General features: G+C 60.9%; 2 protein-coding genes, 1 long non-coding RNA gene and 1 pseudogene across 9 annotated transcripts in view; 1 reads left to right on the top strand and 3 right to left on the bottom strand.

Moving 5' to 3' along the window:
- The window catches only part of ADAR (adenosine deaminase RNA specific), a 28,676-nt gene extending 3,736 nt beyond the window's left edge, over positions 1-24,940 (bottom strand). Inside the window, exons 1-13 of one of the 6 annotated variants that reach the window (XR_004955212.1) lie at positions 11,168-11,319; positions 7,194-8,611; positions 5,529-5,712; positions 4,948-5,093; positions 4,286-4,430; positions 3,988-4,178; positions 2,557-2,704; positions 2,221-2,392; positions 1,897-1,990; positions 1,689-1,811; positions 1,337-1,470; positions 755-873; positions 1-18 (exon numbers count right to left, since the gene is read on the bottom strand). The exon at positions 1-18 is cut by the window's left edge and continues 165 nt beyond it. Coding sequence is in view for 5 of the 6 variants with exons in the window: in XM_016134136.2 (XP_015989622.2) it covers positions 1-18; positions 1,337-1,470; positions 1,689-1,811; positions 1,897-1,990; positions 2,221-2,392; positions 2,557-2,704; positions 3,988-4,178; positions 4,286-4,430; positions 4,948-5,093; positions 5,529-5,712; positions 7,194-8,611; positions 10,293-10,346 (2,827 nt within the window). In the remaining variant the exon portion in view is untranslated. Of the gene's footprint in view, positions 19-754; positions 874-1,336; positions 1,471-1,688; positions 1,812-1,896; positions 1,991-2,220; positions 2,393-2,556; positions 2,705-3,987; positions 4,179-4,285; positions 4,431-4,947; positions 5,094-5,528; positions 5,713-7,193; positions 8,612-10,292; positions 10,362-11,167; positions 11,320-24,820 lie in introns of those variants that run through there. The other 5 variants (XM_036234854.1, XM_016134134.2, XM_016134135.2 and 2 more) reach the window with 5 other exon arrangements.
- A 19,311-nt stretch (positions 24,941-44,251) lies between these two features.
- KCNN3 (potassium calcium-activated channel subfamily N member 3) lies at positions 44,252-124,348 on the bottom strand. 2 transcript variants are annotated; one of them, XM_016134139.2, is made up of 8 exons: positions 121,815-122,672; positions 94,141-94,236; positions 81,853-82,271; positions 59,887-60,028; positions 53,634-53,744; positions 50,100-50,227; positions 49,008-49,077; positions 44,252-44,948 (listed from the first exon to the last, which is right to left on the bottom strand). In XM_016134139.2, the coding sequence occupies exons 1-8, from the start codon at positions 122,670-122,672 to the stop codon at positions 44,640-44,642; spliced, it is 2,133 nt and encodes a 710-aa protein (XP_015989625.2). In that variant the 3' UTR covers positions 44,252-44,639. The 2 variants fall into 2 exon arrangements, with proteins under 2 accessions (XP_015989625.2, XP_036090745.1); XM_036234852.1 differs by lacking the exon at positions 121,815-122,672 and adding an exon at positions 123,992-124,348 and having other exon boundaries at positions 44,640-44,948.
- Positions 50,773-50,891, bottom strand: LOC118613182 (annotated as a pseudogene).
- On the top strand, positions 51,230-56,017 carry LOC118612878. The gene is made up of 3 exons (XR_004955211.1): positions 51,230-51,554; positions 52,358-53,688; positions 53,944-56,017. It is a non-coding gene; the product is annotated as an uncharacterized LOC118612878 (long non-coding RNA).
- Positions 124,349-138,673: the final 14,325 nt, after the last annotated feature.

Genomic DNA, 138,673 nt, shown 5'->3' with positions numbered 1-138,673 from the left:
CCGGGATGGTGCCCTCCCCTGTGAGAGACTCAGTCAGGCCCGGGGGCCACGGCCTGGGGCGCCCCCTGGCGCGGCTCACACCTGGCCGGGCCACGGCCGCTCGCCCCGCGCTCGCCGCCCGTTTCACAGCACCCACCGAGGGCTGGGCGACCGTGGCGAGCGAGACCGAGCGAGACCCTCGTCCTAGAACATGGGGGGCGCGGGGCAGAGACGGAGCGGCAGGGACGGGAAGCGGCGTGTCCTCCCCCGCGTGCGGGCTCTGGGCGGCGAGGGGGGTGACCGGGGCACGGGGGCGCTTCTGGGACAGCGGTGCCAGGGCAGCCGGGGCCCGAGGGAGGAGCAGCAGCTGGGGGAGGGTTTCGGACCCGGGACGCCCCGCCTGCTCCTGCGGGGAGCGTGGCGGACCATCACAGGCGGTGGCTCGTTTCTCCCGAATGACAGTTTTACTGGGCAAATTCGCCCGTTTATAGCACGCGTTTCAATGACTTTCAGTCTATTCGCAGAGGACATTTCGACTCCCCCCGAGGGAAGCTCCTGCCCCTCGCAGCCCCTCGTCCGCTGCCACTCGCCATGGATCTGCCTCTTCTGGACACGTCGCGTGCATGCAGTCACAGAGCACGTGGCCTCGTGCGCCTGGCTCCCACGTCCGCGCACACCCCACTCCTCTCTACGGCTACGTCCGCCCCATCGCGTGGGTCACTCTACTTCTCGCCACCGTGAGCGGTACTGCCATGGACATTTGCTGGACACACACCTCACTTCTCTTGGAGACCCAGGAGTGGGTGGCTCTGTGTTCACACTGGAGGGCTATGGGCAGGGAAGTGACATGACCTGATTCATGTCTGAGGACCCCTCTGGTGACTGTAGGATGGCCTGGGGGGGACAGGTGGGGTCACGAGGCAACAGCGAGGTATCAGGACGGTGGAGGAGCAGCCGGCCGAGGCGGCGGGGAACAGCAGCCAACCTGCTGGGCGGGAGCCGGGCGCACGGCCCTTCCTGAGGACTCCTCGGGCTTGGCTGGGGGCCACTTCCTGTTGCTCTCTCCCCGTCCCCCCAAGATGACCTTTGACTCCCACGGCTGTGGAGGTCCACCCGGGCTCCCTCCTGAGCTCTGGTGATACCCCCAATCCCACTGGATGTGGGGAGCCCCCCAACTACCGAATGCAACACGGAATGCTGACCTTCCTACAGACCTCGCCCCCACCCGGCCCACTCTCCCTGTGAACAAGACTCTGCTATCCCAGCAACTGACGGCCACACCCCAGCGGCCACTGTGTCCCTGGGACGGGCCTAGGCCTGGCCGAGCCTCCGTGGGGACGCGGCCCATGTCACTCACCATTCTCTACCTTGGTGCGGAGCTTGCCTTGCTTGGGGTTCTCGAAGACAGGGTAGTGGCGGGGGTCCGTGCTCTCCACGGCGCGGTCACTGCAGGACTTGTCGAAGAGGGCGCCGTCCCCACACGGGGCCGTGCTGCAAGACGGGGCCCCGGTCAGGACGTGCCCAGCGGGCACCTCTCGCCGGTCCCCTGGCTCGGAGCCGTCCTGCCGAGGTAACCCGGGGGGGGGGGAGCACTCCACAGTGGCTGCAGGGGGCCCCGCGGGCCGGCTCAGGCTCGCGGACCAGGGGGGCGTCCGGACGCCGGCCGGCGGCTGGCAGGGCGGCCGTGGCGACAGCGGAGCCGTACGGACCTGATGTAGAGGTGGAAGGACACAGTCTCCTTTATCCGCAGCTTCTCCCCACCCCTGGCAGGCTCGAAGATGCTGTCCTTCGCGGTCTGGGGGCTGTACTTCATCAGCTCGCTGTAGAGAAACCTGCGGGCGGAGGGCTCGGGTGACGCTGGGTCCCGGGGTGGCGGTCGCTTGTCATGGCCTCGTGCAGAAGGCCCTCCCGGCTCACCTGATGAAGCCTCTGCGGGAGATGATCTCCGCGTGGCAGTCGTTGACGGTCTCGCCTTTGAGGCTCAGCGAGTCCCCCTTCACGCAGCGGTTCCCTGCGGGGGCGTCCACAGCGAGCGTGAAGGGTCGAAGGGCAGCGGCGGCGAGGGCTGCTCTCCGGGTCGAGGCGGACACGGCCTCGGCTCCCCAGACCCACCGCGCTCTCCCCTCGGGGGCGAGACCTGCCTCCTGCCCAGGTCACCGCAGGGAGGTGAGACCCCTGCCCCCCGGCCTGGACCTCGCGCCCAGCGGAGGACAAGGAGGACGAGCCGCGCCCCGCACGGACCTGTCCCCAGGCTGACCACGACGCCCAGGTCTTCGGAGTCTTTCTTCATGACGATGGCGGCCAGGATCTTGCGGCCCAGCAGGGAGGGCTGGAAGCTGTTGGTGAGGGCGTTGAAGCAGCGGTGGCTGAGCATGGCGATCTGGTCGTGGAAGGTGCTGCCGGTGAGCGGGAGCTGCGGGGACAGGGCCGCGTCAGGGCCACGTCAGGGCCGCGTCTTGGCGCGGGCGGCGACGGTTCGCGGGTGGCAGCTGGGCAGCCAGCTCCACCCAGACGGGTGAGCGGACCCCAGGGGAGCCTCCGGCTGCGCTCCCGGGGGCGGCGCGGCCCCGGGGTTACCTCCGTGAAGCCCATGCGCTCCGCCTTCTCGCTCTCCCCGATCAGGACGCGCAGCGCGGCGTCCGCGGCGTCCTGCTTGCCTTGCTTCTTGCTGTGCGCGCAGACGGCTGGGAACCAGCGACCCCCGACTTTGGCTTGGTAAACGAACCTTCGGGACGAGAGGCAGGTGGTAAAGCCCAGCCCCTACCTGACGGCTGTCCAGAGGAGGGCTAGTTCTGCCTGAGGGGCGGCCCGTGCGGCCGGCACACGGCCCCGTCCCCCTCACGGCCGTCTCCGCGGCGCGTCGCCCGCCTGGGACGCTCACGGATCGTGACGGCGTTGCGGCTACATCATGCGCCCCTTGGGCTGCTTGCCACTCAGGAAACGTTTTCCTCTAAACTGATTTAAAATGCACCGTATTTAAAAAGGAACCTGCAGGTCGCCACTGCAGCGTGAAAGCCAGTGTGTCACTTGCCGTAGCGTGAAGGTGGCTGTACGGCTGAAGACGGGAACCCGCGTTACTGAGTCATGGCTAGACGCATGGCTGCAGAGGCTCTGGGCGGCCCCCATGCGCGGCCAGAGTCCTCGGCTCCCCAGGAGACACTGGCACCGTGTGCGCTGTCCCCACGGCTCATTGCCATGGTGCCCGGTCACGTGTGCACAGCTCACTGAGGGCCAGCAGCTCGTCGCATCTGCGAGCTAGTCCTGGAGGTCTTAGGTTCGGAGCCAATGACCGGAAGCCCCGGCAGGTTTTACAGAAGACTTCACAGACGAGAAAGAGGAAACGGACCGAACCTGGCACATTCGGGAGGTGACAGGCAGGGGACTCATGGCGAATGAGGGGTGCCAACGGGGGACATGCAGCTGGCAGGAGCCTGCGCCTGTCCTCCTGGGGCGTCTAACCCAGGGTGGGCCGCTGTCCACGCCCCGGGCGCGGCAGGAGGCCGCTGGGCTGCGGGGTGCGCGGCTCGGAGCGCTGGCTCCTTTACTGTGCTAAATGCTCTCGCGCCCGATGCGGGAGAGCAAGCCAAGGACAAGCGGTCACGGACAAGGAGACACGCACAGCAGATAAGCGAGCACAGGCGGACAACCGTACTAGTAAGACAAATTTAGAGGACGAGATACCATTTTTATGAGCTTTCCTCCTTAGCAACTTCTAATATGTGCATGGAAATTTCTAGAAGGACTCAAGAAACTGGTAATAACATACGGGTCTGGGGAGAGAAACTAGAAGTCTGAGATAGAACTGAGACAATTCACTGCATGCTTTTTAGATCAGCCTGGACGGTTTTCTATGTAGAGCAGTACTTTACAAATTAAAATGAGTAAAAAAAATGAGAAGGACCGCGCTCGCTGGGTTAGGGACCGTGTTCTCAGGGGGCCCGGGAGACACGGCCACCACAGCTAGCGCCCCGCCTGTGACACAGGCTGTCGTCAGGGCCCGGCACTCACTTGGGCTCGTGCGGCGGTCCGGACTGGTCGACCAGCTTGAACTCGGCGGCGAAGCCGTGGGAGCGGGCGTACTCCAGCAGGCCGCCCACGGGGTTGGCGTTCAGGTACCTGACGAGCTCGCCCACCCGCCGGACCTTGCTGGGCACCGCGGACTCCAGGCTGTCAAATGGCTCCGAGCTGGCACTTCCAGGCTGCGGAGAGTCAGCCAAACACAGAGGGACCGTGACACTTCGGGAAGCCGAGGGACGCATGGGCCGCCCCGAGCCGCCCTGCTGCGCAACGGGCAGGAAGGGCCCACCTGGTTCTCGGACGGCGGCACGTCGGTCGCCTCCCCGTGCAGGGCCTTCATGGCTTCCTCTGCCGCCATCTGCTTCGCCGCCTTCTTGCTGGGGGCACTCGCGGTGGGGAAGGTATGGGTCCCCATGGCAACGCAGTACTGGAACCTGACGGGGGACGAGAGGAGGGTCAAAACGGCTTCGGCGGCCCTGGTTCACCTAGTCACGTCGCCACCCTTCACGGCTTGGGACTTCAGCGCCTCTGTGGCTTGCAGAGCTGGGGCCTCTCCCCTCCTCCTGCCCCGTCTCTCCGGCCGGGCTGACCCCTACTCAGCACTTAAGCATCAGCCTAGCTCCACCTCCTCCAGGAGCCCTCCTCTGACAGCTAAGTGCAGGGCCGCAGGCCAGCTTCTCGGGCACGACCCGGTCCTGCACGGGCACTTCCCGCCACCAGTGCCCTCCGAGCCGCGCCTCTGCCTCGCGCTCGGTCCCTGCTTCGCCCTCGGAGTCCTAGACCCAGATTCTCTGCCACATGAGCAGCAGCCGGGCCCGCAGGGGCCCCGCTGTCCATGCTGAAGACGGGAGCAGCTGCTCCGTGAGAGCGTCTGCCGTCCCTAGGGCGGCCAGAGGGACGTGTCTCTCTCTGGAGGCAACCTCGGCAGAGATACGGGACGCGAGGATGTACTTGGGGTCATGGGCGGGGCCTTCTCTGGATATGAGGCGGAATTCGCAGGAGCTGCCCAGCTTGTGCACACACTCGAGCAATGTAGTGACGGGGTTCTTCCCAGAGAAGGCTGCTGCTGGAGGGGCGGCGGGCTGGGGCTCTGCGGTCTGGAGAGAACGAGACGAGGGGGGGGAAGCACAAACAAACAGCTAAGAAAGCACCGGCCGCCGCAGCGGGAGGAAGGGGCTGGGAGGGGTCTCCGGCCAACCGCGTGCCAGGCTGGCTTTTCAAAGGGAGAGGGCGGTGGGAAGCAGCTATTTAAAAGTTCTGGGTGTCTTTAAGCATCTGCCAAGAGAGGAAAGTAGACTTGACGCTCTTTAAGGGCTGTTTTAACTCTGAAATTCTGCAATTCTTGGAGGTGGGGGGGGGACGGGGCAAGAAGGGGAGCTGGTCCGAGCAGGAAAGGCGGGGGCTGGGGGAAGGGCGCAGCCCACTCCGGGACAAGGACCGGCGGCCAGGCCCAGCCTGCTTGCCCAGTGCCGGGTGGCGTTCGGGCCCTTGGCTGCCATGGGGAAGGGCTGCCCCGTGGGCCGCACACCCACCTGCCCTGACTCCCTCTCCGTGGGACAGTAGTACGGCTCTTCCGGTCTCCCACTGTCCGTGGCTTTAGCTTCCTCCAGCAGAATCGCCATGGCCTTCATAGCCGCGTCCTGCTTGGCCACTTTCTTGCTGCCAGCTTCAGCTGGGGGAAACTCTCGGCCACTGATGACAACTTGGAATTTAAATCTCGACGGAAAGTGATTAGATGCGTGAGCACCAGCCTAGGGCCCCCTTCTGCCCCCTCCACAGCGCCTCGCCCGGGGGCCTTGCGACTTGTGGAGGACGTGGAGGGCGGCCGAGGGACGCCTGTCCCTTTGGAGGCTCGGCCTGTCCCTACGTTTGGAAACAAGGCAGCCAGGGGCTCTCCCCCCACAGCTCATTAGAGCACCCCGGCCACAGGTGGGGGAAGCCCGCCCCCTCCCTGTCGTGGACTGGGCAGCCTGCACACGCACGAGCTGAACGCCATCGCAGCCTCGTGAGCAAGCGGAAAGCCTCCGTCCTACAGCAGCGGAGGGGGCGGGCGAGGGCTGGGGCGCACCCACTGCCCCATGGCTTGTTTTCGGTGGTTCTAAAGCTGGGTCTGTCTGAAGCCTGACAGGAATTTCCCCTTGTTATGCAGAAAACCAAAAAGCGTTTGTTCGGGGCCTCTGGACTGAGAGCTTAGACCTCCTTTGTGCGAGCTTTCAAATTTGCCCAGCTCTCCGCTCAATCTGGGATTTCCCTTAGAAAAGTAGGTCAAATTTCTTATTTCCTGGGTCTTCGGAAGCATGCGAACATGGCATCAATGTTTCCCAGCTGGAGTCCAAGGAGAGGTTAACCACAAACCCCGTGTGGGGCGGGGCGGAGGGAAGAGGGGGCCGTGGCAGCCCTCCAGCGTGTCCCCACTCCGGGCCCTGCTCGGGGCCCTGCCGGCCTGCAGGAGGACACGCCCCTCACCTAACGGCTCTCCTGCAGCGGGTCTCTGCGTCCCGAAGGCGGGCACAGTGAGGAGCGAGGGGCAGGCGGGGAGCCCTCGCCCTTAGAACCAGCCTGGGCTAGAAGCACGGTCAGCGGCCCTCTCCCCCGCCCCGCGGGCGTGTGCTCTCACTGGGGTGCACAGCCGGGCAGCTTCTGGGGGTTCAGCTCTCTGCCAGGCCCTCTGGCAGCTCGTTCTGGGCACCCCTGTCCTCCTCGGTCTGTCTGCTGGCCCGCGGGAGCCTGGCCAGCTGAGTGAGGTGACTTCTGACTCCACAGCTTAGGGGTGGGGGCGAGGGGCCGCCCCCCACCTGTGCAGAGGGGTGTGGAAGCACCACCCCGGACAGGCTGGCAGCGTGTGTGCCCCACGCTGTCCCTTCTCTGCAGGAGTGGGGGCCGGGGGGTCCACCAGCCGCCTGCCTGCCTCGGCCCACGCCTGTGCCCCTGGGGGCTCAGTGCTGGGAAAGGGGGACGGCACACTGAAAGGGGTGGGAGGGGAGCCCCGTCCTTGTTACCTCTGGCCTTAGGAGGCCAGCGCGACAGTGGCACACGAAACCGTCACTCCCAGGAAGTTTCGCTTTAGCCAACCCCCTCCAGCTCAGCCAAGATCCTGGCTGGTCCGAGGGCTGCTCTCCTGGCTCACGACCTGGACGGGGCCGACAGGGAGCCCCGGCCACACGGTGGGGAGGGGGGCGCGCCGGGGGCTGCCTTACCGGGGCTCGTGGGGCGGCCCGCTCTGCTCCAGCAGGTGGAACTCGCAGCTCTGGCTGGCGAACTGCGCGTACTCCAGCAGCCCGCTCACCGGGTTCTTCAGCTGGCACTCCGTCAGCTTCTTGTAGGGCGAGCACCGCGGCCAGCCGTGGCTGTAGAAGGACGGCATCTCCATGATGGCGCGGAACTCGCCTGGGGCCGCGCGGATGCTGTTCAGGTCGTCCGGGATGTCGTCGGTGGCCCACTGGCCGTTTTCAAAGTCCACGTAGCCTGCTCTGGAGGGGCCGTTGTCGTGAACGGGGGGCTTCAGCGTTACTGGCTCCGGCGTCACGGCCTCCGGCCTGCTTTCCAGCTTGAGGACCAGTCCCTGTCCATTCTTCACGTCCGGGGCTGGCGCGCTGTCCGAGGCCTCCGGCATGGCTGAGTTACAGGCGGGGGGCTCCACGCTCCTTTTGGTCTCGGGGACAGCAGCTTGAGTGGTTTCGGGGACACTGTTCATGTTCCTCTTGATCTGTATCCTTTCTCGCTTCTTGTCTGTCAAATGCCATATGGGAGGGGTTGTCCCTTGCCTGTAGACGTCCCCCTGCCTTTCCAAGTCAATCAGCACGGCACTGACATCCCGGGCCTTCGTGAGGCCAATGTTTTTAGCCAAATTCAGGGCGGAGGAGCCGAACGCCTGAAACAGGTACTCACAGATCCTCTCCTTGATCTCGGCCATGTCCAAAGGCTCGGGAGGGTCTTCCACACCAGACGTGGGGTTTCCGTCTTCGGTTTTGAAACTGGGGTCTGAGACTGGAGCTTCCCGGCTCCACCGGTCTGCTGTGGCCGCCCAGCTGTGCTGGTCCTGAGCCGGAGCCGACACGGCAGCTCTCCACAAGGGGGGTGTCCCCGCCTCCTGGAGCAGCCTGCCCTTCTTTGCCAGAGAGTATAAGACGCTATTGACTTCCTTCTTTGAGGCCTGCAGCCTCCTGGCCAGATCATGTGCTGTGGTGGCCTTCCCTGCGCCGAGCTCCTGCAAGAGCTCTAAGACCCTTTGTTCAGGCCCCTGGCTGATGTTCAGCTCCTGGAGGTGCGAGGAGAGCGTATCAACACCTCTCCATGGCCGGGTCCTGCCACGTGGGCACGGAGGCCGGAACCCCCTGTGGAGCGCCTGACTTCTGAGAGGCGCGGGCCTGGGGACGCCCCAGGTCTCCTGCTGCCTGCCTCTGGCAGGTGGTCCTGGAAACCTTGGCCAGAGTCCAGGGAGGTTTGGTGGCAGTGGTGGTGTCTGTCTGCCAATTAGGGGCGCTTCTGGGAGCTGGCCCTTGAGAAATTCTATTTGCCGGAGCCGGAAACTATTAGGATACACACCCGGCCCTTGCTGCTGGTGTCCGAGCTCGTAGCCTTGGAACGGACCAGGGTATCCGCTGAGGAAATACCCCTGCGGAACAGAAGACGGAGAGAGAGCGATCAGGCTGCGGTGACAGGCTGGGCCCTGTGGCGGGGGGGGCCTGCCCACCTCGTCAGCATCGCCTGGGGACCCGCTGAAGTGTGGAGAGGGGAGCAGGGGGCAGAACGCTGAGCCCCCGGGAACCCGCAGGGCCCCGACACCCCGGCGCGGCCTCGCCGGCCACCTAACTCGTTCTTTTCCCTTCGGCACATTTTTGGGGAGCTGAGCATGAATCTTTGCACTCATGGAAACAACTCGGAAAAACAAGTAAATGTTGTTTTGTTTTAAAAAGAAACAAAAACAGAACCATAACCTAAGATGTCAGAGGCGACAGGGACCAGAGCACAGCGCGGCACAGCCGCCCACCCCATCTCGAGCGTCTGTCCTCGGGACGGTGAGGACAAAAAGGTCGTAAGCGGAAGCCCAGGCCTCCGAGGCTGTGCCACGGGGCACCCCCGCCCCGGAGGGCACTCTCCCTGGGCGGCGGCGGGGGCTGTGGGAGAACGCCGTGCTGCCTTCCCGGGCCCAAGGACCTGCGCGGTGAGGGTGTCAGCCCGGGACGGGGCTGCCTCGTGCCTGACCCGTCTGCGGGACTCCAGCCCTCTCTCCCCCGCGGCGCCTGTCGCGACCAGGCGCCGAGCGCTCCTGCTCCCCACTCACGGCGCCCTGGCTGCCGAGTCCCCGATGACCGGCGGTTCCTCCAGGCGGGGCCACCACCAAACCTCATGCCCTGGAACCCCTTCCGGCGGGCAGTCAACTTGTCATGGAAAGGGCCGGGTGGGTCTTCCATCGTAGCGCAGGGGCCACCACCACCCGCCACCCTCTGCTTACAGGCAGGTGGAGGGCACAGATTTGCTGACTCCGGCTCTCTGCTGAGGCGACTTCCCCGGGTTGTGTCGTCTGCAGCTCCCTGACCCACGGGACCCTGCCGCGGCTGTGGCCAGCCCGCCCCGCCTGTCCCCGTTCTGGGCCCACGACCTCCTCATCCAGCCTGGGCCTCACGGCTGGTCACCTGCACCCAGACCCACTGTCCCCTTGCCTAGTCCAGGGCTCCCACATGGCGTCGGAGAAGGACGCTGCCCCTGGCTGAGGGGCCTTACGAGCTCTTCCTCTGGGTCGCGGGCGGTTCAGCTCACACACTGTTTCTCTGCGGGGCGAACTCTACCCTTTTAAAACCCCCTCTCACAGTCGGGGACCAAGCTCCAAAGCCCCCTCTCACCTTGCCCCCCCTCGTTGGCCCCCCAGGTCGGTGTGAGGGCCTCCTCTCCCTCCCCCGGGTGGCCTTCATGTACCCCCAGAACCTAAACGCACCCTCTTAGGAGGCTGCGCTCGAATCTACTGTCTCCAGCCGCCACCTTGTGCGGAAGCATCAGACTTCACCTTCCGACGGCCGAGACGGTCTGTCCACTCAGACACCAGCCACCAGCTCAGAGGCCGCACGGTCCAGCTGCGCTGACCGCTGCCCTCACCCGGCCACACTCACCCTCACCGCCAGGAGAGATTCGAGGGAGAATAGTGATTACTTCTTTACACGCCCCCTTGGCTGCCCAGAAGCCGAGTGGAACCATCACTTGAGAACAGCCCCCAAGCACCGGGGGACGCGGTGAGCACGGGAAAGTGGGGCCCAGCCCTGGCCGCCACCCCCCAACGCTCCACATCCCCTCCCGCATACCAAGCCAGCAGACGCCCACTGCCCTGCGAAGTTTCGCATCCACGTGTAGCTCATGCATTTAGGGCAAGACCAGAGCCCACCTGGCCGCGACAGGCAATACGCCTGGAGGCGTGAAAATGCTTTTCCTTCCAGTCGCGTGTCCCTTGTCCTTTTAAAAGAGATACACACACACCCCCTACAAAAATGTACATGTGCACGCGTGTGGATACACGTCTCTTAAAACATGGACGCAAGCGCACATACGGTGAGGCTGCTGCTTCTACAACCGTGAGCTCCGCGTGGAGCCAGGGCCGGCCGTCTGTCTCCCACCCCCGCGACGGAGGTGCAGAGCCCTCCGGCCCCAGGACGGTCCTCCGCGCTCTGCGGCCCCGGCCCCCGCCCGGGCCGGCGCGGCCACAGGTGCGCTCCCCGCCGCGGACGGCGCGGGGACAGGGCCAGGGACACGTCTGCTGCGCGCGAGCCGCTCCTTCCGCTTTCGGCCGAGCAACGGCTCAGCGTCCGGACGTGACCCCTTTTGTTTATCTCGCCACCTGCCGCCACCTGCCGAGGAACATTCGGGTTTTTCCAGTTTGGGGCAACCACGAGGAGCTGCCAGAAAGCGTCCCCTCTGGTTGAGACGGGGTCTGCTCTCCCCGAAGCCTCCAGGAAGTGGAGAGGCGCCGACGGAAGAGGGTAAGAGTACAGCGCCGGCCACGCGCGGCGGGGGCGGGGCGCCGCGGGGCCCCCGCAAAGCGGGGCGCAGGCTCTCCCCGCATCGCCCATCGCCCCGCGCTGCGCGCTCGCGCCGCCCACTTGTCGCGCCTCTGCCGCTGTCACGCCGAACACGGGCACGAGCGGCGCGGCCGGGGCGGAGCTCGGGCCCGGCTGCCGCTCACCTGTCTCGGGTCCATGGCGCCCGCGAGGCATGTCCGGGCAGCGCGGCGACGGTCCCCGGACGCCGCCCGCCCCGCGCCGGCCGTGGCTCCTCCGGCGCTCCGCTCGGCCGCGGCCTCCGTGGGGATGGGGACAGCAGGAAGCCGCCGCAGGGAACGGCGGGCCGGGGGCGGGGCCGCGGCGCCCGTTTTCACTTTCGTTTCTCGGGAAGGGCCGCCCCGAGGCCGGGAGGCGGGGCTTGGCCGACCCCAGGTGCGACCGGATCGGCCCGTCCTGTCCCGGGCGCCGAACGCGCGCATTCCTCGGAGGGCCCATGGGGACCGAGCGCCCCGTCGCCCTCCCCGGGCCCCTCAGGGGAACAGGGGGTGAAGCGACGCTAGATGAGGACGCCCGGGAAGCCCAGCCCTGGAGCAGGGCCAGGGCGCCGTCCTCTGTCGCCCAGGTGCGGCAGCAACGTGACTGTGTGTCTCTAACGTGCAAAGCGGGCAGGGTGGGGGAGGGGCCAGATCGCTTCAAATGACTAACGCCCCCTCTGTGCACCACTGACTCATGCTCCTGGGGTACTGAACACTGACTCCAACAGCAATCGCCAGCAAAACGCCAGACAGTAACGGCGGTGAAGAATTTAGGGGCTACGCCCCGCAACCACCCCAGCCTGGCACCCACCCACCCCAGCAAGGGCGAAGCCCTTTGCCAGCACACCCCAATCTTCACCACTCCGCCAGGCAGGCGTGAGCCCCAACACGAGGTGCGGACCCGCTCTGCAGGTCCGGCTGCGGGAAACTCACTGGCTCCATTGGGTCGCCCCGCAGCTCTCCACAAGGGCACTTCCGTGGCCCCAGGGACAGCTTCAGCTGCTCTCCTGACCAGGCTTGCTACACACTACCTCCCTCGAGGGGTCTAGGGAAGGCCCCCAGAGCGTTGTGCTAGTGCGCGCAGGCTCCCTCCCCGGCACCTGTGAGGCTTTCTCTCTGTGGCTAATTCCAGTGTTTAGCTCCACTGCTTCTGAGCCTCACGAGGCAGGCCACAGCTCCAGCTGACGTCCTCCCTCCACCGTCCTCTTACCCCACCACCCGCCAGTCACCCCAGACTTCGCGCTGGGTGCAGGCTGTGTTTCCCCTCTGTGCCTGTGCACAGTGCCATCCCTCGGCCTAGAATGTCCTTCTGCCACTGCTTCTGGGGAAACGGGCTTGTGAGCTCTGCCTGTCGTGTGAGCTCCCAGGGAGACTTGCCCGCTCGGGGTCGGGCAGTGGGCGTAGTTTGTGATTCCTCATTCGGGCTTCTCCATCACCCTGCATTTGGCCTACTAGAGCTCTTTCAACCTCTTCTGAAAATGCCACACCCAATCATTTAGCACAACTTCACTAAGCACCAATATGTGCCAGATGTGTGCTGGGTACCAGGACACAAGCATCTTCAGTGAGCAGCCTGGCGGGGAAGACGACGCTTCAGCATTTGTCACAGGCTTCTGAGTTTATGTTTCTGCCTCTAGGGCTGTAAAGTCTTCCCCTGGGGGTGGGAACGTGGGCCGTACGTCCCCACAGCCCCTGCAATGGTGACCTTCAAGGGCTGGTCGGTTGACTGAATAACAGATTGGGAGGAAAAACAGCGGCCCAGGAACGTTACACAAGGAAATTAAAACATCGATAAACGGTCTCACCCCGTGGGGCACACGCGGGCGAGGCCACTGGGCATCCCTGCCCACCGCCAGGCAGGCCACGTTCAATGGCTGGTTGGGCCAGCGGGGGGCAAGGGCTCCCCGCCACCTCAGGAAACTGGTTCAACGTTATCTAGGAAAGGCGTGAGTGCTCACTCCCTACGATCCAGCAAGGACACTCCGAGAGCAAGAGCAACAGTGTACAAGGTCCTTGCTGTGCTATTCGCAACAGCCCCCAAACCGGAAACGACCCAAACGGCCGTCAAAAGTAAAACAGGTAAATGGTGGCACATGCCTACGACGGAATATTATATAGTGACAACAATGAAAGCGCTAAGACCACAGGCAACAAGGTGGGTAACTGTCGAGACACGACATTGAACGAGAGAAGCCGCATACATACTGCAGGGTTCCATTTCCACTAAGTCCCAAACAGAGCAAAACTGACGCGTGCCTGCACTGCGCAAAGGACAGGATGCCGGGTACCTCCGGGGGTGACGCGGGGGTCGGCTGGGAAGCAGTGTTCTGAGTACTGGTGATGTTCCAGTTCTTGGGTGGTGGCCACATGTATGTCACTCTCCAACAGTTCATCAAGTGACGCGCTCACGCTTTATGCTTCTCCGCGCACGTGCACGTGCCACAGTTTTAAAACTCCCTGCAACAATTCCAGCCTATCTTCCCACGTTCTATTTTCCACGTAAGTCAAATGAATTATGTCTTACCTCTGCATCCCACAGTATTTAATCCTTCTACGAGAATGTTCCAGAAAAGCCTTATCACAACTATTGTGGAGGGGAAGGTGCTCAGCTGCTGCCTCTGTCCCTTTTACTCTAAGGGAGGTGGCACCGGCGAGGCAGAAAGGGGAACCATGTCTCCGAGGCAGAGGGTCAGTGTGTGCCTTGGAGGGAGAACTACCCTTGTCATTCGATCTGAGCAGCTCAGGGGACCGCAGACAGCCTCATTCATAAACCTTTCGCCTCCTCCCCCCAGCAACTGCTCAGCTCCCAGGGTGACATAAATCTTTGTGCTGTTCTATCATAGGGACTTGAGGAGTTGGATGAAGCACTTTAAAATACTGACCAAAAGTACGAGGTCGATTCCAGAAAACTGCAGAAAATGCCGACGAGCACAGTCACAACGACCCCTAACCCTCCTGCGTTCTCCCGGGGCACAAATGTGTCGTGAGCACCTGGCACCCCTCCCCTGAGGTGCCCGCTGCCCCCTGGGAGAGTAAAGCCATGCGTGAGCCCTGCCACTGGGGGCTAACCACCGCCTGAACGGTGCAGCGTGACCCTGTAAAGCGAGGAGAGCACGAAGCAGCCCCTGCGCGGTGCCCTGGAAGTCTGGCTGTCACCGCACCGCCACGCCCCATGTGCGCCTTCAGGGACCTGGCTTCCCAGCTATGGGGAAGGCCGCCTTACCATCTGGCCGCCGAGCTGGTTGTAGCTCCCGATCCCTGCTATTCTTGCTTCTTCACTATAAATAACGGTTAGTCTGGCTTGTTGGGGATCTCCCGTCTCACCTCGCTGCGCGCACAAGCCTTTCCAGTCGACAGTCGCCCATAACCAGCCTGCTGCACACATGGGCGACAGCCGATTGGCTCACCCGTCTCCCTACGGCAAAGCAGATGTCTGCAAACGCCAATATTTGCACACAGTGACACTGCGACGGAAATGTGCTGCCTGCGAATGCAAGCCACTCCACTCGCACCGTGCCACCAGAAACACAGTACATTACTGACTCCCTTTTAAGTACTGGGGCATCGTTTCCGAATAGGACATGCACAGAAATAAATTCACGTGCTTAACTCCTAGGAAATACATAATAAGCAATTCACAGAATTGCTAGAATTCCTTTTTATTTTTTCTTTTGGTTTCTTTATTGTTGGGTTTTTTATTCCACTGTAAGTTACTGCCACACCAGCATAATTTTCAAAATTCTGAGTGTTTTCCCACAATGCCCCCGCTGGCTTTGAAAACCTGTATGGCCTTCTGCAGACAGCAGTGAGCTGCCCGCGGGCCGAGCACTGCTCCACGCGGCGTCGGCGCTGACGGATGAGCTCCACGTGGGAATGAGCAGACTGGCTTTTGAAGTTATAAGAAACGAGGGATGCCTCAGAAGAAACGGAAGTCTCCAAAAGCAGGTGAGCGTCTGTGCCCAGCCGTTACCCAGTAAATGAGACAGCGGCGTCTGTCAGTTCCCGGAGGCGCCGGGCACTGTGGCCGCAGGCGTTAGCGCCATCACTGACCAGGGCTGGGGTCCACACGCTGCCGCTCCCGACGCCCGGGCCCGCGCTGAACGCTCCACCGTACGTCTGAGCTTGAACAGCGAACGTACGTTTAATCTCGTAACAAATCCACGAGGTGACCCTCCACGACGTGTGGTTTTATGCGTTAAGTCCTGACACCCTTTAACTGCCCTCCGATGCCAGGCGGTCTGGCATATCGCACCTGACTGCCCCCTGGTTTGCCTCTGACCAGCACAGAGAGGTTCAGCTTCCGGCCCACATTTGGGTTCCGAAGGGGGAGCCTCCCACTCGCTCCTGCCTCCTCTCCTCTTCTTCTCTGGCCCAGCCTGCGAGTGGCTGCGCTCGGTCCCACCTTCCTGCAAGGGCAATGTCCCCATGCCGCAGGTCGCAGGAAGCAGAGGGGACAAGCGCAATCCGGTTTCAGGCAGACCTGCAGGCAGCGTCTGCCCCGAGTCCTGCGGCTTCCCGGGGAAGCAGGCCCACTTGGCCAGCAGCCACGCGGCCAGCCCCCTGAACGGCCAGTTCACCACACCACCAGGATGCTGGCTCAATGTCTGCCTTTACGCGCCCTGCTCTCAACCGACCGGTTTTCATCTGTCTTCCTAACAATATTAAAGGAAACGTAGGGGCTCGGGGAGGGGCTGGGGGCAGCGGGAGAGTGGGGGAGAGAGGCCCCGGGACTGATTTTCTGTGGAGTGACCTGGAGCCACTCCCAGGGGCTGAAAGGCTCTGCGATCCTAACACCTGACCCGTGCCTTTAAGAGCATAACCTTCAGCGCTGCCGGGTCACAAACATTCGCGTCAACACATAGAGGGGAGCAGCGTGGGAGGCGGCGGGAGGAGATCCGGGACGCTGGCCTTGAAGACGGAACGAAGCGCACGGCACCGGGAGCTGGAAGAGGGAGGGGCACGGCCCTGCGACACCCCAGTTTCGGCCCAGTGATAGCGACAGTGATAGTCTGCTCTGACCTCCAGAACGGCGAGAGAATTGCCATTGTTTGAAGCCCCCGAATTTGTCACTGCCGCTCTAGGAAACTAATACACCATCCTCGGTGCAGCCGGCGAGCTCTGTGGGGCCCAAGGGAGGAGCTGAGAGACCAGCTGTGCTGGGCGACACATGCACAGCCACAGTTTCCACTTTTTTGGTTAAGACAAGCAGCCTTCTCATCACTCTCCAGAAGAACTGAAGCTTTTTGTTTTATTTGAAAGAAAAAATGGATATTTCTTTAATATAACGAAGACTGTTTATCATAAATCAATGGTCAACACCACATTTAAAATGAAAGTTAGGCAGCCCTACTAAAATAGGACAATAAGGAGGGCCACCATTATCTTATTTCCTTCATTCTGAGATGTACTCCACACATCCCTGATATCAGAAAGTGAATTATGTGTATTTATATAGTAGCTCCCAAAAGATAATAAATCGATAGCATGTTTTTATGCTCAACGGTCTTAGAATTAAAGAAATATGATATTTAATATTGTTTTGAAAATGTTAGCATATCCTATAAATGCCAGCGGTCCCCAGCCTTTGTGGCCCCAGGGACCGGTGCTCTCATGAGCATCTAATGCGTGGCGGTCTGAGGCGGCGATGCCGGCGCTGGGGGCGGCTGCAGACACAGACGAAGCTTCGTCCGCTCGCCCGCCGCGCACCTCCTGCTTGCGGCCCGGGTCCTGACAGGCCATGGGTGGCACTAGTCCACAGCCGGGGGGGGGGGTTGGGGACCCCTACTCTAACAAAACAGATAAAAGATGAGCTTTTAAAAAAGGAAAAAAAAATTATGGCACAGAGAGTGCCATAACCCTAGTTGATTCCAAAAGATCACATGAAAAACTCTTAGAACCAACAGTAGTTAAGGAATACGGCTGGATATAAGAAAAATATACAAATGCAACTACTTCCTTAAGCAAAAAAAAAAAAAAAAAAAAAAGAGTATATTCTTAACAGCAAATAAAACATTTTAAAAAGGGAGAAAAATCTAGGAATAATCTTAAAAAATGCGGAGAGCCTGCATGTGGAAAGTAGGAAACTCTGCTCAGGAATACACGTCTCAAACAGGATACATCAGCCCTGAATGTGATGGCCAGATAGTTGATTAATGCCGGTTAGCGCCAAATTAAACAGCAGTTTACTGCAAAGTCCAACGAGGCCAGGGCGGCAAGGAGCGGGTGCCTGACCACAGGGCTGCTCTAAAGCGCCAGCGTGCGGACGGACAGGCGGGAGCGGCCAAAGTGTTCTAAAAAGGGGACAGTACAGGACTAAGTCAAGGCAGTGCCGGCACAGTGCAAGAACGGAGCTGCAGGTCGACAGAGCAGGGCCACGGCCCCAGCGGACCCTGGCAAGTGCACGGACCCTGCGCTGACGGAGGGGACTCCAACAGCAGCAGCGAGGGGAAGGGGGTCAGCCAACCGACGGGGCCGATCGGTCGGCTTTTGGGGGAAAAAAATATCTATCGAACGCCTTGCCTTACATTAATAAGCCAACATGAATTACAAATGAACTGAGGGATTAGCTGTAAAGTATTTTAAATAAAAACACTGATAACAAAGTCAGTGTGTGCAACGCAAGACATTGCAGTGAAGACCGACGTCTGTTCCCTGCAGATACGTTTCTGTGCTTCAAAAAAGTGATGTAACATTTGAATATGTTCAGAGAAAAAAGTTTAAAAACATATCAATAAAAAAATGGGGACAGACAGGGAATCGCAGGTAGAATGCCCGCGCAGGGCGGTCACTGGGCACGGAGGGGGGCATAAGGCCCGCACTGTGGTTTATCTTTTGATCCTCGTGACCACGTATGAGGGGGATGCACTGTTACTGGCCCCATGTTACAGAGGACACTGAGGCAGGACACCCTTCGGCGTTGTTCAAGGTGACACAGCCGGTCACCAGCAGACCCGGGATTCGGACTCAGGCGCTTCACAGAGCGGGTGCTCCTGGCCGCTACGCTGAGCTGCCCCAACTAAAACTACAATCAAGAGAGGAAACTCACGAAAGAGGAAGTACAAATGCCTCGCAAGCACTTGGGGAAGCATTCGATCATGCTTATAATTAAAGACTCAAAACCATAATACGATTTATGTTTCCATTCATCAAATTAGCAATTTAAAAGCCTCAAAAAAAGCCAATTCGCACAGTTTTCCCCTCCAGTCATGTCGCTGCGCTAGAACAGAGGGTGTGCAAAGCTTCCAGGACCCACGACCTGAGGAAGCTTCCTCTGTGACCCTCACCACTAGCTGCAGTCACACATTTGCAGGATCATGTGATTAATCGTCACATGTTTCTGGGCTGGATGCGTCTGGGCAGGACAAGCCCCAGGACCCAGCTCAGTGCTCAAGAAGGTAGTCGACGAATTTGTCAAATGAATGTATGTTAATGACTAAAAGAAAGAGAAGAAGAGGAGAAAAGGAGGCGAGGAGGAGAAAGAGGCATGTACCACACCGGCACCGAGACCAGACTGTGGGTTCGACTCTTCTACAAGGCGGTCGGACAGTGTGTCGGAGTCTTAAATACGTCCATAACCTCAGCCACCATTGTTACTGATGTGATCTTATTACTACACAGATGTTATGAGTAGGTGTAATTAATAGAATCATAAAACTCTACCTTGGGGTTGATAATTTGAAATCTAGCACAAAAAACTTATGTTCACCATAGAATTGTTTACAACAGCAAAAGCCTGAAGACAGCTGTAATGTCCCGAACCGGAGACGGCGTCGGGCCGACCGTGGCAGTCACAAACCGCACGACACACAGAAGGGGGGTCGGAGGGCCTGCCTCGGAAGGCGTTTAGTTCTGGTGAGTGGGAAGAACGCTGTACGCAGAGCAACTTTAGCTATGAGGAACGACACGCTGACGGCCCGCCTTTCGGAGCGGGCCCCGAGCCTGCCCACTTTCCTGGGGAGGCCGGGCCCCCGCCCCAGGCCCAGGGCGAGGCCGCCGTTAGCGAAGAAGCTGGTGCTGGCGACCCCGCGTCTCCTGGCAGAGGTACCGGTGCTACAGCTCAGGCCAACAGAGCACGCGAGGAGGCCTGCGGGAACTCTGTGACAGGTTCCTTGCTGTGACTGATTGACGCCCCGGGGAGGGACACCGTGGAGCTGCCCAGTCAACCAGCCCTGGACCACCCACCCGCGGGGGTGACCGACACAGCACCGCGTGAGGCCCCAAACCCTTAACGATGGTGCCTGAGAGGTAGGGTCACCCGCGATTTTACCCATTTTAATAGTTTTCTACCATTTTCTAGTTTTCTATAATAAAGCATCTATCACCCCCCAAATCAGAAAAAAGTTAACAAGAACAAAGAGACGAATATGCACTGCATGCAACGTGCCCTGCGAAGCTCAGTCTAGGAACAGAAACAGCCGTGTACACGAATGATTAAAACAAAACGTGACAAAGCCACAACGAGATGCCAGTTCTCGGCTATCGGGATGGCTAAAATAAGCAGAAACGAACGCACGGTGTCTGACGAGAACCCTCCCACCGCCGGTGGGACCGTGAAGTGGTGCCGCCATTCTGGGAAACGGCTGGCTACCCTCCAGCCCTGCGACCATACTGGGCACTAACCGAGGAAAACGGAAAGACGTGGCCACAGAGGCCTGGGCAGGAATGTCACGGAGCCAGGCGGGGAGGACAGGGAGCCAGCTGCTGTGTGACGGTGCAGTTTCAGATCTGCAGGATGAAGAAGTTCCGGAGATGTTTCACAATGCAGACATCCGTGCACGTGACATGGTTAAGATGGTAAAGTTCACGTTACCTTTTTTACCACTGAGCTTTCTTCTTGATAGTCCCAAACCAGAAACAAACCGGATGTCCATCAGCTGATGAACGAGCGATGGAGACGCGTTCCCGCGGAGGACGCTGCCGCGCCGAAGGACCCGCGCACGGAGCACACGCTGCGTGACGGATCCACCTCTGAAATCTGAGAACAGGCAAAACAGATCCGCGAGGCTGGGCATGGGCGCGCCGGTGGCCTTGGGGCAGTGGCGACCACGAGGGCCGCAGGGGACTCCTGGGCCGATGGCGATGCCGCGTTTCCTCCATCTGGACGGCGAGGAAGCGGGCGTGCTCTGCGTGTGCAAACGCACGGCGCGGCGCACGCAGAGGCGCCGTTTGCTGTGTTTGACCACGTCGCACGGATAACGCGTCGGGGAAACGGGCTGAGGGGCGGACGAGGCCGCGCGCTCGGGAGCCGTGGGCGAAGCGAGCGCGTCCAGACCAGGCCCAGACGCACACAGCTCCACGCGGCGGTTTGTGGAGACGCTAGGACAGTAAAATCGTGAGGACTGAACACGTGTTTGAGTCTCAGTTTTGTGAAGCGAAGCTGTGACAGTCTGATAAATGACCTTTAAAGGAAAAAATACGATACACTAAAGATCTTTAAAACAAAACGCAGACCTTTATCGAATTCAAACTGATTTTATTTAAAATATTATACAATATTTTCATCAAGTACCTTGTTAAAATCTGAACTCAAACTGAATATTAGTTTTTTAAAGTAATATACCAAAAAGGGAACTATAAAATAGAATACAAAAGGAGGAAAAAACATTCTAAAGCTTACAAGCAAAGGAATTTTAAAAATTTGTCTACAAAAAAACAAAAAATAGAGTTTTTAAAGTTTAATGATAAAACCAAAATTAGGTGGCAAACAACAAACTGGAAAAATATTTGTAGTAAATAAAGATTTTCGGTTGTTTTTCAAGGAGCGGAAAAAGTTCTAACTTAACCATAACAAAAAAATGCAAATCAAAATGAGACACCGTTTTTCAAGTGGCTAAGACTTTTCACTTTTAGTGAGAACACCCAGCCCTGGAGAGGGCACAGCGGGGCGCACCTGTGTCCTCCCTCCAGAAGCGAAGCGGGGCGAGGCGCTGGGTGCTTGGGGGGGGCGTGCACCAGCAGCCGCCCCGCCGCAGGCCCTACAGTGTTTGCGTGAGAACCACCCTTTTTGTTAAAAGAAATGAGTGGACGTGCCTCACCTCTCTTACTTTTGTTGGGAGGTAAGTGTGACAATGGATAGCTCTCAGGAGGACAAAGCGCCACGACAACCAGGAAGATGGCTGGGGGCAGGGACTCGGATGCGGCTCGGAGGGGACCCGGGTGCAGCTCGGAGGGGACCCGAATGCGGCTCGGAGGGGACCTGTGCAGGCTCGCCCTCCCTGGGAGGGGGCTGGAGGAGAGCGTGCTCTGGGCCACTAGTCCCCACTCCAGCTCTGCCACGCACCCCGATGGGGAAGGCGAGGTGCAGACGACATGCAGAACGTGGCTGCATCGGCGTGAAACCCAAACGCCACCGAGACACAGGGACGTGTGCACAGGCTGTTCTCTTACTTAACAGCCAGAACCGCGAGACCCCGAGAAGGGCCGGGAGGGGGGCGCGCACCCAGGCACCGCTGGCGGCCCTGCCTTTGGAGGGCGGGGCGCGCCGGATGGAGAGGGCTCTCGTTTTTTTCATAATTTCCGAACCTGGATTTTTCTTTTTTAGCTTTTGAGTGTTTTGGTCTTCAAAAAGAAAAAAAAGTTTGAAGTTTACAAGCCTCGATCCCAAAACTCCAGTTGAAGGCTAAGTTGTTTCTATAAAGGGCTTAGAACGGCGTCTGGCACATTGTAAGTGCTCCGCTGCATGTTTTAAAAACAAATAAGAAAAAAGACTCAAACTATGGAAAAAACCTTAACATAGTCCTATCGTAGTTCGGAAAGGTGTCTCACGGGGTGGAGCTTCCAGGTGGCTTCTTCTTGGGGCCTGCCCGCTGGCCCCTGCTGGTTCACACAGGCACGGGGAGGACTCAGCCTTTCCGGGGGGCACTGACATTTCCGGGGGACACTGACGTTTCCAGGAAGACTGTACCTGCCGGCAGGTTGGGGTCCTCAGCAACGCGACGCCGGCGTTTTCTCCCCGTGGGCAGATTTTCATTCATTCGTTCGATACACATTAAGCACACACTATGTGCCAGGCACTGTCCCAGGCCCCAGAGATGCAGCAGTAAACACAACAAGAATTCCTTCCCTCGTCATCTTCACGAAGCTGGTGCTCCAGTGGGAAGACAGGCAATGAGCAAAGCGCCGCGTAACGCCTACTGGCTGTAAGCGCTACAAAGATAAGGATGCCAGCTGAGGCTGCGAGGGGAGGGGCACACAGCAGAGAGATCCCTGTCCCCAGGCTCTGAGTCTGAGTGCCGAGCAGCAGCTAGCTGTGGTGGCGGGCGGGTGCCTAATTCACTGACGAGGCCAAGGCAGGCTTCTGGGAGGACGAGCCAGGCCTGAATCCCGCGGAAGCCAGCCGGTGACGCGATAGGGGAGGGCAGCCCGAACGGCAGACGCCAAGGCGTGGAAGGGCACGAGAACACAGGCGATGCCACAACAGAATAACAGTGTGCGACAGACAAACCAGGTCGTTGGAAGGCTCCAGGAGGGCCTCGACGAAATGGGATGGGAGCGCGCACGCAAGCGCACGTGCAGGTTTGCCTGCCTGGTACCTCCGCACCGCCTCATCCCGTGTGCTTAACAGGAGGCACGGTGCTCCTTCCTCCCGGGAGTGGGCCTGTGACAGAGCTGTCCCATCGTGACGCCCCTCGCTCCTTGCCCCGGATTAGTTTATTCTGCACGAAGACAGCTGTACGATCACGGGCTGTGGCTGCCAGTGGTCAGCCTCGCGGCGAGTGCGGAGAAGACAGCGGAAGAGACTGGGGCCGACAGACAGAGGGACGCGGAGAAAGGCCAGGCCGGAAGCTCACCTTGGACTTCCCAGTTAAATGATCAGAGGGGAAAACCTCTTTTTTGTCTTAAGTGAGTTTACACTGGGTTTCTGCCACTTGCGACTAGATTAATACACTCCCTCTTCAAGAAAGAGCTTCGCTGTGTGCGGCTGTGGTGGGGGACCAGGAGACGGGAGGCTGGGTGCTGTCAGAGAGTTCCTCCTATTAAGTTCGCTAAAGACCCTGACATATAAGTCACAGTCTAAATGGATGGCGTAAATAAACCTTGAGTCCCTAGTAATTCACTCTATGGCCCTAAACCATCTTCAGAGAGGGAGCCCACAGAGAATGGTCCACCCAAAACACTGAGTGCATCATGTTTAGAGCCGCTCTGCTATTCCCATGTCAACGCACATTGGTCACAGATCTTTCCCAAATATTTAATTTGGCGACAACTTTCTTTATCCCTGGTACCAAACAATCGTCCAGTGTTGTCCAGAAAAGCACCCAAGCAGCTGTGCCTATCGTGGTCCAAGCCTAACAGACATCAGAGCGAAATGAACCGCTGTATCTCTAGAGACCACTACAGAAGCCCACAAGCTCGAAGCCCGTGTTCACGTGTCTGAAACCTCTAATCAGTTGGTCACAGATAATAATACCAACCTCGGTCCGAAACAGAGCTTCAAATCTTTAAATCCATGAATTGGAAAGATGCTTGTATAGCACGGTAATAGTGTAAAACAGCTGGGCTTGAGGGGGCCTTTGTGCATTAAGCGATGGGTCTCCTGGCAGAAATGACAATACCTTAAGAATTTCCTTCCTTCCACGGGCATTTACCAAATACCTACTGTGTGCCCGCGATGCCAGCTGTGTGCCTGTGAGCCTCTCCTTTTTCTCTGGGTGAAAAGGCCAGTCTCGTTTCACATCTGGACCACGCTGGGTAAAATAAAAGATAATGGATCACTGGACAATTTGAGATGTTACTCTTACAGCAAATGTCGGCCCTCTCAACTCTGCTCATGCCTCCCTCCTCCCACTGTGCGGGTTCACAATGCCATGACTCCAGCCACTGCAAAATCACAAGACTCAAACTATGCGGGCTGAGGATCCTGGCCAAGACTCACCATCTGCACCTGTAAAAAGGGTGTAATGCGTATTGCTCTGGGTTGCCGGAGGGATTAAATGAATGAGTGTATATAAAGTGCCTGATACCCTGTCAGGCACGTAGCAAGTGCTCAATAAAGAGAAGCTATAATTGATAAAGTGAGGCAGGCCTTAACTTCTTCCCAGTTCTAAAATGTTATGGAGTCTGTAGTTGAGAGATGATGAGTTTTGAGATTCCCCCTCCCCTCCCCCAAGTCTGCTTTATCATATCTGACGGAATAGCACACATCCAAAATAGCAGAAAGTTCCCCTGCTTCTCAAGCAGCTGTACCAATGGGAAACCTTCCGCAAGGGAGCAAGTTCAAGTGCAAGCGAAGCGGGCTGTGCCCTTGCCAATAATAGCTAGACACTTCAACTTCTGACAACAGCCCTGTAAGGTAGATATAATTATCCTCATTTTGTAGATATGACTAAGTAGGAGTAGAGAGGTTAAATAACTCGATGTCACGCAGCTGGCCAGCGGCGGACCCCACTCTGAATTCATGCCTCTTCTCAGTTTCCCTGCCCCCACACAGCGAGCACTCAACTGTTTGTCACATAATGAAATAACAAAACGATATTCCAGGAGCTCTGAAACCACCGGCACAAGGCTTCTTTGGCAAAGGCAGAAGTTGGCATCATCACTCACGTTTGCCTGACACTTTGATGCTCCTGCGTTCTCTGCTCCCGAAGACCTGTTCGGGCAAATCCGGCCTCCGTCGCCGGCCACCGCCACTGAGCAGGCCTGTGAGCACGTCCCCTCCCCGAGCGGCTCGGGCTCCGCTCCTGCTAACCGCACGCTGCGACTCCCCCACTCTGCACTTTCAATCCCACGACAGGTGTCCCTTTTTGAAAGGCAAGTTTCCCAAACTGTGACACCAACACGGAACACCTGAGGCAGGCTTACCCTCCGGAGGGGCGCACGAGTCGAGCCCAACAGATGAGGGAAGGGGAGGTGACGCAAGCAGGCCCTCCGCACCGGGGCCAGAGCGAGGCAGAGCGCGGCGGCCGTGACCCCGCCGTGGGCTCTGCCCCGCGGCCGCCTACGCCATCCCCGTGCTCGGCGCGCCGAGGGCGGCGGGTGTTATCCCGGGGATGCGGCGCGCGCCTCTGCAGCAGGACCACAGGGCGCAGGAAGGCGCGCGCCAGCCCCGGTCCCGCGCGCCTCGCAATCCTGTCACTCCGCGAGGCGAGGGCGCTGGCCAGGGGGGCGGACAGGGGCCTCCGGTGCCCAGCGGCCGGGCTCGGCCGGCACGAGCGCCGGACACGCAGCCGCGCGCCCGCCCCCCGCCCTGCGCGGCCAGCCCCGGAGCCCGGCGCGGCGACCCCTCCGGCGGCGCGCGCCGGGCGCTGCGCCCGGGACGGGGACGGGGACGGGGACGGCGGGGACCGGGAGGCCGCCCTCTTACCCGGCGCCGTGCTTCTCAGGGACGCTGCCGCCGCGGAGGCCGCCGCCGCCGGGCCCGCCCCCGCCCGCCCCACCACGTCGCCCGCTCTGCCTCCGGCCGGGAATCAATGGCCCGGGCGCGGGCTGGTGACGTCACCGGCGCGCCGCGCGTGGGCGCCACGTGACCGCTCGCCCTTTTGTTTGCGTCCCCGCCCAGCCCGGGTTCTGTCGCTCTGTCCGCCTGGGGCTGCTGCCGATCTGTGGACGGCGCTGTCGGGGGCACCGTGGGCAGCCGGTCCTCGGGGGCGGGGCGCTGCATTGTCGCTCGTGGCCGTGGTTAAACGCCTCGGTCTTGTATAACGTAGTTGGGCTGCAAGGCCTGAGACGGTAAGTGGGTACCATCTTTTTTTTTTTTTAATTTAAAAGATGGACCTCAAGTACATAGAATTAGTTATGAATGCATTCTATTCTGTAGTCCTTGGAGGCCCGTTTAATTTATTTTAAAAATGATGTGATGACCCCCGCCTTAACTTGCCACCTCACCACCCCAACCCAGGAACTAAGATATTACCAGTAACTTTCATGTACTTCTAAGCGGCCGTTTCCTTTACGCCGCCCCCACCCTCAGACGTCACCTCCATCATGATCTGTGTTTACACAGCTCTCACATTGCTTTAAGTTCTTTTCACGGTTATTTGTATTGCTAAGCAATACATCTGTACTCATTTTTGAGTGTTTTTGAACTTTCAACTAGTGTTCTGGACTTTTATTGTCACAAACAAGTTACCGAGTGTCTTAGTCCACTCAGCTTGCTACAGCAAAATACCAGATTTAGAGACAACAGAAATTTGCTGCTCACCGTTCAGGAGGCTGGAAGTCAGGATGCCACTGCGGCTGGCGATGGCCCTCTTCCTGGTGACAGACTTCCCCGTGTACAGTAGCAGGAACTCTCCGGGGGGGGGGGGGGTCCCTTTTATAAGAACGCTAATCCTGCTCAAGAGGGCTCCACCCTCGGGACCCAAGCACCTACCAAAGGCCCCACCTCCCAGCATGGTCGCCTCCAGCGTGAGGGTGTCAATGTCTGAGCTCTAAGGGGACAGACACATTCACACCCGAGTGCCAGAAGCCATCCTTCTTGTTGAGTGAAGTTGCATTTCTTTCATTTTCACTGCTATATAACCATCTGTTATGTAAGCGTATCATAATTGCTCTATCCATCCTCCAGCTGCTGAACATTTATGTAATTTCTGTTTGTTTGTTTGGTGTTTTGTTTGTTTGTTTGTTTGTTCGTTTTTGCTCCTTCCAACAGCGCTGCTATCAGCATTGCCTTTTGGTGCTTCTGTACAAAAATTTCTCTTGGGTATGTTGACCTTGGGGTGGAGTTGATGGGTCTTGGGAGTGTCGGTGTTCAACTTTATACGACATTCGAAGTAGTTATACTTGTTTACACTCCCACCAGCGTTCTCTAACATTTCAGACTTCTTGATTTTTGGCAATGAAATGCAAGTTAAATGGCCTTACTGGCATATCCCTGAGGTTAAGCATCTCATAGATTGATTTACTGGGCATCTGTAGTTCCTTTTCTGTGTAATGTCAGTGTTCTGGGTTCAATGAATTTTATGGCAGATCAAGGAAAACAATACGACCGCAAGGCAGCAGTTAGCAACTCAAGCTTTATTTGGGGAGCTTTGACAGGTTTGAATGCAGAAGTCCCTCGCAGAATGAGAAAATCTTGAGATTTTGGGGGAAGGGGAGTTTGGGAACACATCCAGAAGCAGAGAAGGGCAGGGGAATTCTCAGACGTGTAACTGACGCTGCCCAGCTGCCTGGCCGGAGGTCTCCGGGTTGGAAAGCTCTAAGGGCAGCTTGGGGTCTTTGCAACCACAGGGTTTGGCATCTGTGCCTAGCAGGTGTTGGGTACAGTTCCGTGAAGTATGCAGAGGGGACGAGCAGTTCTAAATGGAAGAAATTCTGCTTATCGGGCCTATACTGGGTGTGTAAGAATTTGAGTTTGGTGCTGGCAGGCTTTTGAGCTTGTAGATCCCAGCCTACTGTAAAGTAACAAACCACATAGGGGCCAATACATACACACTGTCCCTGTCTCATTTTTATAATAGTTCATGTCTTTTGCCCATTGTTTTAGTTGCTTGTTTGTCAAATTCTTTATATACTATGAACATTAATTTTTTTTGTCAGTTATATGTGTTACAGATTTCTTCTCTCATATGAGCTTGACTTTTCACTTTCTATTTTGATAAATAGATGTTCTTAACTTTGAATTTATCAGTATTTATTCCAGTATTTGAAAGGTGTCTTCCATCACTCAGTAAATAAGGAAGGGAGGGACTTGTCTCCTGACTCGTTTCCCCTGTCACGATGGTTAATACTCCTGCCCTCTGCATTGTGCATGTGTCCCCTGGTGTCCGATGACTACCTGGGTGACCCCCGTAGGGAGGAAGGGGTATGTGGTGCTGTTGTGGAGTGAGGTCCACCAGTGTGTGCCTGCGTGAAAGCAGGAGTCCGTGCAGAGTTGTCCCAGCAGTGGTGGCCATCGCTGGAATTAAAGGTCCCAACACCCAGGTGTGTTCATGGCTGGACATGCAACTCAACACACAGGGGACCAACCAGGGTCCTTCCTAGTGTTTGCAGGGGGAGCTGATGACGGAGGTAGCTTCTTCCTTTAGGTGGTTAAGGTCAGGTGGCATCAGAGGAGGCCTTCGTGAGGCCATCTCCCCACCACTTGGGGAGTGGGTGTCTCGAGAATGAAGCTGAGGAGGGATAAATAACGAAGCAGCACCCCTTGGACACCTCTGGCCCACGCCTGGCCCCACTCACATCTGGAGGCACCCTGACCTCCTCCATCTTGGGCGTCAGCGGATTCCCTTTTATCGTTTAAGTTTCTGTCACCTATATCCAGAAGAACCTTACCTAACACAAGTATTATATCGACTTTTATTTGAATTTAATAGAAATGAAGCAAAATTGAAATGAAAGTGGAAGAAATGCTGAACTTGAGATAAAGCTTTTTTAGAAACAGCAGATAATTTCTAAAAGGTCCTTGAAAGTTAAACAAAATGTATGAAAACGCTTCAAGGTCAAGCGTTTTGCAGCTGAACTTGAGGTTTCTTAATAAACATAAGTTTAAGTTTGCAGAACAACTTAGTTGTCTCAAAAACTAAAAGCCATCTCTGATGTCTAACCATTCAACCAACCAACCAAAGGTATTTCCCTTAACTTTAAAAAAAAAAAAAAGAACTAAACATCTTTTAAGCCCTAAGCCTACATGTAGAGTCAGTCAGTCTTTAACTTAGTAGGGGAAGAAATTAATAAGGAAGCACTGATCTATAAGAAAAATATTCTTATGTGAAAAAAAAACACTTTCCAGGAAAAATAAAAACAACAACAAAAAAATCCAAAACAGGAGGAAAAATGATAGCTATAGCCTATTACAGATTTGGGGTGAACTCACCTAAGTCAAATGATTCCCTCACCGCTCCTGCATTTAGCCATTGCGGATTAAAGCCCATTGCTGTTGGGTTTATGGTGTTCCAATTTCTTTTAATGTCACAAAGGTTAAAAAAACAATTCTTTCAGAATTTTGGGGGAAAAATTTAAGCTAATTTGGCTCCTGGCGCCAAATATTCTCTAGTGCATTTGATTCCAGAAAGAACCCTTTAGCCCATACCCTGCTGAAAGCAATGTGGTTATCTGGTCTAACGGCGTAGTCGGTAAAAGCAGAACCTACTTGACATCACTGTCATCCCATCTCGGGAGCGAAGGGTGCTCTCCGGTGGAAGTGCGGCCTGCTCACGGTTCCATCAACTTAGAAAAAACCAGCCCCCACCTGGACTGTCGTGTGTGGCTTTAGGGAGGCCAGCCGAGGGTCCACGAATGACCAGCAGTGCCAGACAAGGACAAGTTCTCTTGTCCCCCATGCCTCTGTGGGGGGCCAGCTCCCCTGACACTCCCCCGCACCGGATGCTCGCCCACATCTTCCTCCTGAGCGGAGTGAAACACTGCATCAGGTTAGCACAAAAATTGTAGTTGTATGTGTCTTTTAGTTTATTTCTTGTCCCCCATCCCAGCAAATATTTTTGTCCCATTTGCAAGCTGGTGAGGGACCTTGAGGAGCAGATTTTTATATGACAGGCAAAGGCTTTCAAGGGTCTGGTGGCCCGAGAGCAGGCCTTTGAGTCCTGGCTCTCCTGGCTGCCAGCCCTGTGACCCTCCCCAAAGTGCCCCGAGCCTCAGTTTCTACATCAGTGAAACTGGGGTAACAGTATCTTTACTCCCTTCACAGGGTCGCAATGAGGAGCAAATGAAGTCGCCAGAGAGGGAAGGGCAAAGAGAAAGCCTCGGTTACGATGTTGCCTGCTACTTGGAAAGGCTCAGTTACAATGTTGCCTGCCGCCTATGTGGCATTTTGAAAAGTTTCCCACACCTTCCGTCATTTGTTAGAACTTAGAGACCTAGTTACCAAACCACCATTTGGACGAGGCCCAGTCACGTCTATGCAAATTCGAGCAGTGACCTTCCTTAGTTCCTAAGTAGACCAGCACTGCAGGGGCCGGGAAGAGCCTGTGGTGTTAGACTCCCCACCCCTCCCACCCCGGGGTAACGCATTCTCTTACCCCTGGGTGAGCCAAAGGCCTTCCTCACCGCCTGCTGTGAATCGGCTACATTTTAACAAACAGCAGCCTCTTCCGGGAGAGGAAGGTCACTTTCAGGGGCCTGCTCCTACCAGTGTCGCTGTTTTTCTCACCCACCTCGGAGGCTGTGGTCTCTGCTCCCCCTACCGTTGGTCACAGTGCTGTGATCGCTCTCACTCTCTCTGAGCACAGAGGCTCCTTTGCTCTTTGGGCCACTTGACTGCCACCACTGGATGGTGCGGTTCTGTCTTGAAATGCTGGCCTCCCAAAGAGGCTGAGCACTTGGCCCAGTGATAAAACAGGTCATTTTGTTAATAGCTGCCTTTCAGCCCATCAGCTCAGGAAGGAGAATTGAGGCGTTAAGATACTATTTAAAACAGCAAAACAATGTTAGTTATGTATAGGAATAAACAAAAGAAACGTAAGCCCTCTGTGAAGAAAATTGTGAAACATTCTCGAATGACAATTATAAAGAAAAAATGAAATGTTCATGGACAGGATGACTCACTACCATGACGGTCACAGCTCCAACAGAATTCTCGCCTCCCTCTCCTCGGCCCCTGCAGCCGCCCCAAGCGTGAAGTCCTTGGGGTCCGCGTCCTTCTCCGTCAGCTCGCTTCTCCCGCTCTCACTGATTCGAATTTATTCCAAGCCCGCCCTATTTCTGTCCCGAATCGCCGAAACAGCATCTTAACGGTCGCCCCGTTCCAATCCCCCTGTCCACGAACACAGCTAAGTCTGGCTTCCCAAAATGCGCATCTAAGCATGTCACTCCCGCTTATCACCCTCCCCCCCTTTCTTCCTCCCTTCCTTTTCCTTGGTCACCTGATGAGCTCCTACTAATTATTCCAAACTGAACTTGACTCTAACCTCTTCTGAGATGCTTTTCTGGGTCCGCCAAGGCTCCCGGAGCTGTCCTGGACCAGGGTCACTATGTAGCCTAGTTAACGCGGTTGTCCCTAAGTCGTGTGCGGTTAGTGTCCTCTGAGAATGGAAACCGACTACAGCCACACAATTTAATAGAATTAAGAACTAAGGCTGTGCAAAGAGACTTCATGCCCTTTGATCGGCATCTCATTTCCCCCGCACGCATACTATTTTCATAATGTCTGCGCCAATTTATATTCCATGGTGTGATATTTTAAAACTATGCACGAAAACAGTATGGTGTTTCCTCAAAAACTTAAAAATAGAACTGTATTATGATCCAGCAATTCCACTTCTGGGTATTTATCCAAAGAAAATGAAAACACTAACTCGAAAAGATATGTTCATCAGAGCATTATTTACAATAGCCAAGATATGGAAACGAGCTAAGTGTCCATCAATAGGTAAATAAAGGAAATGTGGTATATATTTACAGTGGACTATTATTTAGCCGTAAAATTAAGGAAATCCTGCCATTTGTGTGACAACATGGATGCGGGCTTTGTGCTAAAGGAAATAAAACAGAGAAAGACAAACACCATATGATATCACTTATGTGGTATCTTAAGAAAACCCCTAAAAAACCCACAAAAACAAAACCAGGCTCATAGAGAACAGCTTGGTGGCTGTCAGAGGCGGGAGAAATGGGTGAAGGGAGTTGAAAGATACAAACTTCCAGTTATAAAATAAATAGGTCATAGGAATGTCACGTAGGGCAGGACAACTATATTGAATAATACTCTGTTGTGTATTTGAAAGTAGCTAAGAGAGTAAACCTTAGAAGTTCTCATCACGAGAGAAAAATAAATTCTGTGACCACTTATGGTGACAGATGTTAGCTAGATTTACTGTGGTGATCATTTTGCAACAGATGCAAACATCAAATCATTGTGTTGTACACCTGAAATTAGTATAATGCTACATGTCAATTATACCTCGAGAAAAAAGAAAAAAGTATTTTAACTATGTAAATATCCTATTCTTCATCAAATATTCTATCTACTTATTTATTTACATCAGTGTATTTGCTCACATTTCCTATTTTATTCAATGGGTTATAATCTATCAGTTCATTATTTTGATGTCCTAATTTTTTTTTTTTTTTTTTTTGGATTTGGCCATTGGGGGCCCCTTCAGGCCACCTTCTGAATCTTTTTGCCATGCTCTATCGTTCCTTTGAGCGATTTCTTGTTTTGGTAAGTATTTTTTACTTATCTGAAAGGTCGAATTAGCTATATAGAGAGAATTTAATTGCATTTGCTCAAACGATGGCATTTTGTGTTAAGACGAAATGTCCTCCCAGGATTTTAAATCATGTGGCATGAACAGATATAAACAGGAGTCCCAATCTATCAATGGGCGCTCAGAGTCGTTTCCGGAGAGACGAATCCGTGCCACGTTTTCTCCGTTAGAGACTATAATTAGAAACGGAGCCTTTGCAGAGCGTTTTTTCCGTCACTCTTAATTTTCAGGTTCTCATTAAAAAAAAATCCGTGTGTTTGTTGTACTGTGAGAAGCTATTAATAGCTGTGCAGATTCTCTGCTGCTCTCAGGGAGCAGACAGTGCTTAGATGTCTTTCCAGCCGCCTGAGAGGAAGCACCTCGGTCGGGTGCACACCTGTCTGCGTGCCGCTGCTCCGGCCAGAGCCGCAACGTCTAGAGCTCTGTGGCCGCCCGGGCCCCGCGGGCGGCCTGGGGCGGCCTGGGGCAGGAGGGACGCCCTGCAGCGCGCTCGGCCGGCACGCGGCCGTCTCGCGTCTGACCACGGGGTGGCAGCATCGAGTCAGGGCTCGCGCCGCGGCGGCGCCCCGCGGGCTGTCCGGGTCTTTGGAAGTTGCCTGGTTTCCTCCCGGAGTGAACGCAGGACTTGCGGTCTGCCCCTCGCAGCGGCCGTCCGCCCGCCCCTCTTCAGAGGCTGCGGAGGCGGCGGGCCAGCGCGGGCCGGGACGACAGGTCCCGCTAGGGCACGGGGACTGCACGCGGGCGGGGAGCGCGCCTGCGTCCTCGCGCCCGGCAGCCCGGAATTCGATCTGGGTACTCGGAAAGAGTGTATACTATGGATTTTATGATTATTGAGAATGCAATTCAAGTTTTCTATGTCTTTTCCTATTTTTTTGTCTGCCTGATCTTAATCAGAGAGGTGTGTTAAAATTTTCTATACGATCGGGGGCCCGTCTACGTTTCGTTGTAGTTCCATAAATGTTTGTGTTTATGTTTATATTTATGGATTTTGAGGCCAAATGATTCAATGCATTATGTAAATTTAGAATTGTTATATTTTCTTGGCGAACTCTGCTTTTTACATTAAAGTCCTTTCCCCCCGATATTTATGTAGGCTACACCTGCGTTCTTTTGGCCAGAATATACTTGGTGTATCTTTCTAAACTTTGCACTTTCCATTTTTCTTAATTTCTTGAGTTTTAGATGTGTCTCTTGTAATTAGCATTTATTTGGCTGATTTGAAACATTTGGCCCCACGATCCTTTTCTCTTCCTAGAGCACTTGTCCTCACCGTGATGACGACACTATTTTGATATATTTATTCCATTTCGTTTTGCGCTTTCGATTTGTTCCACATTTTCCGTGTTTTCTTTCTCTTTTTGAATCGATTTTTTTTTCCCCTCAGTTTTTCACTTTCTACTAGTTTGGAAGTGATAGATTTGAAATATTTAAATTATGTAATCTATCACTTTATCATTGTAATGATTAAACTCTGAAGTTATCAAAACTTACCTTCCCTCCGCTCATCACCCCACCTGGCTGATGGATCGTCACCTCCTGCCTGTCTCTTCCTGTGAGGACCGGTGTCTCCCTTAGCAGAACCTCGTCCTGTGGCTCTTTCTTCCTCCATCTCCCTTCTACCTTGGTGGCCAAGGTGCACTCGACCGTCAGTTCAGACACTTCCAATTCACTTGTCATCTTATTTAATTTTTGTGTTTTGAACTCTTAAGTGTCAGAGCTGCTGAAAGGGTGCCCCCTTACTTTTCACGCTGGACCCCCTGTCCACCAGCACTCCTCGCGTTACGTGTGGCCGGAAATCCACCTATGAAGCGAAGTCACTGGCTCGGGCGATTAGAAGATTCAGTGGCCCCGAGGATGTCACCAAGGCCCCCATCTCTCCCGTCTCCCTCTGTTTTCTGCGTCTCGGCTGCATCCCCACGTTCCGCATAGCAGCCCCCTGTCAACTCCAGCCATGAAGCAAAATGTTCCCATCGGTTCCTGACAACCTCGCACGGTCCCTTCCTGGGGAAGGAAGACTGTCCTTCCTGGCGGCTGCTGCCCCAGCCCCGGCTCTGCCCCAGCCCTGTTTGCTCCTGCTGGCCTGATTTGGGACAGGTGCCTATCATTTGGCGGGGCGGAGGAGGTGCTCTAAGTGGCTTAAGTCCGCCACACCCACCGTGGGCCTGCACGCAGAATCGTTCCCACCCAGGTGCACAGTGGAGACGTGGGAAGGGTGGGCTCGCCACGTTAACATCGTGTGCTGTTGGGGCCTGGACACCGTGGCAGTAACGAGTTCACGCCCTCTGCAGCTTTCTGTCCCCAGTTCGCAAAGCGTATCAGCCCTTCTTTGTCAGACGATGCCCATGCCAGGGGATCGTTTTCTCATCTGAACCCAAACCAAACAGGGTCCTAGGTTCCCACATGTGTGAGTCAAGTCAACAGTGCGTTGTCCTGCTTAGAAAAGATTCTCCAGGGAATCCTCAGGGTACGTCTGTCTGGATTCTCGAATTCTGAAGTCCGGGCTGAGCTAGTGCCTACTTTCTCATTCCAAGGGGAGGGAGGCGAGGAGGGTGTTCGAATCACGGGGTGCGGGAGCTCACGGAAGCCCTGGCAACCCCCCCACCCCCGCCGAGTGCCTGAGTGCGGGAGCCCCCCTCCGTCCGGACTCTTTCTCAAGAAACACCTGGGTCACCTTCAGCGCTTCCCCACTGGGGGAAGAACGTGGCAGAAGAGACCGGGAACGGAGCTCAGCCCGAGAGAGGCGGGGACTGCCCGCCGGCAGCACTGTGTGCGCCGCACCCCCGGCTTTCCAGGGGGACGGGATCGCGTCCTCAGAGATGCTATTCAGTGTGACTCGTACCCAGAAAAAATAAAGTGAAAATTTCAAATTCATGCTACAAAAAAAAAAAAAAAAAAATTAAGCTAATTTTGGCTAATCTTCATGTACTGTTTGCAATAGTGACTAAAATAAAGGTTAAGAACCTGGACGGCCATCAGCATAATCCACAGTAATGCCGGGTATGAGTTCGCATCACTTTAATCATCTAATTTTATGTTTCCTAACCAGTGGGGTTTTGGCAGATTTGCAAGTATTAGCTCTAAATTCTTTCAACTCGAGGCAGATAAATTTGAAAATGACCAATGCCTCTGGAATCTAAAATAAATGCATGATGAATTAGTGTAACTGCTCACAGCATGCATATCTTTGTTTCTGGTGAGAGACTGAGACTGGTTTGTGTGTGTGTGTGTCTGTGTGTGTGTGTCTGTGTGTGTGTGGTGTGTGTGTGTGTGGTGTGTGTGAAGCAGGGCCCTTTTCTTTTTCTCTAACATTTGCAAAATTGATAACTAATTAGGGAGCTAGATCCAGGGAGAGCATGGCCCTGCTCTGGGCACACCTTGGCTTTCCACGCCAGCAAGTAAGGGTCCCCAGAGAAGGTGTGCTATCCCATCCCGACCCCCAAACCTGCAGGCCAGCCCCCACCCACATTCCAGACACCCCAAGCCTGGATCTCAACTACTCACCCAAAGGTGGCCAGGGATGGAATCTGAGTCACCAAGTTCCCATTCTCTGCCCAAACCTGCTGAGAACTTTCCGTTTAAGTCCCGACATGCAGAAGTCTCTCCCTGCTTGGTTTTCTCCGGTTCAGTGTTCCCACTTGAATAACGGGAATAACACTGTGTTCCCCCTCACGGGGTGACAACTAACTTATTGATAGTGGAGGTCCTTGGATAAAAAATCTTATTCATCAGCACAAAGCCTTATTATTTAGTAATCACTGCGTTGGTAGACATATCTACTCATGAGGAATTCTGGGAAGAGGGATGTAATGACCAGCAGCAAAAACGTAGCTAGATATATTTTTGAAAACACCTTTTAGGTTGAACTTACTGAGGAAAAGCCCCCAATATGAGATACTTTTCCTGGGAGCACCTGAGTCACATCAGTCTTTTTTGTCTAGAGCTACAGACAGATCTGTGGGGTACCGGCTCGGGGCACTGGATCTCCCTTTGCTGGCTGCTGGGTCCTCCTTGGGGGATGTGGCCATGGCTGTGGCGACAGCGGGAGGGGGCTGCTGTGTTTCTGGCCCCCTCTGCCATTTTGCGGCGTCTCCTGCCTCCCGTCTCTGGCCCAGCCCCGGCTGGCTCTCACTGGAGAGGCTGGTCCCTTTCGAGCCATCACCCCGAGGAAGAGCAGACCTTCTGCTAAGGTGGAGAGGGGCTGACACAGGTGACTGTCCTACTGTAGGAAGTTCCCCGGGCCCCAGAGTGCGACAGACTCCGGGCTGGTTGGGGGAGGGGACTTCCCACGTGCCCTCCTGTGTGCGCTACTGAAAGGAAGCGATATTTAGAGCGACCTAACCCATCATCCCCTTGGAGTTAGTTCCTTGGGCCACCGAAACCACACACAGCGGGCAAGGGGCAGGCTGTACCGAGGCTGACGCGTGAAGAGAATTGGTTGTTACCGGGAGCAAGAACTCTGCTTTGCTTTACGGGGGCCACAGACACGCATTACGGTGACATCACCAAGTCACCGTAACCACTCCCACACACGCATGCCCGCTGAGGGCAAAGTTGGTGGCACGGAAAAGTGTCCCCTCAGAAAGTACCATTTTCCTCTCTGGCAACCTGAGAACGCTCTCCATCACCCCATTCAAACCTCAGGCACCAGACGGTTGTTTTTTTTTTTTTTTTTAATATCCTTTACCTTTTTAATAAAAAGTAAAAAACGAACAAAAAAATACATCGATGTCCTGAATAGAACCTCTCTATGTAAAGGACTCACTAAACAAATAAACATAGGACCAGACAAAAGAAACAAAGCTGCGAATAGCAACATAATATACTATTAAGCGTTTATACGTGTGTGTATATATTATATATGAATGTGCAGGTATATGTGTGTGCACCTGTGTATGTATAAATATGCAAATATTTGCCTACATACGTCACACACACATATATTTATACCGACCTCTTTAGATTGAAGTCCAAGGCACTTTTACAATGAACAGGTTAAAGCCATTAATTCAGGACACAACTGTTTCTGGGTACATATCGATTTATGGCGCCGTATAACGGTTTGCGTCTCTCCTGGCTCACCTCGGAGTGGCTCTGGTTGGTGTAATGGGTAAGAGGGTTGGTGTGAGGGGAGATCAGGAATGTTTCTGGAGGGTTGGACTAGCTCCCCTGCCAGTCTCCTCTGGGGGAAGGGGACCCCCGCTGGGCCGCTGAGTGTCCCAGGGAAGGGTGCTGACTCTGCGCTTTGCTGGGCCCAGGTGGCCCTCTGTGGGACCCGCCCTGAGGGGCCACCTCGCAGTTGGTTGGCCCTGAGGGCACTGGCTGAAATAACACACCCAAAGAGAGTCGTCGGGGTGGCCCGAGGCTATGAAGTCAGGGCTTCAAAGGTCAGACTGGAGAAAGACTCAGGCAGAGTTTACGGTGCCTTTGTTTTTAGCCTTAGGATCACTCGGGACTGTCACGTCACAAATCACGTCACCAAATAATCCTGCAGGTGAGGGGCAAGGAGGAAATGGGTTGCTTTTCTGATCATTGGCGATGCTGGTCATCACTGCTGTGCGCTGAGGCCAGTGTTCCTCACGTTTGTGGCCACTGGGGGGTCTTGTTACAGCCCCGAATCTGCTCATGCAGGTCTGGCGTGGGGGCCTGAGACTTTGCATTCTTAACAGGTTCCCGGGTCCATGGGCCGTGCTTTGGGCAGACAGCCACACACCTGACTCACCACCACGGGGCCTGCTCCCCAAGTCAAGGAATTTCCTTGATCTAGATCGAATCATCACTTTGAGGAGAAAAATCAGAATATATTCACTTTCTACAAAGGCGAAGAGCTAGAAGGAGAAGCAGAAAAGACCATTCAGTTCTACTTAGTAGCAGAAAAATATAGAGACGCATCTCAGTCAACTATAAGATGCGGAATAAACTAACTTCCATTACCGGGGGAGCGAGCGACCTGCTGAGGCCAGGTGCCTTGGCGTTCCCGCGGCTTCCACGGGGCCCAGCCTAACGTGCAACCGAGGGGCAGCGCAGACACCGCGAGCATTAAGCTCAATGAGAACCAAACGCGTGTGCAAGCTGGGTCTCAGAGGCATGTGTGTGTCCACGCTGGCGCTTAGACGTCCGTCCTGCGGACAGGACGAGTAGCTAATCCCACCGAGGCCCAAGCCTTACCTACGCTTATGCCCAGATACATGGAGTTTGAAGGGAATCCGGCCTTATTCCCAGGAGGAAACCTGCCATCTTGCACTATCAGCAAACCTGCGTGGATTTTCCTAGTGTGTGAAGGGGGGGAGGTGTGTACGCTCAGCTCGATCTACACTGAGGCTCCTCGGTCGGCACTCCCAAATATGAGTGAGGGTGCTCATTGGGGGCCCCTTGCTTCTAGGAAACCTCACTTCTGTAACCAACACATCCTGCCTCCTTCTGGTTCTTCGGTCACTCAAAGAAGGGACTAAGAAACTCTCCACGTGTGTCTTGGCTGCTGTGTCGGCGGGGCAGGGCGGTGGACTTCACAGCTGCCCACACATGTAGGGAACTGTCCCGATTTTGCCAATAAAGGAAAACATCTGGGTTGAACACTTTCTTCCCTCACCGCCAGCTATAAAGAAAGCCTGGCTCCGAGCTGGGTCTTGCTCCCTGGTTCCCTTAGGGGCTGCGCTCCACGTGGTGGGTAAGCAGGTGATGGCCTCGCTCCCGCCAAGGTACGGCAGCTCAGCGAAGCCCATCTGCATGTGCTGGGCGCCCGCCGGACCCGGCCCAGGGTTTACTCTGACTCTGAGAAACTTAGGCCCAGGATTCTGAGTCTTGTGGGCCACAGGAGAACAAAGCTCTTCCTCACACTCAATTCTGACGTCACCAGAGGAAAAACCGCTTGGCTAAGTTTGAGACATGTCATTTATGTGATGGGGCCTTTGAATTCATATAGAGAGAGCCTGCACTTTTATTAAACTGGCTTTGCACAGCTGCCAAAGGAGAGATGGCTTTTAAAAACCTCTTCTGGAATGGCTTAATAGAATTTAGGGTGGAATTAGTCTCCTAAGCGTTCGTCTCTAATAGTCAGGTCTTGGAGAATTAGCATATGGCAATTCTGTGGGCCGGGCCTGTTGGACTGGGGTCAGGCAGTTGCGAGCAGTGATGTGTACTCAGAAACAGTCATGGGGGCAGGCTGACACTCAACCTGCTGAAGACTAGTTTGATACAAAATGTTAATCGAAAGTTACAATATAGTTTGTAATATAGCAATATATTTCATATTTAAAATAAACTGTTATGCTTTCTCCTATCGTTAAAAAGTAGCAAGCAGTACAGAGGCAAGATGCAAATTCATATCGAAGCTCATCTGATCTGAATATAAAACACTTCCGTTTCTGGGTCTGCCGTGAAAAGGACCCCTCCATCGACACCCCGTCGCCCTCTCCAGCTTCGGGTCAGCGCAGACGCGAACGAGAGTCGGGGACCAAATCTAAGTCGCCGTGTCGTTCGGAAGCCCGACGAGGGCGGGCGGGTCCCGGGTGAGATCTGGGAACTGGAGCAACGCGACGCAGCTAGAGAACGTCCTCGGTCCTCTGTCCCGTTGGATCTGGACGTCGGCGGTTCGCATCGGATTCGCGTTTGATCGGTCACTGATTTTTTTTTTTTTTTTTTTTTTTTGGCTGTAAATTCAGCGTCTCTTTGGGATCCTGACTTCGGGGCGCTGTGGAACTTTGTGCTTTTCCTCGCTCGCTCACACCGCCTCTTTCGTTTGCTTCAACACGCGGTCCCGGCCTAAGGTCACGGCTTCCAGGATGCATCTCTCGGGTGTGTAAACAAGTGTGGCAGGGCACGCGGCACCTGGGTTGGAGGTCATACGTTGAGGATTTGACAGCGGTGTTGTTCGGAGCGCACTCCGGTTCACGCGGGGGCGGGGGGCGGGGCTTCCAGTAGCGGTGCAAGGAAGAAAGATCACAGTTAGGTTGTTCGCTGTCTGAACACATTGACGAGCCATCTGTTTCCGTGAAAACCTACGTTCGCTTGTCCACGGGAGTTGAATGTTAAGCGCTATGCACACAGCCTGGCACGAGAGTCAGGATGAAGACCGTTCGCCTACACTCCCTACCAGAGGCAGGCGGCTCCCACGCACCGATCTGACTGCTTGCGGGGGCGGGGCCAGCCCCAGCCCACCGGGAGACCGCCAGGCAGCTGTCCTAGGTGCTGAAACCAAACGCCACGGAGTCGATAGGGACAGCCAAGCGACGACTAACGCATCTTTACCCTCCTTCTACGCAATTTCCAGAGGAGAAGAATGGCAGTAAAGAACTGGGGACATCTTTTAGGATTTAAAAGCAGGAACTTAAAGAGAGAGGCAGCCTACTGGTAGTGCAATGACTTCATTCACAGTGTCTCAGCCGGGGTACTGAGATGGCAGCAAGAGCATTTGCTCTGCGATGAAACACGGATTCCTAATTTGGGGTGCACTGTGTCAGGGTACACTCTGAGGAGGAGGGAAGTCCTGGAATGGTGCACTCATCCCACGTCTCTCCCTGCTAACCTCCCGACCTCACTGAGACATAACCATTACTTTTTGGTAACTACCGTCTGCATTCAGATGCAAGGCCAAGGTGTGTAGGGGGCGGCGGCGGGGGGGGGGGGGGGAGAGTGGGTTGGCATTGCCGTTGATGGCAACAGCAATTCCATTTTTAAAAACCTATTGAATACTTTGTACTTAAGAATACAACTATTATCTTCATTGTAAGTACAGATAGGCTGAGGTATGAGGTGGTTCTATTAATTGGCCAAAGGTGTGGATCCAGTGGTAGGAGTTTTATTTATTCTGATTCTGAGTCTCTAGTTCTCTCCTTTCCCATGATTACTTATCCGCAAGGAAAGTACTGAGAATCGAAGGGGGGGAACCCTCAAACGGATTAAATGTGTGTTTCTTCCAGGCTGTTCCTTCTTGTTCTTAAATAAGTCACGGCAGCTGTGCTTGCCCCGCACTTGAGAGTTTACGTGCACGTGCGTTTTCTGCACCTCCTAAGTTACAAGGTGGTTGTCACGCCACTGGGCCCTGCGGAAGCCAGAAGGCAGTGGCGACTCAGGGCCTTTCTGCTCTCCTTCTTTTGGGTTAAGAATTTCTAGAGAGATGATTTCATGGAGTTACATATTATGAGGATGGCAGGAGCAGTTTCGGATACTTTGTGACAATTTATTCGTGGTGATCACACACAGGTGGCCTTTGGAGCTAAGGTGATTTTTATTTGGACTTCAATCTAAGGAGGGGGGGGGGCCTCGTCTGGTAGAATTTACCAGCTGATGCTATGTCCTGGAATCCCACTGAGATTCGTGGCCTTAAAGTATCACAGGACACCCCTGACTTTACAGTACATGGAGCTATATTATGGCTTAAGCGATGTGGGGTGGCCCTGTATTTTTATTCAAGTGTCTAAACATTATAGGGAGCATGAGGGTACTTTGACCTGTCTGTCACTAAGTTAAAAGAAAAGGGAAAGCAGGGGCTCTGTCGCTGCTCCGGCCTTCCAGAAGCAGGCAGAATGTAATCAGTTCGGCACTGGAGTGAGGTTATCATGATTCGCAGTTTTTACATATAGCCAATTCTTGGGTAGATAATTAAACCTCCTCCACCATCGAACCTGAAAATAAGGAACAAGAAGGCATGGCGTGAGAATCCACCTGCACCTTCCCATCTGCCTGTGCTGCTGAGGGGCAGTGGGGTTAGCCAAAAGATGGGCTGTAGGAAGACTACCTGGGCGAGCTATTCCCCAGACAGTCGATACCTACGTCATCAGGGTTGATTGTACTTGCAGGAAAGCTGGGAACCCCCTACCTAAAGCTGAATTGCGAGTACAGAGAAGCAGCTTCCATTTGCCACTGCAGGATCGACATGCAGCTTCGATCACTTTTTGGGGGGTGGGGGTGGGGGAGACTAAGTATTCTTTGCCAAGGATAAACCCATACGTTGCTATTGCACTACCAATAGGTCAAGTCATGCTCCGAATGCCCACCGAAAAAGCTGCGACCGCTCCCTTTGCTGGCGTCACTAGCTTGGCCAGGGCTTCCCCGAGCCGACGGCATTAACGATGGGCCAAAGAACTGTCCACAGACCAGGACGGATCAGCTAGCGTCCGTGCACACTTTGTGGCCGTGCAATGTTGCCTGTCGTTGGTTTGAAAGGAAAACTGAATCACTATGCGTGTGCACGCGCACACACGCCACAGGGTCGCAGCGGGACGGAAAGGGGACGGTTGAGGGCTGTCGGCGGGAAGGTCAGGACAGGCACACTTGGCTCGGCCACTGTGGTCCTCACTCTGTGAAGTGGGACCGAAGCCACAGGGACACTGCACGGCTGCCTCACCTGCGGGCACGTCTGCTTAAGTGTTCAGCTGAACTGTCACTAACAATGGGAGCACCATTCCTGGGGCGGAGAAAAGGAGAGGGGGCTTTCGGAGCAGCAACAGTTAACAGGTTTAGAAAAGGCCGACAGCAAGTGTGGCATCTGTGGTGGGCCAATGAAAACCTTCGAATGAGAAAATCTTCGAAAATAAACGGGAGCCCATGACAGGAACAGCAACAGCAATAGAGAGATAAAGAAGGTGAGCAAGAGACCAGATCTCCTTGAGAGCGGCCTTAGTTCTAGGGTGGTCTACCTTCGCCCTTACAACAGGGGTCCCCAACCCCCGGCCGTAGACCGGTACCGGGCCGCACAGCAGGAGGTGAGCGGCGGGCGAGCCGCTGCCTCGGCTCCGCCTCAGATCATCATGCATCAGGTGCTCATGGGAGCGCTGCTCTCCAGTGCCACAGAGGTCGGGGACCGCTGCCTTAGAGGAGCAGGCTAGTGCTGCAGAGGGAAATCACAACTAGACGCTGCCTTGGGGGCGGCGATGACGGCCCGTGCGGAGCGGATCCCAGCGGGGCGCCTGCACACGCACAACACCCTGCTGCTGCGCCCCGAGCAGAGGAAATACTGCGCGCGGGGTCAGAGACGAGCAGGAGGCAAAGACCTCGGCGTGAGACACTGGCCAGCGGCTCGGCGGTGTCCACATCACAAACGTTCTGCGTGGCTCGGTTACGGAGCAGCGAGAAGAGTGTGCGTCCCCAGGCCCTGTCCTCACAATGCCTGTCATCACACTGACCCTGGACCGGGATGTTTCTGAAGGCTCCTGGGCTCCGGGATGCATTAGGACCGTTTTGGCACCGAGGTTATCATGGCACAGTAGGACAGGCGACTGACAGACGCATGTCATCTCACCTGGCCCGCACGGCTCCCGAAGGGCCCCCTCGATTCTCATCATCTTTCATGTTGAGGTGATTTCGGGTCAGGTGGAAGGGACCACTCACTGTCACCTCTCCCTCCAGCTGAGCAGCTCTCGGGTCAGGCACTTGACCTCTCTGCACTCCTAACACCTGGGGCTGGAAACCTGTCGCTGGGCACGTCCAGCCGAGCACGTCCCCAGACGGCACTCCCATTCACGCGGCCGTCGCGTGTCCTGAGCGGGTCACGCGCTCCATGGGAACACGGCTTGTTTGGGTATGGGGAGAAAACCCTGCAAAGCTGTCAGTTTTAGAAGGCTGCCACCCCTCCGGAGTGCCAACACTCTCGGCCTGGCACTCGTCTAAGGCTGGGCAGGCTCAGCGTGCGTCCGGGGAGAAGCTGAAGGGCCCTGCGTCCCCCCCTGCAGCTCGGGGTGCGGCCGACGCCCGCAAACCCCCTGAACAGAAAGCACCCACTCCATCCAAATGGCCTCGACACACATGTACAGAGCGCCTACTGTGCGCAGGATAAGGAACCAGGTTCTTTTCCATTTGGGTCAGGTTCAAACAAAAAAAGACCTGGGTCGAATGTGGTGTGTGTGTGTGTGTGTGTGTGTGTGTGTGCGCGCGCGCGCAAACGCGTGCACATGCGCGCGTGCACACACGCTTGCAAACACACAGGTTTATATGGGTATTAATATTGGACGGAGAATCTAGCTTCTCTTCTTTCTGTCTAAATTGGGTTTTAAGATTCTGTAAGGTATGGGATGAAAGAACGTTTTGGCAAATTGTGGGCAGCTCTCTGTTTCTTTTGTCATCCAGAGCCTCCCTCAGACAAAAGGAAAGGAGAGAGGCCGCTTCGGCCTGACCCCCCCCTCCCCCGAAGGAGCCCCGCCCCGCGCCCGGCGCGCCCCGCCCCCAGCGCGCCCCTGCCCCGGGGGTGCGCGGCGGCCACCTCCGAGCGTCGGTCCCGCCCCACGTGAACACCTGAGATTGAGCGTGGATTTCTGTTCTCCACCACCTCTGCAGCAAGGGCCCTGCCACAGGCGTCGCTTCCTGTCACCTCCGCTTCCTGCTCCCGAGTAGAGGCACCGAAAACAGATTCGATTTCTGGTTTCAAGGCATATCGAACCGAGCACGCGCGCGAGGGCGAGCCGGTCAGCCAGCTCGGTCTCTCGTCTTTCCGTTCCCTGGCCTCAGTGCCCCTCGATGGCAAAGTGACCAGGACAGTCGATTTGCATCTTAAGACCTATGGGCGATGCTTCCGGAGTGGGGAGGCTCGTTTAGCAACTGCTAGAACTCGTGTAGGGGGTCGGGAAGGAGGTGGAGCTGACCCCGAGGGGGCTGTCGGCGGGCGGGGCGTGGGTGGCGCCCCCCGCCCCGCCGCCGCCGCCGCCGCCGCCGCGGGCCTCGCTGACCGCGGACAGGAGCTGCTGCTGCTGCTGGCGCAGGGCGTCGGCGATGAGCAGCGGCAGGGACTGGAAGCTGGCGGCCAGGTGCTCCAGCTTGGCCTCCAGGCTGCCGATCCGCTTCTCCAGGTCTTCGCTGCGGTCGCCCAGCTCCGTGATTAAGTCGCACATGACATTCTGCATCTGCGCGGGGAAGCAGAGACGGGAGAGGCGGCTGTCATGGGCGCCCGCGGTGGGGGGCGGGGAGAGTCCCCCCGCCCCCCCGCGTCGCCGCGGGGGCCTTGGCCGAGGCGGCAGGGTCGAGGGTGGGGAAGCGGCTCGCTTCCCCGGGTGCGCGGAGGCTCGCGCGCATGGCCGTTTATCCCTTCCCTTGTTATAAAAGTAGCGCATATTAATTATAAAAAGAGGTTCAAAAGACTGCGATGGAAAAGCAGCCACAGTCTTTCCTGAACCGCCCTCGTGCTCTGCCTACACCGCGGCTCTCAGCCGGGGGGCGCTGGGCCCTCAGATTAAAGAAAGAGAAGGCCCCTGGCGGGTGTGGACCGCGCGCGCAGCCACCTGGGTTCAATGTCACAGCCCACGGATAGGGCGCCCTCCCTCCCTCAGCCCCTCAGCCCGAGCCCGGGGTTCCCTACGCGGCAGGCGTTAGCAGCGATCGCACATGCTTACGGAGCTGTCGTCCACTCGGCGGGTTTCAACGCAGCGGCCTGACTCACTCCCCGGGCCTGGGCCTCAGCGGCAGGGGCTGCCTGCCCGAGGTCACAGCGCTGCCCTGGCCTGGCCCATGAGGGGTCACACGGCCTCAAGCCAAGGGATGGCAACCCCCAAGGACGTCAGCCTGCACAGCTCCCTGGAGTCCCGAGCACCTTGCCACAGTTTCAACTCTCCCTCCGCCCATCCCGCTGGCCCCCCCATCCCGCAGGCATCCCCAGAAACCCCCGCCCCCCCTGCTCAGTACTGCCACTCGGGGGTCCAGGGCCTTCTCGGTCTGCAGCGCTCCTGTGACTGACAGCCCTGACGCCCCCAAGCACCCCCTGAAATCACCTTCTCCATCGACCCGCTGTAGCAGCCCACTCAACACCGGCCTGGTCCGCAGCCGCAGCCCCGCCCCCGCCCCCGCCAACCCCACTCACCGCTCCCCGACTTCCCTACCGCCTCCCTCTGCACCACTGCTTGGCCGAGTCGCCCTATTGTTGCTGTCGGCCATCGCCCAGCAGAAGGAAAGGTCCTTCGGGGCGCGGATGCTGCCCAGCGTAGCCACCAATGTGCCCCAGGGGCCCGGAACAGCATCTGACACACAGGAGACGCTCGACTAACAAGTTCTGATGGGCGAACGACACAGAGCGGGCCGGCTCGGTGCACGCGATCCATGCGGAAGGATGCTGGGGAAGGGTAAAGGGCCTGTGCGGGCGCGCGTCCTCACCCGGGTCCCGGCCCCGCCCCCATCGGCCTTCGCGAGGCAGGAGTCTCATGGGTGCGGACAAAGCTTCTGCCCCGCCGACCACTTTCACGCACCCAGGGGGCTCTCCGCGTCCGCCACCATGACCCAGCCGGTGAAGGGAGGTGGACAGACACCCAGGGGGCCCGCCGGGGCCTGAGGGCTCCAGGGCAGGTGCTCAGTGGGGTTCGCGACCGAACAGAAGAGAGGCGGCGAGAGCAGGACTGCAAACACGGGGTGCCCCAGGGGGGTGCGAATAAAATAAAATCTAAAAGTAATAAAATAAACCTGCCTTCGAGAGCTCCACTGTAAAACCAGGGAGCCCATGCCAAGGGCGCCGCTTTCTCCCCAGAGCCGCCCGCTGCCCTCTGCCCTCTGCGGGCCGGCCTGGTCTCCGCGAGAGGCAGCGCCGCCCACCCCAGGTGTCCCAGCTGGACCGGGTGTCATTGCACCAGCCCCACGCCTGCCCACGCCGCCCACACACATCCCTGCAGCTTATCTGACCTCGGCGAAAGCGCTTTGGCTGTCGCCAGAACCGGCCACTGCAGCGCCGCCCACGGTCACGGCCACGGCCTGACCCTGTGCAGCAGCCCAGACCCTCGTCTATGTGACGGCCACGTCGCTCCTGCAAACTGGCAAAGGACGCCAGGCCTGGGGGTGAAGTTCACGGGTGCCTTGGCACTCCCGGGGCTCCTGTGGCTGCAACGGCTGAGGGCCGGGCTGCTTCCGGTCCCGCCCCGCCCCCCGGTTCTGTGGCTCTTGGGGCTTCCGGTCAGCCACCAGTGACACGGATCATATTCCACCTGGAACTACAACTTACTCCAGGAAGACGCAGGAACACTGGTGCCCCAGAGGCCAAGGGAGCAGGAAATAAGGCGAGAGAGAAAATGAACAGTACGGAAAGTGCCAGAACAGGAGAAGCCAGAGAGGAGGGGGAAGGGGTGGACAGCATGGCCCCCAAGGGGCTGACGGGCCCAGGAGGAGCCGCCACGGAGGTGGCAGCTGGCGTGAAGCAGGGCTGCTCCCGCGAGGCCGGGACGCTGTACCGAGGACACCCTCGGAGGAGGAGGTGACCTTGGAAGCCAAAGTGCCTCTTTCGTTAACTAACACTTGAGAACCTCCTCGGCGTGCCCATTCTTCCCGGGATGTGTCTCTGGCCACGGGGACACCCTGACGGGTTCTGGCCTGCGTCAGGCCCCTGGGTCTCGGCCCCAAGCACCGCCGCTGGCCAGCTGCCGACCTTGGGCCGGTCACTTTGCTCCTTCAGATCTTGGTCTCCTCATCTGTATTCATAAGCAGGACGACCATTTGCAAACCTTTATAGTTTACAAAGCATTTTCACAGAAATCAGTCTTTTTTGATCACTTGAGCCTCAGTCATTAGGGATTATTTTTACATTTCAATGGAGCAGATTAAAATTAGCAAATACGGAGCCCTGCCACCCTGTGCCCAAGGCGGCAACCGATAGCTGGAGGCCACAGTGCCAATCTGCTTATCTAGAGAGGACCAAACGCAGAGGGGCAGCTGGGAGCTGGGAGCTGGGAGCTGGGAGGGCCAGACGGGGCACAGTGAGGAAAGCGGGGGCCGGGGGAGCGGCACTACCGTCTGCCCCGGCCCTTTGCTTGGCGACAGGAGGCTGGTGGGAGGCGGACCGATGGGAAATGCGCTAAGCTGCTGCCAGGACCTTGGGCGAGTCTCCTGGGAGGAGAGACGAGCCGGGTGGACGTCAGCAGCCCCCCGGCCAGGCCCCAGGGACAGCCCCTCTCCGCCCTCTCCTCCGCACCCTGGGTGGCTTCGTTCCCCACCCTTCGCTGAGCTGGAAGCCTGGCGTGCCCGGCCGTGGAGAACTGCAGCCACCGTGCGGCCACCGGGCCAGGCCACGAGCACTGTCGCCCGCGGGAGAACCGTCTCAGGGCACCGCCTCGGGCCGCTCGGCCTCTCACAGGGCCCCGGCCACCCTTCACGGCCTCTCCCTGGCCGCGGCCGATTGGTCCAAGGGTGACTCGTGGCCCCGAGGGGCCAGCCCGCCCTCTCGTCAACTCCAGAGTTTAGAATGAGGACGAGCAGGAGGGGGCGGACAGTCTGTCTGCCTGCGGCCGGCGCCCAGCGCTCGCTCTCTGCGGAGACTCGGGGTGATGGCGGAGGAAGCTGCGTGTGTGTCGGGGGGCAGGGCGAGACGAAGGGGGAGCCCGAAGCGGGCACCTGAGCGGAAGGAGGCAGGGCGCCGGGGCGCTTCCTGGGCTCAGCGCTCCCGGGTCCGGGTCTCCCTGGCTCCTCCCTGGGTCGGACCGCAGGCCTGCCGCGAGCTCCCCCGGAATCCGGGGCCAGGGAAGCGGGGTACCGGGATGGACGGACACGGGAGAAGGAATGGCCAGTTACGAAAGCACCCTGGACGCTCTCCCCGGCGCGACTGCGACAGCGCCACCGCCACCGCCACCGCCCAGTCGGTCCCCGTCGCCATGCCGCACGCGGCGCGAGCCCGAGCTCATCTCGGGAGCCCTCGTCACTCGGCTGAGAAAGCCGCACGCGGGAAGGATGCGGCGGGTCGGCTAATCAATCCCCGGCGGAGACGACCCCGCGCGACCGGGTCACGGACACGGATGCCGGGCTCGAAGGGACAACGAGACAGGCCAGGCGACAGCAACGGCCGAGGACCCGAAGCCAGACGATGTTTCGACCCAGGACGAAGTTCCCCGCCACCCCGACCCGGCACCGCAGACGCGGCCTGTTCGCGGTCACACCCGAGAAGCCTAAACGCCATTGTCTGAGACCCCTTCGGAGGGTCTCCAGATTCTGTCACCCACCTTGGAAAGGTCCACCAGGGTGTTGGCTTGGTCGCTCAGCTTCCTCTGCTCCATCTTGACGCTCCTCAGTCTGAGGGGAGAAGTGGGCGGCCACACCCCTCAGGCGCGGCCGAGGATTAGCCCCACGCGCCACGCCAGGCCCCCGGCGTTGAGACCCGGCGCGGGACCTCGACCGCGGGCGGCGGCTGACCAGGCGCCGAGGGAGCACACGCATGTCCCCACGCGTGCGCGCCTCAGTCGCGAGCCTCCCCGCCCCAGCTCGGCCCTGGCCTGTGCTTGGCCGCGCCCCGGCCCGAACCGCCACCTGCAGCCGCTCGGGATTTTCCCAGACCTCCCGGTCCCAATAAACGTCCCCGCCCTCGCTGCTCTCCTCACACTTCACAGATCCCTCTCCTACAGAGAGCGCCCAGCGGTGGGTTCTGCTTCGAGTTGTAACGTGGTCTGTGAGGTGTGTGTGGTGTGTGTGTGGGGTGTGTGTGGTGTGTGTGCTGTGTGTGTGAGGTGTGTGTGGTGTGTGTGTGGTGTGTGTGTGGGGTGTGTGTGTGAGGTGTGTGTGAGGTGTGTGTGAGGTGTGTGTGTGTGGTGTGTGTGAGGTGTGTGTGTGGGGTGTGTGTGTGAGGTGTGAGAGCCCTCAGAGGCTCCTGCTCTGATTTTTAGCCTCCACAACAGCCAACCCAGCCCCTGGCAGGTGCAATCAATGGACAAACAGATGGGTCTGTGTCCCGTTTGTCATCCCCAACGCGTGTCAAGTGGAAGAGAACAGATATGTCCCAGGCTCTAAGTGAGCGAGGGGGTGTTCCCTGAGGGGGCCAAGGGCCCGCCCAGCTGTGCCGCCGCCTGTGCCACCACCTGTGCCGCCCGCCTGTGCCACCGCCTGTGCCGCCCGCCTGTGCCACCCACCTGTGCCCCCGCCTGTGCCACCGCCTGTGCCACCGCCTGTGCCACCGCCTGTGCCACCACCTGTGCCACGCCTGTGGCACCACCTGTGTCGCCCGCCTGTGCCGCCCGCCTGTGCCCCCGCCTGTGCCACCACCTGTGCCACCCGCCTGTGCCACCGCCTGTGCCACCCGCCTGGCCGCCCCGCGGACTCACTGGTGGATGGCTTGGAGGAACTTCCTCTGGTGCTTCCGGACTTTGGCGTGGTCAGTCTTCCTGAGCAGCTTCGTGTGTTTGTAGATCAGCCACGTCTCCCGAAGGACGTTGGCGGCGGCATTCTTGATCTAAGGCAAAGCAAACAAAGCAGGTCGCTGCGGGCCTCGCCCTCCCAGTTTCACGTGAGACGTCCTTCTGCTGGCCAATGTCATCTGTCTTGTCAGGAAGCGGTTCTGCGGCGACCCGCTTCCTTAGTCAGATCGTGAACTCTCAGGACGAATGATTAAAGCTCACCCCCTACGACCCTGTACTGGACACAGCCCCACGGGGCCTGAGGTCGGGCGTGCGTCTCGTTGCTTCTTACCGATCTCAGGGCTGCCTCCCGACCGCCACTGCTGAAGGTCTGTGCAGACAGGCTGCACTGACGGGACCCGGAGGCCCGGGGCACCCTTCGAGTGGGCAGTGGACACCCTAGTGTGCGGTGTCCTGGCTCGACCCGAGACGCCTCCCGACACACACACGCTGCATTCCTTGTCTTTGGAGGGGAGGTATTCCCTATCAGCCGGTTTTTTGTTTTTGTTTTTTTGGGTTTTTTTGGCAAGGCAACCCTTGCTTGACCTCACAGATTGCAAGGACTTTGTCAGCCAACAATCCCTTATTTTTTTATTTTTTACGCCTACGGCACCTGCTTTTCTTAGGTGGTCTCCCATCCAAGTACTAACCAGGCCCGATCCGGCTTAGCTTCTGGGATCAGATGGGATCGGGCGTGTTTGGGGTGGCGTGGCTGTATCCGTGGGTCACCTTTAAAGTCCTCTCTGAGGAAAGGGCTTTCCCACCAGAGGGAATTCGAGGTATCAACGAGTCCACGGCTGCCTTTCCCAAATGGGCAAAAACCAATTTATGTCACAATCTTAGATGTAGCTGTAATTGGCGAAAAACTGAAATAATTTCAAAGCGGCGTCTGAAAATCGGTGAAGCTATTTAGGTGTGAACCCAGAGGCGCCTCGCCCCCCGGGCTGGCTCCTTCCCTGCGCAATCACACGTTTCAACACTCAACGCTGTCATCTGTTGACATGGAAACCACTGATATCACCCGGCTCGCGACTGAGCTGACACATATCAATGGCATCCAGATGGCCGGGGACAAAGTTTTAGTCCAAACACAGACATCTTCAGCAATTAGGAACAAGAGCAAGAGAAAACATTTCTTATTAAGCACAGGCTAGACAGATTTTTGATTAACCGTTCCCATTTCCGTCAGCCTTGCAAATTGGCACAAGCCCACAGGCCCGAGGCCTGGGAGTGAACCGGGGTACTAGCCAGAAAGGGTTTTAATAAAATCGGAGAGCACAGGCCCGATTCTTCAGACTGACAGCAACAGATGGGACACCGTGAACACGCAGAGACGTGTGGGAAGGCCCAGGAAGCGCCGTTGTGCAGACTGATAACTTCGGGGTGTGTATGTTTTAAAAATTTATTACTAAGGCTGGATCACATTTTTTGTTGGCGCTGAAGTGATATTTTTAAAAGAACAGCTAAGTCTTCTCAGAAACGTCTAAGCGACATAAATATTACTTTTTGTTGTTGTTGTTCAGTAAAAATCCACTGTGAAAAATGGTTTTAATGACTTAATTGCCGACCTCTGGTAATGTCTCGCTCGAAAGGGAGCAGGAGGCGGAGGGGTGGGTGGTGCCCGGGGTTCTGCCCCGCAGCTGCTGTGGCCAGCCGCCCGGGCTGGGGCCCCCGCTCCGGGCAGCGCCCGCCCTCCCGTCTTTCGGAGGGAGAGGGCAATTTGAAACGTGGTCTCTTCACTTTCCCTTGGTGCTCAGCTTCCAAGCAAAGCATTGCGGGAGGGAAAACCCAGCCCAGGTGTCTAGGGTGCCCGGCAGAGCTGGGGGAGTCCCCTTTTAGGCCAGAGTCACAAAATGCCGAGGCCGATGGGCCTCTGACAGCCATCCCTGGAGGACAAGATGCTGTGGGACAAACGTTTGCGACTGAAAAGCCTGCGGGTGAGTCCCTTGTCCGCCGGTCATTAAGCGGCAGAGGAGAGGACGGCCACTTATCTGAACGGAGGGAGGAAGACATCCTCACTCTAAGGGTTGTTGGGAGGCCAGGAGGAGGGGACGCCGGAGGCGCTGGTGGCCCAAGGCTGACGGCTCACATCGCCGGGCACAGGTCTGAGTGCCTCACGTGCACGAACTCAGTGAACCGCCATGGCAACCCGGGTGCCAGTGAGAATGTCACCCCCCCTTTTACAGGTGAAGAAGCCGGGGCACAGACCCAGATTGTGACGCTCTCCATGGAGTCCACGCGGAGTTAAGTTCCGTGGACTGGGAACACGCGAGCAGGAGAGGTTCTCGTCTGGCCAGGCGCACTGGAGGGGGACCCCATCGCAGTGGCAGTCACTGTCACCTCAGGAAGGCACGGCGCAGTTAAAAGCCAGCTTACCACAGGCCAAGCGTTACAGACAAGAGTGACCAGCTCATCCCCACCTGCGCGTCTGCCACGCGAGGCTGTCGGCCGGCACCCGCTCCTTCCCACGTCTGCGGAGGCTTCAGGGGACCCGGGACGTGTGTTCAAAGACCCAACGATCGAGCGCCACAAGTAACCGCGTGGGTCCGGGGAGCCCCGGGCGACGCCCGTGCCTTCCTCGGAGCGGGGCGTCCCTGCCGTCACCCGCCTCGCTCTCCCGCCTGCCTTTGCCTCTGTTTCTAACGCCTTTTTACTGCGCTGCACCATCAATCACTGACTCTGTTCTCGGGCTTTCAAAAACCCAAAGCTGGTGGCTCCTGGGCCTCCGAACCCGTGTCAGCCCTGACCGGGAAGGACCAGCCTTGGTGGCCAAGCCCCCCGACGGGGTCTTGGTTCCCTCCCATCTCAGAAAAGGGGAGGACTCTGCGGGAAATACCATTACTGACATTCTTCTTCCTCCGGCCTGCCCGTGTGCCACTAAGGAATAAACCATCAGGAAATGAACACGGCCCCCCCGCCGCCCCCCCCCTCCTCTAAATGGGCCTTTCCTTCCCTGACGCCTCCGTGGGTTGTCAGACCCTCCCGGCTAGCTACCTCTGCACCGAGCATCCTCCGGTCCTCCGGGTCGACTTCCGCAAGGGGACAAGGGGCGAATGTTAATGGGGAACCCAGAAGGGCGGAGCTGGATGGGAGGCGACTTGGGAACGTGGGCCCTACAGCGGTGCTCCGTGATCGTGCGTTAACGATCTTTTTCAGAAGGGCTGGATTTAGGTACATTCCCGACGTCGTTCAAACCCGTTGCCGCCAGCCAGGCGACGTGTTCGATCGCCATTCGGCGAGGGGGCGGTTACCCCATGGCATGTGACAGATCAACCAGCAGGAAGCAAGCTGTTTGCGGGGACCGCTTGGCATTTTGTGGGGAGACGGGACCTCCGAACGCCCACTCGCGTTGGCCGAGGCAGGGTCCGGGCCGGCGCGCCCCCCACCCCGGAGCCGCCTGGCCTACACGGCTCCCTCCTGGGTCTTCAGCGCCCCTTTCCCGCGTGGACGGCGGTGCTTTACCCGTTTGGTGAGCTGCGTGTCCATCATGAAGTTGTGGACGTGCTTCTCTGCTTTGGTGAGCTCCAGCTTCCGGGCCACCACGGCCACCACGAGGGCAGTGCAGCCAGCACCCTGTGGGCGGACAGCAAGAGGGCAGGGGGAGAGCGCACGTCATCAAGGGGCCAGGTTTGGGGCTCGCCCGCTGTGGGGGCTCGCGCTCTCTGGCTAGTCCGAGGCACGGAGCTTGTGGGGACCCTCATTCCCGCACCCACGAGGGGGTCTGTGGCGCTCCTGGCTCGGCTGCAGAGCTGACCTCTGGGGGACGTTACAGAACTCGCCAGTTCCTGTGGGACACGGAATGGGGCTGAGGCTCTGGGATTCAAAACAGAGATGGTCATCGGGCCCCGTGCCAGGCGGAGCTGGGAGATGGAGCGTCTGGCACACACAGGCCCTGTCCCCCCGTGCACGCCCCAACCCCGCCGCCCGCCCCAGACCACAGGGCCCAGGACGGACAGAAGGCCACGTGTGAACCGGGGCCTGGCCAGAGCACCTGCTGGTGGCGGAGAAAAAGGTACCACGTTCTCCCCCAGAAAGGCTTCCTGGGGGACACCGGTTGGCAAGAGTCGGTCCCCAGCTGTGCCGGATCCCCAATTAGGTCTTTCTACCTGACTTCAGGTTTCGGCGGTGACTCAGCACAGAGAGGCTCTTTCTGGCTTTTACTGGGAGCCTCGTGACTTCCCATCACACAGAGATTTTCAAGGCAACGATGCTCTGGCCTCAGACCAGAATTTTAGGGAACCCACAGGAAGTCCTTGCTATTTTCCAGAGCGATGTTCCTTTTTTGCTCAGGTAGGTCCAATCCGGGGGGCACGGCGGAGGGGGAGTCGCAGGGCCTATGAGCACCACTTGTCCCCCGATTCTTCGGCCAGCAGCAGCATCCCCTGCCCCCCTGCAGCCGTCACCTTCTGTCTGCTCTCTGGCCCTCGACCATGCCAGCCTCCACTCTTGGAAAAAGAAGGTGAGCTCAGCAAAGTCAACGGTCCAATCCTCAGGTGCCAGGCGGGAGTCAGAGCTGCCGCCGAGCCCAGTCTGGCCAGCAGGGGCCCCGGATTGAAGGGACCGATCGATAACATTTTTGGCTCGTCGAGTCTCAGACAGGATGCGTTAGAACCATACGGGACGTTTGCAAAGGCACGTGGCCTGCATGGCAGGGAGGATGCGTGCGGGCAGGTGGTCCTCTGTGCCCCCACGGCCTCTCCTCCCCGTCTGTGCAGGTGCTGGCATGGCCGAAGCCGGCAACGCCCTCCCCTGGCTTGTCACAAGCGTCCCTGTTAAGACGATCTCGTTTCTTGGCGCATTCGGTCATTTGTCAGTCACACCTTGGACACCCGTTTCTAGCACAACAAACTGGAAAAATAAAAACTGAAAAAACAAAACAAAACAGAGTCCATGAACTTTTCCTTTCCGTTCAAGGGACAACTATGTCTTCTTGGTGTCATGACTTGCAGGAGATTCTGTGCCCAGTTTTCAAAGAATATGGACAGGCAGGTCTGAGGCTGTCATCGATCCAGCCGGGGCTCCAAAAGCAAAAAGCAGGCTAAAAGAAACCGTCCTGGGGGGGACAGACGCATGCTCCATCCCTCAACCACACGGATAGGGTCTCCTTCCTGCCTACAGAGTTCAAGAGCACTGGGGCTGGAGCCCCGAAGACAGGTGTGTGGCAGTGTGAAAACGCAGCATCAGCTGGAAAGGTTCTTTCTCCCCAGGCACCATTCTCTCCTGCCTCCCTGGGTCCGGGCAAAGCGCCACTTAAATCACCCCAGGGACAGAAGAAGCCGGAAGAGGAAGTCGCCCTCTTCACCGTGCCACTTCGGGGATTTCATCAAAACGACCTCCCCTCCACCTTCCTGAAGTTCAAGGGTCAGGACAGAGCGGCCCATGGTAAAGGCGGGGGCTTCTAATTAGAAGTCAGGGTGTCTTCATCCAGGAGCCGTCTACCTTCTAGGATTGAGACACATCTCTGCCGGATGCAGGAGGGCGGACGAGATGACGTGTCCCAGTTTCTTTTTACTTAAAGATGTCAAGGCTTGCTTGTGGGTGTCCCTCTGGGGGGGCAGGGTGCTGGGTTCTGAACCCCTAACAAGGCTCGCTTGTGGGTGTCCCTCTGGGGGGCAGGGTGCTGGGTTCTGAACCCCTACGTCTGACTTGAATTGAGAGTAGCAGATACTCTCGACTTTTTCTTTTAGAAAACCCATCCTCTGGACATAATTAGGGAAGTCTCCACCAAGGAAGCCTAACTTGGTCATTTCCATTAAGAAGCAACCTTGCAAAGACGAGGTTGGACGTCGGCAACCTTCTAGAAGAGGGCAAGGTGCTAGGGACAGACTGGTCCTCCCTGGAGTGTGCGTGTGTGTGTGTGTGCATATGCGTGTGCACGTGTGCATGTGTGTGCCTACATGTGTGCATCCATGTGCGCACGTGCGTGTGTGCATGCGGGTGCATGTGCGTGCTTACGTGTGCATGTGTGCCTGTGTGCACACGTGTGCGTGCGTGCACGCCTGTGCTGCATACGTGCGTCGCGCGTGTGTGTGCGTGGGGGGGAGGGAGCTGGGGCGGGGACTGAGACCAGTCCAGTTGTGCTCCATCCTCTGCAGCAGGGGACAGGACGGCAAGAGGAAGGGGAGCCGCAGAGGCAGAAGCCACGAGGATGGGCCGTCGGGATCGGGAGAGGAAGGCGGGGAGCGCAACGAGCCTGAGGCTTGACTTGAAAGCTGTCAGTCGGCTCTGGCTCTGCGGAGGGAACGGAGGGCATGTCAAGGGGTCCGCTCCCCACGCTGTGCTCGCCTCCGAGTGGCGCAATGACCACCCATGTCCTTTCGGGATGATGAGCCTTCTTCCGCCCAGCCGTCCGGGGTCCCCACGCTGGCAGCCGGGGAGCCTGGACGGGCGCGGCAGTGACTCGGGTCGGTTTTGAGACGGAGTGGCAAGGCCCTGGCTGGTGTCGGGGTGTGGGAGTGCACGCCGTCCCGGCGTGGAATCTCGGGAACGGCTGGCGGGCAGGGGCCACGTGAGGCGAGGGCGGAGGGCACAGAAAAGGACGAGCAGCTGGTGCGACTGTGGACATCGCCCATGACTCAGACTTTGGCCGTCGGATGTGCCCAGCCGAGCCACAGTGGCCACCAGCTGGATCCCCTGGGTCTTGTCTGTCCAACTCCTGCTTCTACAGGGTGGTTTGGGGGTGGGGGGAGGGTCCACCCTCGAGAGGTCCAAGGTCCACCGTGAGCAGGATGAGCAGAGCAGGGGCGGCTGCCGTGGGGCGAATGAGCCTCACTCATCGGCAGGTGTGGGGCCGACTCGGAGGCCCTGGCTCCCCCACACCAGGCCTCCCGCTTCTCCGCGCCAAGAAACAGTTCCCGGCTAGAAAAGCGTAGCATCTGGAAAAACGAGCACCCCGAGGGGGAAAGGATGAGGCGCTCTGCACAAAAGGAGCCCGCAATGAAACGACATCAACGGAAGCGACGGCCGGAGGGCGGAGCCGGCAGGGCTTCCGCGTAGCGCCGAGCGCGGCGTCGGCTGGCCGGGGCTGGCCGGACAGCGAGCTGTGCCGGGCTCGCCTGCGAGGCCCGCGGCAAGCAGACGCCCGCCGCGCCCCCTCCCTCCGTCCCCCCAAAGCGACTCGGTTGGGCTGCCTGTCACTTCGTCGCCGCTCCCCTCCTGCCGTTCAGAGGGGCGTCCGTCAGGAGACCTAGGGAGAAGCTCGGTGTCCCCAGCGGACATCCTGGACGCCTTTGTCCGCCTGTCCCTGACTCCCGAAGGGCCCACGCAGCGAGCCCGTCCGCGCAAAATGGCCCCGTCGAAACGGGGCTCCTGCCGCATGGTCTCGGGGACCCCAAAGGCCTTCCCGATGCCGAGCCGCAGGCGCCTCTGTGAGTTTCGTCCTCCGGTCCCGGCTACGAGATGTTGAGAGCTTTCTCTCTGCGACGGACCCGCCATCATAAAATTCTTCGTGGAAAGACACCGGACTTTGCTATGTCTGCTTTTGAGGGTGAAACCTCTCAAGGTCTGTGCCGACGACGGTGTCAAGTCGCTCAGACAATTATATGCCCTGCCTAATGGTTGCTAATTGCGCCGTCAGGGGGGCGGCAGAGAAAACAATGATTACGGCTGTTTACGGAGGCGCAGATGCCTCCTTCCCCTGCCCGGCAGGCCCGGCTTGGCCCCGGGGTGTCCATGGTAACCAAACAGGAAGCTGTGCCTTTAGTTAAGGCACTTGCTTGCAATAATAACGGGCAGATAGACACGGCAATGCGAGGCTGGGGGAGGGGCGGAAAGGGCTCTCTGCCACTCGGGAGGAGTGACTCAGCTAGAAGTCGCATTCGTTAGCGAAAGGCCACCGGGCTTCCTCGCTCTGGCCGACCCCAGCCGGAGGCAACTGACTTTAATCTGGGCAGGAGCCCTGACGTGAATGGAGGGGACCTTCCCGGACCCCCATGGTGGGGGACAGCGGGGGAAGCCTGTGGGTGTTTGTAACAGACACCTCTGCATGTCCTTCTCCCACGTGGATCACAGGCCGCAAGGAACAGACGCCCCGTCCAGCGGGGAGGCCGGGAGCGGCCGAGGGGCTGCGGTGGCTCTGGGGCTGTGTCTGGGATGGGGGGCAGCTCCCCGCTATTTACACGGACCCCACGACCAGGCTGCGGCCCCACCGCAGCCTACTCTGGCCCCGGCGCGGGGCGGGGGGCAGTTCACGCCTTTCGGGAAGGCAGGACAGCTCCTCGGCTTCCTGGCCACGGCCGGAGCGGCCTGGGGCAGTGCGAGAGCGAGTCCCGCTGGCCGGTGGCTGGGGGGGGGGCGTCCGCGCGGAGGCTGCAGACTCGCCCGGGATGCGGCCCCGCCTGGCTGGGCCTGTGCAGCGGCCATCTGCGAGCACACACCTGCCCCGGCCTTCAGTGGAGGGGGGGACTGTGCCCAGTCCTGGGGTGGCAGCCCCGGACCCCTCCTGCCCATGGGCCACTGCCCGAGCCTCTGACCCCAGGGCCCCTTCTGCTCTGAGTGCCCGAGTCCAGCTGCCTGGCCACTGACCAGGCCCCAGGAGGCCACCAGGCTGGGGTGAGGTGGCATGGGAGGGGCACCCCCACCCTGGGGAGGAGCTGACCCTCTGCTCACTGCAGGAAAACGCCCCTCCCGTTTACGAAGGAGGGTCCTTCCTCCTGGGAAGATGGATGAAATCTGAGGGGGACCGACAGGAAGGACCCCCGGAGGCCCAGGGCGAGCCGCAAACATCGCGTCCACCCTCACACCCGCCCAAGCCCGGCACAGACAGCGCTTCCTCCCCTGAGCCCTGGGATCCTAACGAGGTGACGGCCACCTGGCCTGGGCCTGCAGCCCGGCCGTCCCAGGAGCCTCACTGCCTGGCCGGGATGGGGGTTGGGGCGGGGGCGGCTCCTCATGACAACACGGCGTGGCCTTGCCGTCCCTCCCCATCACCGCCGGGCAGCGGGAAGGCGGGGCGGGCCCTGCATCCTGCTTTCTTCTGAGAATGCTGAGGCCCAGTGGCTAAGTGCCCTGCTGGGGTCACAGCGAGGACGCAGAGGGGACCCACACTCCGGCTCTGACTCCTGATCTCCCCCCTCTACTCGGCCATGGGTGTTGGGGTGCAGGTGGCAGGTGCTGGACGGAGAGGGTCACCTTGAAGGGACACAGCCAGATGCTGGGTGCTGGGGAGAACGGGGTGAAGTCGCACTCCGGCTCACACCGGGGCGGGGCGGGGCCGGCCACGTGGGAGTCCGGGACCCCAACGTGGGGATGGGGGAGCCACGGTCCGGGCAGCCCAGGGCCAGCAAGCCAAACCAGCGGTCCACGTGGTCTGGGACTCAAGCCTTGAACGGCCAGCTCAATGCCCTGGCCCTGGTCCCCACCTCGGTGAGCTCCGGCCACGCTCGATCAGATGTGGCGCTAAGGTCTGTGGGCACCGGCGGGGGGGGCAGGATGGACATTCCACTGCGCGCCCTGACTCACTGCAGGTGAGCAAACCGGGCAGCCAGCGGCAGTGGGCGGGAGGGTCAGAGCCACACCGGCTCCGCCCAGTCCACTAACTGTGCGAGCTGGACCGGGAGCTGGACCGTCCGCCTGGAAAATGAGACTGAGCCGTGAGACGCTGCTGCGTTTCACAGCGGCTTCCGTGGGCGGCCTGTTCAGGCGGCTGGCCCCGCACGCTGACTGGAAGGTCCCTCTGAGCTCCCGGGAAGGGCCCCGGGCAGGGCCAGGCACTCACCATGATGCCCGTGAGCAGGCAGACGCCCTTCCCACAGTAGGTGTGGGGCACCATGTCCCCGTAGCCGATGGACAGGAACGTGATGGAGATGAGCCACATGGCACCCAGGAAGTTGCTTGTCACGTCTTGCTGGTCATGGTACCTGCCGACGGGAAGACAGGAGTCAGTCGGGGGAACCGCCGTGGCTGGGGGGAGAGGCTGTGGGCGGACGTGGCCAGGGAGGGAAAAGGGACCATCTGCCGAGGCAGAGGCAGCGCCCATGGTGACCGAAGGTGCCAAGACTCTGCCCGCCCAGGCCCCGCCCAGGCCCCGCCCAGGCCCCGCCCAGGCCCCTGCCCCCGTGGCCCCGACCACACGCTCGGTGGCATTGGCCCTTCCTTAGCTGTGCGGACAGGGCCCCAGGGACCTCTGAGGAGCAGGCAGCGCCCCCCAAAGCTCACCAGTAAGACGCCTTTCCCGTCCTTGGCCACCTGCTGGCCCCTCACCAGCGGGGCTCTGTCCCCACCCTTCCAGGTGCCTCGCTTCCCCGGGGCTGGGCCCACGTCTGCTCGTCCGGCCACAGTGGAGGCAGGTGGGGCCCGACGCTGACCCCCAGGATGGAGTGCACCCCGCCACTGACCAGTACACAGCCCCATCTCGGCTCCGACGTGGTCTGGACGGGGAGCCGCGCTCCCTCCCATCCGGTTCCCCACAGCCCAGGGCTCTGCCAGGGCCTCGGCCGCCTCCGTCCCCCCACTGGGCACGCGGTGGGCCGGGGAGGGATGCGAGCTCGCTGGCTCAGGGGGCCTGGGCCAAGGTGGCGGTGGACACCCTCTCCCTGCAAGGATGGACTTCGGAGCCCGAGGAACGGCAGGGCCGGCCGGACAGGGAGAACTGCCCGCAAGTCTGCAGTGCCCGGGGAGAAGCAGCAGAGAGCCTCGAATGCTCGAGCGGGGTGGATTTGGTTTGCGGCCTCTCTTCCCCCTACATCATGGCTCTGCCCTGCACGTGGGTCTGACGGCGCCTTTCCCCGTGAACCCTGAGCCGTGAGCCAGCGCCTCCGGGCGCTCAGCTGCCCTCAGAACCGCGGACCAGCCGCCTCACGGGTGGACGCGGCGGCAGAGGCCGGAGCCCCGAGTGGAGCTAACCCCGCCCACAGCCGCACGCGGCCGCCTCTTTCCAAAGCCGATGCCGGGCTCACTGCTTCACCTGTCTCTAAACTCCGTTCACGTCCCCTCTCTCTCCCCACGTAAAACCCCGTTTGCGCCCACTCTGTGCAGAGGAGAGTCGCGGCGGATCCTGAGCACGTCGTCCATTCACCGTTTGTCCAACTTCGAGCGGAATCGGACACACGCCCCGCTCGCCCGCGGCTGGCTCGGGGCATCGCATCGTCATGGAGATAACACGCGCATGCGCCTTGCCCAGCAGGCCGCGCTGCGTGAGGGCTGGTGATTCAGACTGTGGGCGTGGGGCGGGGGAATGATTTCCAAGCCTATTCATAATTTTAGAGCGGTTTACACTTGTCACAAATTCACATATGAACGTCATGCTATGTTTTTTTTTTTTTTTATAATCGAGAACTCTTGGGGTGGGAAAATAGTATCATGTTTTTCTTTATGGGCTAAGGAGGAAAAGGCACAGTTTTTTGGGGAGGCATTATAATTATTCATTTATCATTAGGACTATGGTTTTTTTTCACTTTTTAATATCATGAAACGAATGACAGATACGAAAGATCATGTGATTGGGCAAAAACGGTGGATTAAACACACAAGCTGCTTTGCCCGCTTCTCACACCCCCACGGCGAACGGGTTTTAGTCCCCTGCTTTTAAAACTAAGCAGACGAATGGGAAAGTCTCCGACACTAAAGACACAGGTCACATCAGCCAATTAAAGAAACAGGACTCTGGATCGAATACAGACGGTTCATAGAGAAGAACTCTTAAAAAAAAAAAACTCTATAAATAGTGTCGTAAGAGAGAGAGAACGGGACATCAGACCCATGAGACAAGAGGGGCATGGTACACCACAAAAGTCCCCCTGGGGGCCGTAGGGAAACTGAGGAAAGGCTCCCAAAGGGTGGAAGAAGACAGAGAGAAAAACGGAAATACAATAATAGTCTCAGAAAGAGAGAACTGGGGGGAACGGAGGAGGTGAGATGAAGGAGAAGAAAACACAGAATCGTTTTCAAAAAATCATTTAAAAAAATGTCCCCGGAACTGATGGACACAAGCGTCCGGATCAAGGGCCGGTCACCAGCAACGTGGATGAAAGAGACTTGCAGCAAGGCACGTTGCTGTGACATTTCAGACCAGGGGACGGGGTGTCTCTGCGGTGCTTCCAGAGAGAGAAAGAGGAAGACAGAACGAGGTCAGACGGGAAGGACCGGAGGCCCAAGCGACGCTGCTCTTTCCCACGGCAGCCCTGGGACCAGGGCTGAAGAAAAGCCACCTCCACACCAGCCAGAATTCCAAACTGGCCACCGTCTCGGGAAAGAGGGCGGAACAGGACGTTTTCAGACGGGCAAGGCTCCCCCAGGTCTGCCTCCGCGGGACAGGAGGGTGTGTGCGCCACCACAACGCAGCCGTAGACCGAGGAGGACGAAGTCCTGGGCTGGAGGAGCGAGGCCGGGGCGAAGGCCGTGCCCCCCGCCGGAGCGGGTCACAAGGTCGGGGGCACCTCTCCGGGAAGATGACGTGGACGGACAACCTGAACACCCGAGGGGAAGAGGTGGACGACGGCCAGAGTGACAACCACGTAGAAAACTAAGCAAATGCACAAACGAGATGATCAACCGGGAAACACACAGTTCTGCGGGAAGGGACCGCCGAGGTTCAGCTAGCAGCCGAATCGGACCCGTGCTGACTGCGTGACTCAAACGCCGGTTACTGACGGGGCCACATTTGTGACTTAACTGCGAAAGGCGGGCGGGGGGACAGGAAGCGTCCTGGGTGGACAGGAGCGTAGCCCTCACCTTTCGGACTGCGGAGGAACCGCGAGCCCCAAAAAGTGGCAACGCGACCGTGACTCAGGGTCACGGAGGTCAACACTGAGCTCACGCTGCGAAGGGAGGTGGGAGCAGCTGCTTCCGGAGAAGGGTGCGTGGGAAGGACCCGTGGAGGGCGCGAAACCCACAGGAGGCCCGGCCCTGACTTCCACACACGTCAAACCAAACCCGGGACCAAGAAGCCGAAAACGCAGGGAACGCAAACTTAAAATGAAGGGAGCCTTCCGGGACCCGCCGCCCCGCCCGCCCTGCGGAACCGACTTGTGTGCCATGGCCGCTCGGAGCCCTCCCGCGACCCCAGAGGCCATCGACGTCCTGAATTTCATGTCGACCGTGACCTTGTTTTTCTTCAGTGTTTCCACACGGGTGTGCACACCCAGAGCCAGAGGTGCCCATGCCAGCCGCCCCTGAGTCCCCGACCCGTGGCCCCCGCGAGGCAGCAAGCATGTGTCGCGCTAAGCCCCGACGCCGTGGGCTGACTTGCCATGCGGCCACAGGTAACTGACGCGGCGAGCTCTTCCACGAACTGCCCTTTCTCCTCCTCGACACGTATGCTGATCCGTGAGGCTGCAGGGCGTTCTCACTCCTCGGTGTGTTTCATCACGTGACTCCATCGTAGCTCGTTTAGCCACCCACCCACTGCTGGACGTTTGGGTGGCGTCCGGCTCTGTCCTCCAACGAGCAACAGTGCTACGCACGCTCTTGGCCGCGGCTCCCGCTGCCCCGTGGGAGCTTCTCGCGGACACGCGCCTCAGAGCAGACCCCGGCTTGCAGGGTGCACACGTATCGACCTTCATTGGAAGACGCCATGCGGTTTTCCGGAAGGGCGGCGCCGCTGGGCTTCCTGCCGCTGTGCCCGGGACTCCCTGTCGCCTCGCAGCCTCGCCAGTGCTCGGCACCCGACTCTGCTTCCCGCCAGGCGGGCGGGCGGGTGCGCCTCTCGCCCGTGACCTGGCGTTTCCCTCGTGAGCACCCTGCACGTGTTTATTGGTCCCTTGCGTTGCCTCTTCCGCGAACCATCGTCGTTCACGAGGGTCGCCCGTCGTCCTAATGGTTCGCTGCTGTCTTTTCTCCCTCTTTCGCTGTTAGTGAGTCCGAGCTCTTTCTATGTCCCAGATAAGAGGAAAGCTGCCGGTTTATGTGTTAGAGATGTCCGCTTCCAGTTTGTGCTTGGTCTTTTCATTTTCTTTACGGTGTTTTACAGATACAGTATTTTCTTTATAGTATTCCTTTAGAGTATTTTTGATGAATAAAATATTTATATTTTAGTTAACTGAGGCGCCTTTGGCTGTTCCCTTCGGCAGAGGAACGTCCTCACGGTGGCTGCCAGGTGCCTCGGGCTCGGAGCCGGCGCTCCCGGCAGTGAGAACTCAGCTTCCTGGCAGCAGCCGTGACCTAACTCTTTTCCCATGAATCTTAGTGAGTCGACGGCTCTGGCCATTTGTCCCGGGTCCAGCTTGTTTGTTGGGAATTTGCAGGACTCCAGCCAAGGGGACGGCTCTGTCTTCCAGCCATTCTCCAGCCCCTCACAATCACAGCCCTGTCCCCACTGAGCCGCGGGCCCCGTGCCTGCTAAGTTCTCCAGCGAAACGCCCCGCACCGGGGACCCGACCTGACCCTTGGCGGCCTCCTCCGACCCGGCTAGTGCCCCCCGCTCAGAACACTGCCCCCCTCGCCACCTCCAGCAGCTCGTCCTCTTCCTCCGGCCCCCTGGTCAGAGCGGCCGTCTCCTGGCTCGCCTCGGACACACTCCTGTCATGCCTGTCGCTGTCCTCGCTGACCCCGACCTGCCCAGCCACAGCGAGTTCTCTGCCTCAGCTCCCCACACCGCTCAGTACCCGCACTGCCCCCTCGCCGCCTCGCCTGGCCGTCTGGGGTCATGGCTGAATGCACGGGTTCTAGGGCCAAGCCACCCACGTCCGAATCCAGGGTTTGCCTCATAGAGTCTGCGTGACCTTGACCCAATTTTCCCACCTGTAGAAGGGGACAGTCCTTGTACCGGCTCGCAGAGTTGCCGTTAGGGTAAATAAGCTGATATTTCCATAACGATTAGGACAGTGCCCGGCACACCAGCCACACTGAAAAGCAGCTGGCCTCCCTGTACCTCACCACTGCGTGTGTGAGTCTGGCCCGGGCACAGCGGGACGACTCGGCTGCAGCCGGAGGACGGAGGACGGGCTTCCGCGCCCTCGCGGCCCTGCGACCCCCAGCGAATCACTGCACAGACTCGGTCGGTCTCCCCTTCAGGGGAGGGGGGTGTCCTGCCGTGCACCCCGCCTGCCTCACGACGCCGTGGCTCTGCGGTGGGGAGTGGCGTGGACGGGCCGAGTGGGCCGTGAGCGAGCGACTGCGGCTCCCAGGGCCTCCCTCCGCCTGGCGCGAAGGCAGCCACCCCCCACCCCCCACCCCCACCCGGGGCCTGGAGGGACAGCAGGGGGCGGACGCGCCCCGCAGGGCGAAGGTCATTCCCGTCAGGTTCTCCTTTTCCTCGTCCTCTGTCCCAGGTGCTGGGCCCAGCAGGACGCCCGGCTCAGTGTCCTCCGCCCCGGGGACCTCCAGCCTTCGCTCGCAGGCCCACTTCTCGCAGGGGCGTCGTCACCACCATGTACGACCGTCGATGCCCCAGGTCGGCCAGGCCCCGCCTTCCCTCCCGCCTCGCACCCTCCCGCGCATGTCCGTTTCAGCCCCCTGGGACACGAGCCTCGCGGAGGAGGCCTTTCCCTGCAGCTCCAGTGCATCGAGGAACGTTCGTCGAATGACTGAACGATCCCATTTTGTCTTGATGACGAGCCAGCAGGACCCAGATTTTATAAGGAAGTGAAAAGCAGCTCAGGAAAGTTGGCGACTGACTTCTCAAAGCAAGTAGACGAGAAGGCTGGGACAGAGCCCCTGATTTTTCTGATTCTCGCGCCGGCAGCTGCATGTGCAGGTCACGGTGGGGCGGGGCGGGGAGGCAGCGCCGTGTGGCTGGGCAGAGCCCGGCCCGCGCTCGCCCCGTCCCTGCCAGCGTGACAGTGGCCTTGCACGTGACCGGCTGGAGCCCGATGGGCCTACGCGGGACAGCGTCGCGGAGCCCTGGCTTCTACTCCCGTCCGCGGTTCTACCCTCACCCGGGCCTCGACATCGTCGACTCCTAATGATCAAGCGCCCGCGGCGTGGGGACAAAGTCATCGCATCTCGAGGGTGCTGTAAGCCCGAGCTTGGAGGATTTCAGAGAGCACGAGGCCTGAGGGACAGCACCGCAGACATGCAGATCCGGCCGCGGAATAAACGGCTCCCGGTGACTTCCGAGCTCCCCGAACTCACATCAAGGCGAGAAGGGAAAGTTCCCTCTTTTCTTAAAAACAATTTCCTTCCTAAACATCTTACACTGTGAAATAAATGACTCCGACCGCGAGCCGACTGGACCACGTGCCCGCGGTGACACACACGCACACAGGAAATCACTCCTCATCCACGTCATCCCTGTCCTATTTTTTGAGTCGGCTTTGAATTTAGGAAAATAAGGACGTTTCCTCGTTCCAGGTAATTCAAGGCAACAGCCCTGGATCTTTCCAAGACGAATCTAAATCTAGCCTTTTATTTCCAGCCCCAGTGAGGAACAGCGCGGGCCAAGGCCTCGGCTATTTTTAAAGGGGAGACAAGTGCCACCGAGGCAGGCCCGCCGCCCTCTCTCTGCGAGCAAGGGGCAGGGCCGGCGTGGCCGCGCTCGCAGAGGGGGCGGGGCGCGCGCCCTGTCACGGGGCATCTGGCTGGCGGCACTCATCTGGACGGCGTCCCGCGGGCCTTGGCGGGAAGTGCAAACCAGGGCGCCCGTCGGCATCCCTCATGGTGCGTTTCTCTTCGCCCCGGGTCAGCTGAGAGGTTTTGTTCGGCGGACACACCACGGGAGGGAGGCCAGCCGCCCTCCCCTCCGCGGCCCACTCCCCCCGTAAGGGAAGAGCTGTCAACCTCTCCGAGTGGTTATTAAATTAAAAACCGGATGGCTCATCCGGCCGATCCTTACGCGTCGGTCTCTCTGTTGGCAATGTTTTCTTTCTTCGTATTAAGAAATATATTTCCATGTTTCCTGATGTGGAAACTATTAATTTAAAAAAATGCACGAAAATGGAGAAAAACAGTATGTTTGGAAGAAGCACGGTTCCCACGGGGAGCGCGTCTCCCGCGGCATTTGGGGCCGGTGTGGCGGGCCGCGCCTGCCCCGCGGCTGCATGGCCTGGGTAGCGGGCCCTCCCTCTCTAAGACGACATGTATAGGGCAGCTCTCGAGGCACCGCCTGGAGATAACGGAGATGAGATAACGGGACGAGGCCAGGCGCAGCTCCGGCCCCGGGATCACGGGTTTGGGGCCTGATAAACCCGTTCATGCATCTGCCCTCGGCGTGAGCCCCTAGCGGGTGCTCAGCGCAGGGAGGGGGCCGACGGCGGCAGGAAAAGGGCCAAAGGCCGCAGTGCAGAGAGACGCGTGTGCGGGAGGGGCCCGGGCTCCCTCTCCGCTAGAGCCTTCCTGGCCGCGCCCATCAGTCGCAGGGCGCAGCCCGCAAGCTCAGGGGCCTCGCGGCTCTCGGCTCTCCGTACACAGAGGCAAGAACAGCAGTGGCCGAGAGTCTTGCCAAGTATTTCCTCAAAGACCCCAGAGATGACCTCCGCCCCACCGCGTTTCACGTCTGGGACTGCGTCTGTGGGGGACGTCGCACTGGACAGTCGGCCCGACTGTGAGAGATAACAGCCCTCGCCATTTGTCAGGGTCAGCCACGCGCCCCGGGGGCCGAGCCCGGCATGCATTGCCCCATCGAATTCTCCTGCTAACAGGGTTCGTCATGTCATGCCCCGTGTTCAGCTATACTAGGGGACTGGCAGAGTGAACCATCTGCCGGGCGTGAGAGCTTGTGTTTGGCCGGTGGCGTCCACAGCAGAGGCCCAGAGAGGCTGGGTGGGGAGGCTGCTGGGGCTCCTCTGTCTCTTGGGGGCCCGACCCCAGATCTGGACTGCAGGGAGCCGGCCACGTGAAAGGTGACACCGTCTGGGGCAGGCAGGGTCGCAGGGGCTGGTCCAGGCCGGCCTGTCACACACAGCCGAGCCACGGAGACCTGGGCTACGCGATCGACGGGCGGGTCCAGGCGCACAGCAGAACCGATGCCGGCTCCAGGGGGCGCAGTGGGCGGAGGGGGCGGGGAGGCAGGCGGCGCTCAGCGTTCCTCTCCTCAGCCCCCTAAACGCAGGATTCCTGCTGGAGGACAAGGAGCAGCGAGACACCGGAGAGACGGCCCACCTGCACCCGTTTGCAGGGCCTGGAGAGAACGAAGGGAAAGCCCCGAGCGCCAGCTGCCCCCTCAGAGCCTGGGCCCCCGCCTGCCCCCGAGACATGAGGGGCCTGGGCCACGGAGCTCCCCGGTGTTTGCGGCTCTGAGCGGCTGTGACCACCCCCCTCCTCCACGCAGGACAAAGAGCGGGTGGGCGGGAGGGGCGGCCGCACTCCCATCCGTAAGGAGCCATGTCGGGGGACACAGATCCCCAGGAGGCTGGCCCCAGAGCGACCCTGTGGTACCACCTGTGCCCAGGAGTGGGGTCCTCCTAGGGCCCATCGGCCCGGAGGCCCGGGATGCCCCGACTTCTGGACCTTTCTGGGGAAGGGAGAGAGCAGCGCGGGCACGTGGACCCGGGCAGGAGGCACTCTGCCTGCCGGTCAGCCTCGTCTCTGGGAGTCCCCGAGCCTCGGGCTGCCCGCAGCCCCTCGGCCTCGCTCCTTGTGGGCAAGGACATGGGCCAGAGAGCAGCCCTGGGCCCCTTGCCGCTGCGCTGCCTCCTCCTGCCCCACGAGGCTGTCAGCCCCGGACGGTCAGGTCCCCACGAGAAAGACCCTCCTCTGGGGGCTCAGACTCACTCCCACCTGCTGTGTACCTCGCGACACGTCCCCTCCCTGCTTTGGGGCCGGGCGTCCCCATCTGTAAACTGCGAGGATTTGGCTAAACCTGCTGGAGAGCCCCTTCCGGTTCTGAGGCAGGTGTCCGCACTCGCTGGAGAGCCCCTTCCGGTTCTGAGGCAGGTGTCCGCACTCGCTGGAGAGCCCCTTCCGGTTCTGAGGCAGGTGTCCGCACTCGCCACCACCACCGCCGCTACGGCCCCCCTCCGCCCGGGCTCTGGGGAGCCTGTGGCTGGACCGACTGCAGATGCGGAGTCCAGGTGGCTCCGGCGGGCAGCCCCCTGGCACCCCGCAGAGAACTAGGTGAAGTAGAGTTCAGCTCTGGGTGGAAACCGCCTCGCAGCTGTCATCCCGGGGAGCCGCAGCAGGTGACCGCCAAGTCACGCAGAAGCTCCGATGGTCCCCAACCAACACTGCCGGCCGCAGAACACCTGTGGCTCCCGAAGCAAGACAGGGGAGGGTGAGGCGGGGCCTCGGCCATGAGAGAGACAGAACGGCTGCTCCGGAGCCGCCGTGGGAGCCAGGCTGTCTGCCCGGCTGTCTCCCCGCTCCCCAGCACCCCAGAAGCCCGCGGAAGCGCCTTCGCCCCAGCAGCTCCAGCCCAGGCTCTGTTCATAGGAAGCAGCCATCGCAGAAGACCCTGCTGCACGTTGCCAGGCAACAGAATGCTGCCTGAACACTACTCCCCACCTGGGACCCCCGACGGGACTGGCCGGGCGACGGGAGGAGGGACAAGGGGAGGCGTTGGCGGGCACGGCCCCGGGAGGCAGCAGCGGAGAGCCCAGACAGGCGCCCAACGTGCCAGAAAGCGAACAGATGGGAGGGAAGACTGACTCACTGGCGTGAGGGAGACAGACGGAGAGGGAGGCGGGAGGAAAGGCCTCGGTGTCACCGTGTCACGTCCTCGAAGGGCCCCCCGGGGTTTTTGATCGAATCTGTCATGATTAGAACCCCCCCCCACACACACACACACACACTCCCCGGAGCTGTGGATAAGGATGAGGACGAGGGTCATGAGCGCGATGAGATCATTCCTGAGCTGAACACTGGTCTGCTGGCTCCGCTCCCGCCCGATGAGTGATGTCGCTGAGCAGCCTCGAGAAACAGCACGGTCCCCCACGGGCTTTCCAGGGACACGCTGGTTCCCGAAGGCCAAGACGGCCGCGGCCATCGCCGTCGTCTGTTCACCCAACGCGGGCCGCCCGTCGGCCTGGCTGGTGAGTGACCTGGGGCTCAGGAACGTTCACGCCCTGGGGGATCAGGGAGAGTGGGAGCCGGCCCTGGGTGCTCGGCCGCCAGGGGGACCTGGGGGACGGCGGGGCAGTGTCGCAGGTGGGGGACTGTCCCCGCCAGGCGCGAGCCCAGGGCTGGCGGTGAGATTCCGCCTCGCTTACCGCTCAAAGCCGCCATTCCCCCGATTTCTAAAATGGGATCCTGGCTCCCGCCCCGTCCACCTCACAGAGCGCCCGTGCACAGAGGCCACGCTGCGAAGACTGTGAGGCCGCGAGCTCTTCATTTATCCAAAAATCGGTATTCCCCTCCTGCAAGTGCGCGGCTCTCCCAAAGAGTCTCTTACAGACCTGCCATCTGCTGGGGACAGAAGGTCCAACGGCCTCGCACGGCAGCGAGCTGCCCCGGGCCCCGCCGCCCCCGGCCCCCGAAACGGAAGGGTTCAGGGGGGCAATGTGTGCAAGAAGAATGGAAACGCACTCAGTAGATGACAGTTCTCCCCGCCCGAGGCGCGAGGCCACCTGCACCGGGCTCCCGAGACCCCGGCCCCATCTTTGCCTAACTCAGCCGCAGTGACAGCCTGGCACCCCCCAGGAGAGTCTAATTTCTGAAATAATGAAAAGCCTCAAGACACATTTATTCCCTAAATGAACTGCACAGTTTAAAGTATAAACAAGAACAAAACAAATTAAGAATACTGGTAACTAAGTGGGAGCAATTTCATATGTTAAACTTGACAAAATAATTATAAAGCTACTGCCCGGTTAACTACAGTCGCATTTACTTAACTCTGTCAGTTGGAAAATAGAGCCGGTGACTGTATTCACTTTGACATATACTGTCTCAGAAAATGTCCGGCCAGCCTCCAACCCCCGGCCCACTCCCTCTGAAAGCTGCCGCCGCGTTCGCAGACAAGGGGCTGTTTCTGCCGGGGCGCACCGACAGGAAGCGGCTCCCCGGTCTGCTGGTTTCCGACAGCACCCATCACAGCTTCTGTCTAGGCACCGGAGAGCATGCCCCAGACAAATCGTGCAACGACATCGCAGCCCAAGCGAAAAGGAAGACTTATTTTCCTTCACACAGATGCTGCCGCCAACGCGGCCACATAAGACAACTCCCCGATTTCACCAGCAGCCCCAGAACCCTGCGGCGGACCGTCAGGATCAGGGGTCCCAGGCCCCCAGAGCCCCGCGAGGCCTCTGGGCTCCAACCTGCCTGCTCACTTCGAGTCCGTCGGGAGAATCGGAGAGCGGTCCTGGATTGCACGGTTTCCCCGGCTTTTCCTGCCTGACTTTGTAACCCAGCCAGGAAGGAGGTGACACAGGCCGAAAGCTCAAACCTACAGATGAGAAGAAAGAGGCCCAGGAAAGGAAAGGACCCAGAGCTTGTCAAGAACCGGCTACAGAACCAGGCACTTGTCCTAGTATAGAGGGTTAGTGACTCGCCCAAGGTCACACGGCTGGTCCCTTAGTGAGCTACGTGATGAGCCTGGGGTTTTGGACTTCAGGTGCCACTGCTTTCAATTTTGTGGGTAATAAAACCTTATATTTAGAAATGTGAAGTGTTATCATCATTGGGGTTCAGAACAGGCCCCCCCCCCAAGACACGACCCTTGGGCATGTGAATTATTTTGAGCCGAAGGCAGCCGAGACCCTGTGGGCTCGCGAGAAACCTTGACCTCTCCCTCAAAGAATTCAAACGAGGGGACTTGTCCACCTACGAGTTGTCGCCAGAGACACCCTTCACGACCGAGCTACGAGGCGGGGCAAACATCTGATTACTGAACACCTGCCCTTCTCACTGCCCAGCCGAGGACGACCCCCCTCGCCTGACGCCCCTAAGGGGCCTCCCTCGTCCTCAGCTCGGAAGGTCAAACACGCCTTGGTCTAACCTTCCATCTCCGAGCCTCTCATTTTCTCTTGTGAATCCGCCTGGTGTCGATTTACTTATTAGACCAACCGAAAGAACCTCGAAGGGTGAGGAGAGTTTCTCCCTCCCCCGACATACAACCCTGGCGGCGGGTACCAAGATGGAACTCAACTGGCGTCACCGTGGGCTGCCCGGAGAACGGGGGCACTAGAGCAAGGCACTCGGACGCAGTCGCCCACGGAAGGCTTTAGGGGCCACCACACCCTTCAGCTGTACAATCTGAAGCCAGAGGGCAGGGGTCTGTATCAGGGAGGGAACGGCCAGAGGCGGCTCGGGAAGGCCATGCAGAATACAAGCCGCGGGGCCTGCCGCCTGAGCAGAGGGCTGGGTGGAGCAGGGCGTGAGTACAGGGATGGCGAATGGGCTGGAGCCTGGGAGACGGCCACAGCCCAAGAGCCCTCCTCCCCTCCCTCATCGACCCAGGAACGAGCGAGGGAGCCCCAGAATAAAGACTCGATTTCTCCAGCCAGTCGAGTGACCAATGGAGGAGAACAGACATGTGCTTTCGGCGAATGTTTTTAAAGAGAAAGAACACCTATTTTACCCCTTCCTCCCTCCCACCTGCCGGAAGGCGGGTGGGATGGCTGGGGCTCCGGCAGCCTTGCTGAACCACGAGGGGAAAGCCACGTACCGAGGCCGGCGGGGCAACAGGGAGAAAGGAGCCGGGCCCCCCTCGTCCAGCCTGCTCCCGCATGACGAAGAAGCGTCTATCTCATCTGAGCGGCTGCTATTTTGGGTTCCTGTCGCTTACAGCCAAAAACTGATAAAGTTCCCGAGAAAAGGGAGACGAACAGGGAGAAGCAGAGAGAACTTGGGGGCAGAGCGACGGGTCCGGACACAGACGTGACGCACGGGAACACGCGTGTGACGCCGAGCCTGGCACGCGGGACGCGTCCGAGGACGGCCCTCTGCCGCCGCCCCCTTCTGAGCCACCTTCGTCGCCGCCCGGCTGCTGCGAGGGCCTCTTAACGCGCCCCCTTGGCTGCTCTTGTCCTCGCTTCCCACTTACTCTCTGCAAAGATGCCAGGGAGATACTTAGAAGGAACCGGACTGCATTATTCCCTTACTTAAACCCTTCCGAGCTTCCTCCGGCACTGTCTTCGGCCCCTCGCGGCGACCCCTGCGGCCCCTGGTCCTGGCCTCCCGCCCCCTCCGCGGCTCAGGCCCGGCCTCGCCCTCGGGTGTCCACCCTGCTCTCCTCCCGGCGCCCCCCGCAGCCTGCTCTGGCCCGCTCAGGGCCTTCGTACACACCGTACCCTCCTCTGGGCTCGCCCACCTCTCAGGTCTGCCGATGGCCCCTTTCTTCCTGTGCTCCAGGTCTCAGCTGAAACCTGACCTCCCTGGAGAGCCCCTCGAGGGGGCCCCAGCTGGGTGGGCTCCCCCCACAGCCCCACTGCTTTTTAAAAAACCACGGCGATCCTGTGCTTTTAACTCCTTCGCAGATTTGAAATTACACGCTTCTGTGTTTCCTGGCTTATTGTTGGGCTGAAGCCCCATGGGGGAGAGAAACCAAGTGTGGTTTATTCTCTAAGGTGCATTTAATTCCTAACATTATTGCTTGGCAAATGGCAGGGCTCAATAACTATCAGCAGCATTATTCTTACTTAGCGAGCTCTTTGTAATTGAGCGCAGCGCCTCCAGGAATCCGGGCGGGGGTGTCCGGCTCGGGGAGCGAGATTCTGGTGGAACAGAGGGGCCGGGGAGGGGCCAGCCTGCGAGGGTCCCGGGGAGCGGGGGAGGCCAGCTCAGCGCCCAGCGCCCGGCCTGCGAGGGCCTGGGATGGCCACCCAGCCCCGAGCCGCGGGAACACCCAGCAGATAAACGGACCCGTGGATGGACCCCCACCCCCCGCTGAGGCTGAGCACGGGACACGGGCCTCTAGGCACTCAGTCCTCCGCGGTCCCCACGTGGCTCAGTCCCCCTCCGGCTTTGACCCTGTGGCTCCTGTCAGGCGGTGGCCCACGCGGGGCGGCATCAAACAGAAAGCGAAAAGCGGGTGGAAAAACCCTCGGCGGCCAGGCTGAGCGGGGCGGGGGTGCGGTGCCACACCCCCCGGGGTGGCGGAGGGGGCACCCGTGGCACGGCCGAGGCCTGCGGGCGGGGTCCGTCCCAGGCTGGACGCGGGACACGGTGGGGTCACCACGGAAAACAAAACCACCCACGGGGGACCCTTCGCGGATTTCCTGTCCCGGCCAATGTCAGCCCACGGACGGACGTGGCCGGCGAGGCCGCCAGGAGCCCCTGCTGCCCCCCACCTCGCGCCCTGCGAGGACTCCTGTCCGCTCCCGGCGCGGCCCTTTCGGGGGGTCCCAGAGCAGACTGACAAGCGCTCCGTGTCCCCGTGGGCCCCCCGCAGCTTGGCCCGCCCTCGGGCCACCCCTCACCTGCAGAACTCCACCTGCCACCTGCATGGGCACTGGTCCTGCCGCATCCGTCCCGCAGCCACGCGGTAAGGGGTGGGGAGGGTGGGCTCTAAGTGCCACACCTGCCGGGAAAAGGGGCTCCAGCCTAGGCTGGTGTCACCCCGCTGCCCTGTCCACCAAGGCCACTGGCTGCTAGGTCGGAAGGGGGACCCTCGGCGAGCAACTAACTCCCTTTGTGCTCTTTTGAGAAGCTTTGTGAAAACGCAGCCCCTGGACATTACTTGTCAAGCTCTGTAGAGGTAAAACATGGAGGAGAAAAGAGAGGTCTGGGGAGGGAGTAAAAGCCAATGCTACCTCTTTCCCTTAAAATGCAAACCGACGTGTACCAGGCAACACGTTCTCATTGTGGGAAATACGATGCGACGTCATAAAAAGAATTCACGGAACGGAAAAACACTAAATATGCACACACATTTTCCAAGCATTTTCTATGCATATTATAATATCTATATATCGTGAATCGTCCTGCACAATGCCGTTTCGTGTGCCCCTTCTCCACACATCACGGCATGACTACCTTCCTCCCTTGCTATGGTTTTCGGAAGCAGATGTTTTAGCTGGTGCCTAACCACCCACCGTAGGGACAGGCTACGCTTTACCCAACCAGTGAACTCCAGGACAGTTGCTTGGTTTCTGATCCTGCAGAATCTGAGACAGCCCTGGGCTGAAGAACCCTGACATCCGTTTAGGATGATGGCATGACAACGGCTTCAGGCGCGTTCCTGGGTTAAAGTTACACATTTGCACAGGTGCCCATGACACATTGATAAAGTATTTTCTGGAAAGGTGGTGACACTCTCCTTCTTGCCATGAGCTGGGGAGAAACAACCCACACACCCCGCCACCGCCAATAACAACTTTTTATGTGCTGAGTTATACGTATGTAAATGTTGGTCAAGTGCAGCAGAGAAAAAAACATCTCTCCTTGCAGTTTTAATTTGTAGTTCTTCCATCAGTGAGGCTGAATGTGTACGTGCGTGTATGTGTGTGTGTTTTATTTTATTGGCTTTTTCTATTTTTTTCCTTTCCGATTGTTTTTATTTTTAGCCTGTTTCTTTTTTACTGAGATGGGTTTTCCTGACTGGTTTCTAAGACTGCTTTGCATAATAGGAATATTTACGTCTTGCCATGTTTGTGGCAAAAATTCTTCCTAGTATAACATTTGCTTTTTAAACAAGTCTGTAGTTTTGAAGGACAGAAACCTAAAATTGTGTGTATGATGTGATCAAATACGCCTCTCTTTTCCTTCACGCTCCTTCTCTTCCGAGATTTCCTGCTTTTAACGGTTCTTTCCCATCTCAGAAATGATTAAATATTCACTTTGTTTTCTAGGGCTGTTCATGGTTTTTCTTTTACATCTGACTTTACCTGGAATTTATTTTGGCGGCTTGTGAGAGATGGAGCTCTGATTAGACATTTCATCCAAGAATCCAATCTCCCCATTACCATTTATGGAACGATCTATTGCTTCCTAATTGGTTTTCTTCCTCACATATTGGGTGCTTACGCGCTAGGGTTTTATTTCAGAGTTTTCCATTAGGTTTCATTGATCTGTCATTACTGGTAGCGCCACGGGGTCTAAATTCCTTTAGTTTTATAATACATTTTAATATCTTGCAGAGAAAGTTCCCCTCGATGGCCTTCCCTTTTCAGAAAACTTAAAGCTTTTCTCATTTATTAAAACATCCTCAGAACCGGTAGTTATCCCCCTTCAAATTTTTAATTTTGTTTGTGTTTTCTAACTTTTTTCTTGATTATATTTATTAGACATTGGTATCTTCGGAATTTATAAATCCTTCCTTCTGTTTTTTTAAATTCCTTAGTTCCCCTCTTCGTCCTTGTTGCAAACTTAACTTACTCTCCCGAAGTTTGTTTCGTTCTGCCTAATCTTCACCTCCCCGCCCCACTTCCAGCCGCAGGCTCTGGAAACGTTTTCTTCGTGCGTGTCCTTGACCGTGCTTCCTGCCCAGATTATCCCTGTTTCTTCCTCCAGCGTAACCCCGAGTCTCGGATTTAGCCTCGATTCTGTAGCCGCTGGTTGCGCCCCATCCACCGTCTCCTCTCATCGCTCCTCGTCTTCCCCATTCCGAGAGAATGTTTAAGGGTGCGCTCCGCATTCCACATTTCGAAAGCTTCGGTGCCCCCGCCGTGGATTTCCTTTTCGCCGAAACGGTTCCAGTTTCCTGGAGCTCCGCGCTTAGGTGAGCCAGACGCGCATCTTCGCTTGCGCCTGGTCTCTCCTCCCACGCAAAGGCCGCGTGCGCCTGCGCCCTGCTGGGCACGGCCAGACCCCTCCAGCGCCGCTTTCTGTCCTCGCAATGAAGCATGTCTGGGGCTGCTTTCCTTTCTCAATGCCCCGGGTTCGCTCCAGAGGCCTCCTGCAGGATCCCCTCGCTTCCCCCGCATCCTCTCTCCTTCCCTGGCCATCCCCCGCTCCTTGCCGGGAAGTCATCCTCCCGGAATTGGCAGTGACCTGTGCGGACCTGACACCGGGCAGCAGGGTGGCCTCGGGGAGCAGCTCTGCCTTACGGGGCACTGACGTCTCCTTTCTCCAGCTAGAGGACAGGGACCCAGCGTCCAGCAGGCTCCGTCCGATGCGGTAGGATGCTTTCCTCACTCGCTAACTGGTCCTCTGATGCCCCAAACCAGTGGTTTACAAACCTCTGAAGTCATGGACTCCTCCTAGTAAAAAATTTTAGCAGGCATCCTGCTCCACTACACGTATATTCATCGTAAATTGCACCCACGCATAGCTGTCTACCTGCGTATTAAATATTGGCAAACCTTGATATTTTAGATAAAAATAACTATGACGAAGTTCTGATCATTTCTTCCCATCATCTCTGGGGGTCCCGCATGTGGTCCACCCTGGGGGCTGTGCCCCAACCCCCAGGGGCCACGAGGAACCACAGTCCTGGGTCCATGGTTCTCAAGACCCTTCCCAGCTTGGCCTGCACATGAGCGCTCAACTCGGGGGCTCGCAGCCCCCGGTGCGGTGCACCTCATCCTGTAGACTGTCTCCCTGCTACCATCTCAGAGCTGAAGGTTCTGCTAGCGGTAGGAAGAGTCTATGGGAGGGAGCTGGGGAGGAAGGGAGCTGGGGAGGAGGGAGCTGGGGAGGAGGGAGAGAGGGAGGAGGGAGGGGGAGGAGGGAGAAGGGGAGGGAGGGTCTCGATACCAGGCTTCTGGATGCTGCAGAGCTGGGGGTCTGAGATGAGGCAGAAGAGGGTGGAGGAAGGAACCCTCTTTTCGTTTCCCTTATAATGGGAGGGGGGCGGCTCTGTCTGATTGAGAGAAAGAATGGGGCACCAATTGTTTTTCTCCGATTCTAGCGGCCAGGTCTCCGGAAGCAAATGTATCATTATAATACCCACATGCGGAAGAAGACAAAAATTCCTGACACCGTCACCAGGTACCTGCCGATGGGGCCTGAGGCCTGACGTGCCGAGAGGCCTAAGTGTCCAGCTTGCGAGTCCATTCAAAGGGCCGGACAGTCACTTACCAAACCCAGCTCAGCCGCTTTGTCAGCGTGGTGAGCGGCCTGACACTCCTCCCAGGCAGGGAGTGTCACATACGCGCATGAGCTGGCAATGCCCTGCTCAGGGTGTGCCAGGAAAGGCCGCTTCTCCCACCCACAGCCCTCCACGGCCCCCCCCCACCCCACCCCGCCGGCAAGGCCGCTCGGCGTGTGACAGTGTTTACTGAGGAGGTTCCTCAGATGGGCTCCGGGCGGACTGTGGGCGGCAGGCAGGCGGCCAGGAGAGCCCCGGAGAATGCCAAGCACCACCGCCGTCAGGCCTCGGAATCGTAACGCGGCGTCTCACCCCGGCCAAGGAAAACAGGCCTGCTGCTGCGGCCGCCCTCCCGGTGACCGCCTGGGCCCCCCCACTGCGGGCCGTTCTGGGGAATGACTACTTCCCCCTCCTCCCTCCTTGGGAGGAGGAAATGTGGAAAACCTCTATTGTCACATAAAAGCCAGCCTGAGACATGAGAAATGTCTTTCAAAACGCATCTCGCCGAAGCGGGATTTCCATAGCAACTTCACAGAGGGTGTGCACACAGCCAGCCATAAGTCCAGGCTGACGGAAGCCACCTGGAATGTAAACGAGCCGGCGAGAGCTCTTCTGGAACCTGTCACACTGCTACGTGACCTTGGACCGGTCACCTACGCGCTCTGCTGTCCCAGGTGACGGAATCATCCTCCGATCAGGCTGAGAGAGATCAAGGCCAGCTGGCCCACGTCATCCTCCGACCCGGCCCCCAAGCAGCCCCTCCTCCAGCTTCTGTCCTGTCCCCGGCGGGTGGATTCTGCCTCGAGGTTTCTGCCAATCATGCTTATTATTTGACGCTGGGAAAGGACAATGGTCATTTAAGCTCGATTCAAAAAAAAAAAAATTGCTTGGTCCTTTTAAGAGAAGTGTGTCTGTCGCCAGATTAGGAAAAAGCACGCTTATTCATAGCCGTTTTCACAGTTCCCTAGGGCAGATTCCTAGGAAGAGTCTGAGCCTCCGAGGCCGGGGTGCGGCAGCTCTGTGGTGGCTGCTCTCGGCACCAGCTCTGGTGGGGAGTGAGGGAGGGACGCAGGACTGGGCAGAGGGAGAAGACGAAGGGCAGACAGCCACGCAGTCACGTCGGGGCCTCCGGTGGCCCCTCAGGCAGCCCGGGAGCCCGGTGGCCCTGCGGGCCGTCCTGCTGCAGGCGAAAGGGCTGGGCCTCTGAACCCCCACACAGACGGGGTGCTGGGTGCTCGCTGCCCCGGGCACAGGGCTTGACCTGGGCCCAGAGGGGGTGTCTGGGGGGCACGCCACGGCACCCACTGCACTGGGATCTGCTTCGACTCCGCCTGAAGTCGGCACTGGAGGCAGCGTGGTAAAATGGCTAAGAACACAGACGTCAGAGGCAGACGCAGCAGCAAGGCTGGGCGTGAAGTGTCAGTCTCAGTGGCTTCGAGACACACGGAGAGGGCGCGTCCCCAGCAGAGACCAGGCCGCAGCGTCGCCGTAAGGATTCAGCCTGGGGTGGCAAGACGAACGTGAAGTTCAGAGTCAAGTTCAAGTTTTGGCTTCACTTTGACTAGCTGGCGACTTCAGCTGGTGCCTTTACAGCTGCTTCCTCGACTCTGAAACGGGGACAGTCACGGTTCCTCTGTCACAGGTTGACGGCAAGGGCGAGCGGAGTAAACGTGAATATGAAGCATCAACTGGCACGGGGTCAGCGACCAGAAGCCAGAGCCGTGAGAATGCCCGCGGGGGCCTGCGTATGCCGCGCGAGATCCAAGCAGCGGCCTTTGCTCAAAGGGCCGTTGCCCGAGGGGAGGGGGACTTTAGGAGAATTTTCGATTCGCCCGTTGCTTCTCTGTACCTTTGCCTTGGACTTCAGCTGGGGCTTGTCAGTCATGTCAGAGGCCCGGGCTCCGCTGGGGGCCCGGGCCACCCGACCTCGGCCCGGCAGACTATGGTATCTGCAGACTGCGTACTCCGAAGCATGCTTCTTCCCCTGTGAAGACTCGTCGGCTGTGCTTGTGATACGTTCAATAAACAATGAATCTCGCTTGCAGACTCTCTGTCCCATGCTCAGCTCATGTGCTCATCTGAGAAACGGGGTGACCAGACATGGCAAACAGGGCAGATAGGAGGACCAGGAATCTTTCGAACACCTTAAAGGGCCCTGCGAATTCGATCACTGTCGTTAGAGACCTCGGCTCTGCTGGCCTAGTGAGGAAAACCGGAAGAGTGCAGTGGCCGGCCTCTGACGCGGCCGGGAGGCGGCCACGGAATTCCCCGGGGCTGTCGATGGACCTCCGCCGTCACTGTCAGCTGCACTATGGCCGTGCGGCCGTGCGCGGTTCACACACCCCGTCTCGCTGCACTCCAACAGCGAGGTCCGTAAAGGAGCTACGACCCCCGGAGGAGGGGACCGAGGCCCGGAGAGGCCGGCGCCGCGTCGCCCAGCGGAGAGCACCGCGGGGGCCCGAGACCCGGGCACAAGCACATCTGCTTACCAGAGGACCATGAGGTGTGGCCTTCTGCAGAGCGGATGTCACAGTGCCAGCAGCCGAGCCGTGCGCGGCAGGCTTCTGGGTAGGGGGCTACCGTAGGTCCCTGGGGCTCTGTCCAGCAGAAGCGTCTCGTGACCCTGCGGTGGCACTTGGAGACGGACCCTGCGGGGCCAAGGGGCCCTCGTCCTGCTGCAGGACACCCTCTGCGTGTTTGCTGGCCAGATGTGGACAAGAAACACCTGCAACCAGAACCTCTCGGCCGAGGCGGGAAGTCCGGCTCGACTGCCCGCGTGGGGCGATTTTCCAGGTCTCCTCGGCGCGGTCTCTCTCTGCCGGGACACTGGTCCACGGAAGACGAGGCAATACCACCGGAAGTGCTGCTGGATTAGGGGTCACACACGGACCCGCGTAAGTGACTCGCGACGCCTGACCAGGCCTCCCAGCATAACAAAGGCGACCACTCAAGTTACCTTCCCTCTGTCTCAAGAGAGCCTCAGGTTACGATGAGGACACTGAGGCCCAGAGAGGTCAAGTGACTTGCCCAAGGTCTCACAGCTCCTTAGGGACAGAATCCAGGGTTTTAACCTAGGGGTTCAGACCCCACATGTGAAATCAGCGTAAAATGGATATCCGGGGCCAGCCTGAAAGGGAGAGGAGGTACCAGGGCGGCTGGAGGGTGGTGGCTGTAGGGGGAGCAGCAGCTCTACCCTGGAGCTTGGTGGCGGCAGTTCTGAAGGGCCGCATTACTGGTAGGGGCCTGTCTCTGTCAGGCCACACCCCCTTCTCTCTCACCAGCTGTTTCCCCGAGTCACTGCCCATCCCCCAGCCTCCCTGAACAATGTTTCCCAAAGCGTGTTCCATCGGTAGGAGGCCTCTCAAACGTTTTGGTGCACGCGGATCATCCCACGAACTTGTCGGAATGCGAACTCTATTCAGTAGTTTTGGGGTGAGGCCTGAGAGTCTGCATTCCAACAAGTTATCCGGGGTGCCGATGCTGCTGGTCTGTGGACCCAACTTTGAGTAGCGAGGCACCAATAGCGTGATACACTGAAAAGGGTTTGCGGGCGAAGTCTTCAGGGGAGGATCTGGACTAACCAAAATCAAACCAGCTTCATTACTGCAGGACTTCTCAGAGCCTTTAAAATGCCAGTGAGCATCATTCATCTCCAAAAAAAGGGATAACACAGAAACTGCAAAGTGTTGTTATCCATGATAAAGGGCTAACGTCGCCACTGGAATGTGCTGATACATTGGTTATGAAAAGGGAAGCGAAAAAGGATATTATGCACGTGTTTCTCCCCGCTTACCTCGGCTCGTGTCTCCAGTTGGCAGTCACCTTTCCGCCGGGACTCGCCCCGCCCTTCCCGTGCTCTGCGGGGAGGCGCGCGCGGTCCCAGCCCGGCCCTCCGCGGGGCGCATGCGCCCTGGCGCCCGCCCGCCGCCCTCCCGCCCGCGCGGAGCGGGGCCCGCCGGCTACCTCTCGCAGACGCGCACGGTCCAGGCGGCGATGATCCACAGCGAGATGCTGAACACCAGCAGCACGGTGCCGGGGCAGATGGTCATGAGCGTCTTCATGACGAAGCGCGTGTTGAAGTTGATCTTGTTCAGCGCCCCGATGCTGCGCGACGAGGCGTCGGTGAAGAGCTTGCTGTGCAGCAGCATGACGCGCGCGATCAGGTACAGGCGCAAGAACATGGGGATGGACAGGATGATGTCCACGTCCGCCTCCGCGCGCGACGGCGTGTAGGAGAAGGCCAGGCGCGCCGTCCAGAAGAACTTGTACTCGCCGGGGACCGGGTGGATGGCGCACACCAGCATCTCCAGGCTGATGTAGAGGATGCGCTCGTAGGTCATGGCTATCCGCCAGTCGTCGGCACCATTGTCGATCACGAAGAGCTGGCGGGGGCAGAGAGCCCGTTAGTGTGGCGGGACCCACCGCGCGGGGGGCGGGGGGGGGGGGCGAGGAGGGACCCGGCGGCTGGCCCACGGCCACGGGGCCCTCTCTGGGGCGCTGAGCACCCGGACGCGAGGCGGGGAGACCCGGCCGGGACACTCATTCTGCTGGCCTCCACTTTTGCCAAGTGCTTCCCAAGGTCCCTTCCTGCTAAGAGGTGTGTCCCTAAAGTGGCTGTTTTATGAGGAGGGGGAAGAACAGCTCGTTTGTACTGGAAACAGGTCCCCAAGCTCCTGCCAGGCCCTGAGCTCAGCCCTGGAGTGGGGTGTGTAGATGGAAAGTGACATCTCCCGGGGGACAGAGAAGGGCACCACCGGCGTCCCCGGGCAGAGCAGCGGCCTGTCACCGGGGTGGCCCTGGGAATGGGGACGGCCTGGCTCTGGATCCCGATCCTGACACCAACCAGCTCTGTGATCGTGGGTAAGTCACGGAGCCTCTCCACGCCTCGGCGTGCCCACCTGGGGACAGTGACAAGGCCTCCTGCGCGGCGGTCGCCGCGAGGCTGTGGCGGGTCGGTGGACGCCGAGTGCCCAGACTCCCGCCCAGCAAGCACCGGGCGCCCAGCGAGTGTGGGCACCGTTATCTTTAGCAGTGTTCGTGGCGGGGTCTCAGTCTTTCCATCAGATGAGGGCTGGGCTCCGGGGCGCCCAGTCTGCCTTCCAGCCCTGGCCTTCCACGAAGCCATCAAGCCAGCAGCCCGGGTGAAGCCGCTGACCGGCATTTGCTGAGCACCTGCTGTGTGTCCAGCCCGGGCTCGTGCAGGGTCCATGGACAGAGAGGGCCCAGGTGTTGAGCCCCCGGGGGACTCGGAGTTGAACAAGACATCTCTGCACATGTCCCCATGATGAGGCTCACGGAGGGAACCAGCAGGTGCCGAGGGCACAACTGTCGGAGGGGCTGCCCCGGCCCACGAGCCCGCAGTGGGGAGGTGTGCTCTCTGGACTGGGGAGACAGGGAGGACAGGTAGGGCACTCAGCGCGGCCCCCACCGAGACCGTCCGCGCGGTGGCCGAGCCGGGTGCTCCCAGACATGGTTTCCGCCATCCGTGGAAACAGAAAAGGCCTTCTGGCTGGTCAGAGGGTCCCCTCTGCCCCTAACTGCCACTGCCAGGCCAGGCCGGGCAACATGACTGGCTGGCCAAACTCTTCAAGTCCAAGATGAAAGCCATGCACCCTATAATAGTGAAGCACATCGGGTTGCTATGGTAACCGGGTCCGTGCTGGGCAGGAGCTGAAGCACCAAGTCACAGAGTCCTTCAATTCCTGAGGGACGTGGGGAACAAGGTTTGTGACCTCGGAGTCGAAGGGGAGGGTGTGTTGGTGCTCCGCCCAGCCTGACAGGAAGGTGCAGCCCCCAGGGGCCCTGCTTCTGGGGAGGGGGAGGGGCGACGTGCAGAGCGGGCTTGGAGGGCTGGCCGCTAGACAGAGGTCACAGTCACACACATCCAGTCATCAGCTGCGGGTTCCTAGGCGGTCGCACCCCTCCCCTGAGCCCGGGTCCACATCTCCATCATGGGACCACTAACCTTGGCCCTGCCCTCATGGGATTGGTGCCGGGGTCCAGTATGACAGGTAATAAGAGGGAATGTGCTCTACTGACATCTCGAAAAATTATTATTAAATCACCGGCCTGGGGGACATGCGTGGGCTGTGTGGGGCAGGGGCCGTGAGTGGCAGGTGGGCATTTCGGGCTGCAGACAGGGCCTCTCTGCTCCACGGGGCTCCTGTGCTGGGGGTGTGGATCTGCAGGGTGGGTACTACGTCCCAGAGGATGCCACTGCTGTCCCCGAGGAGGACGCCCTGCGCCTGCCCTCATCGGACCCTCAGGTACAGCTCAGACGCCCCACCCGGCCGCACCCTCTCTCACCCCTTACAACACGCAAGTCCCAGCCATGTCTCTGCTCGTGTTTACGTGGTTGTCGCCTGTCCCCCTGCAAGCCGTGGTTCCCGACTGGTCTGACAGACCCGTGCCCGGGCTGCCCGGACCCAGCCTGTTTGGACTGCCCAGACCGCGCCCGTCTGGACTGCTGGCCGAGGGGCCCCGGTGCTGGGTTTTTTTTTTTTTAAAGCTCCAAGCTGATTCTAACATGCAACCCGGATGGGGACCCACCAGCCACAGCTGGAGCTCCAAAGGGACGATGTCCCCCCTGACGCCTGTGGCATCTCCAGCCCAGACCTCAGTATCTGGTGGGTTTGCCAATTAGAAGTATCAAAGGAAAGAATTTCAGCTATTTCTAGATTCTCCAGAAACCCCGGAATTTCAGCCGTGGCACACGGGTACAAAGCAGGCTCGCTCTCTGTGAAGTCCACCGGGCCCTCCTTCTGCACCCCTACCTCAGCCAAACCAGGTCTGCAGGGTCCTCGTGGGGGCCACGTCTGCAGGGCCATCTGGTCGCCTGGAAACAGGTCGGCTCCAGGGGAGCTTCTGGAGCCCACCAGGTGCTGGCTGCGGGGCCGGCCAGGCGGCCTTGCTGGCCCCACGGCCTCCGTGCCCCCCGGAGCGCTGAGCGCCAGGCCCCCCAGCCCCGAGGCACGCAAGAAGCCCGCCCCTTTCTCTCTCCTCCCAGGGTAAATAAGTCTGCGGTTGATTCATTGGACGCACTGGTTTTCCCGTCTGTTTTGAAAGCCTCGAGGCTGGTCCAGTTCTTTATTTTAGCCACATCTTTCATTAAAATGTTCTCGGCTCTGAGGGGAGATCCTGCGTAAGACATTCTGACCGGTTCGAAAAACTTTCATTCTTCTGCAACTGTGAATGTTTTTAAATTACAGGAGAGAAAGTGGAAAAGGCCTTTTCGTGTTCTCTATTGTTCTCTCTCTGTGGGAGAAAAACTCCAGGGAAAATTTCCATCATTAAAAATATATATATGTGCAGAAAAAAAAAAATAAAAGCAAAAAGGAAAAAAATTAAAGATTTTCTTAAAAATCCAGTAATAATACATTAATTTTTTTCAGACTCCCCGGAGCATGTATTCTGCCTGTACACCATTACTATGGGGGTTTCCATGGAAACGACATCAAAAGTCCTGTAATCCCTAATTAGGTTTCCCCGAGGACAAGAGCTGATTGTCAGTGATGAAATGAACTCCTGGGTCTGCAGTAACGGTTCACACAAGATTTCCAGTCAGCGACTGCACCACAGAACCAGCTAGAGAAAGGGAGGCAGGTGGGGGAGCGAAGGCAGGAAAAAGGGGCCTCCAGAACGGCCAGCAGGAAGCAGCCCCGGACCCCAGAGGCTGCGGCCATGCTCCCCAGCTCCGCGTCTTTCTAAGGAGAACACCCCCCGCCCCCCGCCAGAAGCTGCTGTGACTCACTGAGCCAAGTGGCACCGGCCGGGGGTAGTGACCCTCGTGGCTCTTCGGCCGGGCCGGGCCAGGACCCGCCTGAGCGTTCCCAGCAGAGTTCAGCCACGGTCCCCTGCAGTGTGCCCCAGAACCCACGGGGCCTTCGGGGTCTGAAGTTTGGGGCAGCTGGACACCAGCGGTGACCGCAAAACCGTTCTCATCCCCCGTCTTAGAGGATGAAAGCCGAGCTACAGCATTGGAAGAAGCGAGTCTCCTTCTCTGGCATGACGAGACTTTCTTGCCCCCCCAACCGTGGCACCACTGGGGACCCTCTGCGTGGGGACACGTCCCTGTGCTCACAGCTGTGGAGCCAGCCTTTTCTCCCAACGACCTTTTCATATAAGCCCAGAGTGGAAACGGACCCACCGAGAGCCATTCCAGCGGAGAGGGCAGAGGGGGCCCCCCGAAGGCCAGTCCTGCAATACCCCCCCCCCATGATCCAAGTAGAAGCTGGATGCTTTTCTATCCCTGAAGGCGTCGGCAGAACTAGAAGGTTCCTCTGCACGCACTCTCCCCTTCAGCCCTGTCTCCAGTGCCTCGTAGTGTGTCCCCCGTCTCTTCCGTCCCCAGCCAGGTCACGGGGCGCCCCCATGTGATGGTCAGTCGGTTGGCAGAGCAGGAGGCTCTCACAAGCACCTGGGAGCTAGGCTCCCGTCCCTAAGGGACTTGGATGGACCGATCCAGGAAGGACGGGCTATTTAAAAGCTGTGACGCTCGTGCCCGAGCGAGGCGTCAGACGTGAGAAACGGGGCTGGGAGCCGCGAGCCGCAGGTGGCGACGGAGCCGCTGGGAACTGCTGGGCGCTCTGCCCGCGGCACGGGCCCAGGGCCGGGCGAGCTCCGAACCCTGTGTTACAATGAGCCGCCCACCTGCCCACTCCTCCCCCTCTCCTGAGACGTGAGCTCCTTGAGGTCAGGGGACACGTCTCACTCTTCCCTGTCCTGGCGGGGGGTGGGCAGTCGGCGTCTGCCGACTTAGGTGCCTCCCCCGGGGCTGGGTTCAGAGACAAGGAGCAGTGATACCAGCAGACCTCACAGAGCCTTGCTGTGCGCCAGACCCCGGTGAACCCCTGCGCCCACCCTATGCAAGTGCCGGGATCACCCCTACTCTACAGGTGGGGAAACCGAGGCTCGGGGAGATGGACCGACGCGCCCGGCACTGGCTGGGCTGGGGTTCGGACCCAGGGCCCGGCTCCAGGGTGCAGCCACCGGTCCCCTGCACGCGCCGCCTCTCAAGGAGCTGCCGCGAGCCCCCTGAAGACCAGGTCCCTGCGTTTTCTAGGAGGGACCTTTATACACGGGGGAAATAGGTAACATCGGTTTTTCAGACAGGAGAAGCATGACCAACACGGGAACGAATGCGGGACGGACAGGGTCAGTCAGGGCGAGCGTGGGGAGCGGGCGGGACGGAGCTCGTGAAACCCGCGGCTCCGGCCTCCGTGCCTGGCAACCCTCGGCGGCTTCGACTGTCCCCGTTGCCGGCCCATCCGGGAGCGGACACCCTGCGATGCGTGTGCCGGCCACGGGGGCGGCCACTCCCTGCCCACCGTCCCCAGGGCCTGAGCTGGCCGAGCGGTCCTGCGCCCGGCCCGGAGCGTCGGCGGTCAGCGTGGTGTCTGGGCCCAGGCCCGAGCTGGCGGGAGCTGGCCAGCCCTTGCCGGACAGGCCGGGCGGCTCCCTGGAGCCCCGCGGTGCCCACCGGCACGGCACCAGCACCTCGGCTTCTGTTTCCTGGCTCTGTTCACGGGGAACAACAGGAAATGGGGTGTGGGGGTGGGGGGGGGGGCGGGAAGGGAGGCCCCCAGGGACTTCCTGACCACCGGCCAAGAAGGTACCGTGGGAATGGTCAGCGAGGGCCTCGGGCACTTCATCTAAAGCGGCTCAGGTGTCCAGCGCCTGGACAGGTGCCAGCAGCGGGCAAGAGCTGGGGCACCGAGCCACGAGCAGACGGCTCGGTGTGCGACCGGCGTGGCAAGGAGGGCCCTGGGTTACAGACCCATCGAGGCCCTGCTGTGCCAGGCCCGGCCCTGCCACCCGCTCCTGTAGCCGATGGGCCCGACACCCCCGTGTGGTCATCAGAGCTCCATCCCTTAGATGACCCCGGGCAGGAGTCACCTGGCCGGGCCGCCCGTCAGCCGCAGGGCTGGGCTCGAGCTTGAGATGTGGCATGTCAGGCGGCCACCCCGGGCCAGCTGTCCCTTCATCTCAGCAAGGCCCACGTCACGTCTCAGCCACTAGCGCTTCAGTCCTGGGGACGCGGGGACACGGCTCGTCCAGCTTGTGCCTCTGCGCTCCCCGCCCCTCCCCGCCCTCGTGACGTGTGCCCGCGCCGAGGACCGCAGACGGCCAGACGGGGCGCGGCGGGAGCTGTGCTGGATAAGCCGGTCTCGTGTCGGGTCACCGATGGCCGCGAGCGTCCCCACTCCCCGCCGTGGGCCCCGAAGTAGACCGCGCGGCGAGGGGCTCGCGTCCACTCCCCGCGGTGGGCACCGGGGACTCCCGCCAAGTGAGAATATTGCGCCAGCCCTGGGAACTAAATTTATCGTGCAAGCTCACCCGGATCAGAATGTTCTCTGCCACAAGAGATCCTGTCCCTCACCGTCCTCCCTCTCCTCCCCCCCCAGAGCTGGGCGGGGTCGACTGCAACGTTCAGCCCTGTCAGCTCGGCGTGAGAGCCACACACGCACGTGGAGCCAGCCCACCGCGCCAGCAGACACGGCGGATTCCGCTATGAGAGGCAGGAAAGAGCAAAGCCAGCGAGCAAGGAGAGCCGGGCGCACCGGACGCTGCTGGAAGAGGCTGCAGAGGAGGGTCAGCTGCCCCAGGCCCTGCGGGGGCGGGCGCTCCCGCTAAGCCAGCTGCGGCCAGGGCGGGGTCCCTGCGGGCTCCGGAAGCCTCAGGCAACCCGGCTCCTACTGCGTTTGCACCTGCCAGCCCACTGCAAACCGAGAGGCCCCCAGGCTTGGGCGATGTCATTGCTGCAGGCCACAGCCAAGCCTGAGGACAGGAGCCCATCCTGCTAGCTCTCCGGGAGGGTGGCCGCCGGGGCCAGGCCCCCGCCCCAAAGCTGCGGGCGAAGGAAGGACCCGGCTCCCCGCCAGGGGCTGGGACCGGGCAATTTTAGGTGGGGTTGGGCTTGGGAACAAGAGAAGAGCAACACAGGCCTCCAGAGGTTCTTAGAAGCCGTGAGCAGTTCCCAGCGATGCTGGAGGACGGGACAGTGGCACATGGGGCCCTCGCGGGCCCTGGTCGGGGCTCGCCCTGTCCTGAGACTCCGGGCCGGGCGCCTTCTAGTCCTCTCGCTCTGGAAAGAGAATGGCCCAGGTGGCTGCCACCTTCATTCCTAAAGACCCCCTGGGAAGGAGGATTCCCCCACTGCCCTCGGCCCTGCCCCCGCTGGCGGTAGGTGGGAGAGGGGTGCCCCCCACCGCCAACCCCACCGGTCTCCACCCCGGCCTGCCCTTGGTCTTACAACCAGGGACGTGTCCTCAGGCCTATGTGGAGTGCTCATCCAACACAGCCCCGGGGATCAGTCCCCGATGCTCCTGTCCCCAGCAGGTGGCTGCCCCGGGGCCCGTTCTAACCCACAGCCAGGGGCTGCCGCTCCGGAGATGGGACCCCTGTCCTCTGACTCCTGCCGCCCCCTTCCCCCCGCTTCCCCCACCAGCCCGACGGCCAGCTGCCCCCTCCCCGGACCAGGACCCCCGAGCGCCCGTCGCCCTCAGCGGTCAGGGAGGTCGCTGCCCACGGTGCAGCCTCTCCCCACCTGCACCGCCTGGAACTCCGCGCACAGCCGGCCTTGTTCCCGGGGGGCGGGGCCTCGCGGGGCGGCGGCCCTCAGCTCTTGGCAGCCGATTATCTCCCCACCGGATCGCGAGCCTGGATCGGGAGCCGTTCAGGGCAGGGACCTTGCCATCCCCACGGTGCCCAGCTCCGGGCAGACCTTCAATGGCTCAGTGTCAAATGAATTAATCACCTTTTGTCCAGTCCTCGGGGGAGGCGGACGACCGTTGCTATTTCTAACAGCAGCAGGAAGACAAATAGCTCCCCGCCCGCCGCGTCACCCGCACCCCACACACGCCCAGGGGTGGCCATTTTGCTTTGCTCTCAAATCAATAAGGTTTCTAGCACATTCCACCAAGAGGCACTGGAGAGAGCCGGGAGGGGCCTTGGCGAGCACTCAGCCCCCTGCCCAGGCTGCACAGATGTGAGCCGATGGAGCTAGAGCCAACGCCAAGCCACCTCCCGGAAGGGACGGGCCTCGCCGGGCTGGGGACGGGCCTTGCCAGGCTGGGGACGGGCCTCGCCGGGGTGGGGACGGCCGCAGGCTCCTAGAGGAGGAGACACTTGGGCCGAAGTCCAGGAGGTGGCGTCAGGCGGGCCAGAGGTCTGATAATATATGTCACACCACCGAAAAGTACGAGGCACTGGACGAGAGGAGGGGACGCCATCATCACTGGGGGGGCGGCTGGCGTGGTCGCGGGAGGGGGTCTGACAGGGGCGGGCGGCTGCTGGGCGGGCGGGGTGCCCCCGCACGTGCACCACGGCCCCGCCGAGCACTGTCCCCGGAACGCCCTGCCCCTTCCCAGTCTCCCGGGGGCGCTGCCGTCCGGCCAGAGAGCCCTCGTGACAGCGGAGCCGGAGCCGGACGTGCACTTGGCAGAGGGGCCACCCCTGGGGCGTCCCGTGGAGCTCCCCGCCCCTGTGGTCCTGGAGGCAGCCCCGGTGCTCGCACCCCCCACACCCCTGTCTCTGCACAGCACGCCTGGGTTAAGGAGCTGATGTCCTCAACCAAGGAGGCTCAGAGGGCCCTCCGCCTGGAGGTCTTGGGGTCTCAGGGGTCCCCAATCTTCAGCACAATAGGAGTGCCCTGGCCACTGGCCCATCTCTGAGACCCATGAAAGCGAATCAAATTTATCAGTCAGCCAACCAGAGACACCTTTGGGAAATGGCCCCCAGGGGCCTGCAAGGACCGGCACCCGGTCCCGCCGGCGTCGGGCGGCTGCCTCTCCCCTCTGTCCAGTGCAGGCCGCTTGGCCCCGACACACAGGCCTGCTGCCGGGAGAACACGGCTGGGTGAGAGGACGCTCCCCGGCCGTCGGAGGCCACACAGTGCCTCACACGCTCCTCATCTCACGGCGTTTGTCAGCCCGGGTCGCGGCGGGTCAAGGTCTAGGACAAGCAGCCTCCGAGGGCAGGGACCGGGTTGGGATTATTTCTGGATTCTCGATGCCAGATGTGAAGGACACACAGGTAAGTTTGGATGTGTGACCTGAGTCCACTCCCTCTGACAGGGAGAAGGGAGGGTGAGGACCCAGAACCGTCCTGCCCGTCCCGCGACGGGCTCATGCAGCAGGGGGACCCCGCAGCGTCGTGGCCGGTGACGCCCCCGCAGCCCAGACGCCGAGTCCCCGGGGCCGCGGGCCACACGAGGGCACTCGGACCTTCACCGCGCTGCTGCGGGTGAGCCTTTTCTAAACGTGAGCCATCTCGCGAATATAATTTGCATCCTGTAATTTGAAGTAATTTCCCTGTCAGCTGAGAACACTATTGGTATTGAAGAAAAATATACACTTTTACTGACATAATAAATCAAAAGTCTCCCCTTCTATCGGTACCCTGTGCTTCGCGAGGCTGAAAGCTGGTGTCTGGTCGCCATCTGTCAAGTCTGAAGTGGATGAGAAGCCTCTGGGCCAGCTCCAGACCTTGAGGGGACTGGCCGTCCCCAACGAGAGTGGACACCCCACCCCTGTGATCTGAATGTGCCCATAACCCCAAACTGAAATTATCTCCAAAGTCCCCACTTACACACAGGACATGTGAACTGTTCCATCCTAGGTTCAGAGAAGTGCCCGCGATTTGCTTCAGCACACGCGGGGTGAGCGCCTGCCAGGCACCGGGCACTGCCCTGCAGCTGCCCGCCTCGGTGGCGTCACAGGACAGCTAGGCTCCTCCCCAGGCCCCAGACCGGTGTCTGCCCCGCCCGCTCCGTCCAGTCCAGTCCATGTCACTCAGGACAGCCCCCTCCCCGTCCAGGCTCTCGCCCTGCCTCGGGGTGTGATAGTCCCTCCCCGGACTATGGCGACAGAAGCCGGCCCTTCCAGCGTCTTCCCTGCTGCAGCTAATGCAGACCCGATCGTCTCTCTCCCCGGCTGGAACCCCACCCGTGGGTCCCACTGCCACCTATGGGACAGTCCCAAACGCTTCGGCTCCCGCTGGTCCCGCCCCACTGCCCGGACCTTGTCTGGGACACGCTGCGGTTTCCCGCCTCGGGCCCTCTGTCTGTGTGACGACCGACCGACCGCTGTCTGGGACAGCCTTCCACCCTGTCTGCCAGGCAAACACATCCTCGTTTGAGCTGAGGTGTTTTGCATATATTATCTAATTTGATCTGCCCAACAACCCTTTCAGGTGGGGACTATTATTAGTCTCATTTTGCAGGAAGGAAATCGTCTAAGAGGGATTAAGTAACTCGCTACAGGCCACCACATACTGCAATGTGACAAAGGGCAGGATTTGAACCCAAGCCGGGCTGCTCTGAAGTCCCCGTTCTCAGCCACCTGCTGTCCTGCCCTCCAGGATGGCACCAGGGACAACGACAGAGACAGATTCACGGAAGGTCGACCCCCCTGGAGAAGCGGAGGGGATTTCCGGGTTTCCGGGCCCTTCCCAGCGCTGAGCAGAGACGGCCGCACAGGTGTGTGCGGGGGGTGGCGGGGGGGGAGGGGATGCCGGCGACCAGTGACAAGCAGCGTCTTTCATGTTAAGCTGGGGACAAGTGGTCCCCCAAAGCACAGAATAACCAGGGGCTGGGGATGGGGGGGGGGGTAAGGTTTTTGGAGTTTTGGTAAATAAACAAAACACACTGTTTGCTGTGTTTTCACTTCTTCCCAGGACACGGGGGCCTGAGAGTCACCGAGGCCTGACCCCTTTGAAAGCTCCGTGCCCCATGCTGCGGAGACCAGGGGACTCAGAACAGGGCGGCCTGGTCACCTCTACAGACTCGGCCGAGAGCCTTCCAAGCCTGAGGCTCTGACTCAGAGCCGGAGCTCGATGGAGAGTCACCCGATCACGCTTCAGAACAAGTCTCCCTTGAAACACGGGCTGTCCAAACTAACAACAAAGAGCACTATTCTGGAAGGTGCCACAGCCTCGTGCTGGTGACCACCCGGGGGGCCCAGCTGGGAGCAGCAGGGCAGAAGGGGACCGTGGAATTCAGTCCTCTTAAGAGTTCGCCGAAGTGGGTGGCGTGGCCCCCGTACTTCAGATAGGGAAACTGAGGCCTGAAGAACTTGTTAGTGGCCCAAGGTCATTTAGGCTGAAGTGTCTGAGCCAGGATCAGACTGATTTCACTGTGTCCCTCCAAACCGTGAGTGCCGGGCCAAGGCAAATGACCGGAATTCTCCGTCGTCCTCTGCTGCCCAGAATTAGGGCGAAGCAGACGATAGCCGTGAGCTGAGGACGGGACAAAGGGTGCCAGCTACGTGCCGGCCTGTCGGGCCTGAGAGTGAAGGCTGCAGGCCCTGAGCTGGGGACAAGGACCCCAAGGGGATCAGAAGGGCGGACGCCTGGGCCCTTGCAGTCCCAGTGCCCGGAGAGGCAAGAGCGGCGAGTCAGGCCGAGAGGCCCCTCGCTGTGGGGTGCGGCTGGGCGCCCCCCGAGCCCACACCGCAGCCGAGCTGTGTGACCCCCTTCTTCGGCCTGTGACGCCTCCACGCAGGGCATGGTGACATATAGTAACACGGACTCGCCCAGGTGGGAACACGGGGGCCGGGAAGGGCCGAGGGACTCCCCGGTCTGTGACAGGCGCAGGGTGAGTGGAGCCTGGCCCGGGGCCCAGACCGCCTCCTGGACCTGCCCCCACCCCTGTCCCGGCCCCTGGCCCGTCCCTGTCCCCGTCCCCGTCTCTGTCCCCATCCCGTCCCGTCCCCGCCCCACCCCTGCCCCCTGCGCACCTGGCCCCTTTCTGCGCCCGGCCGGACCAGGCCTAGGGTAAAGGCCACGTGCTGCGTGCAGCTCCGACTCCATGCGGGAAGCTGCCTGCTGACGTCTGGGACGCTCAGCCCTCAGCACCACCTCTGTCCGAGCGCCTGTGACCCCCAGAGACTGCGGAGGCCCAGCCTCCCGGATGGGTGTCCTCAGGTCGCCAAGATGGCGGCCCTGCCACGGCCTCTGCACCCAGACCAGGCTCGGGGACCCCGGGCCCCAGCGGCAGAGCAGACCCCGTCTGGGAGGACGCGGCCACCCACACCTGTCTGCAGCCAGGACACGGAGCCGCAAGGGGACTCGGTCCGCAGAGCGACGCAGCAAGACAGCCCCGTATGGCCTCTCCCACGGGGCCCAGGCCGAGAGGAGAGTCAGGTCATCGGGGATCACCCCGGCAGCCGTGTATGAGTGGGTTCGGGGGCGGGGGCAGGCTCAGCCAGGCCAAAGGAAGGGGCGCGGCATGAGGCGGGGGGCCGGGCCACCTACCTGGACCTCGCGTGTGTGGTAGGCGATGATCAAGCCCAACAGGATGATGGTGGACAGACTGATGAGGCATTTCAGAGCCAACGAAAACATGGAATCCTGCAGAAGAGACGGGAGAGCGAGGTCAGGGGTCGGAGCATCTCACTTCACCCCGAGGCCACGTACAGGAGGCGGCCCGAGGGCAAAGGGGGCGTGGCCAGACCCTCCTGAGAGCCGGGCGCCTCGCAGGGGCGGAGCCTCGCGCTGGGCTCGGCAGGTGCCCCCGCCCGCGGCCTCCGCGCCCTGCGGGTGCGTCATCGTGGCACGTCCGGGACGAGCCCTCCTCGGGCGTGAGGTGTTCTGTTTGGTACACGCGGCTGGGTTCCGTTCGCCCGTGTGTGGTTTAGGATTGTCGCCTCTGTGCGCGTAAGTCATCTGAACGTGATTCTTGTTGGTCCTCTTTCACGCGACTCAGGCGCCAACGCTCCGCCCGCCTGGGCCTCTCTTTTCTCCTCACGGCCTGAACCGGGGGCTTCCCGAGGTCCCTTCCCCCCTGCACCAAGCAGAGTTCTTTCGGGAATGAAATAGGACATCCCCTGCTTTAGGTCAAAGGTGAAGGGGGGCAGGGAAGGGTGGCAGAGAGAAGCTACTGCAGAGAGGAGGGCCAAGCGCAGGAGCAAAGCGGGGTCCCGCCTGCTGAGGACGGGGGAGGCAGGTGGCCTCCGCGCCTCTTCCAGCCCCAGAGCAGCTCGGAGGCCCCACGTGGTGAGGGGCCCGGGTTCCGAGGCCGGGTCCAAACCCTGACACACACCCGCAGGCGGCTCGCCCACCTCTCTGCGCTCAGCGGCCTCCTGTGTCGCGGGGGACAACGTGAGCACCCGCCTCCTGGGGCCGCCATGGAAAGGAAAGGACTTCGCCTACGTAAAGAGCCCAGACCAGCACCTGGCCATGTAGGGGCGAGCCACCACCGTCACTGTCATTCACCCCGCCTCCTCTGCAAATTCAGGGCAGGAGGTGGAGGTGGCTCCCAGTCCCAAAGGGCGACAGGGACCGTGCCCTGGACCAAGGCGGCAGGTGAGCAGCAGGCGGCCTGGGCGAGACGCGGCACGAGAAACGGCCCCTCTGCTCCGGGAACCGCAGTCGGAGCCGAGCCCGGTCCCTACGGCCCACAGGCGCCTCCACACGTGGCTGCCACCCATCCTCCCGCAGCCCTGGGCCTCCAGCCCCGCTGCGTAGATATCACAGGCAGAGGCTCAGCGGGGTACACGGCCTGTGCCGGGGTTCAAAGCCAAGGCCTCCAACCCACAGGCCCTCAGGCAATAATGGAAGGGATTTCACAGCTGGGATGAGATGAATTGCCTGGTGAAACCTGCAGCGGGGGCCGAAGAGAGAGGCGCATCACTGTCAGGACGGCTCAGAGACAGCGTGACAGGCGCCGAGGTCTGCAGGGTTAGGTGGCGCTGTCCCATGCCGCGGCAGCACCGAGAGGAAGGTCAAGGCTGGGGCTTGAACCCGGGGCTCCCCCGAAGCCCGACTCCGTGCTCGCGGGCGCCCTCTGCAGGCGGAGACGGAGGGAAGCGGCTCGCCCCGGTGTTTGCCCACCTCCCTCCCACTCACCGCCTGACAGTCACGGGGTGACGCCGACGGGGCTGAGCCAGCGCGGGGCACGCAGGGAGAACCGAGGACGCGGCTCGCCCGTTCATTCTTCCTGTCATGCACAACGCTTTCGACCGCTTCTCGCCCCCCAGCCCCCACGGGAAGTCCCGCAGTGTACCGGACGCCGTAGGGTCTTTATAGAGCGCCACTGCCCATCAGAACCGTCCTGTGCGGCTTATACGCAAACTCCGACCATCTAGAATGCTGTGTGGGGTCGTCCGGCTGTGGGGAAAGGTCCCCGTTCTGAGTTGCCCACACAATGGCCTAAACATCGGCCTCTTTCCCTGAGCCTCCGTGCGGGTTACAGCTTAATGAAGGGCGGCTGGGACCAGCTCCTCAGCACACGCGGATGGCGGCGTCTCACTGGGCACGGCACAAAGCAACGCAGATCACAGTCCCAGCCCTTGAGAAGGTTCTGGTCTTTGAAAGCAGCACCCGATGCCTGACACATGACCCAAACCACAGACCGAGACGGGGCTGCGAGCTCAGGGACAGGCAGGCTGCTTAGGACGAGACAAACCTCCCCCGCGGGACTCAGCTGGGCACAGCTCACAGTGTTTTCAAGCCAGAAATGACCATAACTTTCTTCTCAAAGGGATCTGAAGGCCTCTGGGGAGCGTCACGCCTCCCCAGGGAGGGGTTCAGGACCCCTCACACATTTCAACCTCCGATTTATTCCTCTTGGCAGAAATTAACCGAAATCATGACCCGAGTCCACTTCATTCATGTTCAGAGGAGGAGGTGAAGGAAAAGGCCAGAGGCTGTCTCCTCTCCTGAAACCCGGGGCTCTTACGTAAGAGGCGGCTCGCACCTGCTTCGTGGTGCCGGCTGGCGCCCCCTCGCCGGCCGGCCCCAGCCCCGTGGGGACACGGGGAGCCGGTTGCTTGCAGAGTTCTTTGCAATGTCGCTCATGTGTCAACGGAAAATAGACGCTCGGCCATTTCCAACAGCTGGAAGGCACGTCCACAGTCTGGCTGGACTAGAAACGTTTTCTGTTTGGTAAAATGTTGCACGGTCTCCTCTACTTCGCCGCCTGGACTCCTGGGAAACTTGAAATCGGTGTGGTTCTTGGGCAATGCCAGAGCTTCAGGCCTCGCCGATCAGCCACCGTGCTCCACGTGCCGGGGGTGCCTGCCACCCCTGCTCGGCCCCCACTCACTCCCACTCAGGGGCCGGAACGGAGTCAGAGGGCTGGGGGGGGGTCCCCTGGTCAACTGATCCCCCCTCCCACCCCGTGACTCACGGCTTGTCAACAACGGCGGAACCATCCTGACCCGCAGGAATGCTTCGGGATTACATCCCAACAGATGAGAGTCATCTTTTAAGCCATTTATTCCTTAATGTCCCAAAACATTAGGGCTGTTCAATAAACCTGAGAACAGCCAGGGGTGGAACACGGTGTAGCCACTTAACACCACTTCTGTCGCGAGGGAAGTTCATGAAACAACATCCAGCGAAAAACCCAGACCCCAAAATGGTGTGTGTGGTATATTTCCAATTATTTTCAAATTTCTTATTTTTTTAACAGTAAAAAAAAAAAAAAAAAACCCTGCGGAAATGTAGTCTCATGCCACAAACTGGCAGGATACTCAGTGTGCGGCGCCTGCTGGGGAGACCCTGAGACCCCAGTGAAAGCCGACGCCGTATCACCCGTGTGCAATGGGCGACTGCTAAGTGCTCCCCGAAACTGCTTAGCAACAGTTCTTTCATTTTTCCCTAACACTGAGTGCTGACTGTGTCCCAGGTCCCAGCCTGGGCTCCTACACGAGCCGCCTCACATCCTCGCCCTACAGATGAGGTCGGAAAGTCTCCATTTTTCACTAAGAATCAGAGAGATGGGGAGAGATTCCCGAGGTCATGTGATGGGCCCGGAATCCATTTTTACCGGACTTTTCTAAATACCATGCTCTCCCCAATCTTCCAACGAACTCGGCACCTGCGTGAGGTGGTGAGTTTCCGTCTGCCTAGAGGGGGCTGGCTACAGCCGTCGGGGGTGCCTGCCGGGGGCTGGAGAGGGGACCGCCTTCCTGCAGGACGCCCCTCCGCGGTCCCGCTCTGCTCCAGGCCACCAGCCGGCCCTCCGCAGACCCGGTTTCTCATGGAGGGCGACGTCTGTAATAAAGCACCACCGTGGGGCTCCCCGCACAAGGTGGTGTCACCACCCCACTTCACAGAGGAGGGGTGTGAGGCTCCGAAGGGTCACCTGACTTGTCCACGGATAGCGAGGTCGGGGCTGAGGAAGCCAGGATTTGCTCCAGACCCGTCTGCATCCAGGGCCCATGCTGCCCATGTCCCGCACCCCCCGCCTGCCCCCCCCAGCCTGGCCCTGCATCCCCCACTCCCCCCACACCTTCTCCGGCCCCCCACCCCCCTGCCCTGCACCCCCTATTCCTCCCACACCTTCCCCTCTGCCACGCCACCCCCTCCGCCTGCCTGCCAAGCTCACAGGCCTCCAGCTTCTGCAGGAGGCTCCCAGAAAGGCTCCTGCCCGCCCCCTCCCCCCCAGGCCATGGAGTGTGACGGATGTGTGTTCCCAGCTTCTGAGCCAGCCTATAAATTGCTCTCCTGGCCTTCCCTGTGGCTTCCAAAAACAGGCCAGAATCGTAATGACTACGGTAGATCTTCCCGGAGACCTTGAAGTTCTAAATCCGTTTTACTGTTTGGAACATTAGAAAAGAACAGAAGGCCGACTGCGGGCAGAGCCCCGGCGGGCGCAGACGGGCGCGGACGGCAGCCGGGGCGCGGTGAGGGTGCGCGGCCCAGCCGGCACCCCGCAGCGCATGCGCCCGTGTGCGTGCCTGCGCACACGCGTGGCCCATCCACGGTTTCTGTCCCTGGCCGGGACCCCCAAAGGGGACGGAGTGGTACCATCGAAAGTCCCTGTTTATTGAATTAAGATCTTCGTTCTGTGCGTTCGGTTTGGGAAATAACTGCGTGAGAACTCTTTCCCGTTTAATGGGGTCGACTTTTCCTTCAGTTTCGTGGCGAGGCTCCAAAATCGATTGACATTCAGCATCAGCTTAATACCGCGACTCTGTAGTGGTACCCTAATTAGATGCTCTTGCTGATTAACGCCATCAACACCAGCCCCTCATCCGCGGCTTTCCCGCCGGCAACCTTGGCTGCTGCTCTCTGCGGGGACGGGTCGGGGCGCAGCCGCTCTGTGGGCCTGGGGCTCCCGCGTCAGTGCCCCGCCCCCGCTTCTCCCCCTCCCGATGGCGCCTTCTCCTCCGTCCACTCTGCACCTCGCAGCTCCGTGCTCCCTCCTTAGCTCAGCCCCCTCCTCCCAGGTGAGCTGCCTGCTCTCGGCCTGCCCGTGGCACCTCAGAGCGACTGTCCAGCCAGATCCCAGCCACCAGGATCCGATTTTGGTCACCACGGTCCAGAGCAGAATCACTCGGACAGGAGAGACAGACGGAGCTGTCACAGTGGGATGGGAGGGTGGGCCTCGGGGAGCCCCACAAGCCGGGGAGCACCACAGCCTTGGCGTTCAAAGGACAGCGGGAAGCCGGCTAGCTAACTGGCCCATGACTCTCCTCTGTGAGAGTCCTGGCATGCAGTCATCCAGTCTCTGCTTGATTGCCTCCAGGGACAGGGAGCTCACTTTCTCCCGAGGCGGCCCATCTCTACTTGGGAAGTCTCCAACTTTTTCAAAGATCTGGCTTCAGCCTTCTCAGGTAGGTGGCCCCTAGTCAAGCCAAACAAACAAATGCCTCTGTGAAGCCTCCTTCTGACGGGCATGCTGTGTGGACGTCCCCGAGACGAACACCCATACACTCACAGAACACCAGGCCTTGGAGACCGGCGGGTTGCCCGCCCTTCGTTCCGCGGGAGGCCTCAGGCCCGGGGAGGCTGGCTCGGCCCCCCGCATACAGCAGCCTGTGTTGACACTGAGCCTTGAACCCAGCCGGACACTGGGGCCCCCACGCCTATGCTCCCGGGGTTGGCGGCCCTGCCCGCCCTATCTCCCCTGTTTATGAAAACGTGACAACCCTGAATATATCTGCTCCCCAAAGCCCCTCTGCCCCGTCTCGGAAGTCACCTCCCAGCCCCTCGGGCACTCTGGCTCCTCCCTGTTTCCAATCCCCTGGTGTCCTGCGCTGCATGTGGAAGGCATGCTCCGGGCAGGGGGCGGCGGCGCCTCGTGGTGGCGTGGAAAGCGCCTCCGGCTTCCTCCAGCTTTGACGAACGCACACCTTGCATCTCATCTGGGGGCCCCTCACCCCACCAGCCCGCTGCCTGTGGGCAGAGCCGTCTCCTCGGCTCCAGGAGCAAAATCGTCCCCTGGGCCTGGTGGTGCTGGGGCCCCGGGAAAATGTCACGTCACCCAGAAATCCCTCATGACGAGAAGAACAAGCGCCTGGACAGCCCCACAGCCGATTTCGAATCGGAACAGTAACTATTCACGTGATACTATTGCGTTCTGCTGCCGCGGAGTGTTGCGGTGCCCCCCCACACACCCCGTCCATGTAGCATTTGCTGCCGCAGGGTCCGAGAGGACTGGGGGCCCTCCCTGCCCTTCTGCCCGCACGTCTCCCAGCCCCCACACCCGCCTCGTATGGCGGGAGGGGTGGGGCTCCGGGCGAGGCCCTTTGCCAAGGTCCCTGCTCCCGGCTCACGGACAGGCATTGCTTCGCCAGACCAAAGCGATGATGAGCAGACATTGTTTCTAGCAGGGCAGTGCCATGGCGCCTCGATTAACTGCAATCATACGTCACCCCTTTAGGGTCTGTCCCATCAATTACGGGCAATCTCAGCCGCGGGCCTCGCCGGCCTTACCCCTGTGCAGGCTGGATTTCTCAGCATGCAGGAGGCTGTCACCATGGAGAGTGAGGACCAGAATTCATTTGCTGCTGAATCGCTGTGTCCTGGACACGTTTTCAGGCTTTCCTGTTTACAAAGGACTTTCTTGTGCAGTTTCCTATTTGATCCCTGGGAGACGGGGGAGACACTCCCACCCACTGATGGGAAAATCGGGGCTCAAAATAGTTCAGTTACCCAAGGTCACTGAGCTAGCAACCCGAATTCCTTGAAAATTGTGTTGTCGAAACATTACCTTTTTAAAGCATGGGTGAGTGAGACCATGGGAGCCCTTTGGGACGTGCCCCTCGGGCTCCGGTGGCCCGACACAACCCCAAGGCCAGGCACACAGGACAGGCGTCAGGCCGGCCACGACGGCCTGTGCATGGGCGTCTCAAGTGGCCTTCCCGACAGAAAGAAAAAGAAAGAGACTCCAGGAAGGGCATGTCACACCAGGGAGACCCAGGAACGTGCACCCCGGGAACCGCCTTCTCCACTCCGAGGCCCCCAGGCCACGGCCTCCTTGACAGACGGGGACACTGAGGCACGGGCAGGGAGCGAGCAGTGTGCGACCCGGCTCACAGGCCAGGGCTGAGCGGGGGGCCCCGCCCTCCGCCGAGGGGCTCTGAGCTGCAGCGCGGAGCTGGGGCCGGAGCCGGAGCCTCTCACGGCGGTCTGCCGCTGCCCCCGCCGGTCCCGGCCTCCTCCACCCGCTCCCAGAGGGGGTGACCCCAGACCCCGGGCTGCTCCGTGGGAGGGTCTCGTCCCGTTTGTCCTCTGTCCCCTTCACCTCACACAGGGTCTGGCACATAGTAGTGGGGACTACTGGCATCTGAGTGAGTGAGTGAATGAATGAATGAATGAATGAATGAAACGCCGTGCCAAATCCCCAAGGAGAGGAGAATCAAGGAAAATGATTCCACTGCAGGTCTGTCACCTGGAGGCGAGTAGCACTTAAATTAGAGGGTAGAGGGTCCCGAGTCACCTCGAAGTCCCTCGCCGCATTGGCTAAGCATTTGTTTAGAACCCCTGTGAGCCTGTGACTACGACAGTCGTGGTCGAAGACTAAGCAGGACAGAAGCCCGGGGCCACTGTCCTGTCCCCGGGCGCGTCGCTCTGCAGCAGCTCTGGACCCGGAGCATCGTCTGCTGAAAAGGCGGCCCAGGGGTCCGCGAGCCTACTTCCGCCCACGGCTGCCTTCGAGGCCCCCTGATGACTGGCTCTGAGGTCCCCGGACAGGAAGAGCAAACACCAGGCCCCACGGGGCAACTGCCGCAGACCGCAGCAAGCCGAGCTTGTCACAGCCAGGTCAGCGCTCAGGAAAGGACTGCCCGGCCAGACACTGACCCTTCTCCGCATGGATGTCCTGCTTCCGGGCGGCCGCTCCAGCTCAGCTGCCTCTCGTCACATGGGGCCAGGTAGATGGCGTGTAGGCCCAGGGGCGTGCACGGCTTTGCTGAGGAAACCCAGCTGGGCCAGGGCCGTGAGCCGTGGGGAGCCCGCGGGCTGGGGCCAGCAGCTGGGAAAGGCCAGGCTGTCCACGAGGGACAGGGGGTCAGGAGTGCATGTTCCTCCTGGACGACTCGTCCCTCTCCCCCAGCTGCCCCCAGCTGCCGAGCGTGGTGGGGCAGCCAGGAGACACGGGGCAGGCGGCCAGACGTGGATGGACAGCGCAGAACCAAGGGCCTGCATTCGTGGGCGTGGACGTCAGAGCTTGGACAGGCCTTGGGGCGGCTCCTCTTGCAGCCGGGACACTGAGGCCTGGCCTTGGCCACGTTCACCCCGCTGCCCTGTCCAGGGCTAGACTCCAGCTTCCTACGCCCCCTCCTCCAGCCCCCTGCCCCCCACACTGCACCGCGTCGATGCCGCAGAGGTTAACACGACGTGCAGACTCTGCTGCCGTCTGCCTCTGCGGGGCGGCACCGCGTGGTCTGGCCCTGCCCGCCCGTCCGCCAGCCTCGCACCGCAGAGCCCAGCCCATCACACGCGCACGCCCCCGAGGTGCCCTGCACACTCGCCCTGCACACTGGCGCCTCTGGGCCTCCACGCGGTCTCACCGGGAGGGGCGCGCTCCGCTCCTGACCCATCGCATCCCTCACCGGCCTTCCAGCCCCGGCCGTGCGCTCACGGCCGCCCCCCCCCCCGGGCGGCCCGGCCTCCGCCGTGTGTCCCGCCTCTCCCCCAGCCCCGTGCCTAGCACGGCGCCAGGTGTGAGGAAAGCCCGTCGACGCCTGTGGAATCAAGCGCCAGGCTGAGCAGTGGCGGGCCCCTGGGCAGCACTGGCAGCGCCCCCGCTGGCACCCCGCCCCGCAGAGGCCAGCGGCGCCCAGAACACTCTCGCCCCGCCGTCTCTCCCGTCCCCTCCCTCCCCGTGTGGGAGGGTGGTGGGCGCTGAGCCCGCCAGCGAGAGTCAGATGAGGTGGCGTTGCTTCTCAGAAATCAGCCGCCCAGACCCGGGGGACCTGAGTCACGCCTGCCGCGGGTGCAAACGCGGGTCCCTGAACTAGACAGCGAGGCAGCCAGGCTGGTGACCGAGCGCCCTTGCCCACGGAATGGGCCGAGCACGTGTGGCCACGGCCACCGGGTGACCTGCCGCCAGCAGCCCTCGGGAGGAGGTGCCACACCCCGCCCCCCCCCCACACACAACTCCGGAGCCTGCCCTGGAAGGGGAACGGCGAGTCCTCAGACGATGCCTGGGGACGCCAGGAGCTGTGACTTCCCGACCACCTGCCTTGCAAATCCAGCTTTCCCGCTTTCATGAATGGGCTAGTGCACGGCTGAGGTGCCTGAGGGCCTCCGCCCTGGGGGCAGGACGGGGCAGCAAGACCACAGCCAGACGTGACCTGGTGGGGGCGACTGTAGGCTGGCCCCGTGCGGGGAGGGTCCCTCAGCTTGCACCCCATGCGGCCGAGGACCCTGGGCCACGTCCTGGGGTGGCAGAGCACGTGAGCCTTTGCCGTGCAGCCCCCACCACCCCGACGGCATCTGTGGGGGCTCCGGCCGCCAGTGGCTGAATCGTGAAGGGCGAAGCGCAGGGGCAAACGCAGGCAGGATGAGGTGCGGGCGCCGTGGGCCAGAGTGGCTCCTCCCGGCCAGCGTGGCTCCCAGGGCAGGGCAGGGCCGACCCAGGGCTGGCCAGGGCCCTCGGGGACTCGGGATTTCTCAGGCAGCCTGGGAGCCTGGCGGGAAAGGCACTGGCAACTGTGCTTCTCCGTTTGGTTTGCCTCTTGTAATTTATCTAGTATTTCCTGAAAGGTCACTAGGTGGCGATTTCAATATCGTAGAATTTGCAGAGATGTTTACGCCGGCTTAGAGGCGCTGCGTTTTATTAAAAAGCATCTATTCCAAGCGCACTTTGCAGAGGATTTGGCAGCTGATGGGCCAGCAATCCAAAAGGCCTCGTGCTATTAAAAGCTTCGCTGTGTTTTTGGGGGGCAGTAGAAGGATTAGAAATCAAAGGCATTGGCGAAGCTGTGGTTTGAGGGGGGGAAGTGCAGTCTGAGGTCACAGGACGCTTTGTCACCCGCCAGTCCCCAAAGTGGGGAGCTGAGCAAGGACACACCAATTTAAAAAACGTTAGAGGCTCCCCGCCTCCCCCCCCCCCAGCTCTCCGGGCCCCGCCTCCCCAGCTCTCCCGGCCCCGCCCCCTTTCCCGGCTGGCTCCTCCTCCTCCTCACTGGCCAGACTGTCTTGTCATTCGAAGGAAAACAAGCAGGAGCAACCGCCTGGGGGAGGGCGGGGGAGAAACAGCCCTATCGTCAGGCCCAGACGGAATTCTCCATTTCTCCCCAAATGGCAGGGCCGTTTCCTTCCCGTCAGCCCGTGATACACGCTTCCTGTCAGGGACCTGGGGACTGTGCTGAGGAAGAGCCCCTCCCACACTCTGTCCCCACCAGCATTGTCCCCTGAGCCCCCAAACCGGGCCACCAAATCCAGACAGGGCGAGCCACCTGCTGGCTCGGCGCCTCGTGGAGACCAACCCTTCTGTCCCCAGAGCCACCGAGAGGGGACCTGTAGGAGGCCTGATCGTGGGGCCGTCAGCACCCCCAACTCCCGACCATGGGCTCCCTGGGGTCGCAGAGACAGCGAGAGTGGACAAAGGGCTCTTCCCATGAGGACTGGCCACCAACAGCCACTTCCGGTCAGCACTTGAGGGCACCCCAACGGGGAGAAGAACCCAGAACGGCCCCAGCTCCCCCGGACTCCACAACAAGCGAGAGGCAGGGGCACGAAGGCCAACGTCACCTCCTTCTCCTGGCTGACCCCCCGCCATGTCTGCGTGCCCTCCTCCACTCCCCCCGCAGACCCCGGGACAGCGGCTCCCGGAGCAGCTGCTCGTCCGTGACACCCAGGAAAGCGGGCTGCACCCCAGACCAGTGAAACAGGAGGTCAGGAGCTTGTCAGAGACCCGAGGGACCCAAAACGCTCAGGGACCGCGGAGCTGGGCGCCGTTACGTCAGGGAGAAAGCCAGCAAGGTGAGGGCGGCGTCACGTGCCTCCAGCCACACGGGCTGCAAGCGAAGGTCAGGATTTCGGTGCCCCGTGGAGCCCCTCACTGCAGGCCACGCCCTTTGCCCCGCTGCCCAGGGCTCAGCTGCTGGTGAGCAGCGGCATGGACCCCGGGTGGGCTGTGGAGAGCGAGCTGAGCACGTGCGTGTGTGCATGTGTGTGCATGTGTGTGCTCTGTGGGCACGTGTGTGCATGTGTGTGCATGCACATGTGTGTGTGCGCGCGCGCGTGTGCGTGTGCAAGGGCCGGCGGGGGCAATGCGAGCAGCAGGGCCTGCTCCTTCCTCATCTGGCGACCCCATTTCGATTCTCCCCAGAACCAAACCCGGCCCTGCGGGGATCCAGACGGGTCGGGGTGAGGGACAGGCAGCAGAGTCCACGCGTGGGTGACCGGGCACCCAGGCCCAGGCGTGGATCTGCTCCCCAACTGGCTGTGCGGCATGGGCAAGTCCCTTGCCCTCTCTGAACCTCGGGTCCCTCCTCTGGGGGACACGGGGTCTCCCCAGCCCTCCTCAGTGTGAAGAGCTCCCTGCGCCGACGGCGGCCCCGTTCCCGGGCCTGAGCACATTGGCTGTGGGGGACGGCCGTGGCCTGACCGCGGGCTTTGGCGTCCACACCCAGCTCAGCACCCACGGACCCCGCTCACGGGCGGCCACTCCCCGAGGGCCGGGCAGGACCTGCTCCCCCTCCGTGGGTCGTCCTGTGGGCCTTCCCTGGCCGTCCCCGACGAAACCGACCGTGGCGCTGCTCCTGTCCCTGCTCGGGCCTTTCCCCGCACACCGCACGCCGCACCCGGCCCCTGCCTGCGCCCGTCACCGCCAGGCTGTCAGGGAGGGGTCCCGGCCGGGGCACAGGGGCCTCTCAGCGCTGCGGTGGGCATGGGGGCCTCGGAGCCGGAAGACAGCGTAGGACCTGCCCGGCCGGCCGCGCACTGCCACGTGCCAGGTCTCAACTCGCTCGTCGGTAAAACGGGGCGGGAAGAGCAGCGACTTCACGCAGCCGTCGCACGCGCTGGGACGACGCGTGGACCCCAGGGGCTGCGCGGGGCCCGACCCTCAGGGCGCACGCTGGCCGCGAGGGCTGCTGCTTCTCTGCGGCCCCGCACCCGCGGCGAGCTGCCCACAGCCTGTGTGCCACCCCAAGACTGCTCCGCTGTTCCAGAGGCTAGAGACCCCCGCCCGCCCCCGACCGGGACTGGCCCTGCCGACCGCTCCTACCCAGCACAGGAAGCCGCTCACCCAGCGGAGCAGCAGAGCTTCCTGGAGCGGCCAAGGCGGCACCCGGCACCACCCACCTCCCTGCTGGCTCCCCGCACCCCGTCAGCCTAACCCCAGGCCTCCAGGCGGCACCCCTGGGGTCAGGCCTAAGTGCCCTCATCACACGCAGTCCTACATCGGCGAGGGCCCAGGGAGGCGGGCAGGAAAGCAGAGGAAGAGCCGGGGTTAGAGCCAGAGGCCGAAACCCTTCACAGCCACCGCGAGGAGACAAGCCCCACGGGGACCGCAGGGAGGTCAGGTCTCCCCCTCCCCTCCCACCGTGGAGAGAGAGGCCCTGGCCCCAGTTACTGCTCTAGGCGGCACTTGACTTAATGAAGTCCGCCACCTTGGCGAGACAGTCGTTCAGCCAAACAATGACCCAGGGGACTTGTGCAGAAGAGCTGTCCAGCGCGGAGGGTGGCCGGGAGGCGTAAGCAGCCAGTCCCGCAGGTGGGGTGGGCACAGGGCCCCGGCCTCCGTGGCTACCAAGAGTGTAGCGGGGGCGGGGGGGGGGGACACCGAGAGACCAGGCGGCGGGGGACAGATCAGGGCCACCCTCAGGACCAGGAGGGGGTGGGGAAGGAGGCAAGGATGGAGTCCCCCATTACACAGACCTGGGCCCTCTCTTCACCCCACACCCTCCCCTCCCCTGGCCACCCCTCCCCCAGCCCCTCCATTATGCAAATCGAGTGACTACACACATTTGCATAATTCATGTGTTATTAGTACGCGCTCTTGTCAGACTTTACACAGCGATTTTTCTATCTTTAACAGGGAGAAAGTCACGGGGACAGATTCTCTGTCCTTTTCTCATTAAACACAGAAAACAGTCTCTAAATCTTAAGCTGGGGAGAGGGTCAGTGAGACACAGTCACTTCCGATTGGACACTTTGGTCGAGGCACCCGGGCCTTGCCGGGGGTGGACGTCACACGTGGACCCCTGCGCTGGTCCCGGCGAGCTCGGCCTGCACCCCGGACCCTGCCGCACACGGCCCTTCCGGCAGCTACACGGACGGACCCCGCCCCCCGGTCGCTTGGGCAGCCCAGCCTGGCCACGGCCTCCGGGCTGGCTCAGCCTGGCCACTCGGCCCCAGCAGCCCCGGGCGCCGTGGAGCCCACTCCCGGCGAGGCTCCAGGTGGGCTGCGGGGGGCCAGACGTGCCTGCTCTGGGTGCAGGTCCAGAGGGACCCCCACCCCCCATGTCCCAAAAGTCCCTCTGTGCTCACGTCAGGGGCTCCGCATGGGGCCACCGAGGCGGCTCGGAAACAGAACCAGACCTGGCCTTGCTGCCCCCAGACACAGACAGACCCGGGCTTTGCTTGCTGCCCCCCAGCAAGCAGCGCTCAAGGGGTTCCAGCAGAAAAGAGGCCAAACACCGCTGGACCCCCGTCCCCCGCCACACAGTGCATGCACGCACACATGTGCGCACACATTGCACATGCGCACACACCTGCACACACGCACACACGTGCATGCACGCACAAGGAAGGCCCTGGAGCCCAAAGGCATCCCATTGCAAGAGGCAGGGCCAAGGGCCAAGCCCGGGTCCCGACCCCCTCACTGCCGCCCAGCGCCCCGTCTGCCGCCAGCACCCATTTGGTCGTCTGCCCTGCCTGCCTGCATCCACTCCCCAAACACCTGCCGAGAGCCAGCACGTGCCAGGCACCACATGGGTACACCACGGCCCTCCCTCACACCCACCTCCTGACAACCAACCCCCCCCCCCAGAGAGCCACCGCCTGCGGGGAAGGGCGTGGCGGGTGCCATGCCATGACCCCACACCCGGGGCACTTTCTGCCTCTGGAGCCTGAGCCGGCCCCGCCCCAGGTAGCCAGCGGTCGTCCAGGGGAGCCAGTCAGCCGGAACTCGCCACCTCACCCCAGCCCCTCCCTGCCAGTCTGTCACCATGCCTTGTCGATTAAAAACAGCGAAGAACATCGCAGCCGTGTTCCTATTTAATCTTCTCTCACGAGCACCCCATGGGCTAAGCACCAGCACCCCCATTTACACGCACAGACACGGAGGTCCAGGGAGCCCAGCCGCCCACCCAGCCGCACGGCTGTCGGCTCCAGGGTGCCGAAGTGGGCCCCGCATGGCTGGCTCCCAGGCGTGGCTGCTAGAGCGCCCATGGCTTTGAAAACGAGCAGGAAGAGGGTGTCTTCCGGCTCCCCCGGGCCTGGCAGGAGGCCAGTGCTGAGCCCGGAGGGTTCCAGAAGGAAACCCTCCGCCAGGGGGCTGCCGGCTGGCGCGGGCACAGTGCCACCCCCACACGGGGGCTGGTCCCTCAGCTCAGCGTGAGGGGACGAGGCCACAGCCCACGCTGGGACCTTCACACACACCCCTGGGGTGCAGGGCGCGTCCTGCAAAGCCCCGCACAGCACCTGCCTCCCCAGGGCCCCCCCCCCCGCCCCCACACCGTCCCTGCCCTCAGCACCCGCCTGGTTCCAGTCAGGCCTCTCCACAGGGACACTCCAACAACCCTCTGCCCAGCCCCGGCTTCCAGCTCCCCCGGTCCAGCGGGCCTCTGCGTGGCTGGGCCACCGTGCTGGCCGCCCCGCCCCGCCCAGCTCCCTGCGGCCTGGCCACCTGGCGGGGCGAGAGTGCACTCGGCCCTTCCCAGCCTTTCCATCCCAACACTTCCAGGAAAACCCCGCTCCGCCGTCCCTCCGCGAGGACACCTGGCCTGCTCCCACGCTGGGCCTCTGCCCAGGCGGTGCCTTCCGCTCAGAGCCCTCCTGCTGCCTTTTGGCTCCATGAAACCGCACCCTCCTGCAAGGCCCAGCCCAAGCCCCTCCCCCTCTCAGAAGACTCCCTGAAGCGTCATAGGGTGCCCTGGGTGTGATACTACGGCTCCTAAATGGGGTGCCACGGTGCGCCCGGCCTCAGCGGCCACAGCCTGACGGCCCCCGCAGCCCTGTGCTGCCCACCTCCGGGCCCGCCAGCATTCCCGAGGCCGGTGCCTGGCACAGGAGGGTGTCGCTGAGCTTGCCTGCAGCATGTCCTTGGGGACCCTCCCCCGAGAGCCAGTCCTGCCTCCCCCAGGGCTAGTCCTGCGCTGGGAACAAAGAATCGCTTCCTGAGGTGGCCACTGCGGCAGCCTGGCCCACGCGCCCTGAAGGGGTCCCAGCAAGGCCCGGGCGCGGCCGCCTCCCCACTGCCGGGGGGTCTGCCCCTCGCCCAGCCATGTCGCACTCACATGGCACAGAAATAATAGCCCTGCGTTTCCGGCAAACGCATCTTCCCCAGACGGAGACTTTGGCTCCCCTCGACCAGGGAGACACCCCGCGCGGCACAACGGAGCGGGCCAGGGAGGACGGCCACACGCCTCGCGGGGCAGGGGGGCCCAGGGCTCCCCCTCCCGGGGGCCGTCGCTGGCCCCCATGGGTCAGCACAGCGTGGCTGATGGAGCCCCTCCCCCGCCCAGGCCCCGCGCGGCCCACCACAGCCCGGCCCTGCGGAGAGGCCACAATCCCGTTCACAGACGACACCGGCCAGGACCCCAGCCAGGACGGAAGACACTGCGACCACGAACGGGCACTCGCTCCGGAGTCGGGACTTGAACTCGGGTCCCCTGAGTCCTGGCCGGGGCCCAGGGAGACACGGGGCTGCCCCTGAGCAAGGCGCGGGGAGAGCCCGGCCGGGGTGCGCTGGCGCCAACAGCCGGCCCGGGCTGCGCTCCGCTCTCATTCATCCTCGGGGAGCCCGGGAGGATGACTCATCCGGAGCAGGGTTTCCCAGCCTCGGGGCTACCGACATCTGGGGCCGGGAATCCTCTGTCTGGGGACCGCGAGAAGCCCTGGGAACGAACACCAGCCTCCCCACAGGTGACTCAGGAGCCACAGCCAGCCCGGCCCTGGTCCTCAGCACCTCCCCCCGCCCCCGCCCCAGCACCCTCCCCCCAGATGCCTGCAGCACCCTCCCCTCCCCCGTCGTGACAACCGAGAATGTCTGTGGACGTTGTTACATGTCCCCCTGGGACTAAAACCACCCAGCTGAGGCTCCTGGTCAAACGCACAGGTGGATCCCGGTCTCGTGGGGGAGACCTCCCAGGGGTCCCCCCCCAGTCAGGCAGACGCTTCTCCCTCCTCTCCTCCGGGCCGCTCACGGGCGTCCCCACCCCCCGCCCCAGCACCATCGTCCCCACTGGGGCGGGACGGCACCCGCAGGCGCTCCCCCGTTCTCAGCCACGACTGGGAAGGGGAGCCAGGTCCCCAGGCCAAGGTCAATGTCAACATCGCCTCACATCACCACGCAAGGCCAATGCCACCACCCCGTCCACTGATGACGAACAGACCCAAAGACGATCATGGAAGACCCCCTGCCCGGCCCAAGACCCTCCCCCCACTCCCAGCGTCAGACACAGGCGGGTCGGGTGACAACCTCGAGGCGACCCCTGTCCCTCCAGCCCACTGTCCTCCGGCCGGAAAGGAAGCCTGTGCGGTGGCTCCTGCGGGGTCCCTCACAGCCCTGGGCTGCTGCGCCTGGCCCCCGGGCCTCCAGCGGCCTGGCCTCTCTCTGGCGAGGCCTCGAGCTGCAGCGGCCACCCCTCCCCCACACTCCTGCCGGGTTGACAAGCTGGAAAATTCGGAATGCTTGTCTCCAGAGTTTGGTATTGCTTCAGGCTTCCTGGCCACGCTGGAGGACCTGGACCACGTAAACTCTTTCTAGTCGTCAGACTACGCGGAGGTCAGCCCGGAGCTGGGATATTTGACCTTGAAATGGGCATTGACTCAAAGACCCTAACAACTTTCAAGGGCCTTCGAACTGTCCCCAGGAAAGAGACAGGAGCCAGCCAGCCAGGTGGAAGCCTTCCGTGCCCAGGCCCCTGCCCTCCGTGACCTCTGGGGCACGTGCCATCTGCATTATACTGACAGTGATGTTCCTCACACCTAGCAAGTCCAACCCCAAACTCCCACCTTCTCCCCAAAAGTGCTTCTCCCCGTCTCCTCCATCCGCATGGACAGAAACTCTGACCTTATCTTGGCCTGGGCCAAAAGTCATGGCCTCCTCCTTGCTCCCCCTTTCTCTGTCCACCTCCCCGACACCCAGCGCATCAGGAATGCTCCCCTCCAAATGCTCCCAGGACCCTGTCTTCTCACTGCAGCCCCCGGGGCCACAGCCCCGTGACCCCGCCCCGAGGGCCACCACGGCCTCTCACCTAACCGGGCTCCCCTGCCCCCGCCCCTCACCCTCAACTGTTCCCAACACTGCGGCCAGAGCAACCCCACTAAAATGCGAGTCAGACCTCGTTACTTCACTCCAGGCCCCGTCTCACCCTGGGCAAAAGCCGAACTCCTCGCAGCGGGGGACGGAGCCCCGAGAGTCTCTGCATTCGGGCCACACGCGCCCAGGCCCCCCTCGGGGTCCGCACAGCGCACACCAGCCGCGCGTCCGCCGAGCCCCGTGGCGTGGCCAGGGCAGCACACTTTCCTAACGTATCTCGCTCTCATTAATCTCCACTGAGAACGGACAGGTGGGTGTGTGAGCTGCTGCTTCACTATAAAGCTGACGAACTGCAAATACGGACCAGGTCTTCCCCGCGAAGACGCCGTGTCCGGCTGACAGGTGCAGAAGCTACTCCCCGGACTTCAGAGCGTGACGCCCAGAATGTACACTGTCGCGATTTTTTTTTATTACACCCTGAAATGGTAACATTTTTACTACATCGGGTTACATAAAAAATAGTAACATTAATTCCACATTTCTCTTCTTACTTTCCTTATTAGATTCCCGGACAATGTGAAATTGTCCCCGCCCAGTGCCTGTGCCTTGCTACTTCCTCTGTCCCCAGGTGCCCCCTCCCTCGCCACCTAAGGCCCTTTCCTCACACGCCACCTCAGTGAGGCCTCCCCGGGCACTTACTTAAAACCGCTGCCCCTCCCTCCAAGGCCCCCGCCGCCCACCCCAGCTTCGCTCCTCATCATCGGGTTTATCACCGAACATCACGTAATTCACGTACAAAGTTTAGGGTCAGTTTTACTGACTAAAACGTAAGTTCCTGGGGGCCGGAGACTTTTGTCCTTTATGGTTTTTCTCTGCTGCATCCACGGTGCCGAGAACAGTGCCGGCCCGGCATCGGCGTCCAGTGACCATCTGTGGAGTGGACCAAGTGGTCCGGTTCCCCCTGGGCTCCCTGCAGGGCTGGATGCTTCTCAGGGCAGCGCGGCCACGTAGTAAGGGCCTGATGCGTGGCTGCTACTGGGTGGCAGGCGGACCTGTCACCAGGATCACTGGGGGACAGGGGCAGCTCAGCTGAGTCATCCCCGGGGAGGCACAGGCAACTACCAGGGTCCTCGAATTGTCCCCCGCTGCCCTCGGTCTGCTCGCCCCACCCGCCGGGAAGGACAGCCGGCAGCCCCACAACATGGGCGCCTCGGGGAAACACACGCTTCCTTAACGGCCTGTCGATCTGTTCTGTTCTCTGCCAGCGGGGAGATGGACCTGCTCTACCTTGGGCAGAGGCCCGAGCCAGCTCCTGACATTACAGTAATTAAGTCCTGGCGAGGGGGGGCCCGGGAGCCACAGGCTCCGTGCCAGGGCTGGCCTGTGGGGCGGAGGCTGGGGGCGGGGCGGCTGGCCAGAAGGGCTGGCTCTCAGCGGTCTGCTGAGCGGGTCTGCTGAGTGGGAGGAAGTCCCCTCGGCTACAAGGCCCCCACGGCTGTCGCTCCTGGGACAGGAAGATAAAACCTCCACAGCCTGGCCTCTGAAAGGCGCCCCAAACGGCAGAGCACCCCTCAGTGCAGGGCGCCGTGCCCTCTCCCCGTTCACACCAGGGTTCCAGCCGACCCTCAGGACCCCCGCCCGTCACCCACCCCCTCATTTTCCCATTTCCAGGGGCTAAGACAGAGGCCCAGAAACCATACCCCACCGGGCCAGGCCCCTCCCGTCACCACGCTGGGAGCAGGGTGAGGGTCTTGGGGCCGGCCGGGCAGGGGTCTTCCGGAGCAGAGAGGCCTGGGCCACGGGGCCCACGGCGAATCTTCCACCTGCCTCTCGGCAAAGGTCGCACAGCCCCACGGCGCATGGCCGGGCTGCAGCCCGGGCTGGGGAGAGCGTGAGCTGCTTGGAGACGAGTCAGCAGAGGAAGATGTCTGTCGAGGCGAGGCCCCTGACGCCGACTGGGGTCCCCAGAGCCACAGACCTTTGTCCTCCCGGCACCTAGAATGGGGCCCGCCCCTCAGCGGCTGCTCGGCGGGACCGAAGCCCTGAATTCCCACACTCTAGCTGTACCCATGCCAGTCACGTCCCTCCTCGGGGCCTCGGGGCGCTCTCAAGGGGAGCACGGCCCTGTCCTGCCCTCCTCACTGTGGTGGGCGGTGTAGGTAGTGACCTGCCCATCTGGCCGGCACACCTGGTGGGCCATTCGGGGAGCTACAATGCCACACCAGGCCAGATGTGCCCCCAGCTGCCCCCGGGAGAGGCCCCCTGGGTCATCCCACCAACACCATCCGGCTCGGAGCCCCTGCGATGATGGGAGCCCAACCAGAGCCACGGGCTCACCTGCTGGCAGCTCCGGGGACTCCCACATGGGAGCTACTCGGGGACCAGCTGAGCGAGCCGGCAGCCTACCCCGTGGAAGCCAGAAGAGAGAGAAAATGGCTAAGCCCCAATTTGTTAAAATCAGAAACCTTCTTAAAAGGAAGAAAGGCTGGGCCAAGCCCAGCTGGGGGAGCCTGGCGAGGGGGGTGAGGCTCAGCAGAGATGCGAAGCCGGGGGCCAGAGAGGCGTGCCAGCCACTGCCGCTGACGAACGGGGGGCCTGGGGCCCCGCGAGTTCAGGATACTGACCCTAAGGTCCCCCAGCATCAAGAGGCTGGGCCAGGACTGGACCCCGGGCAGTCTCTCTCGCTAGCTGATCACCTGCGTCCAGCTAAACGCCAGACAACAGCTCGGTGCCCGGCGTCCGCAGGCCCTGGGGGCCAGCGCAGCCCGTCCGGCCCCTGTGGCAGTGCCCTGCAGGGTGGCTTTCCCGTTCCTCTGCCACTGAGTGCCATGCCCGTCCTTCAAGAAATATGCCCGACAAGCTGACTCAGAAAATAACAGATGCCAATTTGCATGTTATTTCACACGTCATTTGCATGTTGTTCATCTAGTGCCGCCTCAGCCCTGCTCGGAATACAACTCTGGTCACCTTGCGACCGGGCCTTATGGGGGAAAAAAAAAAAAAGGCCTGCACCCGAGGCCAGCCCTGACCCCCACCCCGCGCGCCCGCAGCCCCGCAGCCTCCTGGATTCGAGGCGCCCTGTCGCAGGCCTCAGAGGGAGAACGTGTTCCCCTGCAGACGCGGCAAAGGCCCCGCGTGTCCTCTCCTCCCGATGGCCTCCCGGTGGCGCTCTCCTGCCGCCCCGCGCCCTCGGCCTCTGCGCCTTGCCGTCCCGTGTCCCCTGCCCGCCCTCCAGGCCTCGCCGCCTCTGGCCTGGCTTCGCGGCTGATTTCCCTTCTCCCTCCACCTGTCCACGCCCGGCGAGCTGCGCCCAGGCCACAGACCGCCAGGGACTCTGAGTGCAGAATGACTGGGTGCCACGGGGCGGGAAGGCTCCGGGAGCCCAGGCCGGGCTCCCCCGGCACCCCCGCCTGCCAGGGCACAGGCCGCCTCCCTCTCCCTTGTGCTGACTCACCCACGAGGACCCGTCCAGAAACGTGACTGGGTGAGGCCGCTCGGCCGTATGAGGAAGGGGGCACGTCGCACACACATCGCCCTGTCCGGAGGCCCCGGCGCCCCCCCGTGGAGGGGCGGCCTGTGCGCGCGCGCCCTCCGCGGTCCTCGGGGTGCAGCTGCAGCACCCGAGCACAGGTTTCGCAAAGGCACCAGCCGCCAGGCGTCAAGGCCCTGTGTGCCCGGCTCTGCGCTGGGTGCCATGCCACCGGCAGGGGTGGCCCTGCCCTCTGAACATCTGCGAAGCAGGCTTCGACTTCAGTCAAGTCCCCGAGGACAGCGTCTGGCACGCCACCGAGCCGGAGGCCGAGCCCGCAGCCAGCCCCTGGGCCAGCCGAGCCGGCCGAGCCCACCCCCGAGAGAAGCAGAGCGTCAGGCCCCCGGCCAACGCCAGGCAGCGCCGACTGTGGGATCGGCCTGTACCCCACCCTGGCGCGAGTGCGCCGCCGGCCCCTGCTCCGAACCTCGAACCTCGCAGGAGGAGAGCAGCCCCCGCGACCCGCCCTGCCCCGTCCTCAGCTCCACTCCCTACCCGCTCATCCCCCGTCCTGGCTCCCAACGTCCCCACGCTCAGAAAGGCCCCCTGCCCGTGACCCTCCCATCCTGGCCTGTCTAATCCTTCGGCGGCCACTTGCCGCCCACGGGAAGCCTCCCCGACGTCCTGAATTGCGGACCCCTTCCACAGTGCTCCCCAAAACCGCAGCCCAGCCTGGGTGGATGGTGCAGGCCCCGGGACAGGAGTTTGAGGACCATGGAGCTGTCTCCACCATGGCGCATGACATGTGCCTGTTCGGCGGGGTCAGGAGGCTCTGCGGCGGGAAGGGAGCGGCGAGAAACAGACACCCCGGGAGGGGAACGGACTCGACGAGGCTCGGGCGCCGGGAGCGAGAGGCGGCAGCGCCCCTCGCCGCCCTCCCAAGGCGGGGACAGGGCCGAACAAAGCCTCGCGCCAGAGAAGTGGGAAAGTGGGACTCGAGGATGAAGAACATTCTAGAACCAGAGGCGGAGAAGCCCTGGGAGGTTCCCTTACCCGAACCCCAGCAGAGGCCCGTGGGGGGTCGGGGCAGGGAGACCGGCCCTGCCCGAGACCTGAGCTCGAGTTCTGGAACCATCTCTCCTGAGACAACACGCGGCAGAGGCCGCGCGGCCTCCCCTGTGGCACCTGCTCGCACGGGCTCCCAGGCCACCGCGGGGGCCCCCAGGGCCAGCAGCAGGGAAGTGGCTCAGCAGTGTCAATGCTGGGCCAGGGGGAGTCACCCCACGAGCAGCCCGAGGCCAGTGTGGGAGGAGAGGGCGGAGGGAGGCCAGAGGACCCGGGGTCTGGGGCCTGCCGGCTCCGCGGGGGGCAGGGGAGGGGCGCAGTGCGGGGGCGGTGGGGTCCCGCATTCCCGGCCCTGGCCTTGTAGGGCGGCCCCCACCCACGCCTGCCCCCCAGCTGTGCCAGCCTGCCAGGCAGGTGGGTGTCCTGAGCACTGACCGTGGGGCTGTCCACAACCTCAGACTGGACCCAGGCCACCCGCCCCCAGGGCACGGTCTCTCCCGCTGCCCGCGAACCCCACCCCTCAGCGGGGCTCTCCCCGCATTTCCCATCGCGGGCCTCGGGGCCCACGAACCTTGATCCGTATCTTGTAAGAGCCAAAGGTGATTTATGTGATTTATCCGGCAGCGGCGGGGGAGGGGAGGGGCCTGAACTTGGGAGTCGGTGGGCCTGTCACTCACTAGCAGTGTCTGCTCGGCCCCCCATCTATGCAGGGGGCCTTGCCCGCCACCTGCTTCCAAAGCTCAGGTGTGAGGCTGGTCCAGGCCCACACGAACGGTCCCTGCCTCACCCTCTCCCGTCACCGGGCGGCCCTCGTGGGCCCCCCGGCCCTCGCCGCCCCCCAGAGACCCTGGCCGAGCTCCCGGGGGTGAAATGACAGGGCGGGGGAGGGGCGCCTGAACCCGCGGCCTCCTTGGGGACTCCCCCGAGCCCCCAGAGCGGCCTGGTCTTAGAATTGCGCACCCTCCTTATTGAAAGGGAAATCGGAGGCTTTCTCCTCTTTCTGGCTCTCCCTTTGGGGTTTTGAGAGAAAGAGGAGAAAAGCAGCGAGCCCGGCGGGGATCCGCCAGCGAGCGCCGCCCCCTCACAAGCCCTGCTCTCTCTCGCGCTCGCTCATTTTCTCCTCCAAACGTGCTTTACGGCAGCAACACCGAGCTGTCGCCCCCCAAGTGGCGGGGGACCCTCCACGGGGGGCCGGGCCTCAGGGCGGAGGCTGCTCAGACCCCCTGCCCCGCTGCTCCCTGGCCTTGCACCACTGCGAGCAGACGGCCCCACGGCCCCTCCGTGAGGGCGCAGACGGGGCGACGAGGCCCACGCCCACCGTCCGCCCGGCTGGCGAGGCCAGCCCCGGGCAGGGAAGTCCGGGCGTTGTGTGGAGCCTTTCCCCAGGACAGTTATAAATAGTGTGGTGACATGCGAAGGAAAAGCCTATACGAAAGCTAGCTGTCCCCTCGTGGGTCACCAACGGTTGACTCACGGCACGCAGTCCACAAAGGTTATAAATAAAGTCGCCACCACCCTGGGCAGGAAGAGGGCCCTGCCTGCTCGCGCCCAGAGCCGCGCTTGCCCGCTCTGGGCCGAGGCCCTCAGCGCGACCCGCGAGAACCCACGTGCCCGGGCGCCCCTGGCGCCCTCGCCGGCTCCAGCCTACAGCCAACTGCTTAAGGAGAGTCCCCTGCCTTCCGCGGCCCCGCCCTGTCCTGCAGGGCGCCCCACGGGAGGGTCCGCAGCAGGGGCCCGGCCTCTTCCTACCTTCCCCACACGCCCAACACCACAGATGCTGGCGATCCGAAGCCTCGACCCCAAACAGCAGGACATCCCGCCAACCCCAAAGTGGCTCCCGAGCCCAGCGGGAGGTCAGGCCATCCCCACCCTGACCCCCGGCATGGGCCCTCCCGGAGGCCAGGGATCAGAGGAGCTGGGGTCCGGGACCCTACCCCACCGCTCAGGCCAGAGGCTGGGGGAGGCTGGGGTGGACTCACAGACCCCGTTCCTGTTTGGCAATTAAACAGCGAGGAGGGGGGTGGGGGAGGGGACCGAGACCCCTGGGCGTGTGGAGGCCAGCCCTTTTCTGTGCAGCTCCCACGAGGGACAGGAGAGTCACAGGGATAGACCGGAGGCCGCGCACGGGGTGGGCAGGACAGCTGTGTTCGACCCCCACCCGGCTCCTCTGCCCGTGGCCTGGGTGGCCTCCGCATGAGGCCGGGCAGGGGGCAGGAAGTGGGCGGGGGTGGGGGTGGGCACGGGCATGCGGAGGTCAGCTCTGCCCGAGGCGAAGCCCAGACGGGCGGGAGTCCTGCCTCAGCGGCGTCCCCCAGGCCCCCCCCCCCCAGACGACACCGCGGCCTGCGGCCCCTGAGCAGCCAGGCCCACCCGGGACTGGCCGGCCGGACAGAGGCAGTGGCTCAGCCACTGGCAGGCGGCGTGGAGGGTCCACAGCCTGGGAGGACAGGGAGGGCGGGCTGCGCCCCACGGCCGGCCCCGGAAGGCAGCGGGGCGCGTGCGCCTCCGAGCAGCTCGGGGAGATGGGAAAGGATGCCGAGGACCCCCACGGCCCACCGCCCACCGCCCCCTGGCACGCGCGGTCGAGACCCGGCACTGAGGTCTCACGACGGCGCCCTCGAGCTGCCCCCCACCCACAACACGGCGCCTAAGCTCTCAGGGTGAGGCCGCCCGCCGCCGCTGAAACGGGGCAAAGCTCGGACCCCTCATTCGGCTTCGGGATTCAGGGCAGCCTGGGACGCCCGGGAGCCTGTCGGGGCCACCGCTGGCACCTGGGCGTGAGGACGGGCGTCTCCCCGTGATCTGAGCCCCGTCTTCCTTCCCTGGAGGAGGCCAGGACCGCTCTGCCACCATTCCCTACATCCTCACCCTGGTCCCCTTTTGTGTCTATTTTGAATATGCTCAGGGACTTGCCACCTTCCTCTCGAGAGAGCCAGGCCTGCCTGGTGAGTGCCTCCCTCAGTAACGGCATCGGTCAGACAGGCAAACAGGAAGGCCACAGCCCCGGGGAGCAGGGAGCCTCAGAAGGCAGCATGGGGGTTGGGCTTCTATCACGGAGGAAAAAGTGTGTCCCTCTCCCCAGGACACTGCCACCCTCAGGGCAGAGTACACGACCTGGCCACAGGGTTCGAGGTCACCCTATTCATCCTTCTGGACGGGTTAGGAAAGCCAGACACCCAAGGGAGTCGGTCACCCACGCCACTTGGGTCTGCCGACAGCTCTGGGTCCTCCCTGCTGGTGACTCTCCATTCTAACCCAAACTTCCTGCCACAGTGGAGTCCGTCCTCTCTACAAGGCCAGGCCAGAGACGCTCCCGTCCCTATGACAGACAGACGGGAGACAGAGCCGGGCGGGAGAGGGGTTCCAGGGCGGAGACGCTTCTCCCTCCATTGACAAGCCCTAGTCCCCCACCCCAGCCGGCAAGGGCCCAGCAAGCTCTGGAGCCAGAGCGAGAGAACAGAGCCAAAGCCCCCTCCTCTCCTCTCAGCCGCACCAGGAACAGGCCCCGTTTCTGGGGCAGGCGCCGCGGGGGGCGCCTCCTTGGCAGGGCTGGGGTTCCGCCCAGCCCGACTCTGGGAAACGACCCCATCCACCTCCAGAGGAGAGTGGCCGTGGCCTCACCCTCCTGCGTCCACGGGGCCTGGCACGGGGACGCCAGAGGGTGCTCGCTTCACGGCGACTCGGGGTCAGAGGAGTCAATGGAGGGGTGCATGAGCAGGGCAAGGGGCGCCTGCCGCTCACAGCGGGGCCGACCCCCAGGCACTCAGGAAGTGGCCCGCTGGGCAGCTGAGGCGAGCAGGGCCTGCCCGGGGCCTGCCCACTGCGGGCTGCCCGAGGCCAGGGGCTCCGCGGCCTAGGCACAGGGGAGGCCGGCCCCTCGGATGGGCGCCCCTCCCCTCGCCCGGTCCGTGCTCTGACTCTGGGGAAGCCCGTCCCCTCCCCCTGAACATCACCGCATCAGGTGGCACCTGCCCCCGGCCCCTTCCCGGCCAGCAGCACCCCACCCACCGCAGAGGACGCCGGGCACAGACTGAGCCCACCCCGGAGCTGTCCCCAGGACGAGCCCCGAGCAGGGCAGTCACCGAAGGACGGGGTGCTGTCTCGCCCGTCCCCCCAGCCCCAGCACTTGGGCCTTCATCAGTCTCTCCCGCCGAGGGTTGCGGGTCCCCAGTGGGTGCCGGGAGGGAGCCGGGGCTGTGCTCAGGGCACTGCCAGGCTTGCCGAGGGGGACGCCCCCTTCCCCGGGCGCCCGGCGGGAGAGGCGGTTCCGAGCCGGCAGGCAGCGAGCAGAGGGACCTGCAGACTCAGGCTCACTACGGGGCGACTAAGTGAGCTGCGATTCTGGGGAAAGCCGCCCGCTGCCGCTAGCGGGGGCTCAGGTCCCTGAGCGCCCAGTCGGGCCTGGCTGGGCTGCCCCTCTGAGCGGCCAGGTTCCTGGGGGACCCTCCACCGGGGCGCTGTCTCCCGGGCATCTCCAGACCGCCAGCGCCCGGGAGGGCCGAGGCTGGGGACGGGGAACCCGATCGGCACCGCCCCGCCTGGGCGGCGGGGTCTCCGCGAGGAATGTGGCGGCCGCAGCAGCTGTGCCCAGCCTGCAGCCAGCTCTATTTGAAACCGCCAACAGCTGAACCCTCCCAGCTCCCAGGGCCCGCCAGCCGCCCCCTGCCCCAAACGACAGATAAGTGAGAAATGCAAGCAACACGCGGGCACGCACACGCGTGCTCGCACGCTCCCCAAAAAACTGGGGGTGAGGGGCGGACGGGAAAACCCCGCTCCTTCCAGGACCCCCAGGCACAGCGGGCCAGACACACCTCCCCCACCCCGGCCGCCTCGGAGGCCGCGCGTCCCAAGCCCCCTCTGGCAGGGACCCCCTCCTCCGCCCGGGACCGGACGAGGCTGGAGCAGTGGGTGCTGCCCGGCTCCGCTCACACACCCGCGTGCACACACTCGGTCTTATTCACCCCAGAGAAGGAGCCGGGGTGAGAGGGGCTGCCGGGCGCAGGCTCCGGGGCGCCCGGGAAGCCCTGTCATCCCATCGCAGGGAGAGACGCCCCCCCCCCACAATCCCGGCGGGTGCCAAGGCGGTGCCCAGCGGCTCGCCGGGAAACACCTGTAGCCATTTTTATCAGGGGATGTTGACAAGGCAGCAGCAGCTTCATTCTGAGTCCTCCCGCCCGAGGCGAAGGACCGCTCGCCCCCTCCACCTACGCCCCCAGGAGACGCAGGTGCCGGGGACTCGCCGACGTCCCCCTAGCCTCCCGGGAACGAGGAGGGAAGCAGGAACTTGGGAAGAGAGGGGGCCGACGCAGAGGGAAGGCGCCGGCGTGGAGTCCCCGCCCCCCACCCAGACATGCATTTCTTCCCCATCCTCGGGAAGACGGAGCGGCGGGGGGCGGGGGGCGGGGGGCGGGGGGCGAGGAGGGGCGTCGCGGGCGCGGGCGAGCACGGCGAGGCGGCGTGGAATTAATCGGTGCGTTAAGTGCCGGTTTGCTCTAGGACGAGGGGGCCAGGAGGAGAAAGGGTTCCTCAGAGGGGCCTCGTTCATCCTCCCAGCGCGGAGCCTGCTAATGAAACCCAGCACGTGGGGGCTGTCCCCCCAGCAAGGGAGCGAGGAACAAACTCCCCCCGCGTTAAGGGCCAACACCAGGGGAAGTGGGCGCTCGGGGGCAGGGAGCCGCCGCTCCCCACCACCGCCAACCTCCCAGCCTCTCCCCCTCCCCGCCCCTCCCGCTACCTACATATCCCTTTTGTTCAAGGTATAAAGAGAAGCCGGGCCCCTACCTTTGAGTACAAACCCCAGGAGAGCTCGGTCTCTATCACCATAACAACAATTCCAAACATCCCAAAAATCAGAGCATAGTCACTCAGCCGCTTTCTCTTTTCGAACAGGGCCCTCCTGTGTCCCAGCTTATAGCCGATGTTTTGGGTTTTCCGCTTGTTGGCTTTGGGGAAGGTGGTGCCGCTGGGGGCGGTGCCCGCGTGCTGGTGGTTGTGGGTGGCGTTGGGGTGATGGAGCAGGGTCTGGTGGGCATGGCTGTCCTCCCGGGAGGAGATGACGATCTCGGGGGGATTGCCGGGGCTGAAGAGCTGCAGAGGCTGGCCCTCGGGCTCGGCCTCGATCAGGTTCCTCCGGGAGGTGCTGAGGCGGCTCAGGGGCTTCATCACCCCCCCACTGTACTTGCAGGAGCTCATGGCGATCTCCGTGAAGGGGTTGCTGTCCCGCCGGTGTGCCAGGGGGCTGGCCTGCCGGTGCCGGCCGCCACCAGCAGGCCCACTTGTGGCTGTGGAACTTGGAGAGTGGCCAAGCAAGTGGTCATTGAGGTTGAGCTGGCTGCCTTGCCTGGAGGAAGGGTGGAGGACGGCGGTGGAGTTGGCCAAGGGGGGTGCCCTGAGAGCGCTGGGGGAGCAGTGCAGCAGGCCGGGGTGCACGGGCTGGCTCTGGGGCTGGCCCAGCGGCGACAGGGGGTGCGGCGGCGGCTGAGGCTGCAACAGGGGTCCCGGGGGCTGCTGGGGGGCTGCTGGTGGCGCTGGCGGCGGCGGCGGCGGCGGCTGCTCATCTCCGGAGGGCGGACAGGGGCACTTGGGGTCCTCATCCAGGTCCCCCACCCCCGAGTCATGGAAGTGCCCAGAAGTGTCCATCTTGGGGCCTGGCTGGAGTCCGTGCAGCACAACCCCCCACCCCAAAGCCACCCTCGCTCCACAGACGTCCTCAAAGAGAGCCAGGCATCCGCGCTCCCCGCCGGCGCGTCTCCGCTCCAGCCCTCGCTCCGTGGCTCGCGTCGGCTCTCTGGGGCTGCCCGGGGTCCGGACGCTGCCGGTCCGGCACGCGCGGCCCGGGGCAGGGAGCGACGGCAGGAGGGGAGCTCGGAGGCAGACGAAGAGGAGGGGAGCGAGAGCCGCGTCCCGGGAGGTGGTCCCCGGCAGCGCGCGGGGCCGGGCTCCGCTCGGCTCCTCGCTGGCTCTACAGCTTTGCTCTCCGGCTCCTGCCACTTATACCGCAAGCCCGGCCCCCCGCTTAGCCTCGGGCCCCATTGGCTCGGCTTCACTCTCCCACCGCCCCCGGACTCCGCCCCCACGCAGGCTCCTCCCCCGGGGGCCGGTCGCCGGCAGCTCCCAGCCCCCCGCACCCCACCGCGGGGCCCCGGCCGCGCAGGGAGGGCTGGGAGCTGTAGTTTGCGCTCCCGGCCCGGAGCTGTGCAGCTGCCCGCCTCCCTCCGACAGGTAAAGCCCGGGGGCCCACGAGCGAAGGGGTGTCCGCGCTCGCGGGCGGAGGCAGGAGGCGCGGGGGGCCGCGGAAGGAGGGGAGCCGGGCGCCCGGGGCGGGAGCGGGAAGCGGGGAAGGCGGTTATTAATGGCCGGGGTTCGCCACAGGCTTTCACACGCGTTCCCCAGTTCCAGCCTCCGACCACCCGAGGAGGTGGGCGCTGTGTTCCCATTTTACGAACCCACGCTCAGAGGTGTGGAGTGACAGCCGCAAGGTCACGGAGGCAGAGGGCACCCCGCGGCCGCTGCCTGCAGGTGGGCGCGCTCACCTCCCGCACGCCCGGGACGCAGCGTGTGTGAGGCGCGTGTTATTCTAACCCGCTCGTCAACCCCATGGAGATGATGTCATCGTTCCTCTACAGCTGAAACTGAGAGAAAAAAGATCGCCGAGGCACAGATGAGCAACTTGCCAGGTGTCTGTCACCCAGCTTGTAACTAAGGGTGCTAGGATTCGAACCCAGGTCGGGGCGGCCGCACAGCTCCTCTGCCGCCTCCCGGATGCCTTGCCGCTCTGATGCTCAGTGCAGAGTGCTCGCTCCAGTGACCGCTGGGCAAGAGCCAGAGGGAGGCTGTGGCGGAGGGGCCGGCTCCCCCACAGCAGGACGTGTGCGGGGGGGCCCCGGAGTCCAGCTGGGCCTGGAGTCACCGGAGGGTCTGGCAGGAAGACGGAAGACCCCCCCGCGGTCACTGCGCACCTGATCCGCCCCGAGGGGCTCTGAGAAGCAGAGCTGGGAACAGCTGCTGGCTCCCCGGGTTCAGGGCCGACGTCAGGACTTCACTGGGCTCCCGCTGCTCGCAGAGGGGGTTCCAAAGAGCGGCACCAGAGCTGAATGCGTTTCCACTTCTAACCGCAGCAGACTTGGGGAGCAGGGAGGAAGGCAGCATTATGCGTCCCCGGGCACACCCGAGGTTTTCAGAGGGAGGCACCCCCCTCGCCTGGCTCCTGCTGCCCCACTATTCCTTGGCCTCTGTCCAGCTGCTTCCTGGCTAGGAAGGGGAGAGAGTGGGTGAGCTACGTGTACGTGCACACACACACACAGGTACATGCGCCCAGGTGCACGCATGGGCACAGGTGCGCGCACACTGGCTCACACACGGATGTGCGCGCGCACACACACACACACACACACGCACACTCTCCGAGCGTCTACAGCAGCTCCCCTGGATGGTGAGCACCCAGTGCCCAGGTCAGGGAGGAGCAGGGTGCCCACCAAACGAGCCCAGAGCACCCTCTGCACACCGGTTCTCCGCTGCAGCCCCTATCGGGCCCGATGACTGGCCGTACGAGTCCATAGTGCAGGCGCAGCCCCAGACACCTGAGGAACTGTGTTACTCGCACACACTGACCTTATTATTATCGACGACATGATCACTCCGCCCCAGCGCCCACTACGGCAGGTCATCGCGTCGGGGCTCAGACACAACCCTGGGGTCCCGTGTCTCCTCCCATGGCCACACAGGCCCTCCAGTGCCCGCCTCGCCCCCCTCCAGCACGCTCTGCCTCCCCCCGCTTCCTGGCTCCCCTCCCTGTGTCCCCAAGCAGAGTTGCCCACTGAGTCCGCTGTTCCAGGTCATAGGCTCAGGCTTCATCATGTCCCCGTAAGTCACAGCCACGTTGTCGGTACAGATGCGTGCCGTTAGTGCTGGGTCTGGGTCCCGGCACAGCCTCTGGGCTGCGATGCTCCAGGCACACTCTGGCTCCACGGCCGGTCTCTGCCCCGGCAGCCTGGCCGGGCCAGCCTCTGCCTCCAGCTCTGGCTGTGCCAGCCCACAGTGCGGACTGTCAGAGTAAGCCCCACCACCACCGGTGGGGAGGACAAACAGCCGGGCGGGGGCGGGGGGCACAACCGTGCCAGAGCCGAGGCTCCGCCGGAGATGTTGCTGGGCATGGTGGAGCCGGGCAGCCGATGCCGCCGGAGCGGCCACGGCTACCCCCTGGGCCGGGAGGAGAACCAAGTCACGGCCAGGCCGCAGCTCCTCCCTGCCTCACGATGGCTGTGTGACCGCAGGCCGGACCCTGGGCCTCCCACCCAGCTCAGTGGGACCAGCGTCCCTGCCTCATGGGGTCGAGAAGATCGGATGCAAGTCGGGGCGTGGGCCCTGAGGCCCTCGGCGGCTGGAGCAGGTGCACAAAAGCCAGCTGTGCACATCGCCTCCGAGCCCCGCAGCCCGTGACGTGATGTCACAGTGGCACCTTGAAACCAGCGGTGGTGGGAGCATTTATAGCACAAGAACCGGCGAGCCCGGCGAGCCGGCTGCTCACTCCCCACGGGCTGGTACACCTTCCCCGGCACACTCCGCCCCTCGGCCCACATCGCCAGGTGCGCGGTGTGCGTCCCCCTCCCCTAGCCACCACCCAGGCCCTTCCCCCGCCCCCTCACCGGTACAGGCTTTGCCATGTACTCGCTGTGTGACCGTGACCGTGGGCTGATCGCTTACCTGCTTACCCTTTCGAGAGTCTAACTTCCTTGGCTCCCATGGGCCGTGCAGGTCACGTACTCTGTCACTGTCAAATGCGTAAAGGGGCAGTGTATCGACTAGGAGACCCTTGGCCACAGGACCTGATCGCGTCTGGCTTTCCACCACACCCCACGGACCCGCCATTCTCCGGCGTCTGCCCGCCGTGGCCGCTGGTCCGAGCCTCACTGTGGGGCAGCCCCGACACTGCCCCTCACCCCCGGCTAGAAACACGGCTTCGGAACCACCCACGAGTTGGAGTCATCACCCACGTTACAGACGAGGAAGCCGAGGCATTTCGCAGATTGAAAAACTTGCCCACAGTTACTAACCTGTGACCAGTGGCAAAGCGAGAGTCAAACCGCGGTGCGTGTGACCTCCCTGGGCCACACACTTCCCTGAAATGCGAATCGCCAGGGTTCCGGCTTCTCGGCCGCCTCCCTTCACACTGCCGGCCCTGGGGAGAGTATGGTCTCGCCTTAGAAACAAGCCCGACTCACCAGGGGTGACGGAGAATGCAGCAGATGTCCCAAAAGGCGGCCTAGACCACGGAGCGCGTTGGAGGCCGAGGGCGGCCCACAGAGGCTCCACGGAGGGGGCGGGACCCCAGCCGCACCTTGAGGACGGGCTCTTCCTTCGCGTGAACTAGGCCCCTGCGGTGTAGGAGATGAAGGCCAAGGGGATGCGGAGGCGCGTCACAGCCCAGAGAGCGGGAGACTCCGGCCAAGCCCCACCCCCACGTCGGGGTGCCGCGCACGCGCCCTCCTCGCCGCCTCCCTCTTACAGCTCCGGGAACCCCGGCTTCTCAGGGTGCCTTCGAGAAACGATGCCCTCTGGCCGCTCACTCTCCTGGCATGGCCTTCCCCTACACGCCCACCCGACGCATTGCTTTTCTGCCCTTCAAGATGTGGCTCACGGCTTTTCTTCCCGGGAAACCTCCCCTGACCCAGTCCCCCACGCCAGACCAGGGGCCCCTCTCTATCTTCAGCACCTGGCGCTCACCTCCGCGCCAGTCTTACCAGGCAGCGTCTTGCCCCCTGGACTGTGGCCTCCTGGAGGGCAGGGGCGAGTTCTGCATCGTGTCTGCACAGAGCCTGGCACCTAACATGCGCTTCAGGAAGATTAACTGAGCTGAACTTGGAGCCTGGGAGAAGCCATCTGGGGGCAAATGAGAGCAAATCGTAGTACTTTCCACAACAGATAATAACGAATCCCCCGCCAGTAAAATGAGGTAGACGATTCCCAGATCACTCAGCTTTAAAATCCCATAATCTGTGCTCTGGGGAACTTGGTACCCCAAAAGGTAGAACTGACTGAAAATAGGTTTAAGAAAAGTAATTATTTGTGGTTTATATGGCTGTCTTTCCCACCAGGCAATGAACTCCTTGAGCATGGAGAAGGGGTCTAACTTTTTTCTGTATCCCTGGCACTGAGCAGGATGCCTAGTCAAGGAAATCCTCATTAAAAGTTCATCAGATGGACAAATGGATAGATGGATGCATGCATAGAGGGATGGGTGGATGGAGGGGAGGATGGTTGGACGGGTGGAGGGACAGACAGGTGGACAGATGGATAGTTGGGTGGCTAGATGGTGTTTGAGAGATAGTAGGTTTTTTAGAAAAACCTGTGATGTTTAAGGGATATCTCTAACCTTCCAGGGACAGATAGTGTCAATAAGGTGGACCACACCCTCCCGCAGACCTGGACGGGTTGGGTTAGAGAGAGCTCGGGCTGAAGAGCTCATTAGCCCGTCCAGGTTCGGGTTCTTGTCTAGGAGTTTGGTTATTGGATCGGTTAATGCCTGAATGATAAAAGCGACCCTGTGCTTGCATAGCACGTCAGAGTCCTCCAGCTGTTTCCCCGTGGATGCTCCATGTGCACCCCTGGCTGCCCTGGAGGGCAGGCCAGGGAGGCTCACTGCTCCCGCCCTTGCCTCACCCCATCAGCCAGCGCTTACAAAGGTGTGAGGGATTCGCTCAAGGTCACCCGTTAGTCATAGATTTGAACCTGGATCTGTCTGACCCCTGAGCCTCACCCCTGGAGCCTGGGCAGTGTGGAGGACGGCACCCTGCCCCCCCCACCCCAAGATTCTGCTCCATGAGGGTGGGATTTTTGTCCGTGTGGTTCACTTCTGAATCTGAAAAGAGTTCCTGGCACAGAGCAGCTCTCGACTCAGATTTACTGAATAAGTGAGTTTCCTGGCCCCAGTCAGAGAAAAACAAACGACCTGTTACAGTTCCCCAGACCCTGAGCTGCCCCAAGGAGGGCTCAGCCCCAGGGCGGGCACAGGGCCCGGTGCAGGGAGGGGCAGTGAGCACCCCGGCTCGCCTCGCACAGTGAGGGCAGCGAGTGGCCCACATCCCCAGGGCCCGGCGGGTGACTTGGGCCTGAGCCTGAGCCAGCCGGCACTGCTGGCTCTTGTCGGGTGGGAAGGTGCTGGCGGCTCCCGAGCTCTGAGACGAGGCCCCAGCGGGCTGACGCCTAACCTGGACAGCAACCTGTGGCCGGTTTGCGAGGAGTGTGGCGCCCTCTGCTGGTAGCACGCGCTCCTGGCACCCCGGGAGGCGGTCGGCGACAAACGCGGGAGCCTGGGCCCGGCCTTAACTTTCTGCCTCTTTCCACGGAGCCCCGGGGACTGCCTCCGGTGCCAGGTAGCTCCTGTTTGTCATGTCGCTCGAGCTTTTCCACCACGGGGAAGGAAGAGATTACCCCTGTCGTCAGTCCCAGGGGAGGCAGCCTGGTCTTTGTACGAGAGGGCTGGAAAGGACCTCAAGATGCCTCCTCATTAGCAAGAAGACCTCCCAGAGGTGGCAGGTGACCTGCCTAAGCCCTCACGTGAGTTAAGGACAAACCTGGCACCCGAACCCAGGTCCCCTTGACACGTCCCTTGCGAGGGGCCTGTCATCTCTCAGCCGCTGCTGGACATGCAACAGCACAGCCCGCCGCATCCCCTCCCCCACCAGCTCACCGCCTCCATCCCAGACCGAAGCGCGCGGCCACGTCTGCACCCCGGGTCGCTGCCGTTCAGGGGGCCGCCCCCCCCCCCCGCGGCCTCCCGCACCCCGCACCATGCGCTCAGGCTGCCGCGGCGCAGGCCCTGGGAGCCCAGCACGCCGACGTGAATAATGCAGGGGGGCGGGCACCTGGCTCCCGCCCGCTCCGCCTCCCTGCTCTCCCAGTAAAGGTGAGCGCTGCAGGGTTGCTATGGACACCGCGCGGGGCTCTCCCTCCTCGGCAACAATCTGTGGCCGCCCTCCCTGCTGGGGCCAGAGTCTCTAATTGCCAAGCCCGGGAGGCAGCGGGGCGCCTCACAGGAGGCACCGGCGGCCGGAAGGGCCTGGGGATTAGATGGGCTGAGGGGGAAGAGAGAGTGACAAGATGGAAATCACCCCAAATTGGAAGCAACAAGCCCGACCCGTGCAGGTAGCTTGACAAAACCAATGTTGATTGAGCCAGAATTAGAAAGGCGATGGTGTCCTAACAGGCTGGCCGCGGAGCTGGACGCTTAATCACTGCGGCGGGCAGGCAGGCTGGCGGGATGCTGCGGGGAGGGCAGGGGAGGGGAGGGGAGGGGTGGGGGGAGGGGGAGGGGAGGGGCCTGCCCGCCCGAGAGGGCCTGGCCGCCCAGTGGCTCATGTCAGAGAGCGCCCGCCCGTGGGCCCAGGAGCTTGTCTGAGCCAGACTCCTGGCCACTCTGCGGCCCCGAGGGGCAGATCCACCCCACCTGCCCACTGCCACGCGGCCCCCTCATTTACCCTCACCAGGTGATCAGAGCGCTGTCACCACTGCTAGTGTCCCCAGCATGAAAATAGAGCCTGCTCCCCCCCATGAGGCCCCCCATGTGGCCAGAGGCCTGTCACCTCTAATCCTGGCCCTTGCATGAGGACCGAAGCACATCACGTCTATGAGCATCGCCTCCAGGAGACCACAGCACTGTCAGGGCCGGGCCTGTCCCCACCGAGAGACCAGAGTTTCTCCGCCACCGTTGGGCTCCCCGCCTGGAACTGAGAACGTTGCCACCTGTATCCATGTCCCACGACAGACCAAGTCACCAAAACCACAAGGCGCCGCCCAGCCCAGAGGATGGCGGGGGCCGGTGCGAAGCATCCTCGTCCTCACCGCTTTCCCGTCTGGCCATCGGAACGGGAGGGAGACGAGGCCGAACACCCCGGAAGGAGAACGTGCCGGACAGAAGCCGTCGCTCGGACAGGGGGGCTTTCCCTGCAGTGCAGGGGCCTCGCCTCCTCTGACGGTTTCTGAACTGTGTTCCCGGAGTTGCTTGTGTGACAAACGGCCCGTCCCGGTGGCCCTCCGTGGGGGCTCCGGGGCAGCCTGGCGAGGCCTAGTCCCTTCTCAGTGCCCCTGGCCCCTGTGCACGCAGTGATGAAGCCTCCTGGGGGCCCCGGGAACTGGCTAGTAGGAGCCCCAGAGGGGAGGAGAGGCCCCCTTCTTGCCACTTTCATCAGAGGAGCTCTGGAAACAGCCCGGAGGGCCGGAGAAGGGGTGCAGGGAAGGCATGGGTGCCCACCCTGGCAGCACCCCCAGGCCTCCTGACAGCTGCTTCCGGCACCGCGAGCCCCCCCTCTGAGCTCCCTCGCCAGCTCCCCTGGCCCGCTGAAGAGCTGTGGGCCGTGCAGCCCCCTCCAACCCCCGGGGCTGGCTGGGGGGACCCCTGGTGTAGAAGAGAAAGGACAGGACAGCAAGATTCCCTGGGAGACCGCGACCCCAGGTCTGGGACCGGAAGAAACCGATCTGCGCATGACTGGTGCTAAGGCGGGAATTTTCCAGAATAGGTCGCCAGAGACGAGCAAGCAGCCAGCATGTCCTCCTCCGGGCTAGACAGGTTCCGGCCAGAAAGATCTTGTCACCCCGTGAAGTGAGCCACGTGGAGCCGTGGCACGGTGCTGGCGTGTGACAGGAACGCGACCGACCGACGTGCGTCTCCTCCAGCTCCCCCTGGGTGACAGGCGTTTCGCCGAGCGGGCGGAGCCTCCGCGACCTGGATCGGGACCCTGCGAGCTCGCGATGCAGTGAGCACGGTCCAGTGCAGTTCGTGCTGCTGCCCAGGGGAGGACTCGGGGTGGACGCCTCGGTCCTGAGGAAGGAGCCGTGAGCACAGCGGCGGTCAGCTGTGCCCTGGGGACTCGGCAGCGCCGGCGCGGGAGGAGCCTGCATCTCTCGCGCTCTCCCCACCTGCGGGACCCCACCCCCCACCCCCGCACCTTCCTGCCTCGGACCTCCCAAGGAGCCTGGAGAAGCCAAAGCGGAACTAGCCCCAGAGGTAGACACGGCTCAACTCCAAGGCCACGCTCAGTCGATCGGCTTCCGGGCGGTTCTTGGCTGGGGAGCTGGTGTCAGCCCCTTGGCCTCTCCTCCATGGCCCTGGCCTTGGCCACTCTCAAGCAGCTCTGCCAAGGGACGCGCCCGATCAGAGAGTCGAGGCGAGAGGGGTATCCACGCCGCGGTTTGTCGGCTGCACCCGCAGACCGATGGTGGGGGAGGCAGTGGAAGCCGGTGACTCAACGCAGGTTCAGGGATTATCTGCTGTTTTCAATTATCCACGGCCGTCGTCACCATGGAGAATTGAGAATTGGGTGTATCTGCCTCCCCCTCATCGCTGTTGCTGGCACTGGAGACGGGATTCGTACTTGGAGCAACTGTGGGGAGAGGACTCCGAACGGTCTCCGTGTAAAATTCTCCCTGGCACCGAAATGTCATTAAATAACTCTGCACCTGGCACCGCGTGGTCCCTTTAGAAACGGCCGGAAGCGAAGCGTGCAGGGAGAAGAGAACCGACGTCTGCATGGCAGGCGACACTCGCCTGAGCCCAGGAAACCTCCGCTCAGGGAGGTTAAGTGGCCTGCCTGTGACGCCTCGGCCCAGGGCCGGCTGAGCCCCCGCCCGCCCTCTCTCCTGAACTCGCGCGTCCCTCGTGGAACAGGCTGGGCCCGTCTTGCGCCCTCCGGTCTGTGTATCTGCTAAGATGCTCTCAGGTGCCGGTCAAGAAAACCCAAGTCAAAAGAGATTTAGAACAAGGACGTTTATTATTTCACACACCAAGAACTCGAGAGGTAGGACGGTTCCTGGCACGTGGATTTGGCGGCACATGTCACCGCGAACGCGGCTTTTTCTGACTCTCTGCACCGTCTCCTGCACATGGGCTGCTCCCCCACAGTCACAAGAGGGCTGCAGCACCTCTGAGCATCCCATCGTCGTCCTTCTACACCGGAGATGCTACGGAGAAGCACCCCTGTCTCGGATCTCCTCTCGATAACGAGTAAAACTGTCCCCAAAGTGCCTAGACTCTCCTCCACATCGACTGGCCAGAAATGGACTCCACGCTCAGGATGGGGTCACCATGCCGGCTTGACGGGACGGGGCGTCCTCTAGAGCCGACGCCCAGGACCAGAGGAGTGTGGTCGAGGCAGGGGCGCGTGTGCTGCATCCGCCAAGCCAGCGGGAGGCCCAAACACACCTCCCCGCAAGGACGCTGGCCCCCAGGGCGGCTCCCCGTGTGTCGGCTCAGTGTCCTTGGAACTCGAGAAAGGAGGAACCACGGCTCGCACCAAAATGAAAAACCCAGCAGCCTCATTGTGAGCTCGCTTATCTGGAAGGCACACACGAGCCACTTCATTAGAGAGAGCCGGGAGAGAAATCTCATTAAGGACGGACCCTGTCACAGGGCAGGGGAGCAAAGCCTTGCTTCCCTGAAACGGAGCAGGCCGCGCCGGCGACGCGGGCGGCTACGGGGTGCCGAGACCTTTCATTTCCTGTAGGAGCCCTGATGATTATCTGTCTGGAAATGTTTCTGCTCAAGTGTGGAGATGTGAGGGCTGGGCTGGGAGAGCTCTTTCTAGCTGCGCGCTGTGAATTCAGACTCCTTGGGGCGGCACTTGTGGGGGGGGGCGGGGCAGACAAGGCCAGCGCGTCTTGCCACCTCTGCCCTCTCCAAACACCCTCAAAGGCAAGCTGAGGCGCCCTCAGAGGGACAAAACCCAGGGGGTGGCCTGGAGGCCGGCAAGAGAGGCCAGAAAGAGAAAGATGGAGAGACAGGCCCGAAGCAAGCGAGCCGGAGGACCATCTGGAGAAACGGAAGGAGGAAGAGGGTGAGGCCGAGGGACTGACGGCGGCCAGAGAAGAGGGAGAAGGAAGGACAAGGACGACCAGTTCGCAGAGGAGAGGGGGGTCAGGGAAGCGGAGGCAGAGGAGACGAGGATGGAGCACGCGGGCGGCGGGGACCGCAGGAGGCTGGCAGGCCCCCCGCGCTCCCCGAGGCCTCCCGCGAGGCCCCGCGCGCTCCCCGGGGCCTCTCGCGGAGGCCCGCGCGCTCCCGAGGCTGAGGCTTCTCGTGAGCTGACCTTCGCCCCTGCCCTCCCCCGCCCTGCGTGGCTTCCTCCTCGCTGTCACGTGCTCTCTGAACGCTGACGGAAATCCAAGGGTCGCCCACCGTTTCCCCGCGCCGCAGGATGCAGGCGTTTCTGGTTCCTGACCAGGCGGCACGGATGGGGATGGGGCGAGGGGCTCGTTCCCCCCAGGAGGCCCTGAACGCACACGCCTGGGCGGCGGAGGGAGGGGAGGAGGGAGGAGCAGCCGGCCCCCCGCGGACGTGCAGCCTTGTGAGGCCCGGCCTTTGACCTCGCTTTTCCTGATTCCTGAGGCTGGGACGAGGATGGCCATCCATCCGGCCATCCATCCGCAAGCGGTCAGCTCATTCCATCTACCCTCCCCCAAAGTAATCCCCGCATGTCACAAGCTCTGTTTCCCTCTGTTGCTGCCGGGAGAACTCTCGCTGGCCCCGGAGGCCCTGCTCCCCTGAGACCCTCTGGAGGACGCCCCCAGCCCACGGCCCCCCACGGGCCAGCTGCTTCCTCTGCGTGGGCCTCTAACGCTGCTGCATAGGGACCCCGCTTCTACTGAGGCTCCTTTGGGGGCTTTAGCATTAGTAGCTTCACATCTGGGACGAAGGGGCACACACGGCGGGAGCCCCGTAAACGTCTGCCGACCCACGAATGAGTTAATCCACACGCCCCGGCGTCCCCGACTAGGCGGTGAGCTTCTCCCCGCGTGTGGAATCAAACCGGATCGGAAACCTCGGGCGTCCGCGTGCGCTGCGCTGCCGGCTCACCCGCACGTCCCAAAGAGGCTCTCGATTAGCTCCCCACAGCCATCCCTTGTCTGGTGTCCCGCACTTCAGGCAGAGCCCCAGCGCCCCCCGGGTGACGGGAGCCATCCTCACGCCCTGACCCTGGTGACCCAGCCTCACAAACAGCTCGCAACATCGTCCCCCTTTTCGCTCCATCGCTCTAGTCCACGTCGAGACACGAAGGCCTCTGGGCTGGTCCCACCACCACCCCTGCAGCCCTCAGATCCAGGAGGAAGCTCCAGAAAATGCAGACCTGCTCATCGTGACCCCCGGCTCCAAGTCCCACGATGGCTCCCCGGAGCGCCCAGCATGAAGGCAAAGCCCCTCGGCGTGGCTCCCTGGTCCTGCAGGGCCGACCTCACTCCTGCCCGGCCTCATCCTGCAGGCTCCGCGCACCCCCCCCCCCCCACCGCCACACGCCGGCCACGCCGGCTCCCTCCAGCCCCTCGAAGAACCAGGCGACCTTAGCACTCAGCGCCCTTTCATGGTGACAGCCCCCTGCCCGGAATGCCACCAGCACCCCCTCCCACCATCGTCCTCAGCTGGCCTCCAACTCTGCCTCGTCCCCAGCCTCCCCACGGCGGGTCCTCTGCCACCTGCTCGGTGACCACCTGCGCCCTCCCTCCCCGGCGCTGTCTCGGTCGTAACCCCGTAGCAGGTGCGTGGTGTCGGAGCCCTCCACCCCGCCTCCCGCTAAAACGGAAGCTCCCAAGAGCGGGAGCTGGTTCTCTCAGGGCCAGGAGCGCAGACGGGGCTACGGGACACTGCGAAGTGACGATTACGGGGTAGGGCGAGGAGCTGTGACAGAGGACGGCAGAAGAGACACCTCGACCAAGCCCCGGAAGCGGGCGAGGATGGAGACGTTTCCCGGGACGGCAAAGCTCGAGCCGAGTCCCGGGGCACGAGGACTCATGAGCCATCGGCGGGCGGACGCGAGGTCTGCGCTCAGAGCAGAGGCAGGAAGCTGCGGGGAAACCAGCCACGACCCCCCGGGGTGCGAGAGGGGGAGACGCGGCTGCAGGAGTGAGTCGGGGGCAGACCCGCGGGGTCTTACAACCGAGAAGCGGAGTTCGATGGAGGAAAGGACAGTATTGGAGGAGTCAAGGAGGAGGGCGACCTTCTTAAAAGGCAGCGTGGAGGAGGCGCGGCACAGGGCCGAGGCCGGGGACAGAGAGGTCGGTGTGGAGGCTGCTGCAGGCACCGAGGGGAGGATAGGAGAGACTCGTAGGAGCAACCAGAGACGTTTACGCACAGAAGAAGAAAGGCCGGCATGACAGCAGACTTCCCGTTCTGAATAACGCAAGCCGAACGGCTATGGAACGACATCCTTAACGCACTGTTGGCTCTGAATTCTATACCCAGAGAAAACAGCTTTCGAAAACGGACATAAAACCAAGACTTTTTCGGACATACGAAACCTAAGAGATTTCACCGCCAGGAGACCTGAACTGTGATAAAGGTCGAAGGAAGCCCTTCAGGCAGGGGGGGAAGTCGCTGCAAGCAGACATGTGGGCCAACACAGAGGCATGCGGCGCATCGAAACTGGTAACTGAGCGGATATGCAAAGAGAGAGATAAAACAGAATCGTTAAAAATGTTCATTAATCTAAAAGTAGGCAGAAAGAGGAGGGGAAAAGGAACTAAGGAAAAAGGGACAAACAAAAAATTTAGCAAGGATGCGGATGCCTTAAACGGCACCATCGACCGAGTTAACCTGACGGACATTTACAGAAGCCTCCGCCCAACGATAGTAAAATACACATTATTTGCAAATGTACGTGGAACTTCACCAAGACAGACTGTATCCAGAGCCATAAAACAAGTCTCGAAGAATTTAAAAGAATTTAAGTCATATAAAAAATATTCTGACTAGTGGAGCTAAATTAGAAATCGATAACAGGTCTCAGCAAAATCCTCAAACATTTGAAAATAACACACTTCCGATCATCTGTAAGTCAAAGAGAAAACCAAAAGGGGCAATAGAAAGTATTTGGAATGAAAAGAAAACACAATGAATCATAATTTGCCACATAAGCAGCAATTAGGGAGAATTTATGGCACCAAACACTTATACTAGAAAAGAACAAAGATTTCAAATAAATGAGTAAACCTGCAAATTTGATGACTTAGATGAAATGGACAAATTTTTTGAAAGACACAAATTTCCAAAGGTCACACAAGAAGAAATAGATAATGTGAATAAACCTATATCATATTAAAGAAATTGAATTTTCTGAGAAAAATTAAAGACCTAAATAATTGGAGAGGTACATACCGTGGTCATGGGACTCAAGAACAAAAACCTGTTCTCCCTCAAATTGGTCTATATATTCTGTGCAAATCCCCCCCCCAAAAAAAACCCCAGCTGGCTTTTCTATAGATATTTACGAGCTTATTCTAAAGTTTGTGCAAAAATGCAAAGAACCTGGAGGAGCCAAAACAACTTTGAAAAAGGAAGTCTTACACTACCTTATTTCAGGACTTATCCTCACGATAAAGAACTTAAGACAGTGTGGAGTTGGCGTGAAAACAGACTGGCAGAACAGAATGGACTCTCCACGTGGGGACGACTGACCTTCGAGAAGTGCGCAAAGTCACTTCGGTAGAGAAAGGATCGTCCTTTCGATAAATGATGCTAGAACAAACGGATACCTATGTGCAAAAGAAAAATTTTGCTTTGATCCACGCCTCACACCTTATACGAAAATTAACTTAAAACGCATCACGGACTTAAATGTAAAACTTAAATCTACATAACTTCCAGAGAAGAACCTAGGAGAATATCTTCGTGACCATGGGTTAGGCTGTGGTTTTGACTGGGATTCCGTTGGATCTATAGATCAATAGATACGATACTAAAAGCACGATCCATAAAAAAAAAAAAGAAAGAAACAACTCAGACGTCATCATAACTGAGAGGAGGTGAAGAGCCTCGCTCACCTAAGCGCACTTGGCCTTGGCGCACACCCAGCGACCTCTGCCCCCCTCTCCTTCCCAAAAGCTCTCCCTCTGGGAGCCGCCCCACTGGTACTTCGGAGCAGCCACATGTTGGGGTGCGATCGAGGCCACCCCCGTCCCCAGGGGGTCCCGCCCAGCATCGTCGCATCTTTTGCGCCACACACTCGCTGATTCAGGAAGAAGAGGTGCCGCCAACCGCAGTTGAGCTGAGGGCTTTTGGTCCATGGCCGGGGGAGAAAAGACTCTTGCTGCCTGCGCGTGAGCGAGGATGCGCGTGGGCCCCGCTGCTGGTGGCAGCCGTCCTGCCCTTGGGAGAAGTCGGTCTGCGGACACGGCCAGCACGTCGGAGGAGGGTGGAGTCTGGAGAACTAGTGACTGACGCACGGGCCCGATCGAACCGTGCCGCAAGCTCGTTACCTCTGAGACGCTCCAGCGTCTGAGTTAATAAATCCTCTTTGTTGTTTAAGTCGATCTGAATCGATTTTCCTCTGTAACGTGCAACCAGAGGCATCCTCGCTGATGCGGGGCCCTGGACGAGGGCCTGTCCACGCCGTCGGCAACGCCGGGGCGTCGTCCCAGAGCGGGGATCGCTTGAGCTTTGATTTATAAGGTGAGTGATGGTTCGCCAGGGACTAGAGAGGTGAGAACAACGGGGCTGAATCTCGGCGGCTGAGCCGGTCCTCCGTGACCTGCAGGTGACCCTGAGGGCAGCCCAGCGCCAGGTCCTTCCACGCGGGGCTCCCTCCCCCACCAGTCTGCCATTCTCATCTCCACTCGCCAGGCAGCAGCTCATCACCCGGGAGGGGAGGCATCAAAGCCGCTCCTGCTCAGGAAACGGGAAGGGCTCAGGAGACTCAGCTGGAGAAAACCCATTAAGCAACAAAGGACATACTCAGCTGTCGGGTCATCTTAAGAATTTTAAATCATGCAACTTGCCCTCGGAGCGACTTTCTAGTCTGTCAGAGCTCTCCACTGCAGAAGGGCCTTGGAGACCAGGGGTCTGGAGTGTTCCCTGCCCGGGCACACCTCAGCCATCTCCCCCGTGTGCCGCTCTCTAACCAGCCACAAGACTCTAACAAGATCCATACAGTCATGAGCCCCCCAGAGAAGTGCAAGGAGTTTTTTCCTTTTGAAAAGCAATCGTCCCAGCAGCCGGGAGAACAGGCGGAGCTCCCTGTCCCAGGTGGTGGGGGGGGGGGGAGCTCCCAGAGTAAATGGCTTGCTCAAGGTCTCAAGGCCAAGCCCTGGTGGGGCCGCAAGCTTGGGTTTCCCTGGAATTCTAGGCTCACACACCACCTCCCACAAGACCTTCCCCGTGTAAACAGTTAACAAGCACCTCGAACTTGGCCCTGGGAGGAACAGAACTCTGGATGGCCTGAACCCAGGCCTCCCTCGGTTTCCTCCATCTCAATAAATGACAGCACCATCTACCCAGTTACTCCGCCCACGCCTGCACTGCCCTCCCTGGTCCCCCCGACGGGTCCCCCCGCTGCCCCCCCCCCCACACGCAGCTCCGACCCGCGTCCCACGCCCAGTGAGACGGAGCTTCTGGACGTCACTTGGATCAGCTCTTCCGATGGCTTCTCATCACGCTTCCATTCCAACTCCGTGCCCTGGTTCCCAGAACTGTACCCTGCCAGGCCCCGGGGGGCGAAGCCTCACTGCTCCCCGTCCTGCCCACCCCCTGCTGCTCCCTGTGTGCCCTTTGTCATGCAGAGCTCGGAGTAAGAGTCTTTTTCCTCCCAAATCCCGTTCTTGACTGCCTAGTCTCAACCGGCCTCCCAGTAACCACCTCGTCTCCCTACATTAACTCTCGAAAT

The sequence above is a fragment of the Rousettus aegyptiacus genome, unplaced genomic scaffold (assembly GCF_014176215.1).
Source record: "Rousettus aegyptiacus isolate mRouAeg1 unplaced genomic scaffold, mRouAeg1.p scaffold_m13_p_17, whole genome shotgun sequence".
Lineage (NCBI taxonomy): Eukaryota > Metazoa > Chordata > Mammalia > Chiroptera > Pteropodidae > Rousettus > Rousettus aegyptiacus.
Note: the sequence above shows the minus strand (reverse complement) of the source record. Positions and strands in the feature narration are given on the sequence as shown.

Excerpts from the sequence above, each read along its gene's own strand:
- KCNN3 (XM_016134139.2), bottom strand. The coding sequence starts at position 122,672 with ATGGACACTTCTGGGCACTTCCATGACTCGGGGGTGGGGGACCTGGAT. Across the intron at positions 94,237-121,814 it reads CCTGGGGTTTGTACTCAAAG|GATTCCATGTTTTCGTTGGC; the intron begins GTAGGGGCCCGG and ends TCTCTTCTGCAG. Across the intron at positions 44,949-49,007 it reads CCCTGGTGGACCTTTCCAAG|ATGCAGAATGTCATGTGCGA; the intron begins GTGGGTGACAGA and ends TTCCCCGCGCAG.